The sequence below is a fragment of the Oncorhynchus masou genome, chromosome 7 (assembly GCF_036934945.1).
Source record: "Oncorhynchus masou masou isolate Uvic2021 chromosome 7, UVic_Omas_1.1, whole genome shotgun sequence".
Taxonomy (NCBI): Eukaryota; Metazoa; Chordata; class Actinopteri; order Salmoniformes; family Salmonidae; genus Oncorhynchus; species Oncorhynchus masou.
The window spans coordinates 29,284,407-29,428,585 of record NC_088218.1 but is presented as its reverse complement, the minus strand read 5'-3'; the positions used below and the strand labels follow the sequence as shown (position 1 = coordinate 29,428,585).

The 144,179-nt window shown below is 43.9% G+C and overlaps 1 protein-coding gene across 1 annotated transcript; it reads right to left on the bottom strand.

The window, feature by feature from the left end:
* Positions 1-63,999: 63,999 nt before the first annotated feature.
* On the bottom strand, positions 64,000-134,488 carry LOC135543625 (NALCN channel auxiliary factor 1-like). The gene is made up of 3 exons (XM_064971047.1): positions 133,531-134,488; positions 70,498-70,669; positions 64,000-67,167 (listed from the first exon to the last, which is right to left on the bottom strand). Exons 1-3 carry the CDS (start codon positions 134,233-134,235, stop codon positions 66,839-66,841), a joined length of 1,206 nt encoding a protein of 401 aa, XP_064827119.1. The 5' UTR covers positions 134,236-134,488; the 3' UTR covers positions 64,000-66,838.
* Between the last annotated feature and the right edge of the window lie 9,691 nt (positions 134,489-144,179).

Below are 144,179 nucleotides of genomic sequence, written 5' to 3'. Positions count from 1 at the left end.
AGGTGAAGTCCTTCCTAGGTCTGGCAGGGTGGTACCGGAGATTCATTCCACAGTTTTCGACCATCGCTGTCCCTCTGACCAACCTCACTTCGAAGGGGGCCAGCAACCCTGTGAAGTGGACTGAGGAGTGTGAGGAAGCCTTCATGACACTGAAAAAACGACTGTGCTCATTCCCTGTTCTCCAGACCCCTGATTTTCAGAAGAGTTTTCTCGTGCAGGTGGACACTTCGGCTGTAGGAATTGGAGCTGTACTGGCCCAAGGGGAGCCAAGGGAAGAGCTTCCTGTGCTGTACCTGAGTCGGAAGCTGTTGCCCAGGGAAACCAGGTATTCTACAATCGAAAAGGAGTGCCTGGCTATAAAGTGGGCCCTAGATAGCCTCCGTTACTACCTTCTTGGGAGGGAATTTGACCTGCACACGGACCACAGAGCACTGACCTGGATCCAGACCATGAAGGACCGGAATTCTCGTGTGACCAGGTGGTATCTGGAGCTCCAGCCCTTCAGGTTCTGTGTCCGTCACAAGGCAGGAAAAGAGAACGTTACTGCGGACTACCTATCAAGGCTCCCGAACATGGTCGCTTCAGGAGAGGAGGAAGGTAATGTGACGTAGAAGTCCGTCACTGGCCGCGGGCAGCATTTGGTTCTTTAACGCACACACATATTCATCAATCCTCCCTGCGCCATTATAAGATAAGTTAACAATGTGGGTCGACACACAAATTAACTTCTGTCTTGGTGCATGCATTTCACACTTGTCAATGTTCATATTTGAGAGATACAATAATTATTATACTTATCAATGTTGTGGATGAGCGCATTGTTTGTTCTGTTCCTCTCTCTCCATCTCTGTAGCTTCCGGGTATGCTGGAAAAGGACCCGAGCTAAGGGAATTGGGTTGGCTTTATAGTGCCTGTCCCAAATGGCTCATTAATGCATATGGGCATATTGAAAGATATTGTCAGTAGTGATGTAATGTTGTAAATGTTATGTTGTGATATTGTTTAAAACCGTGTTGCAATGTATATCCTTTAGTATGTTTAGTTCATGGAAAATGTAGGTTTGTATTGTTAATTGATTAATTAATTAGGGTTAATTGTTCTGAGGGGAGGGGCTAGCCCTACAAAAGGAGCCTCTCTTTCAGTCATGGAGAGGCAGTTTGGATTGAGCTATGGATGGGGCAGCATTGTTTTTAAGCTGTCCCATAAGGTAGACGTTGATGGCAGTACTGTTGTTTTTTGTTCCGGAATCACTTGTAAATAAACACCTTTGCACAAAAGAACTTTTGAGGTTCCGCCATCTTTTTATTTTGATAGAGGTTAGGTTATCCAGTTTAGCCTTCTGGCCTGCTCTACGTGACAGTAAGGTTATGTTATAGCAAGCCAAATTATACTGGGAAAAAACAAACACAGCATGTAAAGTGTTGGTCCCACGTTTCATGAGATGAAATAAAATATCCCAGATTTTTTCCATGTGCACAAAAAGCTTATTTCTCTAAAATATTGCACAAAAATGTGTTTACATCCCTGCTGGTGAACATTTCTCCTTTGCCAAGATAATCCATCCACCTGACAGATGTGGCATATCAAGAAGCTGATTAAACAACATGATCATTACACAGGTACAACTTGTACTGAGGACAATAAAATGTCACTCTAAAATGTACAATTTTGTCACACAACACAATGCCACAGACATCTCAAGTTGAGGGAGCATGCAATTGGCATGTTGACTGCCAGAATGTCCCCCAGAGCTGTTGCCAGAGAATTGAATGTTCATTTATCTACCATAAGCCACCTCCAAGGTCGTTTTAATGAATTTGGCAGTACTTCCAACCTGCCTCACAACTTGCAGACCACGTGTAACCACGCCAGTCCCGGACCTCCATATCTGGCTTCTTCACCTGTAGGATGGTCTAAGACCAGCCACCCGACAGGAGTATTTCTGTCAGTAATTAAGCTCCTTTGTAAGGAAAAACTAATTCTGATTGGCTGGGCCTGGCTCCCCAGTGGGTGTGCCTGGCTCATCAGTGGGAGGGCCTATGCCCTCCCAGGCCCACCCATGGCTGTGTCCCTGCCAAGTCATGTGAAATCCATAGATTAGGGCCTTATGCATGTATTTCAATTGACTGATTTCCTTATATAGACTCAGTACAATCATTGAAATTCTTGCATGTTGTGTTTATAATTTTGTTTAGTATATCTTCATTGCAATTTCCAACCGTCGACTAGGGGCAACGCGAGTGCCTGCTAATTTGGTCGGATCGCAACAAGCTAGGGCAATGGGGAGGAGGATAAGCTAAAACTATGCGCTATGGCTCCAAGAAATCACATGTTCAATCCCAGCGTTAGGCATTTATTTTGTGTTTTAACCCTTTCCCAAACCTTAACCATTCAGAATTAATGCCTAAGCTTAACCCTTATGCCTAAACTTAACCTAGACCTTAACACTTACTCAGTTAATGCCTAAACAAATGTTTCCCTTTCGTGCAGTTTGACTGACAGCTAACAGATGTGGATGAATAAGATACTTTTGTACATGGTTCAGTTCTTACTTGGTTGAATCCTTGAAGTCTTTTTCAGAAAGAAATAGTTTCTGTGTCTGTGTTGTAAACTGCAACCATCAAGTCTGAACAACTGACTGCCATTAACTTTTGATAGCGTTATACTGCATTCTTTTCTGTATCAATCTGATTTGTCATGCCAGGCCAGCTTTTGGTGTAAATTATTTGGTGCAAATTATTATCTGTAAAATGTTAGTGTCGCCACTTTGCAATGTTTTCAGGATTCTGGTTAGTTTCCCCACTTTGTAATGTTTTCAGGTTTCTGAAATAAACATATTTGTGTTTCATGTAATATTATATTTAAAAAACAATAAACGTTTAGGCAAATCAGATAGGCGGTCTGTCATTAAATGTACACTGTGTTTTTTTTGTGTGTGTGTGTGTGTGTGTGTGTGTGTGCATACGTACACACATGTCTGTGTCTGTGTGTACCATACATAGTGTGCATGCATAGACCTACGGGTGTGTACGTGTTCATGGGAATTTGAATTCCACCAGCACTGAACAGTATCTCCTCATTTGATGTAACTTCTCTGGTTGCTGCTACCATAAAACAGGTTCTCTCGTGTGTCCGTTTATAGGCCTGTGAAAGATTTTGCGTGAGGTCAACAATAAATAGAGCTCATTGGTTCACTCTATAGGGGCCAGTCTTTCATGCTAACATCAGGGCCATGTCTCAAAGCTCCTGACGTGGTACCCCCTCAGGTGAAGGGCATAAACACTCGGTTTGTACAACTGATGTACAACTAATTTGACAAAACAGACAACACACAATGATTGTGTAAAAACAAATGTGAAGACAAACTGTTGCATCACAAAAATATCAGTTGTATCACATCCATTATATCAAATGTGTTTTACGTGACCAGTATGGCTGGATACAATTTGTGTGGGGGTGCGGGAGAGTGTTTTTTGGCAGTGTGTGTGTGTGTGTGTGTGTGTGCATAAATAATGCATGAAATTCCACTTGCTCATCCACACATTTCTCTGACAATGGGAATCTTCAGATATGTGTTTCCCAATCCTCAATGGACCCCATTTTGGTCAATGCTGGAAATTCTTGTCGATTTTCTCTTTCTACTACTTTCTTTTGCTCTTTCCACTGAAGGTTTTTTCCCAACACTGACTGGGGTAAGCTCATTGTTGAATGGAACAGGACTTTCAGAGAGGTATGGTATAGGAGAAGAATGGATAACAAAAGGAAAAAAGAACAACAACAAAAAACACTATAGAATTTATTGCCATAGTAACAAACCTTTTTCCTCAGACTTCTTTACTCATAAAACTGGAGCAATATATTTCTAAAAGTTATCTATCAAAGACACTGGTCCCATCACAATAAAAGCAATTCCCAAGAGAGTGCCAGAGATGGTATCGGGATGCAACTAGTCATAGCTTGTCTGTCAGCAGGTGTTTGAAATTGTGTTTCGTTATTTGAGCAGAGTATGTTAAGGTATTGAGTGCGGCATAAAGTTTAAAGAATAAATACGTTTTGTCAAAGCACATGGGATATTATCATTAGGCTTATATTTGCCATATTCTTAAACCTGTCAAATCTTCCAGAGTAGATTCAGGTGTAATGCACAATGGATTTCAATAGCGACAGTATATGACATGATGTCAATAATGAAGCATATTAACCTTTTTCCCCATTACCTCTAAAACAGTAAATAGTATGTATTTTTCTATAATGTTACACAAACAAAACACGTTGCAAACATGCATAGTGTCCATTATAAGTCCTCTGCCTCCATCCCCATGTGTTATGTCTGTGGGCCGCTCCAGGGTACATTACTAACGTCAGATCCAGCACTCCAAGCAAATAGACTCTCACTCTCCCAATCAGCCTACCTAGACAGACAGAAAGGCTCATTCATCGCTCTCCGGGCCCTGACCCACTCTCAGGTGTACTCCACTCTCCTTTTCTATATAAATTGTTCTCCCCTCTCTTCTTCTCTAATTTCCGTATATACAGTGAATTGCAAAAGTATTCAGCCCCTTGGCGTTTTTCCTATTTTGTTGCATTACAACCTGTAATTTAAATAGATGTTTTATTTGGATTTCATGTAATGGACTGTTAGGAATTTTATGAATAATAACTAAACAATATCTACATTTTAAATAGAACTATAACTAATTAAACTCTACTCTGTTTTATTATATCTGATTAATAATATTAATTCATAAGGAAGGGATTGTGGAGCATGAAACAGGGGGTAATTAAATTAAATAAATACCATTCCAGCCAGGTTGTAGAGGACTGGAATTGTGGGTTTTTAAGTAAGCAAAAAGGATCGTTAACCTATGGTTGAACCAACTCAACTTAGCTCTGGGATGTTTAGATAAGGCAGTGTGTGTTTTCTTAGCTTTTCCATTAGCTGGAACTGTTTGCTGAATAGTGATGGATGAAGACTTCAGAAGTTTAATCTCAATTTAATTGTGTGTTTGGAGTGAGAGAGAGAAGGGGTGGGAATAAACTTTTGAACTGTTGGGAGAAAGGACAATTTATAACCTATGACGTCATATTTTGTATATAAACTGTTGTTCGTGGTTACATGGCAGCGCACTCCGAGAATAAATACTATTATCTAATTTTGATTAGACTGGTCTCTGTCTATTTTATGCAAATAAGAATCTTACAAATTCTCTTTAGTCTAGTCATAGAATAGACTAGACTAAAGATAATTCAATTAATGAAAACATATTGGAATTATGAAATTACATTAACATGGACATACACAAAATAGTCCAAATTAGTGAAGTTTAATGAAAAAATAAAATGTTTCAAATAATAAAAAAAAAAAAAAATGATGCCACTAAATAACATCTGGTGCAACTAATTAACTTCAGAAGTCACATAATTAGTTAAATAAATTCCACCTGTGTGCAAGTGTCAATTGATCTGTCACATGATCTCAGTATATATACACCTGTTCTGAAAGGCCCAGAGTCTGCAACACCACTAAGCAAGGGGCACCACCAAGCAAGTGGCACTATGAAGACCAAGGAGCTCTCCAAACAGGTCAGGGACAAAGTTGTGGATAAGTACAGATCTGAGTTGGGTTATAAAAAATGATTCAAAACTTTGAACATCCCACGAGCACCATTAAATCCATTATTAAAAAATGGAAAGAATATGGCACTTACAACAAACCTGCCAAGAGAGGGCCGCCCACCAAAACTCACATTCCATAAGGACCACTTTAAGCCGTACACTCCACACAACTGGAATTTATGGAAGAGTGGCCAGAAAAAAATTAGCAAACATGTTTGGTGTTAACCAAAAGGCATGTGGGAGATCAATGGATTGGGCCATCAGCAGGGACTGAGAAACTGGTCAGAATTGAAGGAATGATGTATGGCGCTAAATACAGGGAAATTCTTGAGGGAAACCTGTTTCAGTCTTCCAGAGATTGCAGACTAGGACAGAGGTTCACTTTCCAGCAGGACAATGACCCTAAGCATACTGCTAAAGCAACAGTTGAGTGGTTTAATGGGAAACATTTAAATGTCTTGGAATGGCCTAGTCAAAGCCCAGACCTCAATCCAATTGAGAATATGTGGTATGACTTAAAGATTGCTGTACACCAGCAGAACCCATCCAACTTGAAGGAGCTGGAGCAGTTTTGCCTTGAAGAATGGGCAAAAATCCCAGTGGCTAGATGTGCAAAGCTTATAGAGACATACCCCTAGATACTTGCAGCTGTAATTGCTACAAAAGGTGTCTAGTCTCTTCAATGTATTGACTTTGGGGGGGTGAATTGTTATGCGCGCTCAAGTTTTCATTTTTTTGTCTAATTTCTTGTTTGTTTCACAAGAAAAAATATTTTGCATCTTCAAAGTGGTAGGCATGTTGTGTAATTTAAATTATACAACCCCCCAACAATCAATTTTAATTCCAGGTTGTAAAGGCAACAAAATAGGAAACATACTTTCGCAAGCCACTGTATTTCTCTCTCTCTCTCTCTCTCTCTCTCTCTCTTATTTAGATTTCCTCCCTCTCTCTCTCTTCTCCCTCTCTTTTCCTGAAAATGTTTGTTCTTCTCTCTTTCCCTCTCCGTCTTTCTAAGGTTCTCGATTCAATCTGTATTGCTCAAGTTCAGCGCTGCAATGTTCACAGAGGCTGCATTGACGATAAACGCTCCATATTTCGTCTCAGTCGGAATTTACTTTAGTGACGTGGTTTGGAGAAAAGAAAGCAGGAGAACAAGAGGTACTATACATTAGATGCTGAAAAGGTTTGTTAGTATAGTGTTTGTGGAGCTGAATTCAACTAGATTTGATGTATTATTTAAGTATGTGTAAAACAACTGCTCATTTAAGGGATATATCAGTGATGTTAAAATGAATGATAAAATAACTGTAATAAAAATTTATAATTTGATCAATCATTTTGTCATCTTCATGTCTTTTCTGCATGAAAAAATAGATTTCTGAACTAGTACTTCCAAATTTGTGGTGGTCTGGAACAAAATGCTTAAGGAGGCCAGGGGAAAGACAGCCTCACCGTGTGCATTTCTCCCACCCTTAAAACTCCAAACTCAATGTAAAGCATTGACATGACTTGTGCATGCGTTTTTCTACCTTATACTGCCAGCTAACAGACGGTAAAAGGCAGAGAGCTTCGCAGCCTTTCATTTGTCAGCATTGTCTCATTTATTTTCCTTGCACTCAAATAATGACCCTGGCGGCTCTGGCTGCCGGAGTCTCCCGCCTGTTCAGCGCAGCCGGAGCCTTTCTCCTCTCCTGCGCTGCCGGAGTCTCCCGCCTGTTCAGCGCAGCCAGAGCCTTCCTCCTCTACAGCGCTGCTGGAGTCTCCCGCCTGTTCAGCGCTGCCAGAGCCTTCCTCCTCTACAGCGCTGTTGGAGTCTCCTGCCTGTTCAGCGCAGCCAGAGCTGCCAGCCTGCATGGAGCATCCAGAGCTGTCAGTCTGCATGGAGCAGCCAGAGCCGCCAGTCAGCATGGAGCAGCCAGAGCCGCCAGTCAGCATGGAGCAGCCAGATCCGTCAATCTGCCAGGATCCGCCAGTCAGCCAGACTCTTCCAGATCTGCCAGTCAGCCAGACTCTTCCAGATCCGCCAGTCAGCCAGACTCTTCCAGATCTGCCAGTCAGCCAGACTCTTCCAGATCTGCCAGTCAGCCAGACTCTTCCAGATCTGCCAGTCAGCCAGACTCTTCCAGATCTGCCAGTCAACCAGACTCTTCCAGATCTGCCAGTCAACCAGACTCTTCCAGATCTGCCAGTCAACCAGACTCTTCCAGATCCACCAGTCAACCAGACTCTTCCAGATCTGCCAGTCAGCCAGGATCTGCCAGAACCGCCAGCCAGCCAGGATCTGCCGGATCCAACTACCTACCTGAGCTTCCTCTCAGTGCTGGGCTTCCTCTCAGTGCTGGGCTTCCTCTCAGTGCTGGGCTTCCTCTCAGTGCTGAGCTTCCCCTCAGTCCCGAGCTGCCCCTCAGTCCCGAGGTGCCCCTCAGTCCCGAGCTGCCCCTCAGTCCAGTGGGGTTCTGGGTGAGGACTACTAGGCCATGGTCGTCGGCGAGGGTGGACTATCCTAGGAAGCGAGGAGGAGGGACTAAGATATTGATAGTGGGGTCCACGTCCCGCGCCGGAGCTGCCACCATGGACAAACGCCCACCCGGACCCTCCCTATTGTTTTGATGTGCGTCCGGGATTCCGCACCTTAGGGGGGGGGGTTCTGTCACGCCCTGGTCGAAGTATATTGTGTTTGTCTGCATTTATTTGGTTAGGCCAGGGTGTGACATGGGTTTTTTGTGGTGTGTTTTGTCTTGGGGGTGTCTAGCATAGTCTATGGCTGCCTGAGGCGGTTCTCAGAGTCAGGTGATTATCGTTGTCTCTGATTGGGAACCATATTTAGGCAGCCATATTCTTTGAGTATTTTGTGGGTGATTGTTCCTGTCTCTGTGTTTGTTGTCACCAGATAGGCTGTATAGGTTTTCACATTCCGTTTGTTGTTTTTGTATTGGTCATTTTCATCGTCATTAAACATGTCTCAAAAATACCACGCTGTCACGACTTCTGCCGAAGTTGTTGCCTCTCCTTGTTCGGGCGGTGCTCGGCGTTCGACGTCACCGGTCTTCTAGCCATCATTGATCCTTTTTTCATTTTCCATTGGTTTTGTCTTGTCTTCCCACACACCTGATTTCAATCCCATTCATTACCTGTTGTGTATTTAACCCTCTGTTTCCCCTCATGTCGTTGTCAGAGATTGTTTTATTGTCAGTGTAGTGTGATGTTGTATAGGTGCGCGTCGGGTCCTCGTACCCATGTTTGTTTACGTACATTTAGTGTTATGGAGCATACTCCGTGAACTTTATTAAAAGACTCCATTTTACACTCTATTTGACTCTCCTGCGCCTGACTTCCCTGCCACCTATTACACCTATGCATGACAGAATCTCTGACCAAATATATGAAGTCAGCAGGAGAGGACACTATGCCCATGGAGCTGGAGGAACGCGTTCAGGAACAAGCGAGGGCGCTTGACGTTATCAGCTCCATCATGGATCACATTGTCCAGAAAATGGATCGCTGAGAGAGACAGGGAGTTTCTCCAGTGCTACCACCACCACAACCGGAATCTCCCGTGAACGTTTTTTCCTCTCCGGAATCTAAGATCCATTTATCCCTACCTACGGGATACAACGGAGATACTGCCGGCTGCCAGGGTTTCCTCCTTAAGCTGAACTTATATCTAGCCACGGCCTCCCCAGTACCATCTGACCGTGAGAAGAGTTACGCCCTCGTCTCATGCCTCAACGGGAAAGCCCTGGAATGGGCCAGCGCTGTGTGTAGAAGGAAGGATGCGGCGTTGGACCATTTTGAGGAATTCACCCGCCAATTCCGGATAGTATTCGATCACCCACCTGAAGGCAAAGCAGCGGGTGAGCTCCTCTATCATCTGAGGCAGGAGACGATGAGTGCACGGGATTTTGCTTTGGAGTTTAGGACCTTGGCTGCCGGCGCTGGATGGAGTGACTGGGCCCTGATCGACCATTACCGTTGTAGTCTACGCGAGGACGTCCGTCGGGGGCTGGCCTGTAGATAAACCACCCTCACCTTCGACCAGCTGGTGGACATGTCCATCAAGCTGGACAACATGCTGGCTACTCGTGGACGTCTAGATCGGGGTCTGGTTGTTCCATCCTCCCGCACTCTCTCTCCCGAACCTATGGAATTGGGAGGGATGGTGCGCAGGGAGACCGGAGGGGGTTCCCGCTCGATCACCATTCATGGTCGCAGAGGGCACACCTGCTGGTCGGTGCCGGGTTGGTTCCTCTGGGAATAGAGAGGGCAGGCAGGGCATTCTGGCGTGTCACCCCAGGTGAGTAGGCACCATTCTCATCCAGAGCCCTCTGCCGCACTAATGTTTGTCTCTGTCTCTTTTCCTGATTTTTCACTGCATTCCCAGTATAAGGTGCTAGTAGATTCAGGTGCAGCTGGGAATTTCATGAATAAATGTCTAGCTCATAGTTTAGGGATCCCTATTGTTCCTGTGGATATGCCTTTCCCTATTCATGCCTTAGATAGTCGACCATTAGGGTCAGGGTTTATCAGGGAGGTAACCGCACCTTTGTGTATGATAACGCAGGAGGGTCACAAGGAGAAGATTAGTCTTTTCCTTATTGATTCTCCTGCGTATTCTGTGGTGCTAGGCCTACCCTGGTTAGTTTGTCATAACCCCACTGTTTCTTGGCCACAGAGGGCTCTCATGGGGTGGTCGCTAGAATGCTCAGGTAGGTGTTTAGGGGTTTCCGTTGGTGCTACTACGGTGGAAAGTCCAGACCAGGTCTCCACCGTGTGCATTCCCCCCGAATATGCCGATTTGGCTCTCGCCTTCTGTAAAAAGAAGGCGACTCAATTACAACCCCATCGACGGGGGGATTGTGCGATAGATCTCCTGGCAGACGCAGCATATCCCAAGAGTCACTTGTATCCCCTGTCACAAGCGGAGACGGAGGCTATGGAGACATATGTCTCTGAATCCCTGCATCAGGGGTTCATTCAGCCATCCATTTCACCCGTCTCTTCGAGTTTTTTTTTTGTGAAAAAAAGGATGGCGGTTTACGCCCGTGCGTTGATTATCGAGGTCTTAATAAAATCACAGTGAAATATAGTTACCCGCTACCTCTGATCAATACGATTATTGAGTTAATGCACGGGGCACGTTTTTTCACAAAATTGGATCTCAGGAGTGCGTACAATCTGGTGCGTATTAAGAAGGGTGATGAGTGGAAGACGGCATTTAGCACCACCTCAGGTCATTATGAGTACCTGGTCATGCCATATGGGTTGATGAATGCTCCATCAGTTTTCCAATCATTTGTAGATGAGATCTTCAGGGACCTGCACGGGCAGGGTGTAGTGGTGTATATCGATTATATTCTGATATACTCTGCTACACTCACCGAGCATGTGTCCCTGGTGCGCAGGGTGCTTGGTCACCTGTTGGAGCATGATCTGTATGTCAAGGCTGAGAAATGCTTGTTTTTCCAACAATCCATCTCCTTCCTAGGGCATCGGATTTCCACTTCAGGAGTGGAGATGGAGAGCGACCGCATTACAGCCGTGCGTAATTGGCCGACTCCAACCACGGTAAAGGAGTTGCCACGTTTTTGGGGGTTTTCCAATTACTACCGGAGGTTTATCCGGGGTTTTGGTCAGGTGGCAGCTCCCATTACCTCACTGCTAAAGGGGGGCCCGGTGCGCTTGCAGTGGTCGGCTGAGGCGAACAGGGCATTTGAGCACCTGAAGACTCTGTTTACCTCGGTGCCTGTGCTGGCTCATCCGGATCCCTCTTTGCCATTCATAGTGGAGGTGGACGCATCCGAAGCTGGGATAGGAGCAGTGCTCTCTCAGCGTTCGGGTACGCCACTGAAGCTTCGCCCCTGTGCTTTCTTTTGAAGAAGCTCAGCCCGGCGGAGCGAAACTATGATGTGGGGAACCGAGAGAGCTGTTTGCTGTCGTAGAAGCTTTGAAGGTGTGGAGGCATTGGCTTGAGGGGGCTAAACACCCTTTTCTCATCTGGACTGACCACCGCAATCTGGAGTACATCCGGCAGGCGAAGAGATTGAATCCTCGCCAGGCAAGGTGGGCCATGTTTTTCACTCGTTTTGTGTTTACTCTTTCTTACAGACCAGGCTCCCAGAACGTTAAGGCAGACGCATTGTCTCGGCTGTATGACACAGAGGAGCGGTCCATGGATCCCACTCCCATACTCCCAGCTACGTGTCTGGTGGCGCCTGTAGTGTGGGAACTGGACGCGGACATTGAGCGGGCGTCACGTGCAGAGCCTTCTCCCCCTGAGTGTCCAGCTGGTCGTCTGTACGTTCCGTCTGCTGTCCGTCGACCGATTGATATATTGGGCTCACACGTCACCCTCCTCTGGTCATCCTGGGATAGGTCGGACGATGCGCTGTCTTGAAGGGAGATACTGGTGGCCCACTTTAGCTAAGGACGAAAGGATTTATGTTTCTTCCTGCTCGGTGTGCGCCCAGTGCAAGGCTCCTAGACACCTGCCCAGAGGTAAGCTACAACCTCTACCCGTTCCTCAACGGCCGTGGTCGTACCTGTCGGTGGATTTTTTGACTGATCTTCCACCTTCACAGGGTTACACCACGATCCTGGTCATTGTGGATCGGTTTTCAAAGTCCTGTCGTCTCCTCCCTTTGCCCGGTCTCCCTACGGCCTTACAAACTGCAGAGGCCCTGTTTACACACGGATATAGTGTCTGATCGGGGTCCCCAGTTCACATCAAGGTTCTGGAAGGCGTTCATGGAGCGTCTGGGGATCTCGGTTAGTCTTACCTCAGGTTTTTACCCCGAGAGTAATGGGCAGGTGGAGAGAGTTAACCAGGATGTGGGTAGGTTTCTGCGGTCTTATTGCCAGGATTGGCCGGGGAGTGGGCGAAGTTCGTGCCCTGGGCAGAGGTGGCTCAGAAGTTGCTACGTCACTCCTCCACTAACCTTACTCCCTTTCAATGTGTATTAGGGTATCAGCCGGTTCTGGCTCCTTGGCATCAGAGCCAGACCGAGTCCCCTGTGGTGGACAATTGGTTTCGGCACGCTGAGGAAACCTGGGAGGCAGCCCACGTCCACCTTCAGCGTGCCATAAGGCGCCAGAAAATTGGCGCAGACCGTCGCCGCAGTGAGACCCCAGTGTTCGCACCAGGGGACAGGGTCTGGCTCTCGACCCGAAACCTGCCCCTTTGCCTGCTCTGCCGGAAGCTGGGTCCGCGGTTTGTGGGGCCATTTAAAGTCCTGAGGAGAGTGAACGAGGCATGTTATAGGTTACAACTACCCACTCATTACCGTATTAACGCCTCGTTCCATGTGTCTCTCCTCAGGCCGATGGTGGCTGGCCCGCTCCAGGAGGCTGAAGTGCGTAATGTTCCTCCGCCTCCTCTAGACATCGAGGGGGTTCCGGCGTACTCTGTTCGATCCATTTTGGATTCGAGACGTCGGGCGAGGAGCCTTCAGTACCTCGTGGACTGGGAGGGATACGGGCTGGAGGAGAGATGCTGGGTTCCGGTGGAGGACGTGTTATATACTTCCATGTTATCAGAATTCCACCGTCTCCGTCCAGATCGCCCTGCACCTCGCCCTCCGGGTCGTCCCCGAGGCCGGTGTCGACGCGCAGCTGGAGCCGCGCGTCAGGGGGGGGTACTGTCACGACTTCTGCCGAAGTCGTTGCCTCTCCTTGTTCGGGCGGTGCTCGGCGTCCGACGTCACCGGTCTTCTAGCCATCATTGATCCTTTTTTCATTTTCCATTGGTTTTGTCTTGTCTTCCCACACACCTGTTTTCAATCCCATTCATTACCTGTTGTGTATTTAACCCTCTGTTTCCCCTCATGTCTTTGTCAGAGATTGTTTTATTGTCAGTGTAGTGTGATGTTGTATAGGTGCGCGTCGGGTCCTCGTACCCATGTTTGTTTACGTACATTTAGTGTTATGGAGCATACTCCGTGAACTTTATTAAAAGACTCCATTTTGCACTCTATTTGACTCTCCTGCGCCTGACTTCCCTGCCACCTATTACACCTAAGCATGACACACCCCAATTTCGTGATATCCCATTGGTAGTTACAATCTTGTCCCATCGTTTCAACTCTCGTACGTGTCCCGAGTGGCACAGCGGTCTAAGGCACTGCATCTCAGTGCAAGAGGCGTCACTACAGTCCATGGTTTGAATGCAGGCTGTATCACATCTGGCCATGATTGGGAGTCTCATGGGGTGGTGCACAATTGACCCAGTGTCATCCAGATTTGGCCGGGTAGGAGGTCATTGTAAATAAGAATTTGTTCTTAACTGACTTGCCTAGTTAAATAAAGGTAAAATATATATTTACTGGGTCAATTCTATATATTTACCAAAAAAGATTGGAAATTATGCAGACAATTACATCTATCTGCATTATTAAACCCTAAGAAAAATACTCCCGTATGGACTCAGAAGAGGCAAAAGTCAAGCGTCATGTGTCCTCTGAAACATGACCCTGCCAAGCCGAACTGCTTCTTGAGACACTGCTCACTTAATCCAGAAGCCAGCCACACCAATGTGTCAGAGGAAACACTGTACAACTGGTGACAGGCATCATGCAACTGGCCTGCCACAGCAGTTGCTAGAGAGCAATGGGACAAGGACATCCCAGCTAGCCAAACCCTCCCCTTACCCAGACAATGCTGGGCAAATTGTGCACTGCCTCATGGGATTCTCAGTCGCCGCCAGCTACGACACAGCCAAGGTTTGAACCCAGGTCTGTAGTAACACCTGTAGTGACTTCAATGCAGTGCCTTAGACCACTGTGCCACTCGGGAGGCCATAAAATTTGTGTATTTAACATGAAATGATGTATATTTACTTCACAATTCTAAAAACAAAATGATACTTATTAGTATTAAAATGCATATTTACATGCATAAATTGAAATAGAAAAAAGTTAAATGAAAATTGCAAATGGTAAACAAAAATGATATTACAAATCCTATATGGTAAATGGAAAGAGACAAAACCACTTAATAGTTACAGAAAATCATGAACACAATGTGCATAGCGGAAATGAAAACTATAACGCCACAGGATGAGACACATGGTTTGAGTCTCTGAAATGCATTAGAATACAAGAGGCAGGCAATAGGCAGGTCGAGGACAGGCAGAAATTCATTATCAGCTCAGAGTCCGAAATGTACAGTGTGGCAGGCTCGAGGTCTGGGTAGGCATAAAAGGTCGGGACCGGGAAGACTAGAAAACAGAGACTAGGAAAAACAGGAGCACCGACAAAACATGCTGGTAGGCATGACGAGACAAGACGAACTGACAACAGACAAACAAAGAACACGGGTATAAATGCACGGGGGATAATGTGGAATGTGGACGACACCTGGAGGTGGGTGGAGACCAGCACAAAGACAGGTGAAACAGATCAGGGTGTGACAAAAGTGTCTGTTTTCTTTTCCAAATAAGCATTTTCTCTTTTCAATGAAAATTTTTAAAGGGTAAATTGCTTCTTGGAGGCATGAACCAGGTGAGCAACACCACATCCTAGCCATCGTTGCTATCTGTATAGTGATTTTAGACTAGTGTAACAACCGCACAGGGTGCAAAACCAGGTCTCCTGCGCACCAGAAAAGCATAGGTCTGCTAAACTGAAGCCTAAGCATTGACTCGAGCTAATGTAACTCTTCAGGTCTCATGCAAGGTTAGGCCTTGTCATGATGCATGTCTGGTAACTAAACCACCTCAGTTGCAATTCATCGTCCTTTGAACTCCTCCTCACAAACACCCATCTGAGCCATGGCACAAATATGACTGACAGGGTTCGAACAAGGGTCTTCTGCACATCAGAAAAGCACATTAGTCCGCTAAATCAAAGCCGATAGCCAAATGCAAATAACCAGTAGGAAGTGGTTCGGTGACTACACGTGATGAGTAACTTTTCCTGAGACCAGAAAAATTGCATTGGCTCTCCAAGCTATTGCCTAGGCTTTGGTTTAGCAGGCTAATATGTTCTTCTGGTGTACATAACACCAGATTTGAACCCTGTAGGTTACACTGCATTTTGGTGTTGTGTTTCTCTCCTGGCTCACTCCTCAAGGAAGCAATTTGCATACACTTTGAAAATGAATATTATTTTTTACCATTCATCACTTTATGTTTACCATTTTCCATTTTCATTTATAATTTCTGTTTGGGCGATTCCATGCCAGCGTAGCCCGACATTTTTTGAGGGGGTATCTCAATTTGTCCTGGAAATTCTCACTAATAAACTCAATTTTTAGGAAAGATGTTTGACATGCTTTTTAAATTTGTATGAAAGACTATTTTTGTGAAAATCATGATGAAATTGACAATTTTCTACCCTTTTTAGACCTATACATGACTCCTTTAAGACCCATGATCCATGAACTGTACATGATACATACAACATCTTGGTGTCATTATACTCCATATAGTGTGTTCTCAAATGTGGAGTATGTCTAGATTCTGAGATAAAAATGTCACATTCATTTATTCAACATATACAAACATATTTGTATAACGTATTTGGCTCTGTCGGCAAAAAGATAAATTGGAGATATTTGGCTTTAAAGTGCCGAACCCGTATTGGATTGAATAGTGTCAGGGCTATGTTAAAACCAAGCTAATAACAACATTTTGACAAAACTGCAAATAGAACCTTATAGTCCCAAGCTCTCTATGTCTAAAAATGAACAATATTCATATTAATGATGTTTTATGTTGAATAAATTAATGTTAAAATGTGTATTTCAGAATCTAGACATTCTCTGTATGTTAAAGCACACTATGAAGAGTACAATGACACCAAGATTTTGTCTGTATCATGTACGGTTTACAGATCATATGGTCTAACAGGAGGCATGTATAGGTCTAACATGGACATAACATGGTAACTTTCATCATGATTTTTTCAAAAATGGTTTGTGATACAAGATGGTAACAGAATTTCAAACATAAATCCTCTCTATGAATTCCCAGAGCAATCTGAGATACCAAAAATGTTATTTATTATATCACCTGTTAACTGTTTCCAATTTCCAATCAACCATTTTCGATTTTCATTTTAACATTGCAATTTCAGTGTGGCATTAATCATATGCACTGATATGAAAATATAAATGCATTTATTATTTTCACATTTCAATTGAGCATTTACATACTTCAAGGATGTTGTATGTTTAAAATGTTTTCTTTACATTTAAGAGATAACAAGAATTAACATAAAATTGAGGGACAATAATATAGTAATAATATTAGTTTTTTGGTTATATTGTAACGCTTTTGGCATTCAAAATAATATACTATATACAGTATATTTCTGTTGATCTACTCAAAACATGTCCCTACACCTTGACAAAAGCCAATTTGCTTCCCCCAGGTATTTTCTGCAATGCATACACAGATATGTTTTACAGTATGAAGGACTGACATATGTTTTCTCATTAAATAACAGTTTCATAAAATAAACTATGTATTATTCTTTAAGTGTTTTACATTGTGCCAAAGTCCAGGGACAGCATTACAGTACAATTCAAAAATAACCCAAATAAATATATTTTCAGCCTTTGACTTCTTTAGTTGCTAAGGAACGAAATTAAATTGACCTTAAAAAAGCATTTCATGGATTTAATTTAACCTCCGGAAACGTTAATCTGTCAATCTTGTGGGTATACAACTCATCTTGACTCGACATGCTAATTACTTGGCCTCGGCTAAGTGTGGAAACTGAACGCAAGATTATTGGCTTCATCTTCGGTGACAGCTTGTAGAAGATATCATATATTTGGCCAGTTTTGCAGGGTTCCTTTCCTGTCCCCAAAGTTACAGACCAGAAGTTTGCAAAGCATGCCACAACATTAGCCATTACCACAGTTTTGCTGGTTAATTTCCTGTTCCACAGCATTAGTGCTGTTAAGTGTCCCTCCAGCTTCTCCCACTCTGATTTAACACCAATTTGTCTTTACTCCCACGACTTTCCAGCTTGAGAGTGTTTTACTTTAGGAGTGCCACATGAAAATAGCCAACTAGCAGAAGAGAAGGGAGCCTTTAAAATGACAACGGGTGTTAAGATACATTTTATTGGCGTCATCCTTGGATCATGTTTAATAGTGCCAGGCGTCATAGGAACAGATGGTACAAGTATAGGGGAAATACTTAGCAGTGATCTAAAACAGATTGAGTTTGGCTACAGTATGTAAGTATGTATGATATCTGCTAGACATCACCTTGTTAACATATACCTATTATTTTCCTCCATCTTTTCTCTTATTTTGTTTTAAGGAGACTACTGGGATCATTGGATTATGCCCATAGTATGAGGTGTTATAGCAACAGTGTCACACCCTGACCTTAGAGAGCTTTTTATGTCTCTATTTTGGTTTGGTCAGGGTGTGATTTGGGTGGGCATTCTATGTTCTATTTGTATTTCTTTGTTTTGACCGGGTATGGTTCTCAATCAGGGACAGCTGTCATTCATTGTCACTGATTGGGAATCATACTTAGGCAGCCTTTTTCCCTGTTGTCATTGTGGGAAGTTATTTATTAGTGGCACTTAGCCCTGTAAGTTGTTGTTCGTTTCTCGTTTTGTTGGCGACATTTTAAATAAAAAGAGAAAGGTACACTCACCACGCTGCACTTTGGTCCTCTTCTTTCGACGGCCGTGACAAACAGATGATAGTCCTAGCATTAGTTTTAGCCTACAAGTTGTGATAAAGATGAAGTTGACAGATATAAAAAGTTTTAAAAACTAATTAAAAAGTAGAATTACCTCTGTAAGAGCCTTTTTTTTCTCCAATCTCAGACAAGGAAAGAAAAGATTCACTGTCTGAGCTTTCATAATCACAATGCTCTTGTCCTCTGAGATGAAAAAAAGTGGAATAGTGTACAGTCATAGTACTGTACAGTATCTCTGGCCCTCTCAACACGTATTATTTTTTATAGAAATACTCCTTTTGTCAGAAGTGCCATTACTGTACTTGAGCTTATTCATTTGGAGAAAAAAACACTACTTCAACAATGGTCCATTCATCTCTGCAACACTTCACATCACTTACTCTTCCCAATTCATGAAGTGTTTGGTTTCTATTTGATTCTCCTCCTTTTCTTCCAATCCTCTACTTTTCTAACGAGCATAAGTTTCACATGGAGCGACAGCATTTTTCAGTAATTCTTTCCTTTCTGCACCGTAGTGTGACAGACAGCCTATGGTCTGTGAACCAAGCGGGTAGAATTAATTAAATATTTGTGTGGGGACAATGGGTACGACATCCTGACGCACTTGCTCATAATCTGGCACCGGATAGACCGGACCGTGAAGGCTCCCCGTAGCCAGACCAGTGTGTCGAGGTGGAATAGTCCGCACTGGGCTGGCGAACCGGGGACACCATGCGTAGGGCTGGTGCCATGTACCCCGGCCCGAGGAGACGCACTGGAGACCAGATGCGTTGAGCCGGCTTCATGGCACCTGGCTCGATGCTCACTCTTGCCCGGCCGTTACGAGGTGCTGCTATGTATCGCACCAGGCTATGACTGTGCACCGGGGACACCGTGCCTGCCCGGACACGGTGCCTGCCCGGTACCTCTCTCTTCACGGTAGGAACGGGGAGTTAGCTCAGGTCTTCTACCTGACTTAGCCACACTCCCCGTGTGGCTCCTCCCAATACGTTTTTGGGGCTGCCTCTCAGCTTCCAGCCGCGCTGACGTGCAGCCTCCTCATAACGCCGCCTCTCGGCTTTCGCTGCCTCCAGCGGCGATATTCTCCAGCCTGTACCCAAGGTCTCTTGCCGTCCAGAATCTCCTCCCATGTCCAGGAGTCCTGATATCGCTGCTGCTGCTACTGCTGCCCGTTACCACTCTGCTTGATCCTTTGGTGGTGGGTGTTTCTGTATGCACCGTACAGGACTGTTTCGGTTTCATTTTGTTTTATTTGTTGTTTTATTATTTAGTGTTCGGAGTTATAAATTAATATAATGAACACTTACCACACTGAGCATTGGTCCTCCGCTCCTTCCTACTACTCCTCCTCGTCGGAGGAGGAGACAAAAACCCTTACACCTTGGTGTCCACATCACCAACAAACTGTCATGGTCCAAACAAAACAAGACAGTCGTGAAGAAGGCACTATATACTAGACAAAGCCTATTCCCCCTCAGGAAACTAAAAAGATTTGGCATGGGTTCACAGATCCTCTAAAAGTTCTACAGCTGCACACTCGAGAGCATGATGTTTGCATCACTGCCTGGTATGGCAACTGCTCAGCCTCTAACCGCAAGTTAATACAGACGGTAGTGCGTACAGCCCAGGACATCACTGGGGCCAAGCTTCCTGCCATCCAGGATCTCTTTACCAGTCGGTGTCAGAAAAAGGCCCTAAAAATTGTCAAAGACTCCAGCCAGTCATAGTCATAGACTGTTCTTCTTGCTACCGCACGTCAAGCGGTACCGGAGTTCCAAGTCTAGATGTAAAAGGCTTCTTAACAGCTTCTACCCCCAAGCCATAAGACTCTTGAACAGCTAATCAAATGGCTACCCAGACTATTTGTTCTTTTAGTTTTTAAATTATCTATTTTTTACTTTTTCTTAACTGCATTCTTGGTTAAGGGCTTGTAAGAAAGCATTTCACTGTGAAGTCTACACCTGTTTTATTCAGCGCATGTGACATTTGAGTTGATTTGATACCACACAAGAAGACATGACTTGTGGTAATGACCAAAAGACAAAATGCAGAAGAGGCACAGTATCTGTTTCAGCTGGGAATGACAATGAAAGATGAAAGGTGTACATTGTTATATTAGCAGAACACTGCTTCTATGCTATTATGTAAAGGGTTGTTTATTCTACATGATCTGATGGACTGGAATATGTTCCTGGTCAGCCTCAGAGAACAACATTGACCTAAACGCTGACTCGTTGAGTGCGTTTATAAATAAGTGCATGGAAATGTTGTACCCACCGTGACCTTTAAAACCTACCCTAACCAGAAACCGTGGATGGATGGCAGCATTCGCGCAAAACTGAAAGCGAGATCCACCGCATTTAACAATGGAAAGAGGTCTGGAAAAATGTATGATTATATAAACAGCATTGTTATTCCCCCCGCAAGTCAACCAAACAAGCAAAATGCCGGAATAGGGACAAGGTGGAGTCACAATTGAATGGCTCAGAGTCTAGAGGAAATCACGGACTACAAAGACAAAAACAGCCATGTCACGGACACCGACGTCATGCTTCCAGGCAAACTAGTATTTGTGCCACCGTCACGGCTCACTAACAAAGACCCCCCCCCTTCTCAGTGGCAAATGTGAGTAAAACATTTAAACTTGTTAATCCTCACAAAGCTGCTGGCCCCTAGCCGCGTCCTCAGAGCATGCACGGACCAGCTGGCTGGTGTGTTTACAGACATATTTAATCGCTCCTTTCCCAGTCTGTTGTCCCCAAATGCATCAAGATGGCTAACATTGTTCCTGTACCCAAGAAGGCAAAGTAAACTGAACTAAATGACTACCGCCCCGTAGCACTCACTTCTGTCATCATGAAGTGCTTTGACAGGCTAGTCAAGGATCATATATATTGCTGCACTGTCTGAACTTGAAGCACAAACTTTTCTCTACACTGGCATTAACATCTGCTAACTATGTGTATGTGACCAACAAAATTTAAGTTAATTTTGATTTGATAGGTCAAACTACATTTTTAAGTTATCGAAACACTTACTTCAGCATATCTATATAAATTCAGCAATTGCATTCTTCTCATATTCCTTGGTAGGCTACTGAACCTATTCAATGCTTATTCTGACATCTCAACCTGAAAGAGGTTTGTTTGTTATGACTGGGGAAAAAGAGCTGCGGACAAGGTTCTGACAGAACGTGTCTTGTTGGTGGCAAGGAAACACCCAAGAAACCCCCACATCAAACCACACCCCCAAGCCAACTCACATTTGGCCTTGTCATGGCCCGCCAGCATTTCTTGAGGAGCAAGTCAAAAACTAGGCAAAATCACACACCCATTTCAGTGAATTTTGAAAAATCTTCACTGAAAACGATGGGCTATTTTCCATTCAATTGAATTTCAATTTGAATTGTAAAATTACTCAAATCACTGAGTCAGGAAAATCCTGATAATTGAAGGATTTACAGGTCTGAGCCAATTAATGTCCTAATTGTCCTCAGATGCAACATTAGTATGGCAGTGAAATGAAGCAAGTCTATCTCCTTAGTTCTCACCATAGTGTCACCATGAATCAACTTTGATGAGAGATAACGGTTCCTATAATACAGCTGTTAACCCTCAAGACTAGTTTTTGCATTTCTGACTCCATAAATGTCAGTCTAATCCAATTTTGTGTTCAAAAAAGTAAAATACCTCTCAAAAACTATATTTTGGTATTTGTTTCATTAGTCCACTGTTACAGTTCCACATGTTTTGCATGAAAGAAAGAACCAAAATACAGAAAGTGTCACAGTATGATGTGTTTTGCATTTTGCAAAACCTTTAATTTAGCTTCAAGATTAACATATGTTTGGATTCGTGGTTGATTAAAATGCATGAATTCTCCTTGGTAACCACTCATTTGAGTGACAGCATCTAGTTCTTTGTTGCTGCAGCATGCTTTGGCTGTAAAGTTTGGATTAGATTAGGTGTAGTATACTTGTATACACACACACACAGACACACACACACACACACACACACACACACACACACACACACACACACACACACACACACACACACACACACACACACACACACACACACACACACACACACACACACACACACACACACACACACACACACACACACACACACACACACACACACACACACGTTTCCCCAATCCATATTCTCCATGCAGTAACTCCCTCTGGCTGATTATGATGTACAATGTGTCTAATAAGAACAGTCCTGGGTGTTTTAGAGTGCTGCCCGCCACCCCTCGTCTCCTCACCTCTCAGGTAATCACACTCTGTCTGAGCACCCTTTCCATCTCATAGGCTGGAAACAAGGGGGCTCCATTACTAGCCTACTAGGGGGCAGTGGACAGCATGGCATTGATGAAAGGTCTCTGTGTGTGTGTGTGTGTGTGTGTGTGTGTGTGTGTGTGTGTGTGTGTGTGTGTGTGTGTGTGTGTGTGTGTGCGACAAAAAAATGCTATCTGGAACCTAAAAGGGTTCTTTGGCTGTCCCCATAGGAGAACCCCTGGAAGAACTCTTTTTGGTTCCAGGTAAACCCCTTTTGCTTCAATGTAGAACCTTGGAGAACCCAAAAAGGTTCTACCTGGAATCATAAAGGGTCCTACCTGGACCCAAACAGGGTTCCCCTATGGGGACAGCCAAATAACTATTTTTGTGCCTGAAAGAACCTTTTGGGTTACCTTTCCAATTGAATAAGTTTCCTCTGAAAAGGGTATTCAAGAAACCCCTATGTAAAGGTTCAAACCAGAAACTTTTTGTGATGGGAGGACTTTTTTTAAACCTTTTTAATAATATATTGTACCCTGTCAGATTGGAGGTGTGGCTTATTGGAGGCACGGCTTTCAGATAGTTACTTTTGACACACATAAATATCATTCTTGTTCATCATTTTAAAATGTTCATTGAATATTTATGCGTATTTCATATTCTAATATAATATCAACAGTGCTGATTACATACAGTAATAAAGTGGTAACTTTGGGATTTGCATATGCTCTTCTGGAACTCATACACATCTGTTAGCCACATTGAAGCTACAACCTTAACATGTCATGAGAATACAACAGAACAGACGAACAGGAATTACATTTATTCTAATGGGTGGCCAAAAAAATATCTAACTTAAAGCCACACCGCTTCTAAGCCATGCCTCCACTCCAGGGATCCTCCAGGAACCCTTTGCTACATTGATCCATTAAAGGTTCCTCCAAGAACCCCTCAACTAATCACTGATGCAAATATGAACCATTGAATAGCAATGGTTCCTTGAGGATCTCCAGGGTTCTTCGAGTCACTACTAATTCTAAGAGTGTATGTTTGCTTGCGTTCGTCTTTTGTGGGTGTATTCTTGCGTGTGTACTCTTCTGAGAGAGTGTGTGGGTGGCTGGCTAGCATAGCCTTCACAGGCTCTATCTTCATAACCACAGATGTATGACGTCTGTCTGTTGGACAGATGGGGGTTGAGTCAGCCACAAAGCTATGGTGGCATACTGTGGCACACAACTAATGACAGTCGACTTATCAATACACTGATCGTGGCACGGCTATAAAGCCTCCAGAACTAAAATGGTATTTTTTTACAGAATTCTAAAATTCCATAATTTTTCTATATCTATCTTTTGAAAGAGACCAAAACATGTGTTTCTTTGTTGTGTAATAAAATAAATACCCTATACTGCTTGCAAGTAAGACAAATCACCACAGAGGCCACAGAAGCTGGTGTGCGTACACATTTCAAAGGACTAACATAAATAACATCAATATATCAGTGTAGCTACACCACTTTCAGAGGAGCTATTTTCCTGAGGGAGACCTCTACACAGCAAATTGGCCAATGTCAATTTTTCAGTGTTAGATTTATAGTGTGGATTCAGAAATTAAAGTGGAACTGACAGCATTTTAGCAACATGTCTTCTTGTTAAAATCTGTTCATATACACCCCCAGGAAGAATATGACATGTTTTCTTATTTTGGGGACAAGCGAGCTCTTAGATGTGATAATTTTCATGTTTCCATGAATTCATAGAAATTCATAGAATGTTTGGGAATGACGTAAGGCATTTGTGAAAATTCTATAGCAATATAGAGTGAGAAAGTGGCATTTTTTTGCAGTAATAGCTACTCTCAATTGGATAGTGCGGTTATATTAACAAGAATTTAGCTTTCGATATAAGACACTTCTATGTACCGACCATTTGTTGTTACTCTAAAATCTGCAATCTTGACATAACACGCTGAATGATTCAAAACTGTCCCGTTGATAGGAAATAGACCCCTTTTTTCAATTTTTGCCTAAATGACATACCCAAGGATATGCATTTTCTTGGTACCATTTGAAAGGAAACACTTTTAAGTTTGGGGAAATGTGAATTGAATGTAAGTTAACATTAGAAGCCTCTAAGCCCCTAAGTTTATTTTATTCACTGGAAGGCCACCAAAACTCCTGAAATTTCCATCCCAAACTATAACATCTTCCGACAAGATAGAACTGCCAAAGGGGGAGGAGTTGCAATCTACTGCAGAGATTGCCAGTAGAGTTCTGTCATACTATCCAGGTCTGTGCTCAAAAAATTCCAGCTTCTACTTTAAAAAATCCACCTTTCCAGAAACAAGTCTCTCACTATTGCTGCTTGTTATAGACCCCCCTTCAGCCCCCAGCTGTGCCCTGGACACCATATGTGAATTGATTGACCACTCAGCTATATCTTCAGAGTTCGTACTGTTAGGAGACCTAAACTGGGATATGCTTATATGCTTGGGATATGCCCGTCCGTCCAACAATCTAAATTAGATGCCCTCAATCTCCCACAAATTATTAAGGAACCTACCAGGTACAACCCTAAATCTGTAAACATGGGCACCCTCTGAAATATCATCCTGAACAACTTACCTTCTAAATACACCTCTGCTGTCTTCAACCAGGATCTCAGTGATCATTGCCTTATTGCCTGCGTGCGTAATGGGTACGCAGTCAAACGACCACCCCTCATCACTGTCAAAAGCTCCCTAAAACACTTCAGCGAGCAGGCCTTTCTAATCGACTTGGCTCGGGTATCCTGGAAGGATATTGACCTCATCCCGTCAGCAGAGGATGCCTGGTTGCTCTTTAAAAGTGCTTTCCTCGCTATCTTAAATAAGCATGCCCTATTCAAAAAATGTAGAACTAAGAACAGATATAACTCTTGGTTCACCCCAGACTTGACTGCCCTTGACCAGCACAAAAACATCCTGTGGCTTTCTGCATTAGCATCGAATAGCCCCTGCGATATGCAACTTTTCAGGGAAGTCAGGTACCAATACATTAGGAAAGCTAAGGCTGGCAAAGTTATTGTTTTACACTGTGGAGAGTAAAAAGTGTCCATTATTATAATATATTCCCAGTGTGCTCTACTGCAAATAGATTTTTTGGGATTATTTTTAATATATGGTTTGATGCTACGTAATGATATATAACAACTTTTTTATAAACAAATCAAATCAGTTAGTTAGATTTATTGCACCTGTTACTGAACTGGTTGTTCAAGTTTAAATGGTTGAGGTAGTATCCTTTATCAATTTCCATTGATCTGACAGTCATTCTGAATGCGAGTTGCTAGTTAATAAAAGTGCAAACTATTGGATATTTTAACTCTGTCGCTAATAAAATTAAATCAAAGTTTATTTGTCACGTGCGCCGAATAAAACAGTGAAATGCTTACTTACAGGCTCTAACCAATGGTGCGAGAAAAAAAAGGTGTGTGTGTGTGTGTGTGTGTGTGTGTGAGTAAAGAAATAATACAACAGTAAAAAGACATTTGAAAAAGAGTAGCAAGGCTATATACAGACACCTGTTAGTCAGGCTATTTGAGGTAGTATGTACATGTAGGTATCGTTAAAGTGACTATGCATATATGATGAATAGAGAGTAGCACAAGTGTAAAAAGAGGGTTTGACGGGTGGTGGAACACAATGCAGATAGCTAGGTTAGCCAATGTGCGGGAGCACTGGTTGGCTGGGCCATATAGGTAGTATGTACATGAATGTATAGTTAAAGTGACTATGCATATGAGATAAACAGAGAATAGCAGCAGCATAAAAGAGGGGTTGGAGGGGGCACACAATGCAAATAGTCTGGGTAACCATTTGGTTACTTGTTCCGGATACTTATGGCTTGGGGGTAAAAACTGTTGAGAAGCCTTTTTGTCCTAGACTTGGCCGTTCGGTACCATTCAGTAGTAGAGAGAACAGTCTATGACTGGTGTGGCTGGGGTCTTTGACCATTTTTAGGGCCTTCCTCTGACATCGCCTGGTGTAGAGGTCCTGGATGGCAGGCAGCTTTGCCCCAGTGATGTACTGGGCCGTACACACTACCCTCTGAAGTGCCTTGCGGTTGGAGGCCGAGCAATTGCCGTACCAGGCAGTGATGCAACTGGTCAGGATGCTCTCGATGTTGCAGCTGTAGAACCTTTTGAGGATCTCAGGACCCATGCCAAATCTTTTAGTTTCCTGAGGGGGAATAGGCTTTGTCTTGCCCTCTTCACGACTGTCTTGGTGTGTTTGGACCATTCTAGTTTGTTGTTGATGTGGACACCAAGGAATTTGAAGCTCTCAACCTCCACTACAGCCCCGTCGATGAGAATGGGGTCGTGCTCGGTGTTCCTTTTCCTGTTGTCCACAATCATCTCCTTAGTCTGGGTTACGTTGAGGGATAGGTTGTTATTCTGGCACCAGCCGGCCAGGTCTCTGACCTCCTCCCTATAGGCTGTCTCGTCGTTGTTGGTGTCGTGTAGTCAGCAAACTTAATGATGGTGTTGGAGTCGTGCCTGGCTATGCAGTCGTGAGTGAACAGGGAGTACAGGAGGGGACTGAGCACGCACCCCTGGGGAGCTCCAGTGTTGAGGATCAGCATGGCAGATGTGTTGCTACCTACCCTCACCACCTGGGGGCGGCCTGTCAGGAAGTCCAGGATCCAGTTGCAGAGGGAGGTGTTTAGTCCCAGGATCCTTAGCTTGGTGATGAGCTTTGAGGGTACTATGGTGTTGAACGCTGAGCTGTAGTCAATGAATAGCATTCTCACATAGGTGTTCCTTTTGTCCAGGTGGGGAAGGGCAGTGTGGAGTGCAATATATATTGCATCATCTGTGCATCTGTTTGGGCGGTATGCAAATTGTAGTGGGTCTAGGGTTTCTGGGATAATGGTGTTGATGTGAGCCAAGACCAAGGAGCTATCCAAACAGGTCAGGGACAAAGTTGTGTCACGGCAGATTTCCTCCTCTTCATCTGAAGAGGAGTAAGGATCGGACCAAGTGTTCGTCATTTTAATAGAAAAACTGAACACTACAAAACAACAAAGTGACAACCGTGATGCTAATGACACACTGTGCTAACAAGCAACATAACATAGACAATCACCCACAACCCACAATGACAAAACAGGCTACCTGAATATAGTTCTCAATCAGGGACAACGATTGACAGCTGCCTCTGATTGAGAACCATATCAGGCCAAACACAGAAATAGAAAATCATAGAAAAACTAACATAAACAACCCACCCAACTCACGTCCTGACCATACTAAAACAAAAGACAAAACAAAGGAACTATGGTCAGAACGTGACAGTAATCCACCCAAAGTTGCGAACTCAGGACGCAAAACCTAAACCTATAGGGGAGGGTCTGGGTGGTTGCCTGTCTGCGGTGGCGGCTCTGGCGCGGACGTGGGCCCCATCTTCACCACAGTCTTAGTCTGCTTCTGTGACCTCCTAGGAACGGCGACCCTCGCCGCCAACCTACGACAACCCTACTAAAGGACCCCACTGGACTGAGGGGCAGCTCCGGACTGAGGGGCAGCTCCGGACTGGCTGACGGCTCTGGCGGCTCCTGGCTGGTTGACGGCTCTGGCGGCTCCTGGCTGACTGGTGGCTCTGGCGGCTCCTGGCGGCTCCTGGCTTACTGGTGGCTCTGGTGGCTCCTGGCTGACTGGCGGCTCCTGGCTGACTGGCGGCTCTGGCGGCTCCTGGCTGACTGGCGGCTCTGGTGGCCCAGGACAGACTGGCGGCTCTGGCGGCCCAGGACAGACGGGCGGCTCAGGCGGCACTGGAAAGAGGGGCGGCTCAGGCGGCGCTGGACAGATGGACGGCTCAGGCGGAGCTGGACAGATCGGAATACCTGTAGGCTGAAAACGGAGAGACTGCCTGGTGCTTGGGGGCTGCCACCGGAGGGCTGGTGCTTGGAGGTGGCACTGGGTAGGCCGGACCGTGCAGGCGCACTGGAGCTCTTGCGCACTGAGCCTGCCCAGTGCGGCGAGGTGGAATAGCCCGCACTGGGTTGTGCTGGCGAACCGGGGACACCATGCGTAAGGCTGGTGCCATGTACGCCGGCCCAAGGAGACGCACTGGAGACCAGATGGGTAGAGCCGGCTTCATGGCACCTGGCTCGATGCCCACTCTAGCCCAGCCGATACGAGGAGCTGGAATGTACCGCACCGGGCTATGCACCCGCACCGGGGACACCGTGCGCTCCAAAGCATAACACAGTGCCGCCCGGTCCCTCTCGCATTCCGGTAAGCACGGGGAGTTTGCGCAGGTCTCCTACCTGGCTTCGCCACATTCCACAACAATTGACAGCTACTTCTGATTGAGAACCATATCAGACCAAACACAGAAATAGAGAATCATAGAAAAACTAACATAGACAAACCACCCAAATCAACGCCCTGACCATACTAAAACAAAAGACAAAACAAAGGAACTATGGTCAGAACGTGACAAGTTGTGGAGAAGTACAGATCAGGGTTGGATTGTAAAAAATATCAGAAACTTTGAACATCCGAAGGAGCACCATTAAATCGATTATTAAAAAATGGAAAGAATATGGCACCACAACAAACCTGCCAAGAGAGGGCTGCCCACCAAATCTCACAGACCAGGAAAGGAGGGCATTAATCAGAGAGGCCACAAAGAGACCAAAGATAATCCTGAAGGAGCTCCAACACTTTACAGTGGAGATTAGAGTATCTGTCCATATGAACACTTTAAGCTGTACACTCCACAGAGCTGGGCTTTACGAAAGAGTGGCAAGAAAAAAAAGCCATTGCTTAATGAAAAAAATAAGCAAACATGTTTGGTGTACACCAGAAGGCATGTGAGAGACTCCCCAATATGGAAGAAGGTACTCTGGTCAGATGAGACTAAAATGTAGCTTTTTGACCATGAAAAATGCTATGCCTGGCAAAAACCCAACACCTCTCATCACCCGAGAATACAATACCTTGGAATGGCCTAGTCAAAGCCCATAACTCAATCCAATTAAGAATCTGTGAAATGACTTAAAGATCGCTGTACACCAGTGGAACCCATCCAACTTGAAGGAGCTGGAGCAATTTTGCCTTGAAGAATGGGCAAAAATCCCAGTGGCAAGATGTGCCAAGCTTATAGAAACATACCCCAGGAGTCTTGCAGCTGTCATTGCTGCACAAGTTGTCTCTACAAAGTATTGACTTTTTCAGTTTTTTTTGTCTTATTTCTTGTTTGTTTCACAATAAAAAAAATGTTTTGTGTCTTCAAAGTGGTAGGCATGTGTTAATCAAATGATACAAACCCCCCAACAATCAATTTAAATTCCAGGTTGTAAGGCAACAAAATCGAAAAAAAAAACTTTGACTAAGCCATTCCAATACTTCAAATGTGTTGCTTTTTAACCATTTTCATGTAGACTTGATTGTGTGTTTTGGATCACCCAGTTGCGCTTCAGCTTATACGCGGATGGCCTGACGAGTCATTATGCAGACCTGTAACGATCTTCTTCATCTGATGAGGATGACAGTACTGCCTCTCGTGCCTGTTGCGCTGCCTTTCCTCATATCGCCATCACTCAGCTTTCGCTGCCTCCAGTTCTTCTTTAGGGTGGCGATATTCCCCAGCCTGTGCCCAGGGTCCCTTACCGTCTCTCCTCCCAAGTCCAGGAGTCCAGAACCCTCTGCTCCTTGTTACCACGCTGCTTGGTCCTTTTTTAGTGGGTAGTTCTGTAACGATCTTCTTCATCTGATAAGGAGTAGGAAAGATTGGACCAAAACGCAGCGTGGTAAGTGTCCATTTTAAGGAAATATAACTGAACACTGAATACAAAATAACCAAAGTGAAACAATGAAAATCGAAACAGTTCTGTATGGTGAAACACAGACACAAAAACAACTACCCACAAACCATAGTGGGAAAACAGGCTGCCTAAGTATGGTTCTCAATCAGAGACAACGATTGACAGCTGCCTCTGATTGGGAACCATACCAGGCCAGACACATAGAACTATAACACATAGAACAAAAACATAGAATGCCCACCCCAACTCACGCCCTGACCAAACTAAAATAGAGACATAAAAAAGGAAATAAGATCAGGACGTGACAATACCCCCCTATTTTATTTATTTTATTTAACCTTAATTTAACTAGGCAAATCAGTTATGAAGCAATTCAAATTGTGTGCCACCCTTTTGGACTCCTGATCACAGCTGGTTGTAATACAGCCCGGCATCAAACCAGGGTCGTAGTGATGCCTCTAGCACTGAGATGCAGTGCCTTAGACTGCTGCACCACTCGAGAGCCCTTAGTAAAGTGTTACCATGTTTTCTTTATTGCACCCAGCCTCATTGTTATGGTAGAAAAAAATCACAGCAATTCCACACAACATTCAAATGAAGATAGAGAGCATCAACCCTATAATATGACTATTATATTCACAATCAATTTACCAAGCAAAACTAAACTTCCTGAAGGTTATAGTTATAGTGATTGCAGATATTGTAATTTTGACTTCATTGTTAAATCAATAGATACTTTGGGAAATTGTTTTGTCAAGTCCCTCAAGCTTTTTAGAACAAAGCACAACAATGTCATATCGAGCTGAGAACTCTCTTTGACAAAGTGACAGAATATCAATTTGTCTGCCTTTTGGTCAACACACAGCAAAATTGGATGTGTTTAACTAAATCACTGTAGTGTTCATTTTAACTCTTTCAGGTGTATATATATGCATCCACTCTTAACAGAGTGAATGTCATACCTTCAAAAGTATTTAAATGTTAACATTTAGACAGTGCTTCTGTAACCCAACATATTTTTCCGTCAATGATTCTAGTGGTTTTTATCCAAATTGCTAATACCGCATCAAAAGCTCAGAGAGTCGCCAGGGTATGTGTCATCGACCTGTGCCAACTTTCCCATGATTGAAATCCATTCAAACTGTTGGCGCATGCATTCCTGGCTCCAGTCACTGTTAATGAACAGGTGAGGCATGGGGCTTTACTGCATACCCTACAGGCGCTACCTTTATTAATGTCATTGAGTGGAATCCATATTTTGTGCATACTGTGGTATCCCTGGGGTGTGGTAATAGAGGGGCGGTACGTGAGACGACATTGGCTCCCTCTGCTGGGGATACGGGAGCTGGGCACCCCAACACAGACAGATATCAGTGGAGGTAATTAGAAGAAAGTGCCAACCAGCCATGGAGGCTAAATAAAAGGAGCATGTGGAGAGATGGACACCAGTTAAAAGAGAGAAGAAAGACCGAGCAAAACCGAAGTATGTTTATTTTCTGTCTTAGTAAAGTTGTTTTGTGGACTAAAGCCTCCCTGTCTCTGTGTCAATCTCTGCATGCTCAACACAATACATACAGGCTTAATGTTGTGGGAGAGGCATACAGTGCCTTTGAGAATTTAGGCATGTCTACCAGTGGAGGCTCTTTAGAGGAAAAAGGTGAGGACCATACTCCTCAGTAAATTTCATACAAATAAAAGTAGTGAAACAAACGTTATCCTTTTCAAATAAAACTATACTAAATATATTAATGTCACCAAATAATTGATTAAAACACACTGTTTTGCAATGAAGGACTACATTAGCCTCATTAGCCTCTGTAGGGTAGCACCATGGTGTAGCCGGAGGACAGCTTGTTTCCGTCCTCCTCAGGGTACATTGACTGCAGTACATAAGCTAGCAGGCTCGTGGTTCTTACCCCCTTCCATAGACTTACACAATATTTATGACCACTCCCGTAGGACGTCCTCCAACCTATCAGAGCTCTTGCAGCATAAACTGACATGTTGTCCACTCAAAGGATCAGAGAATTAATCTGGTACTGAGAGCGTAGGCTACAGCTTAGCTAGCACTGCAGTGCAAGTTTTCCGGTTCCGGGTTGGAGCGAGCGGTCGCATCTACACTTTGGTCCGCAGGTAGTATAACTTTTCATTACATTTTTCATTACATTTCATTATAGTACAACGGTTTGATTTGTCTAATCTTAGCAATTTCTTCTTAGCTAGCTACATAGCCGTCTTTGTATCAAAGATAATTGCGTAATTATCGTATTTCGTCGTCCTAACGTAGTCTACACTGCTATCTGCCCAGCAGCTAGCTAACGTCCACTGTCCACCAGCACTGTAGAAACTATTACACTCAACTGAACGACTCGATTAGTGAAGTGTTAGCTAGCTACATAGTTGTCTTTGCTGTCTTCGTATCCAAGATAATTGTGTAGTTTAGAGTGTGTAGACTTAGAGTGATTATCTTAATTTACCGAGGTTAGCTAGCCAGCTATTTGTCGTCCTTAACGTAGGAGATGCTGCTAGCTAGCTAGCCAACAGCTAGCCAACCTCTACCGAATAGAACTTCAACTAACTTCCGCTTCGCTCCACAGGTAGTATCACATTTTCATTTCACTTCATTACAGTACAACGGTTTGATTTGTTTGATCGTAGCTCGCTAGCTACATAGCCGTCTTTGTATCTAAGACAATTGTGTAGTCTAGAGCGATTTTCTAGGTTAGCTAGCCAGCTATTGTCGTTCTTTTAACGTAACGTAACGCAATCAACACTGCTAGCTAGCCAGCTAGCCCCCGAATAGCAGCACTGTAGAAACTATTACAGTACAACGGTTTGATTTGTTTGATCGTAGCTAGCTAGCTACATAGCCGTCTTTGTATCTAAGACAATTGTGTAGTCTAGAGCGATTTTCTAGGTTAGCTAGCCAGCTATTGTCGTTCTTTTAACGTAACGCAATCAACACTGCTAGCTAGCCAGCTAGCCCCTGAATAGCAGCACTGTAGAAACTATTACACTCGACGGAACGACTTGATTAGTGTAGTGTCAACATCGCAGCCACTGCCAGCTAGCCTACAAAGTCAACAACGCAGCCACTGCCAGCTAGCCTACTCCAGCAGTACTGTATCATTTCAATCATTTTAGTGAATAAGATTCTTGCTACGTAAGCTTAACTTTCTGAACATTCGAGACGTGTAGTCCACTTGTCATTCCAATCTCCTTTGCATTAGCGTAGCCTCTTCTGTAGCCTGTCAACTATGTGTCTATCTATCCCTGTTCTCTCCTCTCTGCACAGACCATACAAACGCACCACACCGCGTGGCCGCGGCCACCCTAATCTGGTGGTCCCAGCGCGCACGACCCACGTGGAGTTCCAGGTCTCCGGTAGCCTCTGCAACTGCCGATCTGCGGCCAACAAGGCAGAGTTCATCTCAGCCTATGCCTCCCTCCAGTCCCTCGACTTCTTGGCACTGACGGAAACATGGATCACCACAGATAACACTGCTACTCCTACTGCTCTCTCTTTGTCCGCCCACGTGTTCTCGCACACCCCGAGAGCTTCTGGTCAGCGGGGTGGTGGCACCGGGATCCTCATCTCTCCCAAGTGGTCATTCTCTCTTTCTCCCCTTACCCATCTGTCTATCGCCTCCTTTGAATTCCATGCTGTTATAGTTACCAGCCCTTTCAAGCTTAACATCCTTATCATTTATCGCCCTCCAGGTTCCCTCGGAGAGTTCATCAATGAGCTTGATGCCTTGATAAGCTCCTTTCCTGAGGACGGCTCACCTCTCACAGTCCTGGGCGACTTTAACCTCCCCACGTCTACCTTTGACTCATTCCTCTCTGCCTCCTTCTTTCCACTCCTCTCCTCTTTTGACCTCACCCTCTCACCTTCCCCCCTACTCACAAGGCAGGCAATACGCTCGACCTCATCTTTACTAGATGCTGTTCTTCCACTAACCTCATTGCAACTCCCCTCCAAGTCTCCGACCACTACCTTGTATCCTTTTCCCTCTCGCTCTCATCCAACACTTCCCACACTGCCCCTACTCGGATGGTATCGCGCCGTCCCAACCTTCGCTCTCTCTCTCCCCGCTACTCTCTCCTCTTCCATCCTATCATCTCTTCCCTCTGCTCAAACCTTCTCCAACCTATCTCCTGATTCTGCCTCCTCAACCCTCCTCTCTTCCCTTTCTGCATCCTTTGACTCTCTATGTCCCCTATCCTCCAGGCCGGCTCGGTCCTCCCCTCCCGCTCCGTGGCTCGACGACTCATTGCGAGCTCACAGAACAGAGCTCCGGGCAGCCGAGCGGAAATGGAGGAAAACTCGCCTCCCTGCGGACCTGGCATCCTTTCACTCCCTCCTCTCTACATTTTCCTCCTCTGTCTCTGCTGCTAAAGCCACTTTCTACCACTCTAAATTCCAAGCATCTGCCTCTAACCCTAGGAAGCTCTTTGCCACCTTCTCCTCCCTCCTGAATCTTCCTCCCCCTCCCCCCTCCTCCCTCTCTGCAGATGACTTCGTCAACCATTTTGAAAAGAAGGTCGACGACATCCGATCCTCGTTTGCTAAGTCAAACGACACCGCTGGTTCTGCTCACACTGCCCTACCCTGTGCTCTGACCTCTTTCTCCCCTCTCTCTCCAGATGAAATCTCGCTTCTTGTGACGGCCGGCCGCCCAACAACCTGCCCGCTTGACCCTATCCCCTCCTCTCTTCTCCAGACCATTTCCGGAGACCTTCTCCCTTACCTCACCTCGCTCATCAACTCATCCCTGACCGCTGGCTACGTCCCTTCCGTCTTCAAGAGAGCGAGAGTTGCACCCCTTCTGAAAAAACCTACACTCGATCCCTCCGATGTCAACAACTACAGACCAGTATCTCTTCTATCTTTTCTCTCCAAAACTCTTGAACGTGCCGTCCTTGGCCAGCTCTCCCGCTATCTCTCTCAGAATGACCTTCTTGATCCAAATCAGTCAGGTTTCAAGACTAGTCATTCAACTGAGACTGCTCTTCTCTGTATCACGGAGGCGCTCCGCACTGCTAAAGCTAACTCTCTCTCCTCTGCTCTCATCCTTCTAGACCTATCGGCTGCCTTCGATACTGTGAACCATCAGATCCTCCTCTCCACCCTCTCCGAGTTGGGCATCTCCGGTGCGGCCCACGCTTGGATTGCGTCCTACCTGACAGGTCGCTCCTACCAGGTGGCGTGGCGAGAATCTGTCTCCTCTCCACGCGCTCTCACCACTGGTGTCCCCAGGGCTCTGTTCTAGGCCCTCTCCTATTCTCGCTATACACCAAGTCACTTGGCTCTGTCATAACCTCACATGGTCTCTCCTATCATTGCTATGCAGACGACACACAATTAATCTTCTCCTTTCCCCCTTCTGATGACCAGGTGGCGAATCGCATCTCTGCATGTCTGGCAGACATATCAGTGTGGATGACGGATCACCGGATCACCTCAAGCTGAACCTCGGCAAGACGGAGCTGCTCTTCCTCCCGGGGAAGGACTGCCCGTTCCATGATCTCGCCATCACGGTTGACAACTCCATTGTGTCCTCCTCCCAGAGCGCTAAGAACCTTGGCGTGATCCTGGACAACACCCTGTCGTTCTCAACCAACATCATGGCGGTGGCCCGTTCCTGTAGGTTCATGCTCTACAACATCCGCAGAGTACGACCCTGCCTCACACAGGAAGCGGCGCAGGTCCTAATCCAGGCACTTGTCATCTCCCGTCTGGATTACTGCAACTCGCTGTTGGCTGGGCTCCCTGCCTATGCCATTAAACCCCTACAACTCATCCAGAACGCCGCAGCCCGTCTGGTGTTCAACCTTCCCAAGTTCTCTCACGTCACCCCGCTCCTCCGCTCTCTCCACTGGCTTCCAGTTGAAGCTCGCATCCGCTACAAGACCATGGTGCTTGCCTACGGAGCTGTGAGGGGAACGGCACCGCAGTACCTCCAGGCTCTGATCAGGCCCTACACCCAAACAAGGGCACTGCGTTCATCCACCTCTGGCCTGCTCGCCTCCCTACCACTGAGGAAGTACAGTTCCCGCTCAGCCCAGTCAAAACTGTTCGCTGCTCTGGCCCCCCAATGGTGGAACAAACTCCCTCACGACGCCAGGACAGCGGAGTCAATCACCACCTTCCGGAGACACCTGAAACCCCACCTCTTCAAGGAATACCTAGGATAGGATAAGTAATCCTTCTCACCCCCCCCCACTTAAATGATTTAGATGCACTATTGTAAAGTGGCTGTTCCACTGGATGTCAGAAGGTGAATTCACCAATTTGTAAGTCGCTCTGGATAAGAGCGTCTGCTAAATGACTTAAATGTAAATGTAAATAAAATGTGGTGATTATTTGACTCAAAGAGAGAGAAAGATAACAGCTTTGAACAAATTAATTTCTTTAACATTTAAGGAGAAGCAAGAGAGAGAGAGCTAGTAATTTAGTATTTTTCTTAAATGCAGCTTGCTAGCTAGTTTATCCTACTCAAACATCCCGCTCAAAAAGAGAGGAATGCTACTGTATGTTAACTAACTGGCTATGGCTATCCAACACTGGAACTCTTCCAAGTCGAGGTAAGCTTTTGGTTGTATTAATGTATTGCCACTGGCACCCACCGGTGTAACTGCTAAACTGCTTACTAAACTGTCCTGCACGATTGTAGCTGGTTTACTAATGCGTTAGTAAATGTTATGTTGTTGACTTGACCTTAGCCTACATCGTTGTCACCATATTAGCTATGTGTAGCGGTTATGATATGAAGGTTTGGCTTGGACACAGACAGCAGATGTGCACTGAAGTCCACAAGTGAAGGGTAAAGGTGAGAGGAGGAAAGCGTATAAATGCGCTAAATGATCTGGCTGGTATGGAAGTGAAATGAGTTTGCGTCTGATCAGGGGTGTATTCATTCCGACTATTCTGTTGAAAAGTGTTTCTTAAACGTAAGCAAATGGAACTAAATCGGGATAAACATACCTGAATTTGTCCAAAAATTATATATTGTTTACAACTGATTACACCCTGGATCAGCTAGATGCAGGCAAGATTGTGCAAGGCGGTAATGGATGTGTCAATGTCTGTCACCTTGATTACTAAAATTTCACTCAACCTGTGCACCTGCGTTGTAAACCTTCATTCAAAGGCTAGGTTGTAGCAACCTCATTATGGATATAGGGAAAATTTGAGTATCATGTAGTAAGTAGCCGAAACATATCCATGTTACATTGAGCTGGCTAAATGGAATATGAATGACAGTCATCCAGTACGCTGTAATAGGAAGAAGGCCATGCTCATAAATAATAATTGTCCTTCCCATCTTAAATGGCACCGACCACCAATGGTGTCTACAAAGTTTGGTGCTCCAATAACTTACCTTTATATTCACCTAGCCTGTAACGGCTTTCTTCTGTAAAAGGAGGAGCGGACCAAAATGCAGCGTGGTATTTTTGAGACATGTTTAATGAAGAAATGAAAGAACATGAACAATACAAAAACAACAAACGGAACGTGAAACTCTAAACAGTCCTATCTGGTGAAGACACAGAGACAGGAACAATCACCCACGAAAACACTCAAAGAATATGGCTACCTAAATATGGTTCCCAATCAGAGACAACGATAATCACCTGACTCTGATTGAGAACCGCCTCAGGCAGCCATAGACTATGCTATACACCCCACACAACCCCCGGCGCCGACAGAGATGGCCGCCTCGCTTCGCGTTCCTAGGAAACTATGCAATTTTTTGTTTTTTTTATGTGTTATTTCTTACATTTCTTACATTAGTACCCCAGGTCATCTTAGGTTTCATTACATACAGTCGAGAAGAACTACTGAATATAAGATCAGCGTCAACTCACCATCAGTACGACCAAGAATATGTTTTTCGCGACGCGGATCCTGTGTTCTGCCTTACAAACAGGACAACGGAATGGATCGCATGCAGCGACCCCAAAAACGACTCCGAAAAAGAGGAAAACGAGGCGGTCTTCTGGTCAGACTCCGGAGACGGGCACACCGTGCACCACTCCCTCGCATTCTTCTTGCCAATGTCCAGTCTCTTGACAACAAGGTTGATGAAATCCGAGCAAGGGTAGCATTCCAGAGGGACATCAGAGACTGTAACGTTCTGTGCTTCACGGAAACATGGCTCACTGGAGAGACGCTATCCGAAGCGGTGCAGCCAACGGGTTTCTCCACGCATCGCGCCGACAGAAACAAACACCTTTCTGGTAAGAAGGGTGGGGGCGTATGCCTTATGGCTAACGAGACATGGTGCGATGAAAGAAACATACAGGAACTCAAATCGTTCTGTTCACCTGATTTAGAATTCCTTACAATCAAATGTAGATCGAATTATCTTCGATTATAATCACAGCCGTAGCAGACACATCGATGGCTCTGAACGAACTTTATTTAACTCTTTGCAAACTGGAAACCATTTATCCGGAGGCTGCATTCATTGTAGCTGGGGATTTTAACAAGGCTAATCTGAAAACAAGACTCCCTAAATTTTATCAGCATATCGATTGCGCAACCAGGGGTGGAAAAACCTTGGATCACTGTTACTCTAACTTCCGCGACGCATATAAGGCCCTGCCCCGCCCCCCTTTTGGAAAAGCTGACCACGACTCCATTTTGCTGATCCCTGCCTACAGACAGAAACTTAAACAAGAAGCTCCCACGCTGAGGTCTGTCCAACGCTGGTCCGACCAAGCTGACTCCACACTCCAAGACTGCTTCCATCACGTGGACTGGGACATGTTTCGTATTGCGTCAGATAACAACATTGACGAATACGCTGATTCGGTGTGCGAGTTCATTAGAACGTGCGTTGAAGATGTCGTTCCCATAGCAACGATTAAAACATTCCCTAACCAGAAACCGTGGATTGATGGCAGCATTCGCGTGAAACTGAAAGCGCGAACCACTGCTTTTAATCAGGGCAAAGTGTCTGGTAACATGACCGAATACAAACAGTGCAGCTATTCCCTCCGCAAGGCTATCAAACAAGCTAAGCGTCAGTACAGAGACAAAGTAGAATCTCAATTCAACGGCTCAGACACAAGAGGCATGTGGCAGGGTCTACAGTCAATCACGGACTACAGGAAGAAATCCAGCCCAGTCACGGACCAGGATGTCTTGCTCCCAGGCAGACTAAATAACTTTTTGCCCGCTTTGAGGACAATACAGTGCCACTGACACAGCCTGCAACGGAAACATGCGGTCTCTCCTTCACTGCAGCCGAGGTGAGTAAAACATTTAAACGTGTTAACCCTCGCAAGGCTGCAGGCCCAGACGGCATCCCCAGCCGCGCCCTCAGAGCATGCGCAGACCAGCTGGCTGGTGTGTTTACGGACATATTCAATCAATCCCTATACCAGTCTGCTGTTCCCACATGCTTCAAGAGGGCCACCATTGTTCCTGTTCCCAAGAAAGCTAAGGTAACTGAGCTAAACGACTACCGCCCCGTAGCACTCACTTCCGTCATCATGAAGTGCTTTGAGAGACTAGTCAAGGACCATATCACCTCCACCCTACCTGACACCCTAGACCCACTCCAATTTGCTTACCGCCCAAATAGGTCCACAGACGATGCAATCTCAACCACACTGCACACTGCCCTAACCCATCTGGACAAGAGGAATACCTATGTGAGAATGCTGTTCATCGACTACAGCTCGGCATTCAACACCATAGTACCCTCCAAGCTCGTCATCAAGCTTGAGACCCTGGGTAGCGACCCCTCCCTGTGCAACTGGGTACTGAACTTCCTGACGGGCCGCCCCCAGGTGGTGAGGGTAGGTAACAACATCTCCTCCCCGCTGATCCTCAACACTGGGGCCCCACAAGGGTGCGTTCTGAGCCCTCTCCTGTACTCCCTGTTCACCCACGACTGCGTGGCCACGCACGCCTCCAACTCAATCATCAAGTTTGCGGACGACACAACAGTGGTAGGCTTGATTACCAACAACGACGAGACGGCCTACAGGGAGGAGGTGAGGGCCCTCGGAGTGTGGTGTCAGGAAAATAACCTCACACTCAACGTTAACAAAACTAAGGAGATGATTGTGGACTTCAGGAAACAGCAGAGGGAACACCCCCCTATCCACATCGATGGAACAGTAGTGGAGAGGGTAGCAAGTTTTAAGTTCCTCGGCATACACATCACAGACAAACTGAATTGGTCCACTCACACAGACAGCATCGTGAAGAAGGCGCAGCAGCGCCTCTTCAACCTCAGGAGGCTGAAGAAATTTGGCTTGTCACCAAAAGCACTCACAAACTTCTACAGATGCACAATCGAGAGCATCCTGTCGGGCTGTATCACTGCCTGGTACGGCAACTGCTCCGCCCTCAACCGTAAGGCTCTCCAGAGGGTAGTGAGGTCTGCACAACGCATCACCGGGGGCAAACTACCTGCCCTCCAGGACACCTACACTACCCGATGTTACAGGAAGGCCATAAAGATCATCAAGGACATCAACCACCCGAGCCACTGCCTGTTCTCCCCGCTATCATCCAGAAGGCGAGGTCAGTACAGGTGCATCAAAGCTGGGACCGAGAGACTGAAAAACAGCTTCTATCTCAAGGCCATCAGACTGTTAAACAGCCACCACTAACATTGAGTGGCTGCTGCCAACACACTGACACTGACTCAACTCCAGCCACTTTAATAATGGGAATTGATGGGAAATGATGTAATATATCACTAGCCACTTTAAACAATGCTACCTTATATAATGTTACTTACCCTACATTTTTCATCTCATATGCATACGTATATACTGTACTCTATATCATCGACTGCATCCTTATGTAATACATGTATCACTAGCCACTTTAACTATGCCACTTTGTTTACATACTCATCTCATATGTATATACTGTACTCGATACCATCTACTGTATCTTGCCTATGCTGCTCTGTGCCATCACCCATTCATATATCCTTATGTACATATTCTTTATCCCCTTACAATGTGTAAAAGACAATAGTTTAGGAATTGTTAGTTAGATTACTTGTTGGTTATTACTGCATTGTCGGAACTAGAAGCACAAGCATTTCGCTACACTCGCATTAACATCTGCTAACCATGTGTATGTGACAAATAAAATTTGATTTGATTTTGATTTGAGACGAAACACACCACAAATAAACCCATGTCACACCCTGGCCTAACCCTAATAAATGAAGAGAAACATAATAAATATAGACCAGGGTGTGACAGAACACCCTCCCCCTAAGGTGCCGGACGTACATCAAAACAATAGGGAGGGTCCGGGTGGGCGTCTGTCCATGGTGGCGGCTCCGGCTCCAGCGCGGGACTTGGAACCCACTCTATGAATGTCTTAGTCCCCCCTCCTCGCGTCCTAGGATAGTGCACCCTTGCTGCCGACCATGGCCTAGTAGTCCTCACCCGGAACCCCACTGGACTGAGGGGCAGCTCGGAACTGAGGGTCAGCTCGGGACTGAGGGGCAGCTCGGGACTGAGGGGCAGCTCGGGACTGAGGGAGCTCGGGACTGAGGGGCAGCTCGGGACTGAGGTCCAGCTCGGGACTGAGGGGCAGCTCGGGACTGAGGGGCAGCTCGGGACTGAGGAGCAGCTCGGGACTGAGAGGAAGTCCAGCACTGAGAGGAAGCCCAGCACTGAGAGGAAGCCCAGCACTGAGAGAAAGCTCAGCCAGGTAGTTGAATCCGGCAGATCCTGGCTGGCTGGCAATTCTGGCAGATCCTGGCTGACTGGCGGATCTGGAAGAGTCTGGTTGACTGGCGGATCTGGAAGAGTCTGGTTGACTGGCAGATCTGGAAGAGTCTGGTTGACTGGCAGATCTGGAAGAGTCTGGTTGACGATCAGATCTGGAAGACTGACGGATCTGGCTGCTTCATGCTGACTGGCGGCTCTGGCTGCTCCATGTAGACTGACAGCTCTGGCGGCTTCTTGCAGACTGGCAGCTCCATGCAGACTGGCAGCTCTGGCTGCTCCATGCAGACTGACAGCTCCTTGCAGACTGGCAGCTTCTTGCAGACTGACAGCTCCTTGCAGACTGACAGCTCCTTGCAGACTGACAGCTCCTTGCAGACTGGCTCCTTGCAGACTGGCAGCTCCATGCAGACTGGCAGCTCCGGCTGCTCCATGCAGACTGACAGCTTTGGCTGTTCCATGAAGACTGACAGCTCTGGCTGCTCCATGCAGACTGACAACTCTGGCTGCTCCATGCAGACTGACAGCTTGGGCTGCGCAAAACAGGCGGGAGACTCCAGCAGCGCTGGAGAGGAGGAAGGCACTGGCTGCGCTGAACAGGCGGGAGACTCCAGCAGCGCTGTAGAGGAGGAAGGCTCTGGCTGCGCTGAACAAATCAAATCAAATCAAATGTATTATTATTTTTTTTTATATATAGCCATTCGTACTTCAGCTGATATCTCAAAGTGCTGTACAGAAACCCAGCCTAAAACCCCAAACAGCAAGCAATGCAGGTGTAGAAGCACGGTGGTTAGGAAAAACTCCCTAGAAAGGCCAAAACCTAGGAAGAAACCTAGAGAGGAACCAGGCTATGTGGGGTGGCCAGTCCTCTTCTGGCTGTGCCGGGTAGAGATTATAACAGAACATGGCCAAGATGTTCAAATGTTCATAAATGACCAGCATGGTCGAATAATAATAAGGCAGAACAGTTGAGGCGGGAGACTCTGGCAGCGCAGTAGAGGAGAAAGGCTCCGGTAGCGCTGGAGAGGCGAGGCGCACTGTAGGCCTGATATGCGTGTTGCTGGCACTGGTGGTACTGGACTGAGGACACGCACAGGAAGCCTGGTGCGGGGAACTGCCACCGGAGGGCTGGTGTGTGAAGGTGGCACAGGATGGGCTAGATCGTGAAGGCGTACTGGAGATCTTGAGAGCAGTGTTGGCACAGGACGTGAAAGGCTAGGGATGTGCACAGGAGGCCTGGTGTGTGAGGCTGGCACCAACTTCACCAGCCGACTAACACGCACCTCAGGACGAGTATGGAGCGTGGAGCCCAGGTGCCATTAAATCCCCGACACGTTCCGTCGGGCAAATTCCATACAAAAAGCACCAACACAAGCAACTCCCTCATTTCTCTCTCCTCCAATTTCCCCATTAACTCCTTCACAGTCTCTGCTTCGCTCACCTCCAACACCGGCCCTGGTTCTGGTCTCCTCCTCCTAAACAGGGAGAGTTGGCTCAGGTCTGACTCCTGACTCTGCCACACTTTCCCTGAGCCCCCCAATAAATTTTTGGGGCTGACTCTCGGGCTTCCTTCCGCGCCGCCGTGCTTGCTTCGCCAACCTCATTCTCTCGTAACCTTCCGCACACTGCTCCATCGAATCCCAGGCAGGCTCCGGCACTCTTCCTGGGTCGACCGCCCACCTGTCTATCTCCTCCCAAGTTGTGTAGTCCAGATTTTGATGCTCCTGCTGCCGCTGTTGCTTCTCCTGCGTCTCCTTTTGCTGTTGCCCGTTACCACGCCGCTTGGTCCTGTTGTGGTGGGTGATTCTGTAACTGTTCTCGTCTGTCGAAGGAGAAGCGGACCAAAATGCAGCGTCGTGGTTATTCATGTTCTTTAATGAAAATGAACTAGACATGAAATAACGAACAAAACAAAGAACGAACGTGAAAACTTATACAGCCTATCTGGTGACAACAAACACAGAGACAGGAACAATCACCCACAAAATACTCAAAGAATATGGCTGCCTAAATATGGTTCCCAATCAGAGACAACGATAAACACCTGCCTCTGATTGGAACCACTCCAGACAGCCATAGACTATGCTAGATACCCCCACTAAACCACACCCAATACCTAACAAAACCCCAAGACAAAACCCACCACAATAAACCCATGTCACACCCTGGCCTGACCAAATAAATAAAGACAAACACAATATATTTCGACCAGGGCGTGACAACTAACAAGAAAAGATTAATGTGTCCCTGAACAAAGGGGGATTAAAAATCAAAGTAACAGTCAGTATCTGGTGTGGCCACCAGCTTCATTAAGCACTGCAGTGCATCTCCTCCTCATGGACTGCACCAGATTTGCCAGTTCTCGCTGTGAGATGTTACCCCACTCTTCCACCAAGGCACCTGCAAGTTCCCGGACATTTCTGGGAGGAATGGCCCTGGCCCTCACCCTCCGATCCAACAGGTCCCAGACGTGCTCAATGGGATTGAGATCCGGGCTGTTCGCTGGCCATGGCAGAACACTGACATTCCTGTCTTGCAGGAAATCATGCACAGAATGAGCAGTATGGCTGGTGGCATTGTCATGCTGGAGGGTCATGTCAGGATGAGCCTCCAGGAAGGGTACCAAATGAGGGAGGAGGATGTCTTCCCAATAACGCACAGCGTTGAGATTGCCTGCAATGACAATAATCTCAGTCCGATGATGCTTTGACACACCGCCCCAGACCATGACTGACCCTCCACCTCCAAATCTATCCCACTCCAGAGTACAGGCTTCGGTGTTACGCTCATTCCTTCGACGATAAACGCGAATCCGACCATCACCTCTGGTGAGACAAAACCGTGACTCGTCAGTGAAGAGCACTTTTTGCCAGTCCTGTCTGGTCCAGCGACGGTGGGTTTGTGCTCATAGACGGTGTTGTTGCCGTTGATATCTGGTGAGGACCTGCCTTACAACAGGCCTACAAGCCCTCAGTCCAGCCTCTCTCAGTCTATTGCGGACAGTCTGAGCACTGATGGAAGGATTGTGCATTCCTGATGTAAATCGGGCTGTTGTTGCCATCCTGTACCTTTCCCGGAGGTGTGATGTTCGGAGGTACCGATCCTGTGCAGGTATTGTTACACATGGTCTGCCACTGCGAGGACGATCAGCTGTCCATCCTGTCTCCCTGTGGTGCTCTCTTAGGCGTCTCACAGTACGGACATTACAATTTATTGCCCTGGCCACATCTGCAGTCCTCGTGCCTCCTTGCAGCATGCCTAAGGTACATTCACGCAGATGAGAAGGGACCCTGGACATCTTTCCTTTGGTGTTTTTCAGAGTCAGTAGAAAGGCCTCTTTAGTAGAAAGGCCTCTTTCATGTCTGTGACCTTAATTGCCTACCGTCTGTAAGCTGTTAGTGTCTTAACGACCATTCCACTGGTGCATGTTCATTAATTGTTTATGGTTCATTGAACAAGCATAAGAAACATTGTTTAAACCCTTTACACTGAAGACTGTGAAGTAATTTGATTTTTACGAATTATCTTTGAAAGACAGGTTCTTTATTGCTGAGTTTGTATTTGTATGTCCCCAAATAACTGATTAAAACACACTGTTTTGCAATGAAGATCTACAGTAGCCTAAAGAGCACTGTAGGATAGAACCATGCTGTAGCCGGAGGACAGCTATTTTCCATCTTCCTCTGGGTGCATTGACTTCAATACAAAACCTAGGAGGCCATGGTTCTCACCCCCTTGCATAGACTTACACACTAATTATGACGACTTCCAGAGGACGTCCTCCAACCTATCAAAGCTCTTGCAGCATGAACAGACATGTTGGCCCTCCAATCAAAGGATCAGAGAATGAATCTAGTACTATGGTGAGAAGTTGACACAAAGAGAGAGAAAGACAAGAGTTGAACAGTTTTGAACAAATACATTTCTTCAAAAATTAAGGAGAACCAGCAGAGACAGAGAGAGAGAGATTTCATTGTATTTATTTTTTCTGTTCCACTTACTGTACGCTAGCTAATGTTATTAATTTAGCCCATGTAACAAACTGACTGAGGAATTACATTTTTGTTAACTAGCTGGCTAAGGCTATCCAACACTCCAATGCTTCCAATTGTATTAATTTGTATTCATCTTTTGTCACTGGGGCCAGCCGGTGTAACTACTAAACTGCTTGCTGTACACTACTCTGTGATGGTACACATGGATTGAATTGTGGGTTTACTAACCCGTTTGTTCTAGTAGCAATGTTGATAATGACGTTAGCTAATATGGTGAAAACTATGTAGGCGGTGTGTAGCGGTTATGGTTTGAAGGTTTGGTTTGGAGAGGTTTTTTTCCCTGGTCACAGACAGCTGTTGTGTTGTGCACTGAAGTCAACAAGCAAAGGGAAATTGTGAGAGGAGGAGATGATGCTGTTTGTATAGCTGTTATGAAAAGTGAACTGTGTCTGCGAGTGATTAGGGGTGAATTCATTCTGCCAATTCTGTTGCAAAACGTTTCTTAAACAGAACGAAACAGAACAATTTTGTCCAATAGAAACTCTTGTTTTAGTTGCTTTTGCAACTAAATAATGAAAAATAATTACACGCAACATGTAACAATTTAAAAGTTTTTACTGAATTACAGTTCATAGGTGGAAATCAGTCAATTGAAATAAATTAATTAGGCACTAATCTATGGATCGCACATTACTGGGCAGGGGTGCAGCCATAGGTGGGCCTGGGAGGGCATAGGCCCACCCACTTGGGAGCCATGTCCACCCACTGAGGAGTCAGTTCCACCCAATCAGAATTAGTTTTTCCCACAAAAGTACTTTACTAAATTTAGACATACTCCGTGGTTACACGTGGTATGCGGTTGTGAGGCAGTTAGGATGTACTGTCAAATTCTAAAATTTCACACTCCCTCAAAGCTTGAGACATCTATGGCATTGTGTTGTGTGACACAACTGCACATTTTAGAGTGGCCTTTTATTGTCCACAGCACAAGGTGCACCTGTGTAATGAAAATGCTGTTTAATCAGATTCTTGATATGCCACACCTGTCAGGTGGATAGATTTTCTTGGCAAAGGAGGAATTATCACTAAAAGTGATGTAAACATATTTGAGCACAGAATTAGAGAGAAATAAGCGTTTAGTGCATATGAAACATTTCTGGGATCTTTTATTTCAGCTCATGAAAAATGGGTCCAACACTGTACATGTGTTTGTATTTTTGTTCAATGTAGTAGCCTAAACCTATCAAAGTGACCTTGAGCTAGGTGAATGGAATATGAATGACAGTCATCCAATATGCTGTAATATAAACAAGGCCATGCTCAAAAAATAATAGTACAAAAGAAAGCATCTCAGATCACCTGGAGCTAAATCATGTGTCCTGATCTCGTCCACATTCTTATTGTTCCCACATTTTTTAAATGTGTGTACAAATGGTATTAAAATGTGTGTCTTATCTGTCCACTGTGTCAGCATTGTGACTATACTACCTGGTCCATCCCTCTAGGCAAATGATTTCACAGCTATTCTTTCTAAATAATATGTATTTATTTATTTTAAAACACATATTGTGGCCTAGCCTCGCAAGCCAACTTGATTTCGCAAGCTAGCGAAGACAAATGATAAGCTTGCAAGATCAAGCTGGCTCGCGAGGCTAAATGGTACCACCTGTCAAGGATTTTAGTATGCAGGATAATGATTAGTTAAATGGTTTCACTGGCCAGATCTGTCTACACTTGTAAGCTATTCAGCCACAATGTGTGCCTGACTACCTCTGGAAGATCATCTGGTAAGGAAGATCTGATCACAATCTGATGAGATTGCTCCGTTTAATCGTCTACATTTGTCCAAAAAATGTGGGTACAATTAGAATGTGAAATGAGATCAGGACAATGGATGCATGTTAGAACTAGGTATAAATGAGACTTCAGCCTATCAACAGCCACACAACTATTCATGGACATGAAGCAGAACTAGTCAATGCATCAACAGGTGTTAAAGTAAAAAAAAGCAGACAAAAGACACCACCGACAGAATGCAAACACAATGTTTGCAGTGTAACTTCACCTTAGATGAGAGCAGCAACTGACACCAGAATAATACTTTTACACAGCACTGTTCTCCCAACCAAAACCTTTGGTTTCACAATCGGTGGTGCAGACTCATTAGTGTTATAGTGTTAGCGATGAGATAACTTACTCCGTGGGTTGACTCCATACAGAAGGCATTATATTATAATATACATGGTATTTATTATACATTACATTATTACACAATGGTCACTGGAGTTGGCAGGTAGTCTAGAGCAGTGGTTCCCAAATACATTTTTCTGTGCCCAGAGTCCCCCTGAAATACCACCTCATGTATTTTACTAGCAAGCCTATGGTCTCAAGTACCCCCTGTGGATAGACCATTATGATTAGCAAATGGCAAATGCTACCAGGGGTATATAAAATCCCTTGGGATACATTGTCAGAAAATGAGCCTATTAGCTGTACTTTTAGGACCACCTACATCAGCACCATCATCCAGGAAACCGTAGATCCACTCCAATTCGCATACCGCCCCAACAGATTCACAGATGGCGCAATCGCACTGCCCTTTCCCACCTGGGCAAAAGGAACACCTACAGTGCCTTGCGAAAGTATTCGGCCCCCTTGAACTTTGCGACCTTTTGCCACATTTCAGGCTTCAAACATAAAGATATAAAACTGTATTTTTTTGTGAAGAATCAACAACAAGTGGGACACAATCATGAAGTGGAACGACGTTTACTGGATATTTCAAACTTTTTTAACAAATCAAAAACTGAAAAATTGGGCATGCAAAAATATTCAGCCCCCTTAAGTTAATACTTTGTAGCGCCACCTTTTGCTGCGATTATAGCTTTAGTCACTTGGGGTATGTCTCTATCAGTTTTGCACATCGAGGGACTGAAATTTTTTCCCATTCCTCCTTGCAAAACAGCTCGAGCTCAGTGAGGTTGGATGGAGAGCATTTGTGAACAGTGTTTTCAGTTCTTTCCACAGATTCTCGATTGGATTCAGGTCTGGACTTTGACTTGGCCATTCTAACACCTGGATATGTTTATTTTTGAACCATTCCATTGTAGATTTTGCTTTATGTTTTGGATCATTGTCTTGTTGGAAGACAAATCTCCGTCCCAGTCTCAGGTCTTTTGCAGACTCCATCAGGTTTTCTTCCAGAATGGTCCTGTATTTGGCTCCATCCATCTTCCCATCAATTTTAACCATCTTCCCTGTCCCTGCTGAAGAAAAGCAGGCCCAAACCATGATGCTGCCACCACCATGTTTGACAGTGGGGATGGTGTGTGTTCAGGGTGATGAGCTGTGTTGCTTTTACGCCAAACATAACGTTTTGCATTGTTGCCAAAAAGTTCAATTTTGGTTTCATCTGACCAGAGCACCTTCTTCCACATGTTTGGTGTGTCTCCCAGGTGGCTTGTGGCAAACTTTAAACAACACTTTTTATGGATATCTTTAAGAAATGGCTTTCTTCTTGCCACTCTTCCATAAAGGCCAGATTTGTGCAATATACGACTGATTGTTGTCCTATGGACAGAGTCTCCCACCTCAGCTGTAGATCTCTGCAGTTCATCCAGAGTAATCATGGGCCTCTTGGCTGCATCTCTGATCAGTCTTCTCCTTGTATGAGCTGAAAGTTTAGATGGACGGCCAGGCCTTGGTAGATTTGCAGTGGTCTGATACTCCTTCCATTTCAATATTATCGCTTGCACAGTGCTCCTTGGGATGTTTAAAGCTTGGGAAATCTTTTTGTATCCAAATCCGGCTTTAAACTTCTTCACAACAGTATCTCGGATCTGCCTGGTGTGTTCTTGTTCTTCATGATGCTCTCTGCGCTTTTAACGGACCTCTGAGACTATCACAGTGTAGGTGCATTTATACGGAGACTTGATTACACACAGGTGGATTGTATTTATCGTCATTAGTCATTTAGGTCAACATTGGATCATTCAGAGATCCTCACTGAACTTCTGGAGAGAGTTTGCTGCACTAAAAGTAAAGGTGCTGAATAATTTTGCACACCCAATTTTTCAGTTTTTGATTTGTTAAAAAAGTTTGAAATATCCAATAAATGTTGTTCCACTTCATGATTGTGTCCCACTTGTTGTTGATTCTTCACAAAAAAATACAGTTTTATATCTTTATGTTTGAAGCCTGAAATGTGGCAAAAGGTCGCAAAGTTCAAGGGGGCCGAATACTTTCGCAAGGCACTGTATGTGAGGATGCTGTTCATTGACCACAGTGCAGCGTTCAACACCATAATGCCCTCAAAGCTCATCACTAAGCTAAGGACCCTGGGAGTAAACACATCCCTCTGCAGATGGATCCTGGACTTCCTGACGGGCCGCCCCCAGGTGGTGAGGGTAGGCAACAACACATCTGCCACGCTGATCCTCTACATGGGCGCCCCTCAGGGGTGTGTACTTAGTCCTGTCCTGTCCTGGCCAAGCACAACTCCAACACCAACACCATCATTAAGTTTGCTGACAGCACAACAGTGGTAGGCCTGATAATCAGCAACGATGAGACAGCCTATAGGGAGGTCAGAGACCTGGCAGTGTGGTGCCAGGACAACAACCTCTCCCTGAACGTGAACAAGACAAAGGAGATGAGCGTGGACTCAGGAAAAGGAGTGCCGAACCTTCCCCCATTCTCATGATGGGGCTGTAGTGGAGCATGTTGAGAGTTTCAAGTTCCTTGGTGTCCACAATACCACTAAACAATCATGGTCCAAACACACTAAGACAGTCGTGAAGAGGGCACGACAAAACCTTTTCCGCCTCAGGAGACTAAATATTTGGCATGGGTCCCAACATCCTCAAAAAGTTATACAGCTGCACCATCGAGAGCATCTTGACCAGTTACATCACCGCCTGGTATGGCAACTGCTCAGCATCTCACCATAAAGCTCTACAGAGTAGTGCGTACGGCCCAGTACATCACTGGAGCCAAGCTTTCTGCCATCCAAGACCTATATACTAGGCGGTGTCAGAGGAAGGCCCATAAAATTGTCAGACTCCAGTCATCCAAGTCATAGACAGTTCTCTCTACTACCACACGGCAAACGGTACCGGAGTGTCAAATCTAGGTCCAAAAGGCTCTTTAACAGCTTCTACCCCCAGGCCATAAGACTGCTGAACATGTAATCAAATGGCTGCCAGGACTATTTACATTGCCCCCCTTTGATTTTACACTGCTGCTACTTGCTGTTTATTGTCACTTATTTTTTACTTTAGTTTATTTAGTAAATATTTTCTTAACTCTATTTCTTTAACTGCATTGTTGGTTAATAAGGGCTTGTAATTAAGGATTTCACAGTAAGGTCTACTACACCTGTTGTATTCGGCATATGTGACAAATATAATTTGATTTGATCTCCACGCTGAATGAAGCTCTGACTGTATAGTGGCTATGTAATGACATCTTGTGGTGCAGGAAAGCATTACTGCGTACTACATGTGAGAATCAGTGTGTGTATTGCAAAGTTATGACTCAGGAGCTACACTCCTCTAGTGGCTTCACACCTGCAATGACAGTGAGGATATTGTGACAGTATTTTTTCTAGGATACATTTACAAATATTGGCTGCATTCTAGACCGACTATAATGCAGATACCTGCCAGATCTCACAACAGCTGGATAAGTGTTTAACATTTCAGCTAATCACATCATATGATATAGGAATCTGATCCATTGTTTGATGCTTTGCAAGATCTGCATTGTTGTCGGCCATGGAATCGCTGGGAGCGTTTGAGCTGATCACTTTTGTCAAGTCAATGGTCAAGCTTTTCAAAGTGTGTTGCATTCTGGGGATAAAAATTGTCTGACTGCATGAAATTTACAAAAGTCATGAAGTTTTGAATGGACGACAAGTTTCTGCAGTTGCTTTTCATCAACTTCATCCTGCAGCCATCACCTGCATTTTGGGAGGCTCTATTGTCAACCAATCGTTAGGGTGTTTTTGATTTACCACGCAAACGTGAACAAAGACGTGACTGGCAGTTTGCCATAATTCATGTGTAGCCTACAATGAGGAAATAAATGTGATTGAGGCTCTCTCTCACTAAATGTTTGGACTGTGCATTTGAAAAGTATTCAGACCCCTTGACTTTGTCCACATTTTGCTAGATTACAGCCATATCCTAAAATGGATTGAATAATTTTATCCTAATCAATCTACACACAATACCCCATAATGATGAAGTGAAAACAGGTTCTTTGACATTTTTGCAAATGTATTAAAAATAAAAAACATACCTTACTTAAAACTTCTTATGGCTGCAGTGGCACTATTGAGTAGCTTGGATGAAAGGTGCCCAGAGGTGCCTGGAGTAAACGGCCTGCTCCTCAGTCTCAGTTGAAGTTCACTCTGAAGTTTCTAAAACTGTTTGAATGATGTCTGTGAGTATAACAGACCTCATATGGCAGGCAAGAACCTGAGAAGAAACAGGAAGTGAGAAATCTGTGGTTGGTATATTTTCAAACCATTCCCTATTGAAATCCCATTGCAATATGAATGAAGAATTTGGGATCTATAGGGGGAGCCTGGGAAACTGAAATGTCTGACATTTTTCAACAGTCTTTACTGTGAACATTTGTACAAGAAAAACTAATTTAGGGAGAAATAGATATGATTAAAAACAACCTTTGATACAATATGAAAATAAATGGGTGGAGGAGATTAATCATAAACCCTAATTGAGAACCTTTTGTTTGATTAAGAGTGAATTTGTGTGTGAGAGATATATTATGCAAACCCTACCTAAAAATCAAGAGATCATGTGCACAGGTAAGATCAGGGATATTGCCTCTGCGCATTGAAACAGGATGGAATTGTGGCGATATGGAAGAGGAAAGTAACTATTATGACCTCAAAGAAATAGAGAATGAAACTATTTCTATCCTCTATTTCACTTTCGACAACGATATACGCTTGCTCTCATTCCAGAAAGCACACCAGATATACCCTGGCATTACGTGGCTGAGTAATGAGGAGACACTGAAATGTTCTTTTGTCCATTGTGTATTTCCGTTGGCAGAATATTTAGATAAATCCTGAAATATAAGAAAAATGGCTACCTATAATTCAATTGTAAAAATATTTAGCTTCTATGTGGTAAATGGCACGTCTGGATGTACTGTAGATTGTTTATAGACTTGTCTTCCATGGGAATCTTCTCTTTGTGCCAGAAGGTTCAAATGCCTTCTATTTCTTTTTTTCTGTATGAGTTATGTATGTATGTATGTATGTGTATTTATACAGCGTGTATGAACAGTTGAAGTCAGAAGATTACGTACACCTTCGCCAAATACATCTAAACTCAGTTTTTCACAATTCCTGACATTTAAACCTCGTAATATTTCCCAGTCTTAGGTCAGTTAGGATCACCACTTTATTTTAAGATTGAGAAATGTCAGAATAATGGTAGAGACTTTTTTTGATTTCTTTCATCACATTCCCAGTGCGTCAGATGTTTACATACTGTCACGCCTTGGTCTTAGTATTTTGTGTTTTCGTTAATTAGTTGGTCATGCCAGGGTGTGACATGGGTTTATGTTGTTGTATTTCATAGTGGGTTTTTTGTAGTATTTGGGATTGCGGCTGAATAGGGGTGTTGCATAGGTTTGGCTGCCTGAGGCGGTTCTCAATCAGAGTCAGGTGATTCTCGTTGTCTCTGATTGGGAACCGTATTTAGGTATCTTGGGTTTCACTTTGTATTTCGTGGGTGATTGTTCCTGTCTCTGTGTTAGTGTTCACCAAACAGGCTGTATAGGTTTTACACGTTCCGTTTGTTGTTTTTGTATTTATTCGTTATTTCATGTATAGTTCCGTTATTTGTTTCATTAATAAACATGAGTAACCAACACGCTGCATTTCGGTCCGACTTTCTTGTGAAAAAAGAAGAACGCCGTTACAGAATCACCCACCACACACGGACCGAGCAGCGTGTTAACAGGCAGCTGGAGCAACGAAGGGAGGACGTTATGGACAGCAGAGGATTGGAGTATACGACGTGGGAAGAAATAGACAGGTGGGCAGCCGACCCAGAGAGAGTGCCGGAGCCCGCCTGGGATTCGCTGGAGCAGTGCGAAGAGGGCTATAGGAGAATGAAGTCGGAAAGAAAGACACGGCGGCGCAGAGCGAAAATCAGCCCCAAAATATTCTTGGGGGGGGGGGGCTCAGAGGGAGAGTGGCTGAGTCAGGAGACAGACCTGAGCCAACTCTCCCTGTTTATCGTGAAGAGCCAAGGAGGAGACCAGAACCGGTGTTGGAGGTGAGCGAAGCAGAGACTGTGAAGGAGTTAATGGGGAAATTGGAGGAGAGATTAATGAGGGAGTTGCTAGTTTGGTGCTTTAGGTACAAGATTCGTCCGACGGAGCGTGTCGGGGATTTAATGGCACCTGGGTCAGCGCTCCATACTAGTCCTGAGGTGCGTGTTAGTCGGCTGGTGAAAAATGTGCCAGCCTCACGCACTAGGCCTCCTGTGTACCTACCTAGCCTTGCACGTCCTGTGCCAGTCCTGCTCTCAGGCTCTCCAGTACACCTTCACGGTCCAATCCATCCTGTGCCACCTTCACACACCAGTCCTCCGGTGGCAGCTCCCCGCACCAGGCTTCCTGTGTGTGTCCTCGATCCAGTACCACTAGTTCCAGTACCACGCAACCAGGCTTTCAGTGCGCCTCGCCTGTTCAGCGCAGCCAGCGCTTTCTCCCTCTCCTGCGCTGCCGGAGCCTCCTGCCTGCTCGGAGCAGCTAGAGCTGCCAGTCTGCATGGAGCAGCTAGAGTTGCCAGTCTGCATGGAGCAGCTAGAGCTGCCAGTCTGCATGGAGCAGCTAGAGCTGCCAGTCTGCATGGAGCAGCTAGAGCTGCCTGCCAGTCTGCATGGAGCAGCTAGAGCTGCCAGTCTGCATGGAGCAGCTAGAGCTGCCAGTCTGCATGGAGCAGCTAGAGCTGCCAGTCTGCATGGAGCAACTAGAGCTGCCAGTCTGCATGGAGCAGCTAGAGCTGCCAGTCTGCATGGAGCAGCCAGAGTTGCCAGTCTGCATAGAGCAGCTAGAGCTGCCAGTCTGCATGGGGCAGTCAGAGCTGTCAGTCTGCTTGGAGCAGCCAGAGTTGCCAGTCTGCATGGAGTTGCCAGTCTGCATGGAGTTGCCAGTCTGCATGGAGTTGCCAGTCTGCAAGGAGCTGCCAGTCAGCAAGGAGCTGCCAGTCGGCAAGGAGCTGCCAAAGCTGTTAGTCTGCATGGAACAGGCAGAGCTGTCAGTCTGCAAGAAGCCACCAGAGCTGTCAATCTGCATGGAGCAGCCAGAGCCGCCAGTCAGCATGGAGCAGCCAGAGCCGCCAGTCAGCATGGAGCAGCCAGAGACGCCAGTCAGCATGGAGCAGCCAGAGCCGCCAGTCAGCATGGAGCAGCCACTAGAGCCTTCCTCCTCTACAGCGCTGCCGGAGCCTCCTGCCTGCTCGGAGCAGCTAGAGCTGCCAGTCTGCATGGAGCAGCTAGAGCTGCCAGTCTGCATGGAGCAGCTAGAGCTGCCAGTCTGCATGGAGCAGCTAGAGCTGCCAGTCTGCATGGAGCAGCTAGAGCTGCCAGTCTGCATGGAGCAGCCAGAGTTGCCAGTCTGCATAGAGCAGCTAGAGCTGCCAGTCTGTATGGGGCAGTCAGAGCTGTCAGTCTGCTTGGAGCAGCCAGAGTTGCCAGTCTGCATGGAGTCGCCAGTCTGCATGGAGTTGCCAGTCTGCATGGAGTTGCCAGTCTGCAAGGAGCTGCCAGTCGGCAAGGAGCTGCCAGTCGGCAAGGAGCTGCCAAAGCTGTTAGTCTGCATGGAACAGGCAGAGCTGTCAGTCTGCAAGGAGCCGCCAGAGCTGTCAATCTGCATGGAGCAGCCAGAGCCGCCAGTCAGCATGGAGCAGCCAGAGCCGCTAGTCAGCATGGAGCAGCCAGAGCCGCCAGTCAGCATGGAGCAGCCAGAGCCGCCAGTCAGCATGGAGCAGCCAGAGCCGTCAGTCAGCATGACTCTTCCAGATCTGCCAGTCAGCCAGACTCTTCCAGATCTGCCAGTCAGCCAGACTCTTCCAGAACTGCCAGTCAGCCAGACTCTTCCAGATCTGCCAGTCAGCCAGACTCTTCCAGATCTGCCAGTCAGCCAGACTCTTCCAGATCTGCCAGTCAGCCAGACTCTTCCAGGTCTGCCAGTCAGCCAGACTCTTCCAGATCTGCTATTCAGCCAGACTCTTCCAGATCTGTCAGTCAGCCAGACCCTTCCAGATCTACCAGTCAGCCAGACTCTTCCAGATCTGCCAGTCAGCCAGACTCTTCCAGAACTGCCAGTCAGCCAGACTCTTCCAGATCTGCCAGTTAACCAGACTCTTCCAGATCTGCAATTCAGCCAGACTCTTCCAGATCTGCCATTCAGCCAGACTCTTCCAGATCTGCCATTCAGCCAGACTCTTCCAGATCTGCCAGTCAGCCAGACTCTTCCAGATCTGCCAGTCAGCCAGACTCTTCCAGATCTGCCAGTCAGCCAGACTCTTCCAGATCTGCCAGTCAGCCAGACTCTTCCAGATCTGCCAGTCAGCCAGACTCTTCCAGATCTGCCAGTCAACCAGACTCTTCCAGATCCGCCAGTCAGCCAGGATCTGCCGGATTCAACTGCCTGGCTGGGCTTCATCTCAGTACAGGGCTTCCTCTCAGTACTGAGCTTCCTCTCAGTCCCGGGCTGCCCCTCAGTCCCGAGCTGCCCCTCAGTCCCGAGCTGCCCCTCAGTCCCGAGCTTCCCCTCAGTCCCGAGCTGCCTCATTCCCGAGCTGCCCCTCAGTCACGAGCTGCTCCTCAGTTCAGTGGGGTTCTGGGTGAGGACTATTAGGCCATGGTCGGCGGCGAGGGTGGATCATCCCAGGACGCGAGGGGAAGGAACTATGACATTTATGGAGTGGGGTCCACGTCCCGAGCCGGAACCGCCACCATGGACAGACGCCCACCCGGACCCTCCCTATGGTTTTGAGGGGGTTCTGTCATGCCTTGGTCTTAGTATTTTGTGTTTTCGTTAATTAGTTGGTCAGGCCAGGGTGTGACATGGGTTTATGTTGTTGTATTTCATAGTGGGTTTTTTGTAGTATTTGGGATTGCGGCTGAATAGGGGTGTTGCATAGGTTTGGCTGCCTGAGGCGGTTCTCAATCAGAGTCAGGTGATTCTCGTTGTCTCTGATTGGGAACCGTATTTAGGTATCTTGGGTTTCACTTTGTATTTCGTGGGTGATTGTTCCTGTCTCTGTGTTAGTGTTCACCAAACAGGCTGTATAGGTTTTACACGTTCCGTTTGTTGTTTTTGTATTTATTCGTTATTTCATGTATAGTTCCGTTATTTGTTTCATTAATAAACATGAGTAACCAACACGCTGCATTTCGGTCTGACTTTCTTGCGACAAACGAAGAACGCCGTTACACATACACTCAATTAATATTTGGAAGCATTGCCTTTAAATGGTTTAATTTGGGTCAAACATTTCGGGTCGCCTTCCACAAGCTTCCACAAGCTTCCACAATAAGTTGGATGAATTTTGACCCATTCCTCCTGACAGAGCTGGTGTAACTGAGTCTGTTTTGTCAGCTACTGTCTCTTATGACCGTAAATAACTTATGGACAGAAAAGTGATTGCTCACCACGTCCTGGAAGAAACATTTTCCTTTAACTAGTCCGACAAGAAGGATATCCTGCTTTCACTGGAACAGGCCGAGATCCACATCCAAGTAAAGATGCTGGGAAAGGGGACCTTGATCTATGTTCCCTCTGAGAATCCGGAGGCGAGCGAGCAATGCCTTCCATTCTTCTTGCTAACGTAACATTTTAACATCTAACTGTAAAATCTTATGTTTCACCGAGACGTGGCTGAACAAAGAAATTGACAATATATAGCTAGCGGGATATTCCATGCATCGGCACAACAGAAATGCTACCTCTGGTAAGACGAGGGGTGGGCGTGTGTGTCTTTTTGTCAATAACAGCTGGTGCGCAATGTCTACTACTAAAGAAGTCTTGAGATATTGCTCACCTGAGGTAGAGTACCTTATGATAAGCTGTCGACCATCTGCTTTAATGCTCGCTTCAAGACAAGCAACACTGAAGCATGCACGAGAGCACCAGCTGTTCTGGATGACTGTGTGATAACTCTCTCGGTAGCGGATGAGAAAAAAACAGGTCAACATTCACAAAGCCGCTGGGTCAGACAGATTACCAGGACATGTACTCAAAGCATGCGTGGACCAACTGTCAAGTGTCTTCACTGACATTTTCAACCTCTTCCTGACCGAGTCTATAATAGCTACATGTTTCAAGCAGACCACCATAGCCCCTGTGCCCAAGGAAGCGAAGGTAACATGCCTAAATGATTACTGCCCCGTGGCACTCACGTCGGTAGCCATAAAGTACTTTGAAAGGCTGGTCATGGCTCACATCAACAGCATCCTCACGGACATACTGCCCCAAGAGATCCATAGATGACGCAATCTCAATAGTACTCCATACTGCCCTTTCCCATCTGGAAAAAAGTAACACCTATGTGAGAATGCTATTCATTGACTAAGCTCAGCGTTCAACACCACAGTGCCCACAAAGCTCATCACTAAGCTAAGGACCCTAAGCTAAGGACTAAACACCTCCCTCTGCAACTGGATCCTGGACTTCCTGACGGGCCGCCCCATGTTGTAAGAGTAGGCAACAACACATCTGCCACGCTGATCCTTAACACTGGGGCCCCACAGGGTTGTGTACTTAGTCCCCTCCTGTTTTCCCTGTTCACCCACAACTGTGTGGCCAAACACAACTATAACACCATCATTAAGTTTGCTGACGACACAACAGTGGTAGGCCTGATCACCGACAATGATGAGACGGCCTATAGGGAGGAGGTCTGAGAACTGTTAGTGTGGTGCCAGGACAACAACCTCTCTGTTACGGATACAGTTATCCTGTGTGTGTGTGTGTATCCTGTGTGTGTGTTTCTTTTCTCTCCTTCTCTCCTTCTCAGGTGAAAATCATCACTCCCCAATCAGTCAACAATCAATCATCAATCAGAAGACACACCTCCTCCTATTTCCTGACCTATCACAGTTCCTTCCCCATGGTTTAAAAAACCCATAATTTGTTTGTTCTAGAGCTCAGCTCAATCTCTCTGTAAATGTCATGTCTGTAGGTCTCTGTGTTTCACTCTCGCTTTGTGTCTTAACCTCTCTTTTGTTTAAGCACCTCATAGCACTTTGTCATCACCTGTGAGTATTGTTTTTGGTTATGGTGTTTGTGTTTGATTGCTGGTGGGAAAAGGGGGAAACCAAGACAAGTCGCCCATGGGCATACACTACCCGTAGGTGAACTTTGTTAAATACACTAGTTAGAACTGGGCGGACCACCCACTGTATTTTGGTTAGTTAGTTAGCTGTTGTTAAAGTAGGCTAGTCTAGCTTAGGGGTGTTTTTGAATACTTATTGTTTCTTTCCTTGGGTCCAGCTCAGCCCCTTTTCCTGCTCCCCCCATTACCGTGTGTTTATAAATAAACCTAGAGTTTGACGGTAGATTTCTGTTGTCGTGGTTATTTCGTATACACTTTTCCTTTGTCACAATAATAATTTGCATGAGTTATGTTACGGGTCTCATTACCATCCCCCCTAGACTGTCGGGCCAAAAGGGATTCGTAACACTCTCCCTCAATGTGAGCAAGACAAACGAGCTGATCGTGGACTACAGGGAAAGGCGGGCAGAACAGGCCCCATTAACAGTGACGGAGATGTAATGGAGCGGGTCGAGAGCTTCAAGTTCCTTGGTGTCCACATCACCAACGAACTATCATGTTCTAAACATAACAAGACAGTCGTGAAGAGGGCACGACAAAACCTTTCCCCCTCAGGAGATTGAAAAGATTTGGCATGGGTCCCCAGATCCTCAAAAGATTCTACAGCTGCATACAGCCATTGAGAGCATCCTGACCGATTGCATCACTGCCTGGTATGGCAACTGCTCGGCATCTGACAGTAAGGCGCTACAGAGGGTAATGCGAACGGCCCAGTACATCACTGGGGCCAAGCTTCCTGCAGTCCAGGACATATATAATAGGCGGTGTCAGAAGAAAGCCCATAAAATTGTCAGGGACTCCAGTCACCCAATGGTGAGCGGACTCTGGCCACAAAACCTGACTCTAAAGGGGAGGGTCCGGGTGGGCCTTCCTACGGCGAAGGCTCGGATGCAGGACGTGGACCCCTCTGGACTGAGGGGTGCCTCTGGACTGAGGGGCTGAGATTCTGGCAGCTCCGGAGTGAAGGGCGACTCTGGCAGCGCCGGAGTGAAGGGTGACTCTGGCAGCGCCGGGGTGAAGGGCGGCTCTGGCAGCTCCTGAATGACAGGTGGCTCTGGCAGCTCCTGACTGACGGGCGGCTCGGGATGGGAGGGTCGGGGTGGGCCTTCCTACAGCGGCAACTCTGGCAGCGCCGGAGTGATGGGCGGCTCTGGCAGCTCCTCACAGACGGGCGGCTCTGGCAGCTCCTGACAGACGGGCGGCTCTGGCAGCTCCTGACAGACGGGCGGCTCTGGCAGCTCCGGACAGACGGGCGGCTCTGGCAGCTCCAGACAGATGGGCGGCTCTGGCAGCTCCGGACAGACGGGCGGCTCTGGCAGCTCCGGACAGACGGGAGAACCTGGAGGGAGGAGACGGAGAGAGCCTGGTGCGTGGGGCTGCCACAGGACCCACCAGGCTGGGGAGACCTACAGCAGGCCTGGTGCGTGGAGGAGGCACCGGATGGACCGGGCTGTGGGGGGGGCACTGGAGCTCTGAAGCGCAGCCTTGGCACCACTCCTCCAGGCTGGATGACCACTTTAACCCGGTCCAACGGGCGGCTGTGGCAGCTCCTGATTGATGGCCGGCTCTGGCAGCTGAAGGGCGGCTCTGGCAGCTCCTGACAGACGGGCAGCTGGCAGCTCCTGACAGACGGGCGGCTCGGAACGGGAGAGTCTTGGTGGGCCTTCCTATGGCGGCGACTCTGGCAGCGCCGGAGTGAAGGCCGGCTCTGGCAGCTCCTGACTGACGGGCGGCTCTGGCAGCTCCAGACTGACGAGGGGCTCTGGCAGCTCCTGACTGACGGGCGGCTCTGGCAGCTCCAGACTGACGGGCGGCTCTGGCAGCTCCAGACTGACGGGCGGCTCTGGCAGCTCCTGACTGACGGGCGGCTCTGGCAGCTCCTGACTGACGGGCGGTTCTGGCAGCTCCTGACAGACGGATGGCTCTGGCAGCTCCGGACAGACGGGCGGCTCTGGCAGCTCTGGACAGACGGGTGGCTCTGACAGCTCTGGACAGACTGGAGAACCTGGAGGGAGCAGACGGAGAGACAGCCTGGTGCGTGGGGCTGCCACAGGACCCACCAGGCTGGGGAGACCTACATCAGGCATGGTGCGTGGAAGAGGCACCGGATGGACCGGGCTGTGGGGAAGCACTGGAGCTCTGGTGCGCAGCCTTGGCACCACTCCTCCAGGCTGGATGACCACTTAAGCCCAGACCCTCCAGAGTGCAAGCACAGGTTGAACCAGGCTGTGGGTGAGCACTGGAGATCTGGTGCATACCACTCGCACCTCTCCCTTAGTCTCAATGCCCACATTCGCCCGGCACGGGTGGAGCGCAGGCATAGGGCACACTGCATCCTCCCAGCTGCCCGGAGACACAGCACGCAGCGCCGGCGCAGGATACCCTGGGCCGAAACGGCGTACCGGAGACCAAACACGCTGAGCCGGCACAATACGCCCTGGCTAGATGCCCACACTCGCATGGCACTTGCGGGGGGCTGGCCTATAGTGCATCGGGCAATGAGCGTGTACTGGCGACACCGTGCGCTTAACCGCATAACACGGTACCTGACCAGTACTGCGCTTCTTCCGGAAAGCACGGGGAGTTGGCTCAGGTCTATCGCCTGACTCCGCCAATCTCCCTGTGTGTTTCCCCCCTAAAAATTTGTGGGGGCTGCCTCTCGTGCCTGTTGCGCTGCCTTACCTCATATCGCCACCGCTCAGCTTTCGCTGCCTCCAGTTCTTCCTTGGGGCAGTGATATTCGCCAGCCTGTGGCCAGGGTCCCTTGCCGTCCAATACCTCCTCCCAAGTCTAGGAATCCAGAACCCTATGCTCCTGGTTACCACGCTGCTTGGTCCGGTTGGGGTGTGTAGTTCTGTAATGATTGTCGTTGGGAGAAGGAGAAGAAGACCAAAGAGCAGCGTGGTACTTATTAATAATGATTTTAATAAAGATGAATACTGGAACAAAAACAATAAACCGACAAACGAACAGTTCTGCAAGGTGTAACAAAAACACTAAACAGAGAATAACTACCCACAAACCCATGTGGGCAAGAGCTACCTAAGTATGGTCCTCAATCAGAAACAATGACAGACAGCTGTCTCTGATTGAGAACCATACCCGGCCAAAAACAAAGAAATACAAAAACATAGAAAAAAAGAACACAGAACGCCCACCATAGTCACACCCTGGCCTAACCAAAATAGAGAATAAAAAGCCTCTCTATGGCCAGAGCGTGACAATTAGACTGCTAAACAATTCATAAAAATCGCCACTGGACAATTTATATTGACCCCACCTCTTCTACACTGCTACTCATTGTTTGTTTGTTACTTTGGGAGAAGACATATATGGAGGAGCATAAATACTATAACACAAGAGAGAGATACACTTATAGAGTGCATTTGCCATTCTGGTAAAATGCATTGTCTATTGTATAGGAGAGGAGACCATAGATGTATAGAATAGCTGAACACTAAAAACAGACCACATGAAGGAAAGGTGACACATAGGTGCCAGGATAGCTGGACATACCAAGGCCAGAGGGATATACAAAGGAGGGGGTCAGTCAAATGACTAACTGATGACCAATAGACATAGCTCGCATATTTTTAGGACATAAAGACACATACAAAGGAACACATTGAGCTAAGTGCAGAGCCAAAGCATAGGCCTGTAAAATAGAGGAATGTATAGTATTTTTAGTATAGCTGGACACGCTAGAAACTGAGGAGACACATAGTCTGCTGATCCTAGATAACACACAAACTGAAGAATGCATTTAGCTAAGTGCAGGAACAAAGCAAGGGTCTTGTCATCATTATAATCTGACGGAAAGCAGGTATGGGCGTGATTGGGCTGAACAAGCAGGATGCACGGATGTAACTTCATTTGCATGTGGGATGGACTCAGATGTTGTATGTGTATAAATCAGAGCGAATGCTCTGAAAAAGGTGTGTGTTCCGCGGAGCACTCCGGCTTGCTATACTCTTGTATTAAAAGTCTATAATTGAATTCAAAGTTCCTGGAAGTGTCTTATTTTGAAATGATTACCCACGACATTACCTATGCATAGTCACTTCACCCCCACCTACATGTTCAGATTACATCAACTAGCCTGTACCCCTGCACCCTTAGCGGTGCCCCCTGTATGTAGTCTTATTATTGTTATTCTTATTGTGTTACTTTTTATTATTTTATTATTTTTTATTTTAGAATAGCCTTGGTAAATTGGTTAAGGGCTTGTAAATAAGCATTTCACGGTGAAATCTAGTTGTTGTATTCGGCGCATGTGGCAAATACATTTATTTGTTAACCCTGCACCTGTTGCAGATGCAGAGTAAAACTGGCCCTGGAAGTTTACTTGTTTACCAAAAAAGTATCGGGTGACCTCTTTGTTGTTGTTATTGTTTGAATCCCAGATTGCCCACTTACCACAGAATGTTGGCCAAATTGAATTGGTCTGGCTATATGCCTATAGTCAGGTAACTGTGGTCAGTGGTACGAAATAAAATACAATCCAAAAGAAGCAGTCTACAATCATATTTAATAGTTTTATTTATTTTGAACAAAATGTTAATAAATGTGGCTGCATTTCTCTTATGTTCAAAAAAGATGATGACTTTCGAGACACATTATAAATTATTTCATCAAACTCTTTTGTAGAAAAAGAAAAGCACTAAAGCATCTATCATATGATAATATGACAATAGTAAGATAAGGTATCTGTGTATTTTTTTAAACAATTTTCTGTTTCTTCATTATTTTCCTTGCTCACACCTATCACACCTTTTCCCAATCTTCTCTTTCCTACTGATCTGACATACAATGCTGTAGACAGTTCTTAACAAGGTCCAACTTCAAACGAAGTACAACATTAAAAGGCTTTATAAAGCATACATAAATTACTCATAAGTACTACATACTGTAGATGCTTATAAAGCCTTTACAAGTTGTAGTTTGTTTGAAGTGAGACCATTAACAGAAAATGCAACCAAAAACAAGAAAAACAAACACAAGAAGCTTCCCCTAAATAGAAAAACAGAAATATCCAAGAGGTGGACATCTTGAATATCTCACTTCTCTAGGACATATTTACACCAGTAAACACTCCAGTTGTTCAACTGAAGTACAATGCATATGGCATAACATGTCATTCAACATAGTATTTTTTTCCAGAAAAATTATTACACAACCATTGTGCAGACAAACTCTGTTGAATCACAAAAACATCAGTTGTATCACAAACATTGTGCCAAATGTGTTGTACATCAGTTGTGCAACTTGAGTATGTACACGGGGCCAGACAGGGGTAGGACATCTGCATAGATCCACAAGGTTCAGATCATGAATGTTTGGGGGAGTTTGTGGGAGATTATTTCTACAGAGAGGGGTACATCCGCTGCTGTCTTTTGGGGGAACAAAGTAAAGGTGAGGGAAACAATAAAGTAATGTTGTTCATTGATTGCTACAAAGAACAGTTCACCCCGATGAGTGTCTGAGAGAAAATCAACTGTTACGAGAACCTAGGGGGAAAATAATGTAAAAAAGGCTAAAACACATAGACTTTCAGGGTGAAGTTTTCCCTAGGTAAAGATCTAGGATCAGTTTCCCTCCTCCAATTCTAACACCTACCATTAGTGGGTCAAATGCAGAACTGACCCAAGATCAGGGTCTTGAGGAAATGTCACCTTAATCGTCAGATTGATGTCTTCATGCCCGAGTACGGTTGACTTCAGAGTTATTCCGGCAGTACCGATTATATGTACGTGTAGAAAAAACAAAGGTGCGCTACTCAGTTGAACGGGAAGGATAAGACAGGGATGTCAAGGTCAAAGGTGAAAGCATAAGGAGCCTATCAGATTTCTTCCCAAATGTGCCATATCAATGAGTACCGGTTAGCAGCAGTCACACCAATGGAAGGAAATGCAGTATGTAGAGCCAGCCCTTGAGAACTCCTTACCTTCACACAAACGCCTACTAGCTAAGGCCTTAGCTCTGTGTAAAGATACAAGGTGATTATCTTGGTCACAATGAGGTCAATAAGGTCAAATAGAGACAAAGAGGAGAGGGTATGTATGTTTGTAGAGGGTACGTAAAATTGTGTCGAGCATTTGATTGAGCTTGTCTGGAGATGAGATGGGCAAGATTTTCAGTTATACTTTTGGGACAATCCCATTTGTTACATTGCGCCAGGCAAGCTCAATCGAGCTAAAATATTTTAAAGAGAACAAATACTATTTGAACCCAGGTCTTGTGACAACTCTCCCACTGTGTGAAGTGAACTGGCTGTAATGTGCTGGTATGATGTACCAGAGCCTTATATTGAGAAATGTATGAGTCAAATATAAAAGCCAAACATACGGTTCTTGGATGTACTGCTTTAGAAAAAGTCAATCTAAGCCAACAGATCACTTGATTTGAGGTAAATTGAGCTTCGTAAATCTGACGTCCCCTTTGGGCCCATCACATACAAACGCATGGACACAGGATAATGAGAGAGAAACTTATTGGCTCAAATTATATGAACTCGGAAGTACACTGAAGTCCATCGGTGGGAACATTTTGAATCCAAGTGACAAGACCTCCACTGCTACCCTATTCACACTACTGAGCGGAGCTAAAATGAGCTGAGCTGTAATGTACTTCACTGGCCTGGTTACATGCAACCGTGTAAGGAAAATAATCCAAGTGAGCACAATACGGTTCAGGTCGGCAAAACAGTGTAGAAAGGTATACTACACCTGCTCTTTCCCTGGCTCTGTATTAGAGTTATATGTTCTGCCATGAGAGAACCATGATATGACTGAAATGTTCAATGTATCCACCAGGACAGGGGGGGATCAATGTGTTTACTCTTTCTGTTTGTGAGTGTTTGAGTTAAGAATATTGTTAGCATATCCAGGAGCAGCTAAATGTTACTGGTTAAGAGAGGGGTGGATAAAAACACACAGGTTAGTGATACCTTTTTCAATATTCTCTGCCTCTTATATGTTCTAAGACAACCCACTCACATTCCAACAAACTCCACAAACAACTGAACCAGGAGGAGAAAAAAACAATATAGTACATCCTGAAGAAACAAGAGAATAAAAAGGTGAACTCAGGTTTAGATTGACACGGTGATATGATATTGATCCTTTGGTCTGAGATTTGTTGGCCTCACCCACGTCGTCGCCTCACCACATGACTACAATGCCCAGCATCCTCTGCTCCGGGGAAATTGCTCTCACTTCCTGTGGCCCAAAGAGGCTTCGACAGCACATACCTGGGACCTTCCAGGGTTCTTTCTGAACAGAGAGCCAGAACTGGTCAGAACCGGTTTTGCAACTCACTCATTCCCAAATAAAACATTGAGGTTTTTTGCAAATTTTTTCCATTATTCCTCACTGGAGGAGCTTTCCTCCAGGGGGAAAATGGCTGCCACACCGACGACCCCAGTGGAATTGTGGGATGCGGTGGTAATGGTGACTACGGTGTGCAGGAGAACAAAGACTAGCATGCACAGCTTCAGCCGGCCGCCACTGCTGCACTGTCTGGTGGGTGTGGCGGCCGAGGTGACTGATGTCGATGCCCCCTGTTGGTGATGGCAGGAGGGAGTTGGAGTCCTTTTCAGCGTCCCACGAGAACGGTTGTCCGGTTTAGAGTCCCACCGAACGTCGCAGCACTCTGCCTGGCTGTTGGGCTGCCCATGGCTCCCCAGTAGCCCTGTGGGGGACAAAGAGAGTAGTGGGTAAACACTGATATAACCCATAGATGCTCATGTCTCTGTGCATCCCTCTCATGCATCCCTGTGTGTCTGTATCATCCATGCCTGTGTCTGATGATGATGACAAACCCAATTTCCCCAATACCAATAAAGTGTTCATTCAGATGACCCACAGTAAGCTAAATAAATGACCCAGCCTAGTCCCAGCCTTACTTGCAGTGTGGTAATGCAGTGTTTTGTTGAAATGTATCACCAAATAAAAGACAGATGACCATGTGCATGAGAGCATAAATACCAGTCAGTATGCACGTTTATCCCAGTCTTCATATTAATAAACTATCAGTATCATTATGTTATATGCTGTATCATAACCTAACATTAATGATCCTTTATTGAACTCTAAATTAAAAAAGATGTAAGTGACATTTTGTAGCGACCCCATACTGCAGCACGGTAAATATAATCTACACCACTGCCATCCAGGACCCCTACAGCGCCCGATGTCACAGGAAGGACAAAAAGATCATCAAGGACAACAACCACCCAAGCCACTGCCTGTTCACCCTGATACCATCTGGAAGGCGAGATCAGTACAGGTACATCAAAGCTGGAACCGAGAGACAGAAGCTATTTTTCAATCTCAAGGTCATCAGACTGTTAAACAGCCGTCACTAACACAGAGAGGCTGCTGTCTACATACAGACTTATAGATAGATCACTAGTCACTTTAACAATGCCAATTTAATCATTTGTACATATCTTGAATTACTCATCCCATATGTACAGTTGAAGTCGGAAGTTTACATACACTTAGATTGGAGTAAAAAAAAATCAATTTAAAACTCATTTTTCAACCACTCCACAAATTTCTTGTTAATAACAAACTATAGTTTTGGACAAGTCGGTAGGACATCTATTTTGTGCATGACACAAGTCATTTTTCCAGCAATTGTTTAGAGACAGATTTTTTCACTTATAATTCACTATATCATTCTGGTGGGTCAGAAGTTTACATACACTAAGTTGACTGTGCCTTTAAATAGCTTGGAATGTTCCAGAAAATTATGTCATGGCTTTAGAAGCTTCTGATAGGCTAATTGACATCATTTCAGTCAATTGGAGGTGTACCTGTGGATGTATTTCAAGGTTTATCTTCAAACTCAGTGCCTCTTTGCTTGAAATCATGGGAAAATCAAAAGAAATCAGCCAAGACCTCAAAAAAACAATGGTAGACCTCCACAAGACTGGTTCATCCTTGGGAGCAATTTCCAAATGCCTGAAGGTACCACGTTCATCTGTACAAACAATAGTACGCAAGTATAAACACCATGAGACCACGTAGCCATCATACCGCTCAGGAAGGAGACACGTTCTGTCTCGTAGAGATAAACGTACTTTGGTGCAAAAGGTGCAAATCAATCCCAGAACAACAGCAAAGGACCTTGTGAAGATGCTGGAGGGAACAGGAACAAAAGTATCTAAATCCACAGTAAAACAAGTCCTATATCGACATAACCTGAAAGGCAGCTCAGCAAGGAAGAAGCCACTGCTCCAAAACCACCATAAAAAAAGCCATAAAAATGCACATGGGGACACAGATTGTTCCTTTTGGAGAAATGTCCTCTGGTCTGATGAAACAAAAATATAACTGTTTGGCCACATCTTTATGTTTGGAGGAAAAAGCGGGAAGCTTGCAAGCTGAAGAACACCATCCCAACCGTGAAGCATGGGGGTGGCAGAATCATGTTGTGGGGTGCTTTGCTGCAGGAGGGACTGGTGCACTTCACAAAATAGATGGCGTCATGAGGGAGGAAAATTATGTGGATATATTGATGCAACATCTCGAGACATCAATCAGGATGTTAAACTTGGTCGCAAATGGGTCTTCCAAATGGACAATGACCCCAAGCATACTTCCAAAGTTGTGGCAAAATGGCTTAAGGACAACAAAGTCAAGGTATTGGAGTGGCCATCACAAAGCCTTGACAATTTGTGGCAAAACTGAAAAAGCGTGTGCGAGCAAGGAGGACTACAAACCTGACTCAGTTACACCAGTTCTGTCAGGAGGAATGGGCCAAAATTCACCCAAATAACTGTGGGAAGCTTGTGGAAAGCTACCCAAAATGTTTGACCCAAGTTAAACAATTTAAAGGCAATGCTACCAAATACTAATTGAGTGTATGACCAACTGGGAATGTGATGAAAGAAATAAACGCTGAAATAAATCACTCTACTATTATTCTGACATTTCACATTCTTAAAATAAAGTGGTGATCCTAACTGACCTATGACAGGGAATGTGTACTAGGATTAAATTTCAGGAATTGTGAAAACTGAGTTTAAATGTATTTGGCTAAGGTGTATGTAAACTTCCATCTTCAACTGTATATACTCTATTTTTATACCATCTATTGCATCTTGCCTATGCCGATCCATATAATTCTATATTCTTATTCCGTCCCTTAGATTTGTCTGTATTAGGTAGTTGTTGTGGAATTGTTAGATTACTTGCTTGATATTACTGCACTGTCGGAACGAGAAGCGGAAGAATTTCGCTGCACTCGCAATAACATCTGCTAACCATATGTATGTGACTAATAAAATGTCATTTGATTTGATGTCACGATTTGTGTAATCTCTCTAATCTCATCAAATGAGTATCAGAAAACGGGGATCTCAAAAGGCAAAGCCTACCATTTAATCGCTGACGCACAAGTAATACAAGGATATCAAAGGCTGCTCTAATTACGGTATTGAAATACGTAAATGACAGAGCACCACACTGAGATCAAATCAGGACAGGGCAGGTCATGTTATTCTGGTTCTGTCTTGATCACTGTGGAATATTAAAATACTACTCTGGAGTTGTACCCCATCACAGTGACTGTCTCAGCAATACACTTTACACTGAGAGGGAAGTGTCATTGATTTTACTAACACTGCCTTATATGTCCACTAGATGTCGCTAGTGACAAGTACTATAATTCATTATTGGCTTGAGTATCAGAGTTCAAAACCATACAACTTTATCGATACCACTGAAAAGTACATTTACAAGGGATCATCAGGGGCACAAGAGCACAATTAAATATATCCTGCAACATACAATTCCATCTAAATTCCTGTCACTTGACATAGGAGTGCAAATAAATTCCTACAATTAGTACATTTCAAAATTAATTGACCCAAGCCCATCTATCCTAGATCCATGGTGCATCTCAGGTAAACAGCATAGCCCTAGAGTGGATATACGCCCACCCGTATAAGCTGTGAATACAAATCACACTTGATTGATTGACTGACTGATTGATCAGTCCATACCCACCCACCTGTACATATGAAGCTGGGGCTTCCTCCGTGGATGAGATCGTCGTTGTCCGGTAGTATGAAGGGACACCTCTGCTGAACCTCAAGACAGTACTGGAGACAAGGTACTGTCCTTCTACAATGCCTCTGTGTGGTGGGGAAATACTGTGCACACAGCCACGGTTTGTAGGCAGCCTGAGAGGTAGAAGATCGAGCATGTTAGTTAAAGCAAATGAAACCCATATGTAAATTCAAACAACTTAAAGGGGAAGTTCACTTGTAGCACATCATAAATAAGCAAACTATTACTTTGACATCAAGACTAAGCTATGTCTGTTCAAAAACAAAGATCTCAGTTCTGTTTGGCTCTGAATGTTATTAAATAACATCCATCCTATCTTCAAAACTAGAGATTTTTCAGTACACATATTTCCAGAAAATACTATAGGAATTTTTCAGAAACAGAGATTTAACCATTTCTCACAGATCTTGCAAAATCCCATTCGATGTGATTCAGCCTTATAAATTGATGTGTTAGAGATACATGACTGTACAGTATAAAAGACAACCAGATGCCAATCATCAATTGTCAATGTAATCCACCCATGACATGTGACTAAATCATATTTGTTGTAATTAGGTGTGCTTTTATTTAAAGTATCTCGATGAGAACAAGGAGTTGTGGCAGTGTGCCATTGTTGAGCTATTTTGGTAAATACAGAGGCAAGGTTCCTCTTATACTACTTGTACTTATTTCCTTCCTCTTATACTACTTTCATACTTACATGATACCTAAAAGGAGTATATGAAAACAATATGAAAAGAATAGCAGAAGGTATAGAGTTACAAAATTCCCATAACTTTCCCAAATTTTCCAATTATGCAGTATCAGAACCTAAGGAAAGGAAGAAAATTACTTTGAATTCAATTCAACTGTTCAGTACACTGTATTTGGAATCACCTGGGCCTGTTTTCATAAAGCTTTCAGTTCTTCAGCACTCCTACTCTTGCTGCTATTACCTATATAAACAACCAGCAGAGAAGAATGTCTCTTCCTGATTGATCCTCAGGATGAGGTTCTCTGATACCCAGCCAAGCCCCATAAAGTATGACATTTACAATAGTACATAACTACATTTTCATATTGGTATTCCCAGCGTGAATTGAACCCACAACCCTGGCATTACAATTACCATTCACTACCAACTGAGCCACACTAGACCTTTCATAGTGCTGCTAATGCCAATGAACTGTACAACTGACGCTGCCCTTAAACAATGGCCCCCATCCCCCAGTGCAATCTCCCTTTCTCCCAGTAGACGACACCACCTTCACACAAAAATGCATAATGTACCTATCAGGGATTGACTATAAAAAAATGAAATCACATACACATATTTAGCAGATGTTATTGCTGGTGTAGCGAAATGCTTGTGTTCCTAGTTCCAAAAGTGGAGTAGTATCTAACAATTCACAACAATACACAAACATCTAAAAGTTTCACATCCAGCCCTGATTGGAAGTCCCATAGGGCAGCGCATGACTGGCCCAGTGTCATCCTGGTTTGGCCCGGGGTAGGCCGTCATTGTAAATAATACTTTTTCTAAACTGACTTGCCTAGTTAAATAAAGGTGAACATTTGAAATATTAAAAATAAATAAAATAATGGAATTAAGAAATGTATAAAGGAATGTTGGAGTGGCTTTGACTAAAATACAGTAGAATAAAGTATATGAAATGAGTAAAGCAGCATGCAAAGTCCAAGATCAGCGCCTTCGTTTTGTTGACGTTGAGAGTGAGGTTATTTTCCCGGCACCACTCCTCCAGGGCCCTCACCTCCTCCCTCTCGTCATTGCTGGTAATCAGACTGTTTAATTTGTGTTTCAGTGGATTGGTCTATCTAAGCCCACACAATAGTAAAGGTCAAGGGATCAGAGCTGGCAAAGTTTCCTAGGAGTTATAGTGTAAATTAGTCTTTGAGCAGCGATAATGATGATATCGACCCGAACGGCCCGCATCATTGGGTGAGAGCCAAGGTCAGAATTTAAGTGCCACTTTTCCAACGGCTTCAGCATGGCCATGCTCCATTCAGAGGAGAAACAACAAAGAGTGAAAAATGCAAGTGATTAACAACTGGTGCAATGATATTTGTCATGTTCAGAAGTGTGCAAAACACTAAATGTTGCAAACAGAAATGCCACAAATAAAGCAGACATTATTCCTTACCTTATGTACTGTATGAGTGGCATGTCTGTTCTCATAATGTATTTCGAACTGAACATTCCATAACATTGTGCCATGCTGAATTTGGCACTGGAGTAACCTGAACACAACTCTGACTCATAAAAGAGATAAAGAATAGTTTACCAGAGAAGAAAACATAATCACCACTCATTCTCCATCTGTGACGTAAACGGTACAGCACTCCTTTACATTACCAAACATAGGGGGTTTTGAGCACAAGCTGCATTTGAATGAGAAGCACATGCACAAGCGCACACGCACACTCACTCATCTATTCACACACACTCATCTATTCACACACACCCGCAGGAACACGGCTAGATAAAGCTATGTCTGTTTTAACTGTGAATAAATATACACCAATTTTCCCAAGGACATCACTGTTTCAGCACCACGGACAGCATCTATCAGGTTACATTAGACTTCCACCAGACTGACTGTCCATTTCAGCATCATGAACAGCTTCGGCCAGGCCTCCCACAAAACTGTCTGTAGTGTTCATAGAGTTCCTGTGTCATTATGGCATCTGTGACATCATGGGCAGTACCATTGTGGTACCATTCTTCATTTATTTCTTATTTTGTGTTTAAAAAAGTGTAAAGCTAATATTGGTGAATCACAGGAACCTACAGGGCTGGAGTCCTGAACCAGATATTGTGTGTCATTCAATTATTGTGGCCATTTGATGGTGGTCCTGTGTAGCCCATTAGGTAGAGCATGCCGCTTGCAACGCCAGGATAGTGGGTTTGATTCCTGGCACCAACAAAATGTATGCACACTTGACTGTAAGTCGCTTTGGAGAAAAGTGTCTGCTAAATTCCATGTATTATTATATTATGATGGTAATATAGCTTAAAGCCATACGCTTTAGTCCCGCAGCCATTATTTTGAAACGAAAGCAAGGCTGAGGTGGGAAATCCTAGGGGAGAACCCCGGAAGTCACAACCACAATTGTGTGAACTTCTCATTTTACAAGTTTGAAATTTTAATGTTACGTGCACATAGTTACAACTGTTGCCGGCTATAACATCGACTTATATCGATAAATGGGCAGATGAAGATGTCAGACTGCCCAAGGCAGTCCAACTGAAAAGGTCAATTAATCGGGAGGTACATTCACGATGTACAAGTTAAGAATATGTATATAACGTAAACTCGTACATCGCCTTGGTCCGTACAATTGCCCTTATTTTAGCGTCCCAAAAACGTAATACTTCCAGATCAACTGTAATGTCAATACCATTGTAAAGCACAATTTCTCCCCTTTCCAACAATATCAATTACATGACTTAAATCCTGCCCGTTTCTGCATAATTCAACCAGGCATTGAGCCCCGTCGGGTCTTTTTAAAAATGGCTGGGGTGGAAGCGAAACTAATGCGTGATAGTGAGAAGGAGAGATGTTGTGTGGGGAAATTGCTTTTTTTCACTCGATCTGTCCAACGTATCACCTTATCGCCTCTAAAATGTCAATAAAACACTATAAAGAGTTTAAATAATGTGTCATTACATACCTATTTAAAGGTTTGTGTCGACTTTGAATCGGGTTTTTAGGGCGGTGCTAAAGTGATCTTACAAGTAAACAGCGGCTTTGAGAATGATGATCGCATGCAATGATGACAAAAAAAATGACTAGGTATCCCCCCTTACCCCCGTCACTGTCCATTTCTTGTTTTTAAAGGATGATAGAAGTGCTACACCTGCTGGAGAGAGATTGTAAGACATAAATAGTTGCTTTATGCGTGCTGCACGTTACGGCATGACACGTCACGATGTAATGGAGGGTCAGTTTTTTCAACTTTTCTCCAATACTATACTACTATACTACTAATACTATTTTCACATAACTTCATTGACAATATTACTGAATACTTTCAGGTACAACCTGGTACAGGTACAATATACAACCTTTGTCGTTAAGTAGTTAATGTTCACTATTGTTGTTGTGGCTGTGCTTGTCATCTTGACTTGTCCAATGGTTTCACAGTCAGGAGGAGTGAGGCAGGCAGGTGTAAGGTCATTTCGCTCAATGCGAAAGAATGAGACTCCGTACATAATTCAGATAGTTTGCTGGTCAGTTAGGTAAGTGGGGGTGTCAATTGAGTATGGCCATTTCTACTTGCAAGTGTGGTGGTATGCATTCTAGTTGTGCGCTGGGATGCCATGAACCACGGAATCCACATATAGAAGGTACTGCATGTATGTAAAACCTGCCCAATTCCCATTTTAATTTGAATCCAGAAAAATGGAATACTAAAATAATCAATAGTCACTCAAAATGTAGCAGAAATGACATCAACTTTATATTCAGCCTGTTTCAGTTTGCAACATTATTTCAAATCTGCATGCTAAACGCCCTGCTGAAATGTAAATGGATTATGGATCTTCAATTAGATTTAATAAACCCAAATTGAATAATTTTGGCCCTACCAGTTACAATAAAACTTCTTTTTTAAAAACCTAGCACTACTGAAAACCCTCAAATCTATGTAATAATCAAACATTTCAGCTAAAGTAGCCTTTTTTGCATTGTTCTTCTTTTGGATTCTGCTTTGTTATAGCTTATAGAATTGTATGGACAATCCATATCATTATTATGTTCTTATTTCTGTGTCCCTTATGGTGTATTAAAATAAATATTAGGTTGACTTGTCTAACTCAATTCTGTTTTTACTTATTTCCAGGAAAATTTCTCCCCTGAAAGTCCATCATGGAGACCTTCATCATGGAGACTAAATGGAACTGCAAAGAGGGCCAGGAAAAGTGCAACCATGTCGTCAGTTTACTGTACACCATAGCTTTACATTAAAATGGGCTACACATCTTTTCCACCAAAAGAGAGCAAAACATCCTTGCCTCAAACATGGCACATTCCCACGCATACGTCAGGTCTGCAGTAAAAACCTGTAAAAACATTTCTTGTTTTGTAGATTGTTCATTGTTCATCTTTATTAAAGATGTTTACAAGTAACCACGCTGCGTTTTGGTCCGCCTCTTTTTCCCCAGAAGAAAACCGTTACAATCAGATTCTTTATATGCCACACCTTTCAGGTGGATGGATTATCTTGGCAACGGAGAAATGCTCAGTAACAGGGATGTAAACCAAAAAAAATGTTGCTTTTTGTACATATGGACAATTTCTGGGATGTTTTATTTCAGCTCATGAAACATGTGACCAACACTTTACATGTTCCGTTTATATTTTTGTTCAGTGCATATTTCCTGACCTTTATTAAATCTGCTAGATATAGGACAGTCAATTCAAAAACGTATTCCTTATGATATATTCTTTGACTGTCTTTTTTGCCATTCATGAATGTGTTATTCAATGCGTTGTTATGGGCAAATTCAATATTTTATCAAATACTTTAAAAAATGTGATACCTAAAGTGGTAATAATATTTTATATCAAATAGCTAAATGATGAGTGGTTGTGGGTACAGTAGCTGAAGGATGGGACTAAAAATAAACAAAAGATAACTAATGTAAAAATACACTGTGTCCCTAAAATGTATATAGTATGTATAAGCTGGAAGTACAAGCCTAAGTGTTGTTGTCCATTAGTTTACTCAAATTAGGGGTTGATTTGATTTTTGATTTGATTTGGATCTCTTTTAGTCCCCATTTGGACTAATCTTCTAAGAGTCCTTAACATTATAATAAAATGTATAATACAAACATACATAATACACTAGCATAATGACCCAATAAATACTCAATCTAAGACAATATTGATTCTTCATCTACTATAGTCCCACAACATTTCTATATACTATATTTAAATTGTTTTTAAATAATATTTAAACTTATATATTGAAAGGTTTCTAGTTTGCTCAGTTAATTTATTCCATTTCTTTATTGCTCTAAATCAAAATGTTCTTTTGCCCATTTATTTTTTCTGTCTGGATAACGCATAGATGGTGGACAATCTATTCCTAGTATTTACGGAATGTCTGTCCCTTACCAACTGAATACCATTGTGAATAGAACTTGGCCGTTTTAAATTATGTATATTATAAAGTAAGATAAGCATGTTTTTTTCAATTATCTTGTCGATTGATGACCAACCAAGAACCAACCAAGAACACTGCGCATGACTGCAACAGAAGAACCATATCTCCGGAGTTGGGTGGTAAGGGTTTAAAATAATTGCCAAGAAACTGAAAATCTCGTACAACGCTGTGTACTACTCCCTTCATAGAACAGCGCAAACTGGCTCGAACCAGAATAGAAAGAGGAGTGGGAGGCCACGGTGCACAACTGAGCAAGAGGACAAGAAGTCCTGGATTTTGAAACCTCTCTGTTCCTATGCATGCCTATCCTCCATTTAAAGGGATATCAACCAGATTCTTTAGACATAGTTTCAGGCTTTTATTTTGAAAACTGAGCGTGAAAGATCACATTGCGTAAGTGGATAGGTGGGGGCTCTCAGAGTGAGTTTTGAGCTACAGTGTAAAGCGGCCATTGTTTCTCCCTGAGGATTGATTATAAAAAAACGTTTGACATGTTTCCGTGGACATTATGGGTATTATTTGGAATATACGTCTGCGTTGTCGTGACCTCTCTTTCCTGTGGATTTCTGAACATAACACGACAAACAAACGAAGATATTTTGGGTATAAAAATCATCTTTATGGAACAAAAGGAACATTTGTTGTGTAACTGGGAGTCTCGTGAGTGAAAACATCCGAAGATCATCAAAGGTAAACGATTAATTTGATTGCTTTTCTGATTTTCGTGACCTAGCTACTTAATACTTAGTGTACATAATGTTATGTTATGCTATCGATAAACTTACACATACGCATGGATTGCTTTCGCTGTAAAGCATCATTTCAAAATCTGAGACGACAGGTGGATAAACAAAAGGTGTGTTTTGCAATATTGCACTCGTGATTTCATGAATATGAATATTTTCTTGTAATATTATTTGACTGTGGCGCTATGCTATTCAGCGGTTGCTGACGAAAATGATCCCGCTAACTGGATAGGTAGCATCAAGAAGTTAATGCAACCGCTGTGTCAGATTTCAAAACACTTTACGGAAAAAGCAAACCATGCAATAATCTGAGACGGAGCTCAGAACAATCAAGTCAAAATAGCCGCCATGTTGTAGTCAACATAAACCATAAAGTACATGCTAAATATTCCCTTTGATGATCTTCATCAGAATGCACTCCCATGAATCCCAGGTCCACAATAAATGCTTGATTTGTTCGATAATGTCTGTTATTAATGTCCAATTAGCTACTTTTGTTAGTATACATATCCAAACGCTCGTTCTGGTCAGCGTCACGTCGGACAAAAACTTCAAAAAGTTATATTACAGGTTGAAGAAACATTTCAAACTAAGTACAGAATCAATCATTAGGATGTTTTTATCATTAGTCTTCAATAAAGTTCCAACCGGAGTATTCCTTTGTGTCTTGAGGAGCCATGGAATGCAGGTCGCTACAATGTGAAATGCGCATGACCAGGAAATGGCTGACTACCAGACACCTGATTCATTCTGCTGTCATTCAGTCCCACAACACAGTATGAGGCTTCCTCATTCAAATTTCTATAGACGGTTGACATCTAGTGGAAGCCCTAGGAAGTGCAACTTCATTAATATCTCAAGGGTATTTCAATGGGAAGTGTGTTGAATACATACCAACCACAGATTTCTTATGTCCGGTTTTGATTTTTCCTCAGGTTTTCGCCTGCCATATGAGTTTTGTTACACTCATAGACATCATTCAAAGTTTTAGAACCTTCGGAGTGTTTTCTATCCAATAATAATAATAATATGCATATATTAGCATCTGAGACTGAGGAGCAGGCCTTTTACTTTGGGCACCTTATTCATCCAAGCTACTCAATACTGCCCCCAGCCATAAGTTTTAACCTGTCTCCTCCCCTTCATCTACACTGATTGAAGTGATATCAATAAGAGATCATAGCTTTCACCTGGATTCACCTGGTCGGTCTATGTCATGGAAAGTGTTCTTAATGTTTTTATACTCAGTGTATTTACACACAACACATGTGGTTGTAAAGGTGTGTTTAAACTCAAACTCTCTCACAGGCAATCCATTGTGTTGAAAACCAGTTTGATCAATCACACACACACACATACACACAGGACGCAAACACTATACACAATAGTAGACAAGTGTTTGAGATAATATTTTTCTGTACTCCACACATTTGCATTTAGATTATAAAGAACTGATGTCTCTCTCTCTCTCTACCTCTTTCTCTCACTCGTCTCCATCTCACGTGCATGCCTTCTTCTCCTTTGCGCCTGGACCTAACGTGTATCCCCGAGATCATTTCGCATGCAATGCTGCTCTTCCTCCTCTCCTCTCCTTTTCTGTTCTGTTCTTTTCTGAGAGAAAAGATAGGAAGGGCGCACACCACATCAGGGGGAGGGAATTGAGAGTTGCACACTGACCCCTTCTATTGTGTGAATGCCATGAATACTATTGTGGAATATGCTATACAATATATACAATATGCTATTTTGACTAAAAGTGTTTGAATAGAGGACAATTACTACAAAACAGAGTCTGGCTTTATAACATTGGTAATTATGATTTGTTAGGCGGCTGTGCAAGGCTAAGCTATGCACTATAGGCCTACGTATAAGAACATGTTGAAGTGAAATCCTACAAAAACTAGGTAATACAAGCTAGAGAATAGAGGCAGTGATGCAGAATCCAATAAAATGATTAGATTACCCAATGACACAAAGGTATCGTATTAGTTTGATGAGCTAGATAATACTAATGCAAATTGACTGTTGCAAGGCACTGGCTAATGCTATGCTAACTGTGGAATGAAGTTTAGCTCTGGGTAAGTTGGCTGAGTTGGTACTCACAGTTCAGCAAGTAAAGGATTGAGCTAGTTTTTGTAGAAATTTGGCCCAAATCTGTTGCCTGGTATAAATAAAGAACGAGTCAAAAGCTGTGATCTGCTATACAGTACATCATCGCCATTCCCCATCCTAACATCACAGTAACATGCAATCCCAAATTAACCCCTGACCCCATATCCCTATATCCCCTAACCAGGTATGTAGATCTGTGAGGACTGGATAGACATGAGCAATATGTATTCGGTGCATGTGACAAATAATATTTTATTTTATTTGAAAATATACCTAACCTATCAGATAGCAAAGGTGGAACTACTTCCATATTGCCTATAGCCATACAATTCTCTCCAAATTACACCACTGCCTAGGAGCTAGGGGCAGATTTTGGATTGGGCAGTATAGCACGTATGTTTGTAATCTCTCCATCAAGCTGAGGCATGTACTTCATCGTGGCAAGTCCATTTATCCGCCAAATGAGGCACAACTGATTCAGATGCGCTTCTCTTCAGTCTGCGGCTGTGGGGTGGTGTAGCAAAGCAAAGCATATGCCGCTGATTTGGGGAAACAGCCAAAATTCCCTGCCACCCGCTGCTAGCATTAAATCTATCGGCTCCTTCGAGGTAATGCCACCCGCCACAAAAAAATACAATAATATTAATCACATTGTCGTTTATTGTCAGGATGACATTCATTATGGCGCAGTCATGAAGTGCCTCTCTCCTCTCTGTTGGCTTGACTTGTCCTTGTCAAATCAAATCAAAGTTTATTTGTCACATGCGCTGAATACAACAGGTGTAGTAGACCTTACAGTGAAATGCTTACTTACAGGCTGTAACCATTAGTGCAAAAAAGGTATTAGGTCAACAATAGGTAGGCAAAGAAATAAAACAACAGTAAAAAGACAGGCTATATACAGTAGCGAGGCTATAAAATTAGCGAGGCTACATACAGACACTGGTTAGTCAGGCTGATTGAGGTAGCATGTACATGTAGGTATGGTTAAAGTGACTATGCAAATATGATGAACAGAGAGTAGCAGTTGCGTAAAAGAGGGGTTGGCGGGTGGTGGGTGGGACACAATGCAGATAGCCCGGTTAGCCAATGTGTGGGAGCACTGGTTGGTCGGGCCAATTGAGGTAATATGTACATGAATGTATAGTTAAAGTGACTATGAATATATGATAAACAGAGAGTAGCAGCAGCGCAAAAAGAGGGGTTGGGGGGGGGGGACCCAATGCAAATAGTCCGGGTAGCCATTTGATTACCTTTTCAGGAGTCTTATGGCTTGGGGGTAAAAACTGTTGAGAAGCCTTTTTGTCCTAGACTTGGCACTCCGGTACCGCTTGCCATGCGGTAGTAGAGAGAACAGTCTATGACTGGGGTGGCTGGGGTCTTTGACAATTCTTAGGGCCTTCCTCTAACACCGCCTGGTGTAGAGGTCCTGGATGGCAGGAAGCTTAGCCCCAGTGATGTACTGGCATATCCTGCCCTGTTCATGCTCCCCTCCCCCATCTCCTCAGTCTACACATCCTGGAAGCCCACTGGAGCTTTCACTGGGGGAAAGATATAGAGCATCACAAATCACAAACTATTCTCTACAGATGCAAAATCTTAATTTGATCACTCTTTTGTTGCTCAGAAATTTCCTGCACGGCAGGAAATGCAAATGTGTAGTGCATTCGAGGTTTAAAAAGGCTTCTAAAGTTTGTAATTTCCACTTTAAAATGTCAGACTTGACATTGCCCTATGAAAAATAGATCAACCCCTACAACACATCCACGTCCAACAACACGTCCATTAATTATCATCCACATAATAATGCACATATCCTATTGCTGCAGTATTCGTTTCCTGCTGTAACAAACTGGTTTAAATGAAGATCATACATCTGCATATAATGCACTGGGCCCTGGTCCAAAGTAGTTCAAGTCCTCTGAATGAGGTATAAATTACGTTACCTTCAGAAATTATTCATACCCCTTGACTTATTCCCCATTTTGTTGTTACAACCTGAATTTAATATGGATTAAATATATGTTTTTTCTCACACATCTACATACAATATCCCATATTGACGAAGTGAAAATGTGTTTTTAGAATTTTTTTGCAAATGTATTGAAAATGAAATATCTAATTTACCTATTGTAAGTATTCACACTCGAGTCAATACTTTGTAGAAGCAGTTTGGGCAGCGATTAAAGCTATGAGTGTTTCTGGAGAAGTCTCTAAGAGCTTTCCACACCTGGATTCTGCAACATTTTTATTTTTTAACTAGGCAAGTCAGTTAAGAACAAATTCTTATTTTCAATGACGGCCTAGGAACAGTGGGTTAACTGCCTGTTCAGGGGCAGAATGACATATTTTTTGGAATATTTGTATTCTATATAGGCTTCCTTCTTTTCACTCTGTCATTTAAGGTTAGAATAGTAGAGTAACTACAATGTTGTTGATCCATCATCAGTTTTCTCCTATCCTATCCTATCAATCATCCTATCCTACCATTAAACTCTGTAAATGTTTTAAAGTCACCATTGGCCTCATGGTGAAATCCCTGAGTGGTTTCCTTCCTCTGTAGTGACTAGGTGTATTGATGCACCATCCAAAGTGTAATTAATAACTTCACCATGCTCAAAGGGGTATTCAATGTCTGTTTTTTTTATTTGTACCTGTAACCCTCTCACCAGGCTCGAATTTGACTCTTACGATATTACCTTACGTAGAATATCTCAACCGCATGGGATGTTAGTTGAGAAGCACATCTCCAATAACAATCCCTATTGTAAACTATGTAGGGTGATGACAACTGCGGTATTAACTTCAGATTGAATGATTTTAGATTTGTTATTGTATAAGGATATGCTTTCCCATGCATTAAATGAAATTGAAACAGTAAATGACTCCACCAAGGCAACATACATAAGGTTCAAGATGTGTATTATTACATTCTCAATGCACCACATCAGAATAAAAAATAAAAAATAAACCAATGAGTCGTGCACAACCCATGTTCAAATTATTTCAAGCTTGCTTAACCAGTTGGCGCGCGTTGGAGCTCAGAAAAAATATAAACGACAGATATAAAGTTCAGAAGCACCCCACCGTTGTGGTTACTCACAACTTGAAGATATTCCCTCAGCAAAGCATAGCAGTTCCGTGCAGGTTTCCTCACAAGGTCCACAGCAAGCACAGCTATAAATGCAGACAATACTCCTTACTCCTTAGATTAACTCGTTGATCTTCCCCAAGCAATTCTCTTTCGATGTCGCAAGATGCTAGGCTAACCTCAAGGCTGTCAAATACCTCCACGGTGAGACGGTAACTCCTGAACATACTGTATTATGGCTTGCCATAACAAAGGGGTTGAATACTTATTGACTCAAAACATTTGAATATTTCATTTTTGTATTAATTTGTAAAAAATAAAATAAAATAAAAACATTATACCACTTTGACATTATGGGGTATTGTGTGTAGGCAAGTGTCAAACAATCTACATTTAATCAATTTTCAATTCAGGCAGTAACACAATAACATTTGGAAAAAAAGTCAAGAGGTTTGAATACTTATTGAAGGCACTATATGTTGAAAAGGCAATAGAGAAAACAATATACAGTATGTTTGACTTTGTAGGTGAGCAGTGTGTGTGTGTGTGTGTGTGTGTGTATCCAAGATGTGTCTGTATGACTGACTGTGTCTTGTGTCTGTGCGTGGAAAGAGAAATGTGTCTGAGGGGGAATTGAGTTGTGTATGGCTGCAGGAAGCAGACTTCTCAGACAGATTAGATCAGTCAGTGTAAATGTGCTGTCTTTCTCACACGCGCATGCGTACACACACATACCAGCTGGAATACATTGCAGACATTACATTGCATCGACCAGAAACCATGGATTGATGGCAGCATTCGTCTCAAACTGAAAGTTCGAACCACTGCTTTTAACCAGGGCAAGGTGACCGGAAACATGACCAAATACAAACAGAGCAGCTATTCCCTCCGCATGGCAATCAAACAAGCTAAGCGTCAGTATAGGGACAAAGTAGAGTCGCAATTCAACGGCTCAGACACAAGAGGTATGTGGCAGGGTATACAGTCAATCACGGATTACAAAAAGAAAACCAGGCCCATCGCGGACCAGGATGTCTTGCTCCCAAACAGACTAAACAACTTTTTTGCCCACTTTGAGGACAATACAGTGCCACTGACACAGCCCGCAACCAAAACCTGCGGACTCTCCTTCACTGCAGCAGATGTGAGTAAAACATTTAAACATGTTAACCCTCGCAAGGCTGCAGGCCCAGACGGCATCCCCAGCCACGTCCTCAGAGCATGCGCAGACCAGCTGGCTGGTGTGTTTACGGACATATTCAATCAATCCTTATCCCAGTCTGCTGTTCCCACATGCTTCAAGATGGCCAACGTCCCTGTTCCCAAGAAAGCTAAGGTAACTGAGCTAAACGACTACCGTCATTATGAAGTGCTTTGAGAGACTAGTCATATCACCTCCACCCTACCTGACACACTAGACCCACTCCAATTTGCTTACCGCCCAAATAGGTCCACAGACGATGCAATCGCCATCACACTGCACACTGCCCTATCCCATCTGGACAAGAGGAATACCTATGTGAGAATGCTGTTCATCGACTACAGCTCAGCATTTAACACCATAGTACCCTCCAAACTCGTCATCATGCTCGAGACCATGGGTTTCGACCCCTCCCTGTGCAACTGGGTACTGGACTTCCTGACGGGCCGCCCCCAGGTGGTGAGGGTAGGTAACAACATCTCCACCCTGCTGATCCTCAACACTGGGGCCCCACAAGGGTGCTTTCTGTGCCCTCTCCTGTACTCCCTGTTCACCCACGACTGCGTGGCCACGCTCGCCTCCAACTCAATCATCAAGTTTGTGGACGACACTACAGTGGTAGGCTTGATTACCAACAACAACGAGACGGCCTACAGGGAGGAGGTGAGGGCCCTCGGAGTGTGGTGTCAGGAAAAAAACCTCACACTCAATGTCAACAAAACAAAGGAGATGATTGTGGACTTCAGGAAACAGAGGGAGCACCCCCCCTATCCACATCGACGGGACAGTAGTGGAGAGGGTAGCAAGTTTTAAGTTCCTCGGCGTACACATCACGGAAAAACTGAATTGGTCCACCCACACGGACAGCGCAGCAGCGCCTCTTCAACCTCAGGAGGCTGAAGAAATTCGGCTTGTCACCAAAAGCACGCACAAACTTCTACAGATGCACAATCGAGAGCATCCTGCCGGGCTGTATCACTGCCTGGTATGGCAACTGCTCCGGCCACAACTGTAAGTCTGCACAACGCATCACCGGGGGCAAACTACCTGCCCTCCAGGACACCTACACCACCCGATGTCACAGGAAGGCCATAAAGATCATCAAGGACAACAACCACCCGAGCCACTGCCTGTTCACCCATCTATCATCCAGAAGGCAAGGTCAGTACAGCTGCATCAAAGCAGGGACAGAGAGACTGAAAAACAGCTTCTATCTCAAGGCCATCAGACTGTTAAACAGCCACCACTAACATTGAGTGGCTGCTGCCAACACACTGACTCCAGCCACTTTAATAAAGGGAATTGATGGAAATTGATGGAAAATATATCACTAGCCACTTTAAACAATGCTTCTTAATATAATGTTTACATACCCTACATTACTCATCTTATATGTATATGTATGTACTGTACTCTATATAATCTACTGCATCTTTATGTAATACATGTATCACTAGCCACTTTAAACTATGGCACTTTGTTTACATACCCTACATTACTCATCTCATATGTATATAATGTACTCGATACAATCTACTGCATCTTGCCTATGCCGTTCTGTACCATCACTCATTCATATATCTTTATGTACATATTCTTTATCCCTTTACACTTGTGTGTATAAGGTAGTAGTTTTGGAATTGTTAGGTTACATTACTCGTTGGTTACTACTGCATTGTCGGAACTAGAAGCACAAGCATTTCGCTACACTCGCATTAACATTGCTAACCATGTGTAAATTTGATTTGATATGACCATTGGTTGTGTCACATCATTGTCTACGCAATCGTGCATCAGATTGCTATATTGTGTGATTTTAAACACGTATATAGGCATTGTGAGATCTGACTTGAGTCTACAATTTAGTCAGCCTGGAACTTGGCCTTCATAACTAATTTCAGCATTACATCATGAAGTGAGAGAAAATGTACACCCTGCAACCATGCACATCTGTGGAGGGATAAATCGTCTAGGGATACTGAAGTAAGAATGGCAGTAAATCATATTGCTATTTTACTGTAGTGTCTTGATTGCTGTCTTTTGGGAACAGGTCTCTCTTGTACAATGTAGGTTTAATCTCAATGGGATCCACCTACGTATATAAATTATAAAAAATAATCTAAATGAATAACAGTCCATTGAACAGAACACCATCAGCTGAGCAAGTGCTGCTCTTCTCTGGAAAAGACAACTTGACATTCCTCATTCTTCTCTCTTCCATTTTTTATCTCCTTTTTAAAATCTGTCTCTTCCAAACAAAACACGGGTCAAAAGAGTTAGGTCCTTTTCCTACAGAGAACCACACTTCAAAAGGAAGCCCGCTGCCTTTGAGTGACAGCTCTTAGAGCTGAGGTGCCTTGACCGCCACCGTCTCTTCAAAAGCAACCTTTCTTTCCCTATTCTGTTTAACACTCTCATTCAGCCTCCGCTCCTTTCACATGCCTGTCATCTGCCTGACTGATGGAGAAGAAATTAATGGAACAGAGGAAAGGAGGCAGTCAGCAAAAAACGAGTGCAAGGAACAATGTGAAATTCAGTTGGTTGAATACACCAAAAGGCACATACTGTATATCAGGTGGGTGTGATTACAACCATGTAAAAACATGTATGTATTTTCGCAAAAAAATGGCATCCTTCTGCAACCAGTACACAACCAGATCATGTCACAATAAATGCCAACATTTTTGCAATAACTTCTTGATGGCATCTAGGGGTGGCAGGTAGCCTAGTGGTTGGAGCATTGGACCAGTTACTGAAAGGTTGCTAGATTGAATCCCCAAGCTGACAAGGTAAAATTCTGTGGTTCTGTCCCTGAACAGGCAGTTAACCCCCTGGCAGTTAACCCACTGTTCCTAGGCCGTTATTGTAAATAAGAATTTGTTCTGAATGAACTGACTTGCATAGTTTAAAAAACATTTTTTTTATGACATTCAAAATCTTTCATTGTGCAATTAATTTTGTTGGGATACATCTTTCGCCACACAATCATTGATCCAAAATATAAGTTTACTGTGAAATATAATGAAAATATTGGTTTAATCACCAAAACACAACATAATGATACATTCTCAACTTAGTAGTTTTAACAATCAGTTAAACCATGAAAGACAGTCCTACCTGTTTCAGAATTGCCCTTTTAAGTGCTGAAAATAATATGCTACAGTACTGTAAATTACAGTACATTTTCACTATTTTCACATTAGGCTATTCACTTGCACTACCCATCAAAATTGACTGAAAATGTAATTTTCATCTTGTCTAACCCTTATCTGGTCAAAGGTGTGATCATTGAATACCTCTTTAACAATAATGTATTATTATTTACACTAAAGTATTGTAAATGGTCATTTGTGTCTCAGTTTTAAGTAAATGGCACTAGCAACACCATGGATGTGGGTTTGATTCCCACTGGGGTGAAAATGTATGGACTTAATGTAGTCACTTTGGATAAAAGCATCTGCTATGTAAATTACAGTACTCTATTGGCCAATGGAGTTTTAGTAAAGCAGTGTAAAAAAGACCCCAGCAACTTCATTTTGGATACATGCTTACTGTAAATCAGTGGTTCCCAACCTTTTCCGGTTACTGTACCACCAACTAACTACCGAGTGACTTCTCACAAGGTGGAATGTGGGTGAAGGGCAACCCCATCTATGACCAGTGCCAGGGGTATAGGGTGAAGTTGCCTCCAGATGAAATTGTGGGTCAGTTTTGTATTTTCCACACTAATGGCTAAGGTTAGGATTGGGGGAATGGGAACTGATCCTAGATTTGACTTCAGCAGTGCCAAAAGTGTTACATCACAACAACCAAAGAGTGGTTCTCAGAGCTGAGGGAGACAGCCAGCCCCTACTGTCGATCACAAGACTGTCATGTCACCAGTCATCTGTTGACTTTTTATATTTGATCATAAAACTCATTCATCAACCAGAGAGCAGCTCAAATGTAGAGCAGAGAGAGAGAGAGTGTGTGAGTGAGTGGGGTATCCTCGCGTTGACCTTTTAGCAGGAGTCTTTGACAATATATTTAGATTTTTGAGCTGTGTGGGCTAATGTTCTAACAGGTAGACAATGACATTCCATGTTGCAAGTACAGGTAGCTGACTGGTAAGGTCAATTAATAATTTCCCTTGACACATTTCTCCGTTGCCTCCCTGTATGAGGAAGTCAAAATGTGTCAGCATTTCTCCAAAGAGGCGGAATTCACCACTAACACCAGCAGCCTTCTCTGCCATTCCCTTTTACATCAGTTTTCCACTCGCTTCTCAGTCACAGACTACAGACATGTCACGACCGTGCACAATGACTCTGCGGCACTTACAGGAAATGGTCAATCTGGGATTCAAAACAACAACAAAGTGCACCCACCCCCGCCACTTTTGTGGTTAACAGATTGCCCCTTTAACGCTTTCAAACAGCCCCGACATCACTCATGCCATTCATCTCATGTCTGCTTTGTAAAGATCCAGAGTGAGCTTGCTATTCATCCACCTGAGTGCTGCATTTAATCGGTCAGCCATTCACTCCAGAGCCCCAAATTCTTGGTCTACTGCCATAATTACATAATTACAAATCTTTGTCTATTGCCATACTTACAATGTTCCTCAACTTGTCATTCAAAACAGCACAGTTTCTTAAATGTCTGCAACGTTTTCCTCGTCCTGAACTCAGTCCAGACTAACAACCATGCCGTTTATTACCTCCAGCCTACAATAATAGCATGCCTGCATCCCAAATGGCAGCCTATTCCCTATGGTGCACCATCCTATGGGCCCTGGTCAAAAATAGTGCACTATATAGGGAATTGGGTACTATTTGAGATGCAGCCTATGACTCTGAGAATAGGGGCGATTCCTCCCATTAAGAAAAAGTACCTCACCAGTGGGAATCAATGGGAGAAGCTGGTTTTGGACACCTATGAATGGTGGGAGAGTGGTGAACAGTCTAATTCAGTTGCTATATCAGATATGAACATAATACATTGGAATTATCATGCAGTCCTTTCCCATTTCCATTAGTATTTATTTTCTATTTCATTCTGAGTCTGAGCATTATACAGCTATCAATGAAGTGCAGAAGATGTCCAATCTGATGCGTAAAGGCGCATAGCTTTCTGTGAGCATGAGCAAGGCAATTGTCCAATATGATTTAGGCTACAATATGAAGGACTATTTAAGCTACTTTAGAGCTGGACGCAGTATTGTACTGTGGCATCGGTCCAAAGTGCCAGTAGGCACTTAAATCAACTGGCCGGTGTGCATTTATTTTTTTGGGATACTGGACAAATGTATATGCTTTTGTTGTACAGATTCATTTACACTTCAAGGATATTTGTACAAGATGCGTCTTCAACTACCGGAGGTGGTCAGGAAGATCTCATCACAATCAGATCAAAATGAGTATTTTGATTGCCTACACCTGTCGACAGATGTGGGTACAATCAGAATTTGGACAAGATCTGGACAACGGACGCATGTTCAAACCAGCTATAAACTGGGCTCTAGACAGACCATCGCAAACACACCACTCTCTGCCGGTCAGCAAGGCTAATGAGATGCGAGAGAGCTGGGACATCAAGCACAAGATCAGACTGTTTGTACTGCTATACTGGCTCAGAAGGTAGAGTAGACCAATCTTTGAAACCCAGTCACTCACTTTGTTGTCGGGACCCAGATGCTCTTTGCAAAGGAGGTCAAAGGCAGGTAAAGTATAACAGAGGTTGAACCATGCTCACTTGATGAGTACCCTTTATTGAGACCTGAAGACTCAAATTAACTCCCAGAGCTAATGTCTAGGCTTTAGCTCAGTGGGCTTAAATGGTTTTGTTGTAGACAGGAAACCTTGGTTTGAACCAGTCAGTACGGGGAGAGCCCCAGTGAGTGAGCGACAGACAGTCGAGGCCTCCCTGTTGGGTCTCTGTAGAGAGCCTGCACGTGACCAGCATCACAAAGAAAACACAGCAGCAACCCCCCAGTCCTACACACACCATGTGCCTAGAAAACCAGCCCTGCAATCTGCAGAGTAGAGAGGCTGATGTCACCAGATATGTTAAATGCTTAAGGTCTACAATATACAGACCGATGAAACACCTCAAATACAGGACGTAGGTGGTAACTGCCACAGTTCGTGTCTATATGGTATATGGTAAGCACTGATTATGACTCTAAATAAAAAAGTGCCAGAATGCGTTTCAAAAAAAATTATATGAACAGGATTGTAAAATACAGATGGGTTGTTTACCTTACAATACCCTACAGTAAATATCTGAACACAAAACCATTTTGTTAACAGCTGGACTGTATAATTTGACTTCCATGTACTCCCTCCTTTGGCATTGATCCGTAGAGAAGCAGATTTGACTTATGTCTGTGTTGTGCTAGGTTGTTCATTGCAGCACTGGGTTTAGCTTCGGATGCTACATTAAAATTCCAGTCACAGTTGTTCATTCATAAAAGCCTGCCATGGAGTTCTAGGCTGCCAGGCTAACTGGGTCAAAGCCTTGCCAAGGTCAACATCCTCAAGCACTGCAGAGAGGCATCACAGCAGGGTCATTTGTGGGGGTGTGTGAGAAACACTCGCAAACAAACACACACACAGACACACGAAGGCACACACACACACACATGTATGAATGTGTGAGTGGGATGTGTGAGACATGCACACACACACATAGATGAGCTCCTCTAATGCTGTAGCAGCATAAACAGATGAACATAAACAAATATCATAAGCAGATGATTGTACACTATCAAAAGTCAGTGTCATGTATGTCACACAGGCTTCTATTGCCACAAACAGGGAGATGAAGAGGAAATGGTGCTGTGAGCGAGGTTAATATGAGTAGTGTCCCTATGTGCTAGTCTAATTTACCCTTCCATTGCACAATGGTAAGAGCCCTTAATGATAGTAAAAGTACCAACAATGGATAAAAAAGACACACACCTCTTTTCTTTTCCGCTTTAAGGCAGACACCTACTATTAGCACTACTGCAGGTCTCTTATACATTAAACATACACATGCCCAAGTACTGGTCCTAGATTAGCACTCCTATTCTGAGACGCTTTGGGCATACAGGTCTTGAACCATCACATGACATAACAAAGATCTATAAGGCAAAAAGACCCTAGACAACTATTTTACAGAATACACACAGGAAATCAGCCACAGCTAAGTAATACACACACACATTGTTATGTACTTGAGTGAAGACCCAAAAGCGGTTTTAACAGAAAACAGAGTTCTTTAATGAAAAACAGGAATGGCATAAATCCTCTTCCAACGTTGTCAACGGAACAAAAAGAACGTTAGTATAGTGCAGGATGCACCTGCCAGGCAGACTCCGACAGGATAGGACAAGGTGGAAGCAAACGAGACGACAGCTTGCTTCTGGCATCAAAAACACAAACAAGAATCAGACACTGAAAGTAGCAGGAACAGAGAGAGAAATAGAGACCTAATCAGAGGGGAAGAGAGAACAGGTGGGAAAGAGTGAATGAGCTAGTTAGGGAGATGTAGAACAGCTGAAGAATGAGAGACAGAGAAGGTAACCTAAAAAGACCAGCAGAGAGAGACAGAGTGAAGAGAAAGGACAGGAACAGACATAACAAGACATGACAGTACCCCCACTCACCGAGCGCCTCCTGGCGCACTCGAGGAGGAAACCTGGCGGCAACGGAGGAAATCATCGATCAGCGAACGGTCCAGCACGTCCCGAGAGGGAACCCAACTCCTCTCCTCAGGACCGTACCCCTCCCAATCCACTAGGTACTGATGACCACGGGCCCCGAGGGCGCATGTCCAAAATCTTACGAACCCTGTAGATGGGTGCGCCCTCGACAAGGATGGGGGGGAGGGACGAAAAACGCGAAGAACGGGCTTAACACAGGAGACATGGAAGACCGGGTGAACGCGACGAAGATAGCGCGGGAGAAGAAGTCGCACTGCGACAGGATTAATGACCTGAGAAATACGGAACGGACCAATGAACCGCGGGGCCAACTTGCGAGAAGCTGTCTTAAGGGGAAGGTTCTGAGTGGAGAGCCATACTCTCTGACCGCAACAATATCTAGGACTCTTGGTCCTACGCTTATTTTAACCCTCACAGTCTGCGCCTATTACGGCAAAGTGCCGACCTGACCCCCTTCCAGGTGCGCTCGCAACGCTGGACAAAAGCCTGAGCGGAGGGGACGCAGGACTCGGCGAGCTGAGATGAGAACAGCGGAGGCTGGTACCCGAGGCTACTCTGAAAAGGAGATAGACCGGTAGCAGACGAAATCTAAGCGAGTTGTGGGCGTACTCTGCCCAGGGGAGCTGTTCTGACCAAGACGCAGGGTTACGAAAAGAAAGACTGCGTAAATGCGACCAACAGTCTGATTGGCCCGTTCGGCTTGACCGTTAGACTGGGGATGAAAGCCGGACGAGAGACTGACGGAAGCCCCAATCAAACGGCAAAACTCCTCCAAAATTGAGATGTGAACTGCGGGCCTCTGTCGGAAACGACGTCAGACGGAAGGCCATGAATTCGAAAACATTCTCGATAATGATCTGAGCCGTCTCCTTAGCAGAAGGGAGCTTAGCGAGAGGAATGAAATGAGCCGCCTTAGAGAATCTATCGACAACCGTAAGAATAACTGTCTTCCCCGCTGATGAAGGCAGTCCGGTGATAAAATCTAAAGCGATGTGAGACCACGGTCGAGAGGGAATGGGAAGCGGTCTGAGACGGCCGGCAGGAGGAGAGTTCCCAGATTTAGTCTGCGCGCAGACCGAACAAGCGGGTCGACAAATCGACGCGCGTCACGTTCCGAGTGGGCCACCAGAAACGCTGGCGAATGGGAACGAGCGTACCCCGAACGCCTTCGGGGTGGCCGGCTAACTTGGCAGAGTGGGCCCACTGAAGAACGGCCGGACGAGTAGGAACGGGAACGAACAGAAGGTTCCTAGGACAAGCTCGCGGCGACGGAGTGTGAGCGAGTGCTTGCTTTACCTGCCTCTCAATTCCCCAGACAGTCAACCCGACAACACGCCCCTCAGGGAGAATCCCCTCGGGGTCGGAGGAGACCTCAGAAGAACTGAAGAGACGAGATAAAGCATCAGGCTTGGTGTTTTTTGAGCCCGGACGATAAGAAATAACAAACTCGAAACGAGCGAAAAACAGAGCCCAACGAGCCTGACGCGCATTAAGTCGTTTGGCTGAACGGATGTACTCAAGGTTCCTATGGTCAGTCCAAACGACAAAAGGAACGGTCGCCCCCTCCAACCACTGTCGCCATTCGCCTAGGGCTAAGCGGATGGCGAGCAGTTCGCGTTACCAACATCATAGTTACGTTCTGACGGCGATACAGCGATGAGAAAAACGCGCAAGGATGGACCTTGCCGTCAGAGAGAGCGCTGAGAAAGAATGGCTCCCACGCCCACCTCTGACGTTAACAGTCAACCTCAACAACAAACTGTCTAGAGATGTCAGGTGTAACAAGAATAGGAGCGGATGTAAAACGATTCTTAAGAAGATCAAAAGCTCCCTGGGCGGAAACGGACCACTTAAAGCACGTCTTAACAGAAGTAAGGGCTGTGAGGGGAGCTGCCACCTGACCGAAATTACGGATGAAACGACGATAGAAATTAGCGAAGCCCAGAAAGCGCTGCAGCTCGACGCGTGACTTAGGAACGGGCCAATCAATGACAGCCTGGACCTTAGCGGGATCCATCTTAATGCCCTCAGCGGAAATAACGGAACCGAGAAAAGGGACAGAGGCGGCATGAAAAATGCACTTCTCAGCCTTCACATAAAGACAGTTCTCCAAAAGGCGCTGGAGGACGCGTCGCACGTGCTGAACATGAATCGAGAGAGACGGTGAAAAAATCAGGATATCGTCCATGTAAACGAAAACAAAAATGTTCAGCATGTCTCTCAGAACGTCGTTAACTAGTGCCTGAAAGACAGCTGGAGCGTTAACGAGGCCGAAAGGAAGAACCCGGTATTCAAAGTGCCCTAACGGAGTGTTAAACGCCGTCTTCCACTCGTCCCCCTCCCTGATGCGCACGAGATGGTAGGCGTTACGAAGGTCCAATTTGGTGAAAAACCTGGCTCCTGCAGGATCTCGAAGGCCGAAGACATAAGAGGAAGCGGATAACGATTCTTAACTGTTATGTCATTCAGCCCTCGATAATCCACGCATGGGCGCAGGGACCCGTCCTTCTTCTGAACAAAAAAAAACCCCGCTCCGGCGGGAGAGGAGGAGGAGACTATGGTACCGGCGTCGAGCGAAACAGACAAATAATCCTCGAGAGCCTTACGTTCGGGAGCCGACAGAGAGTATAATCTACCCCGGGGGAGTAGTTCCCGGAAGGAGATCAATACTACAGTCATACGACCGGTGTGGAGGGAGAGAAGTGGCCTTGAACGACTGAACACCGTGCGCAGATCGTGATACTCCTCCGGCACCCCTGTCAAATCGCCAGGCTCCTCCTGTGAAGAAGAGACAGAGGAAACAGGAGGATAGCAGACATTAAACAGGTCACATGACAAGAAACATTCCAGGATAGGATAGTATTACTAGACCAATTAATAGAAGGGTTATGGCGCACTAGCCAGGGATGACCCAAAACAACAGGTGTAAAAGGTGAACGAAAAATTAAAAAGAAATGGTTTCGCTATGATTACCAGAGACAGTGAGGGTTAAAGGCAGCGTCTCACGCTGAATCTTGGGGAGAGAACTACCATCTAAAGCGAACAAGGCCGTGGGCTCCCCTAACTGTCTGAGAGGAATGTCATGTTCCCGAGCCCAGGTCTTGTCCATAAAACAGCCCTCCGCCCCAGAGTCTATCAAGGCACTGCAGGAAGCAGATGAACCGGGCCAGCGGAGATGGACCGGAAAGGTAGTGCGTGATCCAGAAGGAGAGGCCTGAGTAGTTGCGCTCACCAGTAGCCCTCCTCTTACTGATGAGCTCTGGCTTTTACTGGACATGAGGTGACAAAATGACCAGCGGAGCCGCAGTAGAGACAGAGGCGATTGGTGATTCTCCGTTCCTTCTCCTTGGCCGAGATGCGGATACCCCCAGCTGCATAGGCTCAGCATCCGAGCCGGCGGAGGAGGGTGGCAGTGATGCGGCAGGTGGCAGTGATGTGGAGAGGGGAGCAACGGAGAACGCGAGCTCCTTTCCACGAGCTCGGCGACGAAGATCAAACCGTCGCTCTATGCGAATAGCGAGAGCTATTAAGGAGTCCAGACTGGAAGGAACCTCCCGGGAGAGGATCTCATCCTTAACCTCGACGAGGAGACCCTCCAGAAAACGAGCGAGCAAAGCCGGCTCGTTCCAGTCACTAGAGGCAGCGAGAGTGCGAAACTCAATAGAATAATCCGTTATGGATCGATTCCCCTGACATAGGGAAGACAGGGCCCTGGAAGCCTCCTCCTTAAAGTCCTGATACTGGTTAATACACTCAGCCCTCGCCTCCCAGATTGCCGTGCCCCACTCACGCGCCCGTCCGGTAAGGAGAGAAATGACGTAGGCGATGCGGGCTGCGCTCCTGGAGTAAGTGTTGGGCTGGAGAGAGAACACCACATCACACTGAGTGAGGAATGAGCGGCACTCAGTGGGCTCCCCAGAGTAACACGGCGGGTTGTTGATCCTGGGCTCCGGAGACTCGGAAACCCTGGAAGTGGGCGGTGGATCGAGGTGGAGTTGGTGAACCTGTCTTGTGAGGTCGGAGACTTGGACGGCCAGGGTCTCAACGGCATGTCGAGCAGCAGACAATTCCTCCTCGTGTCTGCCTAGCATCGCTCCCTGGATCTCGACGGCGGAGTGAAAAGGGTCCGGAGCCGCTGGGTCCATTCTTGGTCTGATTCTTCTGTTATGTACTTGAGTGAAGACCCAAAAGCGGTTTTAACAGAAAACAGAGTTCTTTAATGAAAAACAGGAATGGCATAAATCCTCTTCCAACGTTGTCAACGGAACAAAAAGAACGTTAGTATAGTGCAGGATGCACCTGCCAGGCAGACTCCGACAGGATAGGACAAGGTGGAAGCAAACGAGACGACAGCTTGCTTCTGGCATCAAAAACACAAACAAGAATCAGACACTGAAAGTAGCAGGAACAGAGAGAGAAATAGAGACCTAATCAGAGGGGGAAGAGAGAACAGGTGGGAAAGAGTGAATGAGCTAGTTAGGGGAGATGTAGAACAGCTGAAGAATGAGAGACAGAGAAGGTAACCTAAAAAGACCAGCAGAGAGAGACAGAGTGAAGAGAAAGGACAGGAACAGACATAACAAGACATGACACACATACATACACAAACACACACAGTTTTCGCACTGCAGACAGAGAAGTTGGATGTAAAGGTCGAGAGGGATTCTGTAAACACCTTTGATTGTGAAGCAGAGGTACGGGGAGTCATTGATATCTGCTGATGTAAAGGGGCTTTATAAATACATTTCATTGATTGATTGATTGATTGATTGATTGGTTGGAAGTATCCGATTTCAAAGCGTTGGAGATACATCACATTAGGCCGCAATGATCAAAAGTACTGCAGGTGCTTAGTGTAAATCTCAGAGGTGGACTCAAAGTAGGCCTTAATAAAAGTCTTAAGAGTAGGTCTTAGTACAGTAGTTTTAAGACCTTGACCAACTAGTCTTAATAAGAGTTATTGTGCCCCATTAGCTCACAAACCCATCTGTACAAACACAGGTTAAATGTTGATGTGTGACATTTGCATGCCAGTCTATGGTGATTTACAGGATGAGTCCTGGTCTTGATGTTACAGTTTAACACCATCGTTCAAACTCCTAAGTCTATACTGTACAATAAATACTGAAAAATCTGCTTGAATTAGTCCAATGACAATGAACTGAACGTATGCTGTTAGACACATTCCCATGACTTAACTACAAGCACATACAGTCGATCATTTAAATATAAGGGAATATTCCGTTGGACCAGTGGCGACCAATTCTAATTATGATCTTGTCTCATCGCTACAACTCCCCAACGGGCTCGGCAGAGGCAAAGGTCGAGTCATGAGTCCTCTGAAACATGAACGGCCAAACCGCACTCCTTAACACCCACCCGCTTAAACCCTGAAGCCAGCCAGACCATTGAGTCGGAGGAAACACTGTTCAACTGACGATCAGTCAGGCTGCAGGTGCGTGGCCTACCACAAGAAGTCGCTAAAGCGCAATGAGCCAAGTAAATCTCGACAAACCATCCCCTAACCTGGACAAAGCTAGGCCAATTGTGCGCCGCCCTATAAACCTCACGGTAACGGCCGGTTGTGACACAGCCTGGGATCAAACCCGGGTCTTGGGTGATTCCGCTAGCATTGCAGTGCCTTAGACCGCTGCGCCACTCGGGAGGCCTCTATAGTACTTTTTATCAGGGTCCATGTAGACTAAGAAAGAAATGAAACAATTGAAATGTTTTAGTTAAAGTTCATATAAGGAAATAAATCAATTGAAATAAATTCATTAGGCTCTAATCTATCGATTTCACATAACCCGACAGCCAGGCCCAGCCAATCAAAATAATTATTTCCCTACAAAAGGGCTTTATTGCAGACATAAATACAACTCAGCAACACCATATGTTAATGTCCTGGGCTGGTCTGCAGTTGTGAGGCCAGTTGAACGTATTGCCAAATTCCCTAAAACGTTGTTGGAGGCAGCCTATGGTGGAGAATTTAACATTACATTTTCGGGCAACTGCTCAGTTAAAAACTGTTCATAGATAAACCCAGATTAGTATAGCAGTGACATGCTGCTTCACAGTCCTCAGTACAATGGTGTATCTTCTACAGATTCACCAAAGAGAGCATCCTGTAGGAATGTATCACAGCCTGGTATGGCAATTGCACCATTGCAACTCTCCAGAGGGTGGTGCGGTCAGTCCAATGCATAACCGGGGGCACACTGCCTGCCCTCAAGGACATCTACAACACCTGGTGTCACAGGAAGGTCAAGATGAGAAACAAGGAACATAGGACACCATCTAGAATGTCGCAATTGTAAATGAGAACTTGTTCTCAACTTGCCTACCTAGTTAAATAAAGGTGAAATAAATCAAAAGAAGGCGGAGACAGTACAGGTGCATCAAAACTGGGACAGAGAGACTGAAAAACAGCTTTAATCTCCAGGTCATCAGACTGTTAAATAGTCACCACTAGCTTGCCTCTAACCAGTACCCTGCCCTCAATTGTATTAACTCTTTCTAGCCAGCTACCAGCGTTACTCAACCCTGCACCTTGGAGACTTCTGCCCTATGTATATAGTCATTGAACACAGGTCACTTTAATCATGTTTACATACTGTTTCACCAACTTCATATGTACAGTATATACTGTATTATAAACTGAGTGGTTCAAACCCTGAATGCTAATTGGTTGGTAACCAGTTTATAATAGCAATAAGGCACATTTGGGGTTTGTGGCTTATGGCCAATATACCACAGCTAAGGACTGTATACAGGCACTCCGTGTTGCTTCGTGCTTTAGAACAGCCATTGAACTTGGTATGTACAGTGCATTTGGAAAGAATTCAGATCTTCCAAGTTGTTACGTTATACTGTAGACTTATTCTGAAATTGATTAAATTTGTATTTTTCCCTAATCAATCTACACAGAATACCCCATAATTTACAAAGCAAAAACAGGTTTTTACATGTTTTTGCTAATTTATTATAAATACAAAACGGAAATATTATATTTACATACACTTCCGATCAAAAGTTTTTTCTTTATTTTCTACTATTTTCTACATCAAAACTATGAAAAACTATGAAATAATACATTTCAATGTACATAGATTTTTCTATTGCGTTTTCTCTGTGTTGTGGATTTTGTCGCACTGCTTTGCTTTATCTTGGCCAGGTCGCAGTTGTAAATGAGAACTTGTTCTCAACTGGCCTACCTGGTTAAACAAAGGTGAAATAAAAATATATAAAAATAAATATAACACATATAGAATCATGTAGTAACCAAAACAGCGTTAAACACATCAAAATATATTTTATATTTGAGATTCTTCAAATACTCACCGTTTGCCTTGACGACAGCTTTGCACTCTTGGCATTCTCTCAACCAGTTCATGAGGTAGTCACCTTGAATGCATTTCAATTAACAGGCGTGCCTTCTTAAAAGTTCATTTGTGGAATTTATTTCCTTCTTAATGCATTTGAGCCAATCAGTTGTGTTGTGCCAAGGTAGGAGGGTATACAGAAGATAGCCCTATTTGGTAAAAGACAAAGTCCATATTATGGCAAGAACAACTCAAATAAGCAAAGAGAAATGACAGTCCATCAATACTTTAAGACATGACGGTCAGTCAATACGGAAAATGTCAAGAACTTTTCTTCAAGTGCAGTCACAAAAAACATCAAGCACTATGAAGAAACTGGCTCTCATGAGGTCCGCCACAGGAATGGAAGACCCAGAGTTACCTCTGCTACAGAGGATAAGTTCATTAGAGTTACGAGCCTCAGAAATTGTATCCCAAATAAATGCTTCACAGAGTTCAAGTAACAGACAGACTGTTCAGAGGAGACTGTGTGAATCAGGCCTGCATGGTCAAATTGCTGCAAGGATACCACTACTCAAGGACACCAATAAGAAGAAGAGACCTGCTTGGGCCAAGAAACACGAGCAATGGACATTAGACAGGTGGAAATTAGTTATTTGGTCTGGAGTCCAAATTCAAGATTTTTGGTTCCAACCGCTGTGTCTTTGTAAGACACGGGTGAGTGAACGGATGTTCTCTGCATGTGTATTTATCACCATAAAGCATGAAGGAGGAGTGATGGTGTCGAGGTGCTTTGCTGGTGACACTGTCTGTGATTCATTGCGAATTCAAGGCACACGTAACCAGCATGGCTACTGCAACATTCTGCAGCGATACGCCATCCCATCTGGTTTGCGGTTAGTGGGACTATTGTTGGTTTTGCAATGGGAAAATTATCCAACACACCTCCAGCCTGTGTAAGGGCTATTTTACCAAGACGGATAGTGATGGAGGGCTGCATCAGATGACCTGGCCTCCACAATCCCCCAACCTCAACCAAATTGAGATGGTTTGGGATGAGTCGGACCACAGAGTGAAGGAAAAGCAGCCAACAACTGCTCAGCATATGTGGGAACTCCTTCACTGACTGTTGAAAAAGCATTCCAGGTGAAGCTGGTTGAGAGAATGCCAAGAGTGTGCAAACCGGTCAAGGCAAAGGGTGGCTATTTAAAGAATCTCAAATATCAAATATATTTTGATTTGTTTAACACTGTTTTGGTTACTACATGATTCCATATGTGTTATTTCATAGCTTTGATATCTACACTATAATTCTACAATGTAGAAAATAGTAAAAATAAAGAAAAGCCCATGAATGAGTGAATGTTCTAAAACTTTTGACCGGTAGTGTAAGTATTCAGACCCTTTGCTCAGTACTTTGTTGAAGCACATTTGGCATCGATTAGAGCCTTGAGTCTTCTTTGGTATGACGCGACAAGCTTGGCACACCTGTATAAGGGGAGCTTCTCCCTTTTTTCTCCGCAAATCCTCTCAAGCTCTGTCAGGTTGGATGGGGAGTATCACTGCACAGCTATTGTCAGGTCTCTCCAGAGATGTTTGTCCGACTCTGGCTAGTCCATCAATTACATTCAGAGACTTGTCCCAAAGCCACTCCTGAATTGTCTTGGCTGTGTGCTTAGGGTTATTGTCCTGTTGGAAGGTGAACAATTGCTCCTGAGCGCAAGGGAGCAGGTTTTCATCAAGGATCTCTTGGTACTTTGCTCCGTTCATCTTTCCCTCTATCCTAACTAGTTTCCCAGTCTCTACCACTGAAAAACATCCCCACACCATGATGCTGCCACCACCATGCTGCACTGTAGGGATGTTAGCCAGGTTTCCTCCAGATGTGACACTTGGCATTCAGGCCAAAGAGTTCAATCTTTGGTTTCATCAGACCAGAGAATCTTGTTTTTCATGTTCTGAGAGTCCTTTAGGTGCCTTTTGGCAAACTACATGCAGGCTGTCATGTGCTTTTTACTGAGGAGTGGCTTTGGTGAAGTGCTGCCTTCTGGAAGGTTCTCCCATCTCCACAGTGGAACTCCGGTGCCATGTAAGTCACCATTAGGTTCTTGGTCCCTGACCAAGGCCCTTCTCCTCCTATTGCTCAGTTTGGCTGGGTGGCCAGCTCTAGGAAGAGTCTTGGTGGTTCCAAACGTCTTCCATTTAAGAATGATGGAGGCAACTGTGTTCTTGGGGGACCTTCAATGCTGCAGAAATGTTTTGGTACCCTTCCCCAGATATGTGCCTCAACACAATCCTGTCTCGGAGCTCTACGGAAAATTCCCTTCAACCTCATGGCTTGGTCTTTGCTCTGACATGCACTGTCAACTGTGGGACCTTATATAGACATTTGTGTACCTTTCCAAATCATGTACAATCAATTGAATTTACCAAAGGTGGATTCCCATCAAGTTGTAGAAACATCTGAATGATGATCAATGGAAACATCAAGGGTCTGTATACTTGTGCAAGTTATTTCTGTTTTTTATTTTTAAGAATATAGCAATAATTTCTTAACAAATGTTTTCACTTTGTCATTATGGGGTATTGTGTGTAGATTTATGAGGAAAATGTTTTATATAATCCATTTTAAAATAGCTCTGTAACATACCAAAATGTGGGAAAAAATTAAGGGTCTGAACACCTGCTCTTTCCATGACATAGACTGACCCGGTGAATCCAGGTAAGAGAGAATACAGTATTCGGCATGTGTCAAAAAGTGATTGATGAGGGCGGAGCTAGCATGATGGAGTGAACAGCTGTGCATGAGAGGCTCCTGCAAATTTTTTGCGAAATAATCTAATTTAATCTACTTTATGGCACTTTTTACAAGATTGTAACTTTTTATATGAAAATGGCGAGTAATAAGCGACCAAAGGACAATAAATCCACAGCGGAGGCCTACTTCCCACTAAACAACGAGACGGACATGGCGGGAGGCACCTGCAACAACGTGACACTTACAGAACTTACCCGGGCTTTGGGGGAGCTACGTGTTGCTATAGCTGAGGATCTTAAGGCCACTATTGCTGAACTGGACACCAAAATCGGTCGCTTCGCATGGCCAGAGTATTGTGGACCTTGAGAAAGCTTCTGAATTCAAACGCTGGTAGGATCGACGAGTTAGAGAAGCTATGCACGTCATTGCAGGATAGTGTGCAGAGGCTTTGTGACAGTGGTGGACCTGGAGGGCCGATCCAGATGTAATAACCTTTGCGTTGTTGGTCTGGCAGAGGGGGTAGAGGAGGGCTCTCGCCCCACCGACTTCTTCGCCAAGCTATTGAAGGATGCAATGGGATCGGATGTTTTGGATTCGGATCCCCAGCTGGACCGTGCACATCGCTCCATTGTCCCAGTGCCTGGACCGGGCCAACGTCCTCGCCCAGTAATCATCTGTTGTCACAGTTTCAAGACCAAGGATCTTATCCTGCGTGAAGCTCGAACGAGGGGCAACCTGTCACATAAAGGGCATCCATTCCGTGTATATGAGGATTATGCGCCCGATGTGGCAAAGCATCGCGCCGACTACAGAGATGTCATGACCAAACTCTACAAACTCCATCTTCGCCCAGCCTTACTCTTCCCTGCAAGACTAAGAATTATCCCGCCTTCCGGTGAGAAGATTTGGCTCTCCTCGGTTTTGGACGCAGAGAAGTTTATCCGGGGATATACACCAATCCCCCGTACAGGTTTGAGTGCCTTGTCATTGGGTGTTAGGGTTTGCTCATGGACTCGAATCCATACTATACCATATTGGGTGAAACCGTATTAAACAGGCTCAACAAGGGCTACCGAACATGTAAGACGCTGAGCCGACCAATGGATGGCGGTCAGAGCTCTCATTTAACGTTAAATTCACTTTTGTCCCGGCTGTGCTCAGAGCGATGCATATTTTTACTTCCAGGTTTGATCACTGATACCTTCGGATGGATATACTTATATTCCCCCACTTTTGTTTTGTTTCGTTATTTATTTTACAATCCTTACATTATTCTTACTACCATACCATTTATTTATTGCTTGCAAGGGACTGGGGGTGATGGTTGGGAGGGGGCAGACGCAGACACCTGGTTAGCAAGTTGATGTTTTGTGCCGTTCTGCCGTTCTCTTTAGTGCTTATGGCTGTGTAGGTGTGCGTACATATAATTACTATTTGTACTTTATTACTATTTTCTCTTAGCATTTTAGTATTATGTATGTGTGTATTTTAAATCAGTGTAGATTGTTATTCTGGGGTATGAATGTGTGTATGTATATGTATATGTGTATATATATATATATGTATGTATGTGTATGTGTGTATGCATATGTGTATATATATATATATATATATATTTTTTTTCTTAAATATATATTTTTTTAATGGGGGGGAACGTTTAATTTAGCAAATCCTTGTTCCGATCTCCTGACCCACAGTATGTGAAGGTACGGCTGACTATGTCGGTTGCGGATGGTTTATTTTTTGACCGGCAGTGCTTGGCAATTTAATCTTGAAGCTATATCTTGATAATCTCTGGGATTGACCTAGGATGACGCTTAAATGCGCAATATGTTTACGTTGCAACTGAACACTTTATTCGCGGGAGCCTCCTCAGTTCATATGTTAGTAGAAGTTCTAGGATAGTGAGAGGTGAACGTATAGTTGGGATTTTATTTTTGTTTTACCTCTTGTTCGAGGTCGCGCCATGCTTTTTTGGCATCGGCCAGACAATGTGTTTATTTTTTTATTTTTCCTTTTTTTCTCTCCTGTTTGTGCATGCCTGTTAAATGTGGGTTGATGGGGGGGGGGGTAAGTGTTGGGGAAATTAGGGGAACAGGGTGGGAAGTAAAGGTGCTTGCAGGGGGCAGGGGTGGGTTGGATACTGCTCGGGTGTAGGTGCTACATATGCTGATCGTGATGGTTTGGTGCGCTTTCTTACCTTTTTATCAAGTTACATGGTATGCAGGCCACCATAGGAACTACAAACGAGAGGAGGGCGGGACTTACATTCACTTCCTGGAATGTTAAGGGTTTAAACGAACCAATTAAGAGAGGCAAGGTCCTAGCCCACTTGAAAGCACTCTCGTCTGATATTATATTTTTGCCAGAAACCCATCTGAAGAATCACTCTCATACAGTGCCTTGCGAAAGTATTCGGCCCCCTTGAACTTTGCGACCTTTTGCAAAATTATTCAGCCCCCTTAAGTTAATACTTTGTACCTTTTGCTGCGATTACAGCTGTAAGTCGCTTGGGGTATGTCTCTATCAGTTTTGCACATCGAAAGACTGACATTTTTTCCCATTCCTCATTCAGAGATCCTCACTGAACTTTGCAGTGGTCTGATACTCCTTCCATTTCAATATTATTGCTTGCACAGTGCTCCTTGGGATGTTTAAAGCTTGGGAAATCTTTTTGTATCCAAATCCGGCTTTAAACTTCTTCACAACAGTATCTCGGACCTGCCTGGTGTGTTCCTTGTTCTTCATGATGCTCTCTGCGCTTTTAACGGACCTCTGAGACTATCACAGTGCAGGTGCATTTATACGGGGACTTGATTACACACAGGTGGATTGTATTTATCATCATTAGTCATTTAGGTCAACATTGGATCATTCAGAGATCCTCACTGAACTTCTGGAGAGAGTTTGCTGCACTGAAAGTAAAGGGGCTGAATAATTTTGCACGCCCAATTTTTCAGTTTTTGATTTGTTAAAAAAATTTGAAATATCCAATAAATGTCGTTCCACTTCATGATTGTGTCCCACTTGTTGTTGATTCTTCACAAAAAATACAGTTTTATATCTTTATGTTTGAAGCCTGAAATGTGGCAAAAGGTCGCAAAGTTCAAGGGGGCCGAATACTTTCGCAAGGCACTGTAGCAGACTTAAGTGTAGGTGGGTGGGGCAAGTGTATCACTCTAACTTCTCTGCCAAAACTAGAGGCACCGCGATTCTGGTACGGAAAGGAATTCCCTTTCTACATAAAACCACTATTGCGGATAAAGAGGGTCGGTATGTGATAGTAATAGGAGAAATCCACTCTACCTCAGTAACTCTACTAAATATCTATGGGCCAAACATTGATAACCCCTCTTTTTTCAAAAGAGTCCTTGCCCTGATTCCAGATATCTCCCATACTAACCTGGTCATTGGAGGGGACCTTAACTGTGTGCTAGACCAGCATTTGGATAGATCCTCTACCCGGCGAACCCCTACCTCCTATTCAAGCGAATTCTTGAATACCTACATAACAAATTCAAACTTATTTGATATATGGAGGATTGCTAACCCTACGGGTAGGGAATACTCCTTTTACTCTCATGTTCTCAATGTTTACACTCAAATTGACTACTTTTTGTTGGATGCTAGACTACTCCCCTAGACCTGTAATGTGAGGTATCATGATATTATAATCACGGACCACAGTCCACTCACCTTCTCCCTGAGATTCGGTGACATTGTACCAAACGAGAGGGTCTGGAGGTTGAATCCTCAGCTCCTCACAGAACCAACATTCTGTGAATATCTTAAAGACCAAATTACATTTTTCTTTGATACCAACGACAACACAGAGACCTCCCCAGCATTATTGTGGGAAACACTGAAGGCTTATCTGAGAGGCTGTATCATCTCCTTTCAGGCTGCCAGGAGTAGGCAAAACAGAGGAAAACTGGAAGAACAAATTCACTTACTGGATAGGGAGAATGCTAGCCACCCATCTATGGAGAAACATAAAAAAATACCTCTTTAAAATTTGAATATAATCAGATTCTCTCAGCTAAAATTGCTAAATCTTTTCTCTATGCCAAGCAAAAATATTTTGAGTTTGGTGACAAACCACACAAATTACTCGCCAGACAACTTCGAAAAAATGTGAGTGACCGAATGATTCACAAAGTTAAATCTGCATCTGGGGAATTACTCTCTTCCCTCAAAGACATCAATGACAGATTCCGGCAGTTTTATGAGACTCTATATACATCTAAAGCGGATCCTAACCCCTTAATTATGCAAACATTTTTGGAAGACTGTAATCTTCCTGCCCTGAACCAGGAAGATTCTAACTTCCTGAATAAGGAAATATCTCTTGATGAAATTCGAGAAACAATTAAATCACCAAAGAGTGGCAAGACCCCAGGTCCAAATGGATACCCTGGTGAATTCTATAAAACATTCAGCAACATTCTCTCTCCCTACCTGCACAAAATGTTGGTTCAGGCCAATGAGTATGGAGCTCTTCCTTCTACTTTGGATGAAGCATTCATTACAGTTATACATAAGAAGGGTAAAGATCCAGAAGAGGTAGGGTCATACAGACCAATATCTCTCCTGAAGACAGACCAAAAGATTTTAGCAAAAACTCTAGCTAACAGGCTTAGCACTTTAATTGGCAAATTGGTCCATTCGGATCAGACCGGCTTTATCCCTAACAGAAACTCATTCTTCAATCTCAGGCGCCTCTTCAATATTATGTATTCTCAGAAGTGACCCAACGTGGACCTTGTCGTCATATCTCTTGACGCCGAAAAGGCCTTTGACCAAGTTGAGTGGCCCTATCTATTCAAGGTCCTACAGAAATGTAATATTGGATATGAGTTCAGAAATTGGATCCAGCTTTTATATAGGAACCCCTGTGCCAGAACACTCACTAACCAATCGTTGTCGCCCCGATTTAACCTTAACAGGGGGACAAGGCAGGGTTGTGCGCTGTCGCCTATGCTCTCCGCCCTAATTATCGAACCACTCGCTCAGACGATTAGATCTCATGCAGCAATACACGGCTATAATACTAAAGATACTCTAAATAAGATTTCCCTATACGCAGATGACATCCTCCTCTATGTAACAGAACCCCAGGCTAGTATCCCAGCTATTCTTGATGTGATCAATTTGTTTGGTACCTTCTCGGGATATAGAATAAATTGGAACAAGAGTGAATTAATGCCCATACGGTCGCAAAACACCTCCTGGCTAGAACATCTCCCATTTAAGTTATCTTCAGAAAAATGTACCTACCTAGGAATTGTAGTTACCAAACAATACTCCTTACTATTTAAAGAGAATTTCCCCTCTCTGATACAAAAACCCAAAGCAAACATACTATTTTGGAGAACTCTCCCAATTTCTCTTCTCGGAAGAATTAATGCCATTAAAATGGTCTTCCTCCCACAAATGCTCTACCTATATCAGAACATCCAAGTATTCATGCCTAAATCCTTTCATAAACAACTGGACTCAATTATCAATCCTTTCATCTGGGATTATAAAACACACAGGATAGGTAAAAAGCACCTCTGTAAATCCAAGATGGAAGGAGGATTGTCTCTCTCAAATTTTATATTTTATTACTGGGCCACTAACCTCCGCGTTGTTACGTTTCTGCTGGAAGACGCACTTCCGGCATCCAGCTGGCTTACTATGGAGCATGAGGAGTGTCACCCTTTCTCTATTGGTGTTGTGATTTTGTCGCCTGTCAATCTGGAGATGTCACTTTATTGTAACAATCCTATTATACATAGCACAGTCCGAATCTGGAAGCAAATTAAAGTCCACTTTGAGCTTAGACCAATGTCATTCATGCTCCCTGTCGCCAGGAATTCCTCCTTTGCCCCTTCTAACCTTGATAACACCTTTGAGCGATGGGGAGAGCTGGGGATAAGTACCATAGGGGATTTATACATAGAAGGGACCTTTGCTTCCTTTGAGTTGCTGAGGGAAACTTATAATCTTCCCAGAAGTAATTTTTTCAGATACCTTCAAATTAGAGACTACGTTAGAAAACACCTCCCAACATTTGGGAATGCTAAACCTTCCATGTTTGACGGATGCATAAAAATATGCCCCACCTCAGATAAACTGATATCGCGTCTATATGATGCTTTTCAATCTGTTAGCACACCTTCTACAGATGCCATCAAGGCAAAATGGGAGGAAGAACTAGGGACTGACATTTCTGTGGCAGACTGGGAAGAGAGCTTGGAGTATATCCACACATGCTCCATTAATTCCAGACATAGTCTCATACAATTCAAGGTATTACACAGATTACACTATTCCAAAACTAAACTGCATAGGATATTTCCTGTTACATCCCCTACATGTGATACATGTCAGGCTGCGCAGGGTACACTACTCCACTGCTTTGCCCTATGCTCTAGCTTGCATGGTTATTGGTGTGGAATTTTTGGGATCCTCTCTGAAGTTTTGGAGACTTCAATAGATCCAGACCCGCTTCTGATAATCCTGGGAGTATCTGAGTCCCTAAACGGATTAACCAACCTCCCAAAAACAACAAATCTCGTACGGTCTCATTTCGGCAAAAAAACAAATCTGAGTTGTTTTGGAAAAGGAGGGAAGCGCCCTCAACCAAATTATGGCTCAGTGAATTGGCAAACACTGTACACTTAGAAAGAATTAGATATATTCTGAACAATAAATTGTCAACATTTGATCAAATCTGGCAGCCTTTCCTCTCCTTCTTGGACGAGTCGGCGCTGTGAATTTGAACTTATTAACGCACTCTCAATTGTAATATTTTAATCTACCTTTGGGCAGCATGTGCTGGCCCTGCCACCAGAACAGTTGGGGGGGACATCTTCCCTCTTTCTTTCTACGTGTCCTTGTTTTGTATGTCGTGTTTTGTATTATTTGTTTTGGACCCAGAACTCTGGGTCTTGTTGTTCCTGTATGCTCTTTTATGTTTAGATAAGAATTGTATACCTGTCTTGTATACCTGTATACCTTGTATACACCATTCTTGTGTGTGTTTAATAAAAAATATTTAAAACAGTATTTTAATTTTTTTTTTTATTTAAAAAAGTGATTGATGAAGAATGTTATGTGTCACGTGGTTATGCCCATATATGTACATCCTGTCCGGAAGTTCAGCTGTTCCTTTGAAGTAAAGCCTGTGTTTGCACTGCACATCACTGTCATGATGATTGATGTGTAGTGACCTTGTTGAACTGTGGAAGGTGTTTGAACATTTGAAAGAATAGGGCGATGTTGAAGTGAACTTACGGCTCTGCTGTTTAGGGATCTTGTATATGAAACAGTAATTTCCGGGGTTGGTCAGCCAGAGTATACAGTGCCTTGCGAAAGTATTCGGCCCCCTTGAACTTTGCGACCTTTTGCCACATTTCAGGCTTCAAACATAAAGATATAAAACTGTATTTTTTTGTGAAGAATCAACAACAAGTGGGAAACAATCATGAAGTGGAACGACATTTATTGGATATTTCAAACTTTTTTAACAAATCAAAAACTGAAAAATTGGGCGTGCAAAATTATTCAGCCCCTTTACTTTCAGTGCAGCAAACTCTCTCCCGAAGTTCAGTGAGGATCTCTGAATGATCCCAATGTTTGATATACTCAGTGTATATTTATATTCCGGATTCTGATATTGCTCATTCTAATTTCTATATTTCATAATTCCTTTCTTAAATTGTGTGTATTATTTTGTTAGATATTATTGCACTGTTGGAGCTAGGAACTTAAGCATTTGTCACGACTTCCACCGAAGTCGGTCCCTCTCCTTGTTCAGGCAGCATTCAGCTGCCGATGTCACCGGCCTTCTTTATTGTTTTATTTTACTAGGCAAGTCAGTTAAGAACAAATTCTTATTTCAACAACGGCCTAGGAACAGTGGTTTAACTGCCTGTTCAGGGAACAGTGGTTTAACTGCCTGTTCAGGGGCAGAACGACAGATTTTGTACCTTGTCAGCTCGGGGATTTGAACTTGCAACCTTTCAGTTACTAGTCCAATGCTCTAACCACTAGGCTACACTGCCGCCCGAGCATTGATGATCCACTTTTCATTTTCCATTTGTTTTGTCTTTGTTTTACATACCTGGTTTCAATTCCCCAATTACGTGTTCAATATTTAACCCTCTGTTTTCCCCATGGTTTTTGTCCGTGTTTGTTTTATGTATTTCGGTCTTTTTGTGTGGGCTTGGTATTACTACATGTATTTGGTAATTTTGAGTAAAGTTACTTTTATTACTCATCTCTGCTGTCCTGCGCCTGACTCCTCTGCACCAGCTACACCCATACCTTTTACAGCATTTCGCTACACCCGTGATAACATCTGCAAAATATTTGTACTCGACCAATAAAATTTGATTTGGTTTGTTTGGAAGCTAAGCCCAAACTGTAGAAATCTGGAGCGTATGCAGCCATTATGCAGAATTGCATTGAACACCTTAGTGTAGGTTAGCATCTGCTCTCTGGTAGGGATGAGTTAGGTTGTGTCCAAAGCACCCAATTATTTACATAGAGCACTACTTTTGACCAGAGCTTTATGGGTCTTAGTTAAAAATAGTCCACTGTATAGGGAATAAGGTTCTATGTGGGATGCAGCCTTAGAGGGCATTCTTGGCTAAACTGCATGCATCCCATCAGGATGATTAAAATGGCAAGGATGATGACATGGCCAAGCCAGCATGCTAAATGAATTGAATATGTCAGTGGAGTGAGGGACTTGACTGTGGATAGAGAGCTAGAGGCATAGTGGATATCAAGATGCAAGTGGAGGGAAGGGAGACTTTCATCAACACGCACACACTTACATACATACACACACACACACACACACACACATATACAGTATGTATACACACAACATAACATGTTGTTGTAAAGGTGTGTTTAAAGTCAAATTATCTCACAAACACAACACAGCATATGTTTGATCAATGAAGAAACATAGAAAGACTGAGAATATATGCCTTCACTTAGTAATAGCCTACAGTGTATTACTGAGCATACAGACAAATCTACACAAATGCCTGACAATCTGGAAGCTTTTTAATAGCCCAATGCTGGCCACTGTCCAAAGTTTAATTACCTTTGTTAGACAATTCTAAGAATGGTTACGAGTTATATAACAACCATTGCCACTGATTTGTAGTTGCATTTTGCCCCAAAATCCGACCCTCTAAAACGTACGTAAAATGTGTTTGTCTCTCTCATGCAGGGTGACTAGTCACTCTCTGGCCCCATACATACACAGGCTGTACAACTGATGTACATCACATTTGACACAATGGTTGTGATACAACACATTTTTTATTGCGTTTTAGTTAATACAACATTGAAGTAACAAGACAATATACTGATATTTATGAGATAAAACAGGTTTGGCTGCATAACATTTTGAAAGAAACTCAGCTACTGTATATCACAAACATTGTGTCGAATATATTGTACATCAGTTTTGTACATGGCCTCTCACAGGGATCATGTTTCAAGAGAAACAAAATGGACACAGAACCTACGTGTCAAAAGTATGACTGTATCAACCTGAAGAGTGGTGGGTGTATCAATACACCCAGTCATTATAAAGATACAGGCGTCCTTCCTAACTCAGTTGCCGGAGAGGGAGGAAACCGCAAAGGAATTTCACCATGAGGCCAATGGTGACTTTAAAACAGTTACAGAGTTTAATGGCTGTGATAGGAGAAAACTGATGATGAATCAACAACATTGAAGTTACTCTACAATACTAACCTAACATGGAAACATTACCTTCATATGTAAATCGTCCTATAACCCTGATCTTCTGTGCTTACCGATTGAATTGAGCCATAGTGTAATGAATCATACCAGCCCACAACATGTGTACTTAAAATCTAGGGAAATCTAAGGTTATATACTGTTTTCCAGTTTGCTTGAGGGATTCTGGTCCATAATTTATGTCCAAATACCTCCTTGTTGTTCGCGCCTTGAGTTCACAAATCCATGACGCGCGGTCACTGGGAGCAGACGAAAAGTCCAAATGTTCCGTTACAGTCCGTAGAAACATGTCAAACGAAGTATAGAATCACTCTTTAGGATGTTTTTAACATAAATCTTCAATAATGTTCCAACCGGAGAATTCCTTTGTCTGTAGAATTGCAATGGAAATGCTAATGATCACGTGAACGAGCGTGGCCAGCTCATGGCTCTCTGGCAGACCTCTGACTCATTCCCCTCTCATTCGCCCCCACTTCACAGTAGAAGCATCAAACAAGGTTCTAAAGACTGTTGACATCTAGTGGAAGCCTTAAGAAGTGCAATATGACCCCATTGACACTGTAATTGACAGGCCAAGAGTTGAAAAACTACAAACCTCAGATTTCCCACTTCCTGGTTGGATTTCTTCTCAGGTTTTTGCCTGCCATATGAGTTCTGTTATACTCACAGACATCATTCAAACAGTTTTAGAAACATCAGAATGTTTTCTATCCAAATCTAGTAATAATATGCATATTCTAGCTTTTATGGCTGAGTAGCAGGCAGTTTAATTTGGGCACGCTTTTCATCCAAAATTCCCAATGCTGCCCCCTACCCTAGAGAAGTTAACAACCTTGACATCAGCAAACCTCGTCGCCCACACGATTCCATACACACTGTCTGCCATCTGCCCAGTAGGAACCGGGATTCATCCAAGAAGAGCACACTTCTCCAGTGCCAGTGGCCATCGAAGGTGAGCATTTTACCCACTGAAGTCAGGTACGATGCCAAACTGGAGTCGGGTCAAGACCCTGGTGAGGACGATGAGCACGTAGATGAGCTTCCCTCAGACGGTTTCTGATAGCTTGTGTAGAAATTATTTGGGTTGTGCAAACCCAGTTTCATCAGCTGTCCAGCTGTCCAGATCTCAGACAATCCCACAAATGAAGAAGACGGATGTGGAGGTCCTGGGCTGGTGTGGTTACATGTGGTCTGCGGTTGTGAGGCCATTTGGACATACTGCCAAATTCTCTAAAATGACAATGGTGGTGGCTTATGGTAGAGAAATGAACATTCAATTCTTGGGCAACAGCTCGGGTTGACATTCCTGCAGTCAGCATGCCAATTGCACACTCCCTCAAAACTTGAGGGGTCTGTGGCATTATGTTGTGTGACAAAACTGCTAATTTTAGAGTGACCTTTTATTGTCCCCAACATAAGGTGCATCTGCAGAATGATTTTCCCGTTTAATCAGCTTCTTGATATGCCACACATGTTAAGTGGATGGATTATATTGCCAAAGAAAAATGCACGCCCAATTTTTCAGTTTTTGATTTGTTAAAAAAGTTTGAAATATCCAATAAATGTCGTTCCACTTCATGATTGTGTCCCACTTGTTGTTGATTCTTCACAAAAAAATACAGTTTTATATCTTTATGTTTGAAGCCTGGAATGTGGCAAAAGGTCGCAAAGTTCAAGGGGGCCGAATACTTTCGCAAGGCACTGTATGTGTTTCCTGTCCTTCATGAGATCACCAAATGAAACACACTCGAAATGTCCCTTAAATGCCCACAGATTACTCCCACATTCTCAAAAATATAAACATTGTTTAATTATTACAACTTCTTTTGTCCAAGGGTTTCACTGTGTACCAAAGTTTACATTCCAACCTCGAACACTACAGAGCACAGAGGCAGCGTATTTTTATGACCGACCATAAAACAGCTGACTTTCCGCTCTCCCCCTCTAGGAGAGAGAGCACGCTGTAGAGCGCACCCACTGTAACCTGATCCTTCAGATCGTCACAGGAGAGTTACGACAGCTGATTGGCTATTATTTTATATTTGTTTCTATCAAGGGAAGCCAAATGCTCGCTGGCTTCCCATGCATTTAATGGTATGGGCGGGAAGAATGTCATACTCTTTCTAACCAGAAAGTATCAGATTTATACGCTACACATACTGACACACAGGGCTACTGTTTAGTTTGCTTGGAGGTTTTCTAGGGCGAGATACATTCCGCCTCTTGCAAACTGAAGGACACGTGAAAGATAAATTGTCTTTTTTAGGGGGGTTTTGTACATTCTTTAGAGAAGCCTGGCTTCCCTTGGTAGCCATGAATACACGTCAGATTTAATTCAGGGTAGTTGAGTTAGCTGTGAGTTAGCCTGCCCAAGAGCAGGGTAGGTCTGAAGGATTCATTGCCCTAGAATTTTAGCTGGCTAAAAGGTTTGCCACTTTCATATGACCGGTTATCCCGAGTTGAACTCAGAGTTGACCAAAGTTACCTCACTACCTCCTCAAACCTGTTTCGTAGGATACGCATTGCTCAATAATCCAACTAAGTGACCCAACTGGCATGGTAAAAATAACCCAATGTGTGTTCTGTCCAATATTTACCCAAACTGGGTTGTTTTTAACACAGTATTTTTTTGAGAGAACCAGAGAGAGATGGAGAGAGAAAGTGGGAGCAAAGAAAGAGAGACAGCTCACTGCTCCTCCTGCCAGGCCCTAGAAGACGATAGTATTGGCGCTAATGAGACACACAAAGGCCCCTGTACGCACCTGTGAAACAGAGACCCCTCCATTCATGAACATAATTAGAAATTAATTTGCATTTTCTCTCTCGCCATCTCTCTCCCACTCTCACTCTCACTGCTAATACTCATTCGTAATGTCCAGGACCTCCATATTGCAGATAAAATTTCAAGAAGGGGCAACAAACAGGTAGAACCCCCCCCCACACACACACATATACACAAACAGTCATCATGAACATGCACACACACAGTCATGAACATACACACAGTCATGCCCACACAAACAGTCATGACACATCGGTGTTACAAGGTAAGCTAACGGTTGATGGTTTTATAACACAATGTTCCATTTACGGCCATTCATGATGTCGGGGGAGGGGGGTTATTTTTTTATTTCACCTTTATTTAACCAGGTAGGCAAGTTGAGAACAAGTTCTCATTTACAATTGCGACCTGGCCAGGATAAAGCAAAGCAGTTCGACACATACAACGACACAGAGTTACACATGGAGTAAAACAACCATACAGTCAATAATACAGTATAAACAAGTCTATATAAGATGTGAGCAAATGAGGTGAGATAAGGGAGGTAAAGGCAAAAAAAGGCCATGGAGGCAAAGTAAATACAATATAGCAAGTAAAACACTGGAATGGTAGATTTGCAATGGAAGAATGTGCAAAGTAGAAATAGAAATAATGGGGTGCAAAGGAGCAAAATAAATTAATTTATTAAATACAGTAGGGAAAGAGGTAGTTGTTTGGGCTAAAATATAGGTGGGCTATGTACAGATGCAGTAATCTGTGAGCTGCTCTGACAGTTGGTGCTTAAAGCTAGTGAGGGAGATAAGTGTTTCCAGTTTCAGAGATTTTTGTAGTTCGTTCCAGTCATTGGCAACAGAGAACTGGAAGGAGAGGCGGCCAAAGAAAGAATTGGTTTTGGGGGTGACTAGAGAGATATACCTGCTGGAGCGTGTGCTACAGGTAGGAGATGCTATGGTGACCAGCGAGCTGAGATAAGGTGGGACTTTACCTAGCAGGGTCTTGTAGATGACATGGAGCCAGTGGGTTTGGCGACGAGTATGAAGCGAGGGCCAGCCAACGAGAGTGTACAGGTCGCAATGGTGGGTAGTATATGGGGCTTTGGTGACAAAACGGATTGCACTGTGATAGACTGCATCCAATTTGTTGAGTAGGATATTGGACGCTATTTTGTAAATGACATCGCCAAAGTCGAGGATTGGTAGGATGGTCAGTTTTACAAGGGTATGTTTGGCAGCATGAGTGAAGGATGCTTTGTTGCGAAATAGGAAGCCAATTCTAGATTTAACTTTGGATTGGAGATGTTTGATATGGGTCTGGAAGGAGAGTTTACAGTCTAACCAGACACCTAAGTATTTTTAGTTGTCCACGTATTCTAAGTCAGAGCCTTCCAGAGTAGTGATGTTGGACAGGAGGGGCAGGTGCGGGTAGCGATCGGTTGAAGAGCATGCATTTAGTTTTACTTGTATTTAAGAGCAATTGGAGGCCACGGAAGGAGAGTTGTATGGCATTGAAGCTTGCCTGGAGGGTTGTTAACAGTGTCCAAAGAAGGGCCAGAAGTATACAGAATGGTGTCGTCTGCGTAGAGGTGGATCAGAGACTCACCAGCAGCAAGAGCGACCTCATTGATGTATACAGAGAAGAGAGTCGGTCCAAGAGTTGAACCCTGTGTCACCCCCATAGAGACTGCCAGAGGTCCGGACAGCAGACCCTTCGATTTGACACACTGAACTCTATCAGAGAAGTAGGTGGTGAACCAGGCGAGGCAATCATTTGAGAAACCAAGGCTGTCGAGTCTGCCGATGAGGATGTGGTGATTGACAGAGTCGAAAGCCTTGGCCAGATCAATGAACACGGCTGCACAGTAATGTTTCTTATCGATGGCGGTTAAGATATCGTTTAGGACCTTGAGTGTGGCTGAGGTGCACCCATGACCAGCTCTGAAACCAGATTGCATAGCAGAGAAGGTATGGTGAGATTCGAAATGGTCGGTAATCTGTTTGTTGACTTGGCTTTCGAAGACCTTAGAAAGGCATGGTAGGATAGATATAGGATATATATATATATATAGGATAGATATAGTTTGGGTCAAGAGGGTCCCCCCCTTTGAAGAGGGGGATGACCGCAGCTGCTTTCCAATCTTTGGGAATCTCAGACGACACGAAAGAGAGGTTGAACAGGCTAGTAATAGGGGTGGCAACAATTTCGGCAGATAATTTTAGAAAGAAAGGGTCCAGATTGTCTAGCCCGGCTGATTTGGAGGGATCCAAATTTTGCAGCTCTTTCAGAACATCAGCTGAACGGATTTGGGAGAAGGAGAAATGGGGAAGGCTTGGGCGAGTTGCTGTGGGGGGTGCAGTGCTGTTGACCGGGGTAGGAGTAGCCAGGTGGAAAGCATGGCCAGTCGTAGAAAAATGCTTATTGAAATTCTCAATTATGGTGGATTTATCAGTGGTGACAGTGTTTCCTATCTTCAGTGCAGTGGGCAGCTGGGAGGAGGTGTTCTTATTCTCCATTGACTTTACAGTGTCCCAGAACTTTTTTGAGTTGGTGTTGCTGGAAGCAAGTTTCTGCTTGGAAAAGCTGGCCTTGGCTTTTCTAACTGCCTGTGTATAATGGTTTCTAGCTTCCCTGAACAGCTGCATATCATGGGGGCTGTTCGATGCTAATGCAGAACGCCATATGATGTTTTTGTGTTGGTTAAGGGCAGTCAGGTCTGGGGAGAATCAAGGGCTATATCTGTTCCTGGTTCTAAATTTCTTGAATGGGGCATGTTTATTCAAGATGGTTAGGAAGGCATTTAAAAAATATCCAGGCATCCTCTACTGACGGGATGAGATCCATATCCTTCCACGATACCCCGGCCAGGTCGATTAGAAAGGCCTGCTCGCTGAAGTGTTTCAGAGAGCGTTTTACAGTGATGAGTGGAGGTCGTTTGACCGCTGACCCATTACGGATGCAGGCAATGAGGCAGTGATCGCTGAGATCTTGGTTGAAGACAGCAGAGGTGTATTTAGAGGGCAAGTTGGTTAGGATGATATCTATGAGGGTACCCGTGTTTAAGGCTTTGGGGTACCTGGTATGTTCATTGATAATTTGTGTGAGATTGAGGGCATCAAGTTTAGATTGTAGGATGGCTGGGGTGTTAAGCATGTTCCAGTTTAGGTCGCCTAGCAGCACGAGCTCTGAAGATAGATAGGGGGCAATCAGTTCACATATGGTGTCCAGAGCACAGCTGGGGGCAGAGGGTGGTCTATAGCAGGCGGCAACGGTGAGAGACTTGTTTTTGGAGAGTTGGATTTTTAAAAGTAGAAGTTCAAATTGTTTGGTTACAGACCTGGATAGTAGGACAGAACTCTGCAGGCTATCTTTGCAGTAGATTGCAACACCGCCCCCTTTGGCAGTTCTATCTTGTCTGAAAATGTTGTAGTTTGGAATTAAAATTTCAGAATTTTTGGTAGTCTTCCTAAGCCAGGATTCAGACACAGCTAGAACATTCGGGTTGGCAGAGTGTGCTAAAGCAGTGAATAGAACAAACATAGGGAGGAGGCTTCTAATGTTAACATGCATGAAACCAAGGCTATTACGGTTACAGAAGTCGTCAAAAGAGAGCGCCTGGGGAATAGGAGTGGAGCTAGGCACTGTAGGGCCTGGATTCACCTCTACATCGCCAGAGGAACAGAGGAGTAGTAGAATAAGGGTGCGGCTAAAAGCAATAAGAATTGGTCGTCTAGAACGTCTGGAACAGAGAGTAAAAGGAGGTTTCTGGGGGCGATAAAATAGCATCAAGGTATAATGTACAGACAAAGGTATGGTAGGATGTGAATACAGTGGAGGTAAACCTAGGTATTGAGTGATGAAGAGAGAGATATTGTCTCTAGAAACATCATTGAAACCAGGAGATGTCATTGCATGTGTGGGTGGTGGAACTAATAGGTTGGATAAGGTATAGTGAGCAGGACTAGAGGCTCTACAGTGAAATAAGCCAATAAACACTAACCAGAACAGCAATGGACAAGGCATATTGACATTAAGGAGAGGCATGCTTAGTCGAGTGATCAAAAGGGGCCGGTGAGTGGAGAGGTTGGTTGGGGGTCACGGCGATTTAGACAGCTAGCCAGGCCATCGGTAGCAAGCTAGCATAGGATGGACGTCTGTTATTAGCCACCTCTTGCGTTCCGTCAGTAGATTAGTGGGGTTCCGTGTGGTAGAGGGATTAATCCAAATCACACAACAAAAATAAAAACAATAGATATAGTTAGAGGCCCAAGAAGAAAAAATAAATAATAATAATGAAAAATAAATAAATAAATTGTCCGATTGTCTATTCAGATAGCAGCCGATAAGACAGCTAACGGTTAGCAGGCCGCAGATGGGCGTTCAGGTAACGTCGCGACGGAGGAGCCAGCCGGATAACGTCGGCAGTCCAGTTGTGAAGGCCCGGTGGAGCTCCGCGTAGGCAGTAAAATGGGGCCGGATAGGTGACTGCAGCCCAGGAGTGATTGATGGAACTCTTCAATGACGGCCTAGGAACAGTGGGTTAACTGCCTGTTCAGGGGCAGAACGACAGATTTGTACCTTGGCAGCTCGGGGATTTGAACTTGCAACCTTTCGGTTACAAGTTCTAACTACTAGGCTACCCTGCCGCCCCAGAATAATTGATGTTTGCTCCGGAATCGACGAAAGTCTCAAACTTCCATAGAGTGGGGCAAAAAAGTATTTAGTCGGCCTTTGTCTGTCATAGTTGAAGTGTACCTAAAAGTGTACCTAAAAATTACAGGCCTCTTTCATCTTTTTAAGTGGGAGAACTTGCACAATTGGTGGCTGACTAAATACTTTTTTGCCCCACTGTATGTGTAGGCCAAACCGTTCAGACTTTAAAGTCGTTTTCGTGAGAAGACTAATTTTCGGGATGTCTCATACGCTTGTACGAGTAGGTGTGTCTAAACGTTTTACTGGCTGTGGAAAGTATTCAAACCACTTTACTTTTTACACATTTTGTTATAATAGCCTTATTCTTAGCCTTATTCTACAATTTATTAAATAGTTTTTTTCTTCATCAAGCTACATGCAATGGCCCCATAATGACAAAGCAAAAACATATTTTTAGACATTTCTGATCATTTTTAAATAAAAAAACCTCTTAAATATCACATTTAAAGTACATGAGTATTCAGATGCTTACTCAAAACTTTGTTGATGCATCTTTGGCAGTGATTACAGCCATGAGTCTACTTGGGTATGACGCTACATGCTTGGCAAACCTGTATTTGGGGAGTTTCTCCGATTCTTCTCTGCAGATCCTCTGTCAGGTTGGATGGGGAGCGTTGCTGCACAGCTATTTTCAGGTTTCTCCAGAGAATGTTGATCTGGTTCAAGTGCGGGCTCTGGCTGGGCCACTCAGACATGACCAAAGCCTCTCCTGCATTGTCTTGGCTATGTGCTTTGTCCTGTTGGAAGGTGAATCTGCGCCCCAGTCTGAGGTCCTGAGCTCTTTGGAGCAGGTTTCATCAAGGATCTATCTGTACTATGCTCCGTTCATCTTTGCTTCAATCGGGACTAGTCTCGCAGTCCTTTCCGCTGAAAAACATCCCCACACCATGATGCCTCCACCACGCTTCACCGTAGGAATGATGCCAGGTTTCCTCCAGCCGTAAAGTTTGGCATTCAGGCCAAAGAGTTCAATCTTGGTTTCATTAGACCAGAGAATCTTGTTTCTCATGGTCTGAGAGTCTTTAGGTGCCTTTTGGCAAACTCCATGCGAGCTATCATGTGCCTTTTACTGAGGGGTGGCTTCCGTCTGGCCACTCTACCATAAAGGTCTGATTGGGGGAGTGCTGCAGAGATGGGAGAACCTTACAGAAGGACAACCATCTCCACAGAGGAACTCTAGAGCTCTGTCAGAGCGACCATCACGTTCTTGGTCACCTCACTGACCAAGGACCTTCTCCCCCGATTTCTCAGATTGGCCAGTCAGCCAGCTCTCTCCAAACTTCTTCCATTTAAGAGTGATGAAGGCCACTGTGTTCTTGGGGACCTTCAATGCTGCAGAAATGTTTTGGTACCCTTCCCCAGATCTGTGCCTCAACACAATCCTGTCTCGGTGCTCTAAGCTCAATTCCTTCGACCTTATGACTTGGTTTTTGCTCTAACATGCACTGTCAACTGTGGGACCTTATATAGACAGGTGTGTGCCTTTCCAAATCATGTCCAATCTATTGAATTAACTACAAGTGGACTCCAATCATGTTGTTGAAACATCTCAAGGATAATCAATGGAAAGAGGATGCACTTGAGCTCAATTTCGAGTCTCATAACAAAGGGGCTAAATATCAAATCAAATCAATTCTAATTTTATTTGTCACATGCTCCAAATACAACAGTCACCTTACAGTGAAATGCTTACTTACAAGCCCTTAACCAACAATGCAGTTCTAAGATAAATAAGTGTTAAGTACAATTTTTTAAATAAAAGGAACAAGAAATTAAAGAGCAGCAGTAAAATCACAATAGCAAGGCTATATACAGGGGGTACCGGTACAGAGTCAATGTGCGGGAGCACCGGTTAGTCCAGGTAATTGAGGTAAAATGTACATGTAGGTAGAGTTAAAGTGACTATACATAGATAATAAACAGACAGTAGCAGCAGTGTAAAATAAAGGGGGCACTGCAAATAGTCTGGGTAGCCATTTGATTAGATGTTCAGGAGTCTTATGGCTTGGGGGTACAAGCTGTTAAGAATCCTTTTGGACCTAGACTTTGTCGCTCTGGTACCACTTACCAAATACTTATGTAAATAAGATATTTCTGTTTTAAAAAATAATAATTTAGCAAAACTTTCTTAAAACCTGTTTTCACTTTGTCATTATGGGGTATTGTGTGTAGATTACTGAGGAAAATTTTGATTTGATCCATTTTAGAATAAGGCTGTAACGTAACAAAATGTGGAAAAATTCAAGGGGTCTGAATACTTTCCAAAGCCACTGTACCTTATACAGTACACCACACTGACAATGAAGATACTACTACCCTATACATAACTCCCTTTAGTCACATTTATTTCCTGTTGTAATCCTACACAACCACACACACACACACACACACACACATATCTTGAGACATCATTCATTGCCTTTCACTAAGTCACAATATCTTTATCCGCCCCCCTCGAGGGAGACACCTGTCAAGTCCTTCTACTCCTCCTCCTCCTCCTGAGTTTCCCTCTCACTCATCACAGTTTCCTGTGGCTGTTGTTGTTCTGTCTCTCTCTCTCTCTCTCTCCCCCAAACACACAGAATATTTTTTCTCTCCTCTATAATATAATAATATATCTCACACACAAACACATTCATAATCTATCTTTTTCCCTCGCTCCCTCATTCTTTTTCTCTCTCCCTGCCTTTCCCTCTCTTTACACACACATACACAGAAACATACCCTCTCTCTCTCCCTCTTTCCTCCCTTGTTCAGGAAAATAAACATACGGTTGCTGTGATTGAATGGGGCTGTATCTCATTCAGGGATGGGGGGAGGAAATGAGGGAGGAAGCGAGTGATGGTGCCCACCACGGTGTGAGTGGGTGATGAATGGGGAGCTGCCAGGCCCCTGTCAGGGTGTCTGGCAGGGTGTACCCACAGCACGTAGTATAGCACAACACACACACACACACACACAGAGAGGAGAGGAGAGGAGAGGAGAGGAGAGCCTTAACATCCTAGGAGACACACACACAGCCACAATGCTGTTCCATCGCCAGGCTCCCTTCATTGAGATTACCACGCTTAGGGATATAGAACAAGACAATGAATCTTAGACTATGTCATTCAATTTCCTAAGGATGGGGTTAGGTTTGGGAGCACACACACAACAGAGCACACACACTGGAGAGGAGATTCTGGGAAGGTGTACCCACATGCACACACACACAGTGAGGTGAATTCTGTAAAGGTATCATTAGGTTTCAATCTCTCACCCACTCTCACTAGTGGAGAGAATTTTACTGCATTAAGCAACAACAAAGTCAAGAGGAAATTCAAGTCAGTCGGTGCCAAACTATTGCCTCTCACTGCTGCTCTAACGGCCCTCCCTCTCAGCGGTCAGGTTGAGAAACAGAATGAGAGAAGGAGGGGGGAGAGAGAGACCCTTGGGGATTTAAAATCAATATTTCCTAGGTTACAAGGTCAAACTCCCACGGCAGCGAGGGGGCGAGAGGGAGGGGGAAGCCCAGAGTCATGGTGACCTGTAGCAGTGCTGACATGCTGACTCAATTAGTGGCCAGTCGATTCAGGAGCCAGCCCTCAGCCCTGGGAACCGAACTGTAGCTATATGGCTCCTATTACAGGCTGGTCACTAGAAACACACGTCAATTTTTATCCTGAGGACTTCGATATACGCCGTCCTCGGCGCAAACCATAAAAACAAAGACATTGTGGCACAGCATTGGGCTCAAACTCACAGAGCCAGACGATGCTGCATAAACCACTGCGCCATGGCAGTTCACAATTGTCTTGCAAGCAGGGAGAGCACTTGATGATACTATATGTATTTTTTATTTAATTTTATGCTTTCCCCAAACCATAGCCATAACCTTAACCACTCGGAATTAATACCTAAACTTAACCCTTTGAGTTGTTTCTGTTTTATGTCACACCCTGGCCTTAGTTATCTTTGTTTTTGGTTAGGCCAGGGTGTGATACGGGTGATTTATGTGTTTTTGTCTTGTCTAGGGTTTTTTGTAGATTTATGGGGTTGTGTTCAGTTTTGGTGTCTAGGTAAGTCTATGGTTGCCTAGATTGGTTCTCAATCAGAGGCAGGTGTTTATTGTTGTCTCTGATTGGGAACCATATTTCGGCAGCCATATTCTTTGGGTATTTTGTGGGTGATTGTTTCCTGTCTTTGTGTTTACTGCACCAGATAGGGCTGTTTCGGTTTTCACGTTTATTGTTTTGTAGTTTGTTCATGTTTGAGCTTTCTTATTAAAGAACCATGAACTGTAACCACGCTGCGTTTTGGTCCGCCTCTCCTTCCCAGGAAGAAAACCGTGACATTTTAACCCTGTAACCACGCAGAATTAATGGGGCAAAAATCGACATTACATCAAATCCCAAAGTGAAACTGTGAGGTCAAGTTGCCTACTGACTCTTATAGGCCCCGTTCACACTCAAGTTGTACAACTGATGTACAACACATTTGACCAAATGGTTGTGATACAACGAAGATCTTCTCCGCACAAAACTATTTACACAAGCATTGTGAAGACACATCCAATAGTTCTATAACTATTTTTGTGCAGACAAACTCTCCATTGTATCACAGAAATATCTGTGGTATCACAACCTTTGTGTCAAATGAGTTGTAGATCAGTTGTAAAACTTGAGTGTGTACAGGGCCATAGACCTGAGATCACACCTGGTCTGAAAAAAACAATATAATTGGTGTAGATGCTAAAACACAGCATAGGTTTTGATCTTAGTATGTTTCTGTAATCCTGACACTACCAAGGTCATTATAAAATATTTATTGTAGACAATAAACCACGGCGTCGGCATAGACTTTGAAATTGAGATGGTAAGTGTGAAAGTGTTCTTAATAAACAAACAGTATATAGACACACACAAAAACAGACATTTGACATGCAGAAATGCCACTCATAAACCCTCCACCACAGTTTCTTTGCAGTATAAAAAAACCCTCCTACAAAGTGGTACTAAAGACCAGAATTTCCCGATAGTGATTAAACTTAAGCTAGCTAGCTAACCAACAATTGTAAAAATGTATTTGAGAGGCTTATTGTGCAAATGTATTTATGTTTTCAATAAATATTTGGGGGAGAAATATGGTTTACATGTTGTCAACAATCCTTTGATTCTTAACCAACCCTGCCTGTTTTACTCCATGGTTGAGCATTCCGCTTCAGTTGCTAAACAACCTACCCGTGAGTGAGTGAGCGAGCGAGCGTGTGCGTGCGAGCGAGCATTTGTATGTGTGTGTTTGACTGAATGAGAAGGTTTTTTTCACACAGAAGGTTTCACCTCACCCTTCACCTCTCAGCACCAGTTCTGTCCCGCTCAATCAACACACACACACACACACACACACACACACACACACACACACACACACACACACACACACACACACACACACACACACACACACACACACACACACACACACACACACACACATACACACACACGGCGTCGGCATAGACACACACACACACACACACACACACACATTCATTTGCTGGGTTAATGTTAACAGCAAAAATATTGTAATCAGATTACAGATACTTTTGAAAAATTAGTTAATTACTTTGAAGATTAGTTTTAAATTCAGAAAGGATGTTTCCGCAAAAATTATTTGACACTTCTCTGTTTTCTCAATTACATTCAAATCAGCATTGAAAAATGGCGCAAGTTTGTTCCAGCTGAGCGAGTCTGACCACAAGTCAGAGACCGCTATGATGACAAACCAAATGTGTTTGATGGATGGCGAGAAAAGAGCAGGAATAGGCTTTTGTAGGCTACAGTCAAAGCTATGTCTTCCAATGGTGCGACTACTGTCGGCATCCAAAGATTATCCATCTTGAATAAACGCTTGGAGGTAAGGATGACAGCAGAGTGTTGTCTACGACAATACGGATATCACTTACAGTGCCTTGCGAAAGTATTCGGCCCCCTTGAACTTTGCGACCTTTTGCCACATTTCAGGCTTCAAACATAAAGATATACAACTATTTGTTTGTGAAGAATCAACAACAATTGGGACACAATCATGAAGTGGAACGACATTTATTTGATATTTCAAACTTTTTTAACAAATCAAAAACTGAAAATTGGGCGTGCAAAATTATTCAGCCCCCTTAAGTTAATACTTTGTAGCGCCACCTTTTGCTGCGATTACAGCTGGAAGTCGCTTGGGGTGTCTCTATCAGTTTTGCACATCGAGAGACTCAATTTTTTCCCATTCCTCCTTGCAAAACAGCTCGAGCTCAGTGAGGTTGGATGGAGAGCATTTGTGAACAGCAGTTTTTAGTTCTTTCCACAGATTCTCGATTGGATTCAGGTCTGGACATTGACTTGGCCATTCTAACACCTGGATATGTTTATTTTTGAACCATTCCATTGTAGATTTTGCTTTATGTTTTGGATCATTGTCTTGTTGGAAGACAAATCTCCGTCCCAGTCTCAGGTCTTTTGCAGACTCCATCAGGTTTTCTTCCAGAATGGTCCTGTATTTGGCTCCATCCATCTTCCCATCAATTTTAACCATCTTCCCTGTCCCTGCTGAAGAAAAGCAGGCCCAAACCATGATGCTGCCACCACCATGTTTGACAGTGGGTATGGTGTGTTCAGGGTGATGAGCTGTGTTGCTTTTACGCCAAACATAACGTTTTGCATTGTTGCAAAAAATTTCTATTTTGGTTTCATCTGACCAGAGCACCTTCTTCCACATGTTTGGTGTGTCTCCCAGGTGGCTTGTGGCAAACTTTAAACAACACTTTTTATGGATATCTTTAAGAAATGGCTTTCTTCTTGCCACTCTTCCATAAAGGCCAGATTTGTGCAATATACAACTGATTGTTGTCCTATGGACAGAGTCTCCCACCTCAGCTGTAGATCTCTGCAGTTCATCCAGAGTGATCATGGGCCTCTTGACTGCATCTCTGATCAGTCTTCTCCTTGTATGAGCTGAAAGTTTAGAGGGACGGCCAGGTCTTGGTAGATTTGCAGTGGACTGATACTCCTTCCATTTCAATATCATTGCTTGCACAGTGCTCCTTGGGATGTTTAAAGCTTGGGAAATCTTTTTGTATCCAAAACCGGCTTTAAATTTCTTCACAACAGTATCTCGGACCTGCCTGGTGTGTTCCTTGTTCTTCATGATGCTCTCTGCGCTTTTAACGGACCTCTGAGACTATCACAGTGCAGGTGCATTTATACGGAGACTTGATTACACACAGGTGGATTGTATTTATCATCATTAGTCATTTAGGTCAACATTGGATCATTCAGAGATCCTCACTGAACTTCTGGAGAGAGTTTGCTGCACTGAAAGTAAAGGGGCTGAATAATTTTGCACGCCCAATTTTTCAGTTTTTGATTTGTTAAAAAAGTTTGAAATATCCAATAAATGTCGTTCCACTTCATGATTGTGTCCCACTTGTTGTTGATTCTTCACAAAAAAATACAGTTTTATATCTTTATGTTTGAAGCCTGAAATGTGGCAAAAGGTCGCAAAGTTCAAGGGGGCCGAATACTTTCGCAAGGCACTGTATTATTGATATCTACAAAACGCATTGATGTGAATCACACTGCTGCTCTCTCATTTATCTATCTGTGCCTCACGGATTGTGGTTGTTGTGAATGGCTGTTCACAAAACAAAATGTGTATTTGAACCTAATAATGGTTGAATTCAAGAAGTTTAACCTGCCTATCATTCATTGTTTTTAAAACCAGCCAGTGAAAAATGTGCTCTTTCAACAGCTGCATAGTGTGGGTGCAAGCCTATGGAATAAATGTAAGGCTTATCAAATGTAAAGCTCAATCAAATTCATGCTGATAAAACAAAATCCACAGTCCTAATTGACACATGCTCAAGCTTGCACAATTTTGATAGTTGCAACATACATTTTAGGATTTATATATATATATATATACTATATATATAGCAAAAGACTTTGTGAAGATGCTGGAGGAAATGGGTACAAAACTATCTATATCCACAGTAAAACGAGTCCTATATCGACATAACCTGAAGGCCGATCAGCAAGGAAAAAGCCACTACCCCAAAACCTCCATAAAAAAAGCCAGACTAAGGTTTGCAACTGCACATGGGAAAAAAGATTGTAGATTTTGGAGAAATGTCCTCTGGTCTCATGAAACAAAAATAGAACTGTTTGGCCATAATGACCATTGTTATGTTTGGAGGAAAAAGGGGCGGCATGCAAGCTGAAGAACACCATCCCAACCGTGAAGCACAGGGGTGGCACCATCATGTAGTGGGGTTAAGAAGCATTTCAAGGTCCTGGAGTGGCCTAGCCAGGCTTCAGATCTCAACCCCATAGAAAATCTTTAGAGAGAGTTGAAAGTCCATGTTGCCCAGCAACAGCCCCAAAACTTCACTGCTCTAGAGGAGATCTGCATGGAGGAATGGGCCAAAATACCAGCAACAGTGTGTGAAAACCTTGTGAAGACTTACAGAAAACGTTTGACCTCTGTCATTGCCAACAAAGGGTATATAACAGAGTATTGAGATAAAATTTTGTTATTGACCAAATACTTATTTTCCACCATAATTTGCAAATAAATTCATTAAAAATCCTACAATGTGATTTTCTGGAATTTTTTTCTTCTCATTTTGTCTGTCATAGTTGAAGTGTGCATATGATGAAAATTACAGGCCTCTTTCATCTTTTTAAGTGGGAGAACTTGCACAATTGGTGGCTGACTAAATACTTTTTTGCCCCACTGTATACAGTTGAAGTTGGACGTTTGCATTCTCCTTAGGCAAGCTATATTCTTCAAAAATGTTACTTATAAATGTTACTTATGCTTATGAGCTTAGTTCAGCTGTCACACTCCATGATAACCTAAAATATAAGCTTTTCCAATGCTTGTAAACATTGGAAATGTAGATAAACACGGTATAGCCTCATAAAATGGTTAAAACAATCATTTTGATATCATAGATGGTCAGTCCTTGCATCCATAGCTCTGTCTATTAACCTGAGAGTGGTTACATTTCTGCAGGCCGATCCCTTAGCTTTTGACCAAAACACGGGCGGGATGTCGATTTTGTAATTGTTTCATCTGTGGATTTGCCCTTTAAACAGCTGCATATTATCAAGATATCAAAGTGTCACCAACAAAAGCTGAACAATAGGCCTATAGCAAATGCAGCATATGGCATTCATTTTTCACATGTAAATAGCATTTTTCAGTAATGCTCAAAGCATGCCATTCCATGAGTGCAGCATTTATTTTTCAACTCGAATCAATGAGCCCAATCAGTCCTCCATGAAATCTAAATCATAAACAATAGAGTTGGGCTGGCTAATAAATCCTTAGTTTTGGGGTCATGGTCAGGTAAAACAATTTAGCTAATATATACTATACTTCCAAGTCCTATTCTTGAAGATCAAGAGGTATAACATTTATTGGAATGACTGGAATTCTGATATTAAAGTAAAGATATAATTGAATTGTATTATTATATGGAGTAGAAAGAGATGGGTTATAGAAGAAGCCTACATCACCAACCCATAAAGTAAAATGTCAAATCCATATTTGGCCAGTTATGTAAACTTTAACATTGATTTATCCTGCAATAGATGTCGTTCAATTGGTAACATACATTTTTGTCTTCTTCTAGTGCCTCTTAAGGGGAAAGTCATCTAAAAGTAACAGAATATAATCAGATTACGTTACTGAGTTTGGATAATACAAAAGTTAGGTTACGGATTACTATTTTAGACAGGTAAATGTAACGGATTACATTTAGAAAGTTTGGGGGGGGGGCAGAGGGATCACTCACTCACTTGTGGTGAGGGAAGGACGGCTCATAGTAATGGCTAATACCATTCCATTAATTCCGTTCCAGCCATTACTAAGGGCCCATCCACCAATGTAAAGTGCCACCAGACCCCACTTAAACACACACACAGACACACCCACAAGTGCCATGCTCTACCAACTGAGCCACACAGGACCACAAGTATCTATGTCCAGATGTTTCCATCCAACTGAAGTGTGACCTCTCTGTGAACCTGACCTTGTGACAGCAGTCATTTGGCCAACCGAACGCACTACATCAGGCACACTATATTGTGACGCATTGCCACTCTAGCCTGGTCCCAGATCTGTTTGCGCTATCTTGTCAACTCCTATTCTCACTGTCACACCAAACATTGACGATAGGAGTTGGCAAGTCAGCACAAACCGATATAGGACCAGGCTAAAATAGTGACTCGATGGCAAAAGCATGTAGTTAAAGAGAGAAACAACACATAAATCGCCCTATTCCCTATTTAGTGCACTACATTTGAGGGCTCTGACTGTGCTCCTACATCTGCATTGCTTGTTGTTTGGGGTTTTAGGCTGGATTTCTGTATATTACTTTGTGACATCGGCTGATGTAAAACAGGCTTTATAAATGCATTTTGATTGATTGATTGATTTAGGGAATAGGGTGCCATTTGGGATGCAAGCATGATTGTTGGAGTTGGAATAACTGTTCCAATACTGAAGCTCTGTAATACGTTACCATTATTGGACAGTGGGCTCCAAAGTTACTGGCACCCCTGGCAATGCACAAACAATACTTTAAAAAATATAAACAATATAATTATAGAGATAAACTCAAAATACCAACATGTGAGAAATACTGTACTTTATTAATGTTTCAATTGAACCAACCAACCAAAATCATACAATTATTTAATACAAAATTAATTTCACCAAAATCAAGGTTTCATGATTAATTGGCACTCCTCAATTTTTACTTAGTGTAACCACCTCTGGCAAGGATAACAGCTTGTAATGTTTGACCAGGTTAAGGAACACATTTGGAGGGATTTTGGACCATTCCTCTATGCAGATCCTTTCAAGATTCTTCACATTCTTGGGTTTGCTCTTATCAACTGTCCTATTCAACTCAGCCCACAGGTTTTCGATTGGAATGAGGTGACTGAGATGGCCATGCCAGAACATTGACTTTGTTGTCACAGAACCATTTCTGTGAGGTATGTTTCGGGTCATTGTCTTGTTGGAAAGTCCACCTACGTCCAAGTCCCAGCCTTCTGGCAGAGGCAACCAGATTGTCAGCCAAAATTGCCTGACACTTGGTAGAATTCATTATGCCATCAATCTTATCCAGTGCCCCTGGACCTCTGGAATTAAAACAGCCCCAAAACATCACTGACCCACCACCATATTTCACCGTGGGTAAGAGGTGCCTCTCCTTGTATGCATCTCTGTTTTGACGGCAAACATGCTGATGCTGTATCTGACCAAAACGTTCAATTTTGGTCTCCTCTGACCAGAGCATCTTCTTCCAGTCATAATTTAAATAACGTTTGACAAACTCCAAGCGCTTGCGTCTGTGTCCTCCCTATCGTGGGAGCAAAATGCATTTGCATCTTCTTCTACACGTGAGGTTTTCAACTGTTCCATATCATGAGAATTTTCTATTAATTGCCCTGACAGTGCTCAGTGGTATATTCAATCGTTTGTGGATCTTCTTGTAGCCATTACCGATTTATGAAGGTCTATGACCATCTGTCTCTTTTGAACTGCCAGTTCTTTTGTTTTCTTCATGGTGTTGGATGACAAAGGGATATTACATGCGTGTTACCTCATTTTTAATCCCTAGTGAAATAGGAAGTAATGTAATGGCTCAATATAGTTCATTAAGACTTAGATAAACTTAAATAAATGGAATTGAATTCCTGGTTTAATTTGTTATATTTGTTCATTGTTCAGATGTTCATTGTGAAACCTTGATTTGGAGGACATTCATTTTTAATTAAATCAAAAAATGTTTTTGGTGGGTTCCATTAAAACATTAATAAAGTACAGTATTTCTCACTTGCTGGTATTTTTTGATTATCTCTATAATGATATTGTTTATATTTTTTTAAGTATTCTTTGTGCATTGCAAGACAGGTGTGCCAGTAATTTTGGAGCCCGCTGTATTGCAAAGTTAATAACAACACACCCAACACTTTAAAACCGGATAAGTTCTGGCTACTCAAACATTTTGAGTAAACCGACTACCTAAAAATAAGTTAAGAAACTTAAATAGCTGAAGTGAGCAGTACTACCTTCATGTGAGTAATACAAATGCATTTTTTTTGTAAGGTATATTATTAGTTGACTGCCCCCACTACGCCACGCCTCCAATGATTTCCTTGTGTGCCTTATCTTTTCGATTGAATTGTATCACCGATGACTGTATTTGTTAGTGACTGAGAGATGGTTGTTGAATTCATACATTTTCAGTCCTTTGGCATTCCCCAACTGAGTTCCTAGGTGAATATTATCATTATAATTGAACCATTACATATACCGAAAGGCGTTATACAGTGGCCTGAAACTCATAGTTTTACAGGCCACATCAGGCCTGCAAGTAGGGTTGCAAAATTTCCCAAACTTTCCCAAACATTTTTTCCAGTAATCTTCCAACCAGGATTTCTGGAAAACCTGGGAAAATTACTAGAATATTGAAACACAAATTGTAAATGCCATTATGCTGGCTTTGATAATTCCTATTGGAATCTAGCCTGCATTAGACTATCCAACAGTTGAGATTTGTATTCACCCGCAACCTGCATTCATAATGACTGCGAAGGCTAAAATTAAATAATTGGATTTGTTTACAAAAAGTATTTTGTGTAGCATAACATTGAATCAATCAATCACTCAATGTACATGCCAAAACACAGATATTAAAAACAATTATATAAAATCAACATGCTGGGAAAAAAAGTTAGTTTGTTATCATTCTGTATCTTTAAAAAAAATGTTGGTGTGACTTCTCATTTAGTTTCGAGTCAGTGCCACATTAACATTTTAAGTAATAATGACTTTTCATTGACTTTGAGTACAACTTACTAGACGTATTTGAGTAAAACATGCTTTGGGGATTACAGTGATGCCCTCAACATCCATCATCTGCCTGTCAAAACCAGGGATGGAGTGAGTACTGGAGGAGAGGATGAGACAGATAGACAGAAAAAGAGGATGAAAGTCAAAAGAAAAAATTAACAAATCAACTGATAAGTACTGATAAATACTGATAAGATAACTGATAAATACTGATAAGACAGAAAACAAATCTTTAGTAGTGATGGAGATATCCCTTGAGAATTATCAAACAAATATGAGCATGTAGGCCAATGTTTTTGTTTTGTTATCTCATCATTATCGAACTCCACATGGATGAAAGCATCCTGCCAAAAGTATCCTGACAAAATGGTGAAAAAATAGTGTGGCTATTACTGCATGCTCACCACAGTGATTCCTGGCCTATTGGTGGGAGGCTGGGAGCTGTCTTTCAGCACCACACACACACACACTATTATCATGACTCGTGTAGGGTTTACAAACACCTGTGTTCATTGAGCACTTCAGGTGGTGCCCCATTCCCCCCACCCCCAATCCTAGCCTTAACCATTAGTTGGAGAAATGCAAAATTGACTGAAGATCGTGTCTAGGAGCAACTCGACCCACACCGTGTTTTGTTTGTTAGTTTGTTTTCACTAACTGGTTTATGAATACTGACCGCATGGCTGCCATTCGCTTGGAGCTTCGGCTTTCTATAGATTGATTTCAGAACCATGGACAGCTCTCATCCGAGTCCATAGTGGCGGATTTTAAAGAATCAAATAGAAAATATACAACAATTCTATACTGAACCTATAAGAGCACAGGATATCTGACACCAAAAACCCTGAATGCAGAATAAACGATATTTTCCAAGCAGGCTACTCGTGAATGTTGCATACGATTGCCGAATAGAGATGGCAAGGGCACACTGGAACATAGGCCTCTATTTTAATGGCATTTCACCAACCAGTCGGTGAAGTGTAAAACAAAACTACAGGGTCGAAGCTTCCTCCAGGCCACATGATCATATTTGAGGTATAAATTATGTGATCAAAAGAGAGCAGCTGTCGTAATTCGGTGTCAACGCCATTGTCGCGTTTACGACTGCTGGGCTACAGCGGGCGAATAACGAGCAAGCAGTGCCAAATGCGACGGGGGGAAGACCATTCCAGCGGATTAGGCATGGAAGCCACCGGTGCCCTAATAACGTACTCAATGTGGAGTGGGGTGGCCATGGCGGAACACCTGGCACCGAGTGGCCGCTACACCGCATGCGCACCACAATAGGAATAGGAAAATAGTAGCAGCTACTGTAGTCTTTGCCATATACTAGCCTAGCACTAAAATAAAATATCATAATTTACAGAAAGAATTAACATGTAAAGATGGCTGATATTTGCTTGGAAATAATAGCCTACTTCTGGTGATATTGTGAAGCCTGTGGAAGCAAAGTTATGACACCTAAAGGCCTGGCCCTTTCTCCATTCCACAACCGATTTAAAACTCCTCATTTGGGGGAAAACCAACCAAAGTCACACACATGAAAGACCTTAGAGTACAAGGCCATATGCTTCTCATCCTGCTTGAACCTTCGGATAAGAGAGCAGAGGATCTCCTTGAATCTGCCACCCGTTACCATGACGATTGACGACTGTATGGGACCAAACTGTATCTATTTAGCAAAAATCAACAGATTGGGGGATGATCCCCGTCAGCCTACCTTGCATTCATCCATGCATGTTCTCACTGAATATGCATCCGTTTCATATTTCTGAGTCATAAGCTCAAATTCCTCATATTTCTCCAGGGCGTGTTGGTCGTAGCGCTGGTACGCCTGGACGCACAGGCTGCACCTCGCCACATCGCCATCAATAAGCACGTCAAGACTGCAGTTCAAATTGTCCGGACTCGTAGACCCGTAAAACAAATCCAAAAGAGAATAAGAATTACAAAATGAAAGGTACAAATCACTTATATTTATTGTCCGGGTCCGTTCTTTTTCCGAAAGGTCCTTGCACAAATGATCGGCGTCATCAAAAGTAAAGCAGTTTTTAGATAAACTATCGTGGTGGCAAGTTTCAAGTCGCCACAAAGGTTTGGTAGAATTCCCTATAAAAATAGCATATTCGTTTTCTCTGAGGCTGCTGTGTGCTAAATGGAGGCTGGATGATGGGATGGGGTTTGTAGACGGGTAAACTCCCATGTCCGTGAATGCAAACTTATCACGGGTCCTTGTCAATTTCGCCTCGGCGCAGAACCATAAGTGATCAGAGAGCAGAATGGTTAGAAACAAGAGTGAAGCCAAGGACAGTCGCCATCTCTGGGCCCTCTCTGAGTCGGCGAATGGCTTTTCGTTCTCGCGGGGTTCTAGCCAGATTTTGAAGCCGTCTTCTTGCTGCAGACACGTCCAAGCACCCCAGGTCATATTTTGGGAACGCGCTTCTTCACCGGCCGACTCCACCGTGGGGGTTTCTCTGCCGCAACATTCATTGACTTGGGGTCTAATTTGCGTTTTTCACCTCTTAAATGTTGGGTCGTAGGTAGTGCTGCTGGTTTACCACCGCGATTATCTGTAATTCACATTCAAGTAATATATTGGAGGAGATTAAGCCGTGATTTGATGGGGCCGCGTTCTCCATGGCTCTCCGATGAAGATGCTAGTTTTCTGTAGCAACATGTCTCGCTTCCCCCTTCTCTCCTCTATAGCCTGCGCTCAGCACTGGTCCTTTGCGTGGACCCGTTTTACGGCAACCTGCATTTACGTTCGACTTGAATCCGCCGGTCGTGGCTCTCGGATGAAGGCTGGGTTCTAAGTCAGCCCAGTGATTTTCGCTTCCGTGTCTGCTAGGCGGCAAAATGCCTGAGAAGTTGTATTTTGATATCCACTGTCATCTTGGTCCTGGGTTAGTTGCCGCCATCATGTTCTTCTTGAAACACTTTTTTTGTATCGTGCGCGACATCTTTAGCGCTGCGACCGTTCCATTCTGACGCACCTGGAGGGTCTGTTTTCAGAAGGTGCAGCATCAGTTGCCATCCAGCTACTCTGAAAGCTAAAACAGATGATATGAAATAGTGTGGACTCGAGAGACAGGAGAGTCTGCTCAAGAAGTAGCCTAACAGATGACAAAATTGAATATGAAATATTTAGCATCAGTCACAAAACGCAGCCATAGCGTTCGAGTGATAGCTGTCCATGATCCTGAAACCCGGGAATGATTTCATTTCTGTAAGGGTTCCCCCACTAGTGGAGTTGAATACAAAAAAATACACTTAGTCTGATCTGACCCATAGGGGTTGATGTGTGTTCTGTATGTATAGCATGCATGCATTATTTTGGAATTATTACTGAATTATGGCCATGTGAATACTTCCATCAAGGTCAAAAGAAAGAAACATACCCACACTCCTTTCATTTGCTATGTCTGACATGTTCATCAGGTTCATGTCATTATACAATAATTATAACGTTTATATAACAACAATATAACATTTATTCATGGCCCAATCAATCATTCAGGGTGACATGGGTTCAGGATTGAATCCAAGGACACTGATCATGTATTGTGTGGTTTGTTTGGCTGTGGACCTTGTTTTTTGTTTGTTTCTCTTTTATCCCACAGGCTTATCTTGCAACAGTCCTTCAAATACAAAACAAATAGTATAGCCTATACACTGCAATAAAAGCAAAGATACATTTGAAACACACCATTTAAAAACCAAACAAAAGTGTTTCTTTCTCATTTAAACAGTTAAATAACTGACGATCAGAGCGGAATAGATTGCATAAAACAGGTGAACAGCTAGAGGAGCTTTGGTAAAGATTCCTGGCAACAAAGCTCCTTGAACTAATTTCAGCTCCTCTTCCTTCTCTCCTGTAGAATACTTGTTAGTTCCTTCTCTATTCTCCATACACATGTCTTTACTACTCCTTCACGGATCCTTTGTAAATACCCGGTTGACCCAAAGTAAAGCATGAGAGAACGTCAGTGGAAAGTAACACCCCATCATGCATTTGGAATTATTCTGCATCACTTTGAGTCCTTGCCATTGATGACTGCAATCTATAGACAATTGGCCACAGACGAGAAACTGAACTGAGGTCAGGGGTCATATTTATAAAGCTTCTCAGAGTGGGAGTGCTGATCAAGGATCAGGTACCCCTTGTCCATGTGATCTTTTTCATTGTGATCAAAAGTTCAAACGGAAGCTACATCAGCACTCTTACTATGAGATGCTTTAAGAATATGGGCCCAGTTGTCTGAGAGGTAGCTGGCCTGAGAGCTGTGCTATATACAGTAGAGTGTAGTGTAGATGATAAAGACAGATAAGTTGATCAGAGGTTTGCTGATAGAGAAAAAATATATATTTATTTCTGTCTGTCTTATTGAATTTCATTCTTTATAAATCTCTCTCTCTCACACACACACACACACACACACACACACAAAGGAATATATGCAGCAGAAAGTAATATAAACACTCAGAAACTCAAATACACCACAGAAACACAATCAAACACTAATGTATACACACATACTGTATATGTGTATAGGAGCTTTTGATCAATAAGACAAATACACAAATCAAATCAAATGTATTTATATAGCCCTTCGTACATCAGCTGATATCTCAAAGTGCTGTACAGAAACCCAGCCTAAAACCCCAAACAGCAAGCAATGCAGGTGTAGAAGCACGGTGGTTAGGAAAAACTCCCTAGAAAGGCCAAAACCTAGGAAGAAACCTAGAGAGGAACCAGGCTATGTGGGGTGGCCAGTCCTCTTCTGGCTGTGCCGGGTAGAGATTATAACAGAACATGGCCAAGATGTTCAAATGTTCATAAATGACCAGCATGGTCGAATAATAATAAGGCAGAACAGTTGAAACTGGAGCAGCAGCACGGCCAGGTGGACTGGGGACAGCAATGAGTCATCATGTCAGGTAGTCCTGGGGCATGGTCCTAGGGCTGAGGTCCTCCGAGAGAGAGAAAGAAAGAGAATTAGAGAGAGCATATGTGGGGTGGCCAGTCCTCTTCCGGCTGTGCCGGGTGGAGATTATAACAGAACATGGCCAAGATGTTCAAATGTTCATAAATGACCAGCATGGTCGAATAATAATAAGGTAGAACAGTTGAAACTGGAGCAGCAGCACGGCCAGGTGGACTGGGGACAGCAAGGAGTCATCATATCAGGTAGTTCTGGGGCATGGTCCTAGGGCTCAGGTCCTCCTCCGAGAGAAGGAGAGAATTAGAGAACGCACACTTAGATTCACACAGGAGAAGTACTCCAGATATAACAAACTGACCCCAGCCCCCCGACACATAAACTACTGCAGCATAAATACTGGAGGCTGAGACAGGAGGGGTCAGGAGACACTGTGGCCCCATCCGAGGACACCCCTGGACAGGGCCAAACAGGAAGGATATAACCCCACCCACTTTGCCAAAGCACAGCCCCCACACCACTAGGAATATCTTCAACCACCAACTTACCATCCTGAGACAAAGCTGAGTATAGCCCGCAAAGATCTCCGCCATGGCACAACCCAAGGGGGGGTGCCAACCCAGACAGGATGACCACATCAGTGAATCAACCCACTCAGGTGACGCACCCCTTCCAGGGACGGCATGAGAGAGCCCCAGTAAGCCAGTGACTCAGCCCCTGTAATAGGGTTAGAGGCAGAGAATCCCAGTGGAAAGAGGGAAACCAGCCAGGCAGAGACAGCAAGGGTGATTCTTTGCTCCAGAGCCTTTCCGTTCACCTTCCCAGGCAGACCATTCCATAAAAATGGAGCTCTATAGGAGAAAGCCCTGCCTCCAGCTGTTTGCTTAGAAATTCTAGGGACAATTAGGAGGCCTGCGTCTTGTGACCGTAGTGTACGTGTAGGTATGTACAGCAGGACCAAATCAGAGAGATAGGTAGGAGCAAGCCCATGTAATGCTTTGTAGGTTAGCAGTAAAACCTTGAAATCAGCCCTTGCTTTGACAGGAAGCCAGTGTAGGGAGGCTAGCACTGGAGTAATATGATCAATTTTTTTGGTTCTAGTCAGGATTCTAGCAGCCGTATTTAGCACTAACTGAAGTTTATTTAGTGCTTTATCCGGGTAGCCGGAAAGTAGAGCATTGCAGTAGTCTAACCTAGAAGTGACAAAAGCATGGATTAATTTTTCTGCATCATTTTTGGACAGAATGTTTCTGATTTTTGCAATGTTACGTAGATGGAAAAAAGCTGTCCTTGAAATGGTCTTGATATGTTCTTCAAAAGAGAGATCAGGGTCCAGAGTAACGCCAAGGTCCTTCACAGTTTTATTTGAGACGACTGTACAACCATTAAGATTAATTGTCAGATTCAACAGAAGATCTCTTTGTTTCTTGGGACCTAGAACAAGCATCTCTGTTTTGTCCGAGTTTAAAAGTAGAAAGTTTGCAGCCATCCACTTCCTTATGTCTGAAACACATGCTTCTAGCAAGGGCAATTTTGGGGCTTCACCATGTTTCATTGAAATGTACAGCTGTGTGTCATCCGCATAGCAGTGAAAGTTAACATTATGTTTTCGAATAACATCCCCAAGAGGTAAAATATATAGTGAAAACAATAGTGGTCCTAAAACGGAACCTTGAGGAACACCGAAATTTACAGTTGATTTGTCAGAGGACAAACCATTCACAGAGACAAACTGATATCTTTCCGACAGATAAGATCTAAACCAGGCCAGAACTTGTCCGTGTAGACCAATTTGGGTTTCCAATCTCTCCAAAAGAATGTGGTGATCGATGGTATCAAAAGCAGCACTAAGGTCTAGGAGCACGAGGACAGATGCAGAGCCTCAGTCCGATGCCATTAAAATGTCATTTACCACCTTCACAAGTGCCGTCTCAGTGCTATGATGGGGTCTAAAACCAGACTGAAGCATTTCGTATACATTGTTTGTCTTCAGGAAGGCAGTGAGTTGCTGCGCAAAAGCCTTTTCTAAGATTTTTGAAAGGAATGGAAGATTCGATATAGGCCGATAGTTTTTTATATTTTCTGGGTCAAGGTTTGGCTTTTTCAAGAGAGGCTTTATTACTGCCACTTTTAGTGAGTTTGGTACACATCCGGTGGATAGAGAGCCGTTTATTATGTTCAACATAGGAGGGCCAAGCACAGGAAGCCGTAAGGCGAGTACAGCGACTGCAATTAGAAGGCATCATGTTAATGTTACTACTTAGCTTCGGCTGTTGGAGGTCCTGACGAATCGTGTCCAGATAAAGCGTCCGGAGTGAAAAAGTTGGGGGGGAGGGGGGAGAAAATATATATACATATATAACAGTAATTAAAAAGTAAAAACCGTAAAGTTGTCAGGTAGCAAAATAGGTTGGCAACAAAACGCACAGCACAGCAAATCGAAAACAAGTCTGCAAGTCTCCAATGGCCACATGCATACACACATACAGTATGCATGCTAAGACAAACACACTTGACATGGCGGGTTAACAGGAGGGACGGTTTGAAGATTTTCAGGATTTACACAAAATTGGTTATGCAAACATAGATGCATTCCAGGAAACAATTATTGATAATAGAGCAGGCACACACACACACACCATATGGACTAGAAAGGCAGGCTACAACTTCATTGCTTATGAGAAACACCTGCTATTTGTAGTTTGTTGTGTGGTGTCTTTTCGATGTATCATATACTAATATCTGATCATTTTTGCAATATTGTCTTTTTCTTGTTGATCTCATTAAAAACATCCTACATTCTTAAGTATCAGTTCTGAATCAAGTATGGGGTATAGTGGGGGAAAATGTTTTCTAATGATTAAGCTTTTGGTGGCGTTTCCCCCAACTATATTGCAGGCGTTGCATTTCATCAACCAATGTTTGTGCTCCACGTCATTGACTGCACAATTAGGCATCAGATTGCTATATCATATGATGTGGTTAGCTGATATGTTAAAGTTGAATGGCGCAGAAGGTAGATGACTTCCATTTTACGGGCTCTTAACCAATTGTGCTATTTTGTGTGTTTTTTCGCATTATTTGTAACTTATTTTATATATAATGTTTCTGTCACCATCTCTTATGACCGAAAAGAGCTTCTGGATATCAGGACAGAGATTACTCACCTCGTACTGGATGAAGATTTTTTCTTTAACGAGTCTGACGCAAAAGATTTACTTCAGACACCTGGCAATGCCCTCATCCCCATCATTCGCATTAGAAAGAGACAGAGATATTGGGAACATAGGTAATGGGTGCCTTATCTGATGGCGAGTGGGTAATGTGGCTCTACCATCAGTCCTATTAGCTAATGTACAAACATTGGATAACAAAATAGACAAGCTACGATCACAAATATACTACCAACGGCACCTTAGAAAGTATAATATCTGAGGCCTCCCTACTGACGCAGTTGTCTAAGGCACTGCATTGCAGTTGTGCCACTAGAGATCCTGGTTTGAGTCCAGGCTCTGTTGCAGCTGGCTGGGACCGGGAGACCCATGGGGTGGCGAACAATTGGCCTAGTGTCGTCTGGATTAGGAGAGGGTTTGGCAGGCAGGAATGTCCTTGTCCCATCGTGCTCTAGCGACTCCTGTGGCGGCCAGGCGCATGCATGCTGACATGGTCACCAGGTGTACATGTTTCCTCTGACACATTGGTGTGGCTGGATTCTGGGTTAAGTAGGCATTGTGTCAAGAAGCAGTGCGGCTTGGTTGGGTCATGTTTCAGACGACGCATGACTCTCAACCTTCGCCTCTCCCGAGTCTGTACAGGAGTTGCAGTGATTAGACAAGACTGTAACTACCAATTAGATACAATGAAAATTGGGGAGAAAAAGGGGTAAAAGTAAAATAAATAACGTAATATTTTATACTTCACCGAGTAGCGGCTGAACGACGACATAGTTTGTCACGACTTCCGTCGAAGTCGGTCCCTCTCCTTCTTCGGGCGGTGTTCGACGTCACCGGCCTTCTAGCCATCACTGATCCATTTTTCATTGGTTTTGTCTTGTCTTCCTTCACAGCTGGTTCCAATCCCATCAATTACATGTTGTGCATTTAACCCTCTGTTTCCTCTCATGTCCTTGTTGGACATTGTTTGATTGTATGTGATGTGCATGTATTATGTTGGTGTGTGACGGGTTTTGTACCCACTTTTGTTATTTTGTACATTTTTGTTTTTGGAGTTTTATCAGCATTTATTAAACAACTCCGTTTTTACCAAGTTCATTCTCCTGCGCCTGACTTCCCTGCCACCAACACACACCCATTACATGGTTTACAGGGTTTACACTGTATCGGCAAGATAGAACAGCTGCAAGGGGTAGCGGTCTGTGTATATTTGTAAACAACAGCTGCTGCACGAAATCTTACATTAAGGATGTCTCAAGATTTTGCTCGCCTGAGGTAGAGTATCTCAGGATAAGCTGTAAACCACACTATATACCAAGAAAGTTTTCATCTATATTTTTCGTATCTGTCTATTTATTACCATAAACAGATGCTAGCACTAAGTCCGCACGGAGCTCCTAGTGGCCGGGGACTTTAATTCAGGGAAACTTAAATCCGTTTTACCTCATTTCTACCAGCATGTTAAATGTGCCACCAGAGGAAAAAAAACTCTAGACCATCTTCACCCTCCATTTGGTAAATCTGACCATAATTATATCCTCCTGATTCCTGCTTACAAGCAACAACAAGCAACAACTAAAGCAGGAAGCACCAGTGACTCGGTAAATAAAGAAGTGGTCTGTCACGACTTCTACCAAAGGTAACTCCTCTCCCTGTTCGGGAGGCGCTCCGCGGTCGGCGTCGCCGATTTACTAGCCACCACTGATCCCTTTTTCCTTTTCTGTTTGTTTTGTCTGTGATTCTTTTTCACACCTGGTTTCATTTGCGTTAATATCTGTGTGTATAAGGGTGGGATGTATGCCAGCAAAGCCACTACACAACACAACACTAAAAAATACATTAGTTGCACTACAACAGTGACAAATGGTGCCCACAAACTGTTAGGGCCTACATAAAGCTGTCCCAACAGCAGAGTCCCAACAGCTTACCACTGCTACACCTGACTTTCAGCGGAGCCTTGTCTGGCATCGAAACAGTTAATTCAGCCTCATTTACTGCCTTTAAAAAAACATAGCTGATACTGCAGACTTGCTTAAACAAATGTGGATTCTACTGACAATTGAGATGTACAAACTATGGCATAAGGGGACGACAAGCGGATAAGAGGCAATCCATACTTTCGATTAAGACTTAATGAGCAAGTGAAGACGGACGTTGTCAATATGACTATTTGTTCAGCACTTTGAAATGTACAGCGACAGAATTCAGAACATGGGCCGTTTAAGTTAAAACCGCAGGTTAAATGAATGGAGCAGATAAACAGACAATGAAAGGTCTTACAATATTTGATGATTACATTTCTCTAAAACAGGTTATGGGCTATTTGTGCAGCACCAAGTTAGAACCGTAAGCAAAAATAAGAGGTGATAGTTGACCAAATTATTATGGTGAGGCACATTGAACGCCATTTGGGTCTTTACGTGTCAAAAAAGATACAAGTCATATAACACTATTTGGCGCGTTAAATAAGCTTTTAATTTGACACGTCAAATTACACAATTCTATCATTGAATGTGCAAGCCAAGCACGACCAATACTCTCAGTAGCACTGTCAAAGCTGTACAAAATAGTAGCCAAACAAGCACACACCGGGCCACGAGCGATGTGTGTACAATATCGCGTTAGTGAGGCACATAAGCTACTAACAGCTTACTACACAATATACACTTAGTATTACTTTCTTAGCTACAGTATACATTTCTCACTTGCATAGTACATCATTTATGCAGCAGCATACATTATATTTTTAGGGACTCACCTTGTGAAGGTGGCGCAGCGGCCCTTTGTGGGCAAATTTTGTCAAAGTCTTGCATTCTCTGGATTTATGGTGGAAACTCCAGAGCCACTCTGTTGAATAGCAGGCTAACATTAGTGGTTTCTTTGCAATGCTTGCAGTTCTGCACTTATTCCTTCCAAATGACTCATTGTTAAATTTGCGATTTCCAACTTGTTTATGTACACAGATACATTTTATCTATAATTTCTCTTCATTATTTATCTTCATATGACAAGGATTAAAAAGGATTTGCCAGTAGATTGTCAACTTGATGACAACTCATGATGACAGCTAGCTAAGACTTTGAAAGTAAGACATTGACATGATCACTCCAATCAAAGGTATTGTAGATATAACATGATTTGATGTCGTTGATCTGTGGCCAATGACAAAATGGACAAAAGGAACAACTATGTAAGAATGCTATTCAATGAATACAGCTCAGCATTCAACACCATAGCACCCTCAAAGCTCATCACTAAGCTGGGACTAAACACCTCCCTCTGCAACTGGATCCTGGACTTCCAGACTGGCCGCCCACAGGTAGTAAGGGAAGGTAACAACACATCTGCCACACTGATCATCAACACGGGGGTCCCTCAGGGGTTAGTGCTCAGTCCTCTCTTATAGTCCCTGTTCACCTATGACTGCATGGTCAGGCATGACTCCAAGACCATCATTAAGTTTGCAGACAACACAACAGTGGTAGGCCTGATCACCGACAACGATGAGACAGCCTATAGGGAGAAGGTCAGAGACCTGGCCGTGTGGTGCCAGGATTACAACCTCTCCTTCAATGTGATCAAGACAAAGGAGATACTGTGGACTACAGGAAAAGGATGACCGAGCATGGCCCCATTCTCATTGACGGGGCTGTAGTGGAGCAGGTTGAGAGCTTCAAGTTCCTTGGAGTCCACATCACCAACAAACTATCATGGTCCAAACAGATCAAGACAGTCATGAAGAGGGCATGACAAACCCAATTCCCCCTCAGGAGACTGAAAAGATTTGGCATGGGTCCTCAGATCCTCAAAAGGTTCTACATCGAGAGCATGGTTGTATCACTGCCAGGTATGGCAACTGCTCGGCCTCCGACCACAAGGTACCACAGAGGGTAATGCGTACGGCCCAGTAAATCACTGGGGCCAAACTTCCTGCCATCCAGGACCTCTATACCAGGCAGTGTCAGAGGAAGGCCAACCTAGTCATTGACTATTCTCTCTGCTACCGCATGGCAAGGGGTACCGGAGTGCAAATTGGCAAGGTCCAAAAGCTTCTTAACAGCTTCTACCCCCAAGCCATAGGACTCAAAAAACATCTAATCAAACGGCTACCCAGACTATTTGCAAAATTGACTACGAAGTGTAAATAGGATAATTTTGGTCATCAAGTCAGTCTCGTCCAAAATGAGATTTCGAAGTAAGTGCATCGCAAAGGGTATGAATGGGTTGGGTATGGATGACCTACATACCCACTTTTG

Coding starts and splice junctions, on each gene's coding strand:
- LOC135543625 (XM_064971047.1), bottom strand. CDS start 134,235: ATGACCTGGGGTGCTTGGACGTGTCTGCAGCAAGAAGACGGCTTCAAA. Junction 70,670..133,530: donor CATGCATGGATGAATGCAAG/GTAGGCTGACGG, acceptor TCTACCTCTCAG/GCTGCCTACAAACCGTGGCT. Junction 67,168..70,497: donor CCCCAGCTTCATATGTACAG/GTGGGTGGGTAT, acceptor TGTCCCCCACAG/GGCTACTGGGGAGCCATGGG.